Here is a 128,202-nt window from a genome sequence, read left to right on the forward strand (position 1 = left end):
ATAATGAAAGACATTGAAATTAAGAACAATCTAATAATATCCAGAGGAGAGTGGTGAGGGAACAGAAGGGAGAAGGGTTTTCAGGAACAACTGTAAAGGACACATGAACAAAACCGGGGGCAGGGGTTGGAAGTAAGGGAGGGAGGTGGGCTTGGCAGGAGTGGGGGCGAGTGCTGGGGAGAAAACGCAGACAACTCTAATTGAACAACAATAAAGTAATTATAAATAAATAAATAAATAAATAAATAAATAAATAAATAATCAAAATGTAGTTGCCACTCCTTGCTGAGATTTTGATAAGGATTATAGGAATTGGGTCAAATCTATGTACCAATTTCAGTGTAATTGACATCTTTACTATGTTGAGTTTTCCAGTCTTTAGTTGTGGTATGTTGTTGGGAAACGTTTTGTGTGGTTTCAGAGATTTCAGCCCTGCAAGAGGATGCTCTGAAAGGGACTAATGAGTCTCCCTGGAAAACCAGGTAATGCAGGTGGCAGACATGACCTGACTCTAACACCAAGGGTGGGGAATAGGGATTCCCCATGGGAATCAGGCCTCATTCATACATTGTATCCTTTGAAGCTTGCTTTGCTTTGCTTAGTATAGCCCTGTCAATATAATCCAGATGTTTAAGATCAGAGCATAAGGAGTTAAACTCCTTTTCTCATGAGACAGGTCTCAAAGACCCTCTGACATCAGCATGACTAACAGACTCTGACCTATGACAAATCTCTGTGTTCCTTCAATTACTATCTGTAGATATTACCTGCTTTTTGTGTGACTACAACCTTTTTGACACTGACTGATGAACTATGCATGTATGATGTATACACCTACACATACCATTCCCAGTAAAAGCCATTTCGGAGAAGGGCTCAGGGCGTTGTCCACTAGAGGGAATCACCACCCCCTTTCCCACCAGAACAGCAAGATTGTGTCCAGGATGACTTATTTCTCATCTGCAGTGGCCAAGAGGAGCTCTGCAGGCTGGAGTTCCTCCCACATCATATCTGTTCATTTACGTGGATATCTCTAATTCTTTATATCAGCATTTTATAATTTTTATCATATAAGTCCTTAATATGTTTTGTTAGATTTATATCTAATTATTTCATTTTCTTTGGAAGAATTGCAAAGGTATTGTGTTTTTAGTTTTAAAGTGTTTTTGTTTATATATGGAAAGGTAATTGATTTTGTGTTTGATTTTGAATACTGTGACTGTACTGAACTTCTTTTATAATTTTTATAGTTGTAAAATTTCCTATTAGGTCTGTAATATGCCTTGAATAAATTTTTAATATGATGTGAGGTATGGACTAAAGTTCTTTTTTTGCATATGGGCCTATAATTATTTCAGCACTATTTGTTGAAAAATTTATCCTTTATCCACTGAATTGCCTTGGCATCCTTGTCAAAATTAAGTTTTCTCTATGTGGGTGTATATATTACTAGACTTTCAATTCTATTTCATTGTCTAATTGTCTACCTTGATGTCCACACCACAGTCTCTTGATTGTGGTAGCCTTACCATAAGTATTGAAATCAGATTTTTAAAAGTTGTTTAGGCTCTTCCAGGTTTATAAATTTCCACATGAATTTTATGGAGTAAAGATAGAGTTACTGAGTCAGCTTGCCAGTTTTTACAAAAAAAGTCTTTTAGTGTCTTGATTGGATTTTTATTGAATCTGTAGTTCGTTTGGGGAGAATTGATATTTTAACAACATTTGAGTCTTCCTATGTACAAATAAAGTCTTTTTTAAAGGTCTTTTAAAAGTACCTCTCAGTAATGTTTAGAAGTTTATGGTGATGCCATAGACTGCCATAGCCTTGTGCTACTTGTAAGACCCAGAGTGCTTAGAGTTCCCTCAATTCTCCCACTCTGCCCCTAGACTTTAGCAGACACTGCCCTCCCACACCTTAGCCTGTTCTTTCTCAGCAACTCTACCTTTCCCTCAGCTGTGGATTGTGACTGCCTTGTACTCAACGTTTAGAATTCCTGCGAAGTCTTTCTCCATTTTCCTTTTTGTCCTCATTTTTTTTTTCAGCAATCTCTCTGTGTTTAGTATGCCCTTATATTGAGGGCCACTGAAGATTTTAAACTCTTAAACCAGCCCACATTTGGCCTTAAAAATTCTTGTTCATGTCTATGTCATCCTCCTTTTCTTCCCACTGCTCTTTCTATGATAAAATAGAGTGCCTTTTTTTTTCAAGTGGGGTCTGTTATTTTTTGTGTTTTGGTTTTGTAGGTTTCTTTCTTTTTTAATTTTTAGAATTATTTATTTATTTATCTTTAGAGGGGAAGGGAAGGAGAGAAGGAGAGAAACATCAATGTATGGTTGCCTCTATCTTGGGTCCCCTGCTGGGAACCGGCCTGCAACCCAGGCATGTACCCTGACTGGGAATCAAACCGTGATACTCTGGTTCGCAGGCCTGCGCTCAACCCACTGAGCTACACCAGCCAGGGCTCTAGTTTTGTAGGTTTCTTGATGACATCTTTCTGATGGGCTAAACCACCATTTTTTAAAAAGTATGATTTTGTAGGTTATCCGGCTTTGTTGTTCTTTTTAAACTTTTGTTTGTTTGTTTATTATCTTTATGCATGCTTTATCCAGATAGCTGGCAATCTGAGAAGATAGAGGGTTTGTACCCTAACAGACCATCTTAAATCCCATTTTTAAATGGCCCTTTTTATAAGGAGAACAAAGTGTAGGTAAGGGGTTTGGAATTCAGGGGGAAAATAATTGGATTTAAAAAACTGCAGCATTCTCACCCTGAGCAGTGGTTTTCAGCTGTGTCCTGGATGGTGGTCATTTCACTCTGGAGTACAATGGCTTAGGACCATCTTGAATTGCTTGCAGTCCTCTTGAGACATAATGGTAGAACTGTTCATGGTGTCCTGGAGTCAAGGTGGGTCATACCTTTAGTTCCTGGAACAATAGCTTTTACGTGCATTGATTACTAAGCTTATTAGCTATTACTTAAACTAAAATTTTCCAACTTTTGAGTCCCCTTTATTCCCCCATTGTTAGTTTAAATTATCTTATCTCTATTAGATCAGATTCATATGGAAGTACTCATTTTGTTGAGCACATATCTTAGCATTAGACCATCTGTTAGGGGCCTTAGAAATACATTTAATTGCAGATCTACATAAGGGGCACATTGTATGCAACAACAAACTGTGATAAAACACTAAACAGTTTTAAGCACTACTGACAAAAGTTGCACACTCTCCAGTTAGGGCTACATTAGTGACTTTCAAGGAAAACATTTCCCTATCCTTTAAAATCACCACAGGTTCCCAATTATAAATATGGGAGTAAATTATTTTCTTATGGATATGCTGAAACAAAGTATAATTTCAAAGGCTTTCTAGAGGAGTATATGTTCATGTAAGTTCCTCCTGCAAGACAAAATTCAGAGATGTTTAGAACATTTCTGCTAAATATGCCCAAATATTTTAATCTTATTTGAAAGGAACAAGTTCTGTACAACACAGGGTTAAACAAAAAGTAATGGAAAGAATATGTCATTGTTTTTGAAAGATGGCTTTCAGGTTTTCTTGAGGTTTGGTGATCAATTGTTCCTAGGATGATTTTTTTTTTACTCTGGTGTGGTAAATCCAAGGTTTTATTTCTGACAACTTCACCACAGTGGGAGGTTGGTAAGGAGTATATCTCAAGGCCCAGTCCTCTTTTGTTCTAGTTGGGTTTCTGGAGATTCTGGCCTCCAAGTCTTGAGTAGCACCTGATCTCCAGGCTCAAAGGAATGTAGTGAACCTGTAGGGAGAGGTCTGTAATACAAGCAAGGTAATCAATCACAGCTAAGGTCTAACTTAGGTTTACACATTTTCTTTACCTCCACTTCTTGATCTATATACATATCTCCCACCCCAATCATAGCCTGAAATGGTCACCTGTACACAATCTCATAAAGACTCAACTGAATCCCACTTCAAAAAAAACACCCTTACTCTGAGCAGGGCAATAGGTAAAGCTTGATGCCAATGGAGATGAGTTTCTTGACCCAGCTTGGCTACATTTTTCTTCAAGGTGTGATTCATCATTTCTACCTTCTCAGAAGCCTGAGGTCTCCGTGCCATGTGGAGTTTCCACCTGATTCCTACAATTTACTAAACTTCTGTGTAATTTCTGAAACAAAAGCAGGTCCATTATCACTCTGGCTGCCGCTGGATAGACCAAAGCAAAGAGTATTTCCTTCAGTAAGTCTTTCTCTACCCTGAGGATTTCTCCCTTCTAGTAGAATAGGTTTCTACCCATGCTGAAAAGGTGTCAATGAAGTCTAGCAAATATTTCCACTCTTGGACCTTGGTCATCTGGGTAAAGTCTATGTGTCAGTCCTCAGATGGGCTCTGTCCTTGGTATTGTTTCCCTTCATTCTTTTGATTGGGATCTGTCTTGGGGTTGTTGTTCTGGCACACAACATATCTAACAATTATTTTTCATATGGTTTTAGAAATTCCAGGACCTGTGAGCCATGGTTTAATATACGTGGTTAATGAGTCCCTTCCATAGTGAGTGGCCTCATACAAGTGCTTTGTGACTGGCTCTACTAAATGTTCAGGAAGCAGAATAACTCCTTTCTTTTTCTTTCTCCATTCCACTATCGGTTCCTTCTTCACCAAAACCCCAGCTCTCAGCTTTCTCTAAGACTGCAGTCAAATATTCAGGGTCAAATTGTGACAAGTTCAGAACAAGTACCAAAGGCATTATAAACACTCCTTTAGCAGCCTCTTTTGCTGCCCATTCAGCCAGATTGTCTCCTCTAGCCACTTCAGTGTCCTCTTTCTGATGCCTCCAGCAGTGGCAACTGCCACCTATAAAGGAACCTGAACAGCTTCTAATAATTTAAAAATTTCTACTCCATACCTAATATCCTTTTTATTGCAGGTTAATAGTTCTTTTTTCCTTCCAGATGGAACCATGTGATTGCAGAATTAGGAAAGCTTACCTTGAACTGAAATACATATTTGCTTTCTTTTCGTGTGACAGTTCCAGTGCCCTCATCAATGCAATCAGTTCAGCTTTCTGAGCAGAGGGTCTCAGTGGCAAGACCTTAACTTCTACTGTTCCTTCAAGAATCAAACTGCATACCCAGCCTTTCTGTTTCCTTTGTCTACACAGCTGCTTCCATCTGCATAGAGAGTCCAGTCTGTCCCTTCTAGACGATGGTCCTGTAAATAAATTCTGCTAGAATAAACTTTATCAGTTATCTCAGCACAGTTGTGTATTGGCACAGTCAAATCAGACTCTGGGAGAAGAAAAGGCAGGATTTAACTTACAGTTTTGAGGGAGACGTTGGGATTGTCAAGAAGAATTGTTTGGTACCTGCCTATTCTTCCAGCAGTGAACCACAAATTTCCATTTGATCCAGCAGGCTGAACACTTGGTGGCGTGCATAAATGGTGATAGGCTGTTCCAAGGAAAGTTTTCAGCTTCCTGTAAGAGCTCGCAGGTGGCTGTCATAGCTCCCAAGCAGGCTGGACACCCCTGGGCAGTGTGATATAGTTTCCTTGACAAGTATGCAATGGGTTCCAAAATGTCAGTAAGCATTTGGTTGAGGGCATCTGGGGCAAGGCCCTGCTTCTCATGAATGTATAACTGAAAGGGCTTTAGTAGGTTTGGAAGCCCCAAGGCTGGCACAGAAGCCTGGTACACCTTCAGTGACTCAAAACCCTGAGTGAACTCCTCATCCATTCTAAAGGGATATACTGTGGTTCTTTCAGAGTTTTTCTGGTTTAACAGATCTGATGTACAAAATGGAGCATGTGCCTATAATATTTAGTTGGCTGGCCCTCTGGCCCTGCTCCCACTAGGAGTACCCTTTTGCAAAGTGTGTTGCCTTGCCCTGGTCGGGGCTTTTTCTCCACCGAATTTGGTTCCCTGGTTGGTTTCCCTGATTGGTTCCCTGATGGGTGAGAGACCAGTTCAGGCTCACTTTTCTCAGGTCCCTCAGTCCAGTAAGGAGGAAGGTCCCCCAGGGCTGGTGGGAACCCTGACCCTGCTTGCAACAGCCTTAATATATGGATCTTCATGGGCCCTCTCCTCTGAGCTTCTGCTGTCTTTCACAGGCAAATTCCCTTTTCTCTGGACTGTTAATCTACTTCTTTTTAATCCTGCATCCTGTTTATGTAAACTTATGAAAATTTCTAGTTAAGGCATTTTGTCCCACTTCCCTGATCTTTGACAAAACAACTCTAGTTGCAGTGTAATACAATAATTTAAAGGCTCATTCAGTGACCAGCACTCTTCTGAGTCTAGACTATACTATTGTATTAACCAAAGAATAATACAATAAAACAACTCTCTTTTTAGTCTTAGGTTTATCAGCATAGTTCGGTTCGACCAATCAGCCAAAACTTGCCCCAAAGAGCTGTTTCCCAAACCAGGAGAAACCTTTTTTTGCCACACAGAGCCCTGTAAACAAGAAGGTACCTTAATTAAACCAGAAGATGTCTTTTTTACCAGACAGTGCTCTATAAAACAGATTAATTCCTGACTATCTAAATTATGACCCAGGATTTTAACCTGAACCAAAAAACACAATTATTCAATAAAAAATAATGTCAATGGGGAGTGCGGAGAGTGAGATAAGGAGAGTCCCCAAGTGAGATCACTTGGCAGCTGCTAGGGAATCTCCAAATTCACACTCCAGGGCCCCCTAGTCCAGGCAGCCAATGGGACCCCCCATCAAATACCCAGACTTATTGGAGAGTCCCAAAGTCTGTCCTGGTGGAATTGCCAGAATATGTAACCAGAAAAGCCAGTGTTTGAGTTGCCTGTCACCTTACCAGACCCAGTAAGCAGAGACAGGGATTGAATCTTTATGGGCGCTTTATTCAGATGGCCAGCAATCTGAGAAAATGGCAGGTTTGTACCCTAACAGATTGTCTTCTGTTTGTTTTTTTTACAACTGACAGTCAATGTATTAAAAAGGTTGATATGAGCATCTGCAATGGTTACTTCAACCTTGTCTCCTGGCTCGGTACTGATGGAAGTAATCTGCTTAACACTTTCTGGAGGACTGTGCAAGTCAATGAGTGTCCCTTGTGAATCCTCATCTAAAACTATTCCAAAGTCTTAGAACCCTACCTGCAGGGAGGTTTTTTTGGTTTTGTTTTTGTTTTGTTTTTGTAATGAGTCTTGGTAGGCACTTGAACTGGTCCTTTCACTTTGAAATTCTTTTTCTTTGTATCTCTGATCAAGTCAGCGCACACCTTCTACAAACACTTTACCTGTGGCTGGTTAGAGTAATTCTAATTTGGTGAATCACCACCTCTGGTTCCATAGGTGTCTTTCCAATATCTTTGAAAGCCATGGCTGGGCGTGTGGCTTCCTCCAGGAGAGGAAATAGCAGTAAGTCAGGAGCAGGAGTGGCTGGGACAGTGCTTAGCTGCAGTTGCAACTGCCTTCCTCAGAAAGTGTTGTTTTTTCTTAGGGAAGAAGAGGCATTTCCCTGTGACTTTTATTGTTATAAGCAGGAGTGGAAATTCCTAATGTCTTTTGAGTCCCGGCCCCAGTTGTCACTTATGTCCAATGGCCCTTTGCTCCATCATCCTTCCATTGATATCCCTCTTTTGCTTAAGCTAAGTAGAGTCTGGTTCATCTCATTGCAACCACAAGTGTGCTAATGCAGCAGTGGAAAAAGCAACGTGAAAATGCTATGCAGGAAGGGGCACTGTCCTCTACTAGTAATACATTCATTTCTTTACCTGGCAAAATTGGGGTAAAATTGCCTGCTCTGTCTTCTCACATGTCTCTTGGGAGATTTCCTCTGGAATAATGGATGTGAATGAGCTCTGTGAAATGTACAATTGACATGCATATATTATTACTAATGACAAAGTTTCTTCCTCTCTGCACCCTCCCTGCACTGCCTCAGTGTCCACAGAATCCAGGTCTCTCCTCCACTGGTATTTCTACTTCCTGGTTTGGGCCCATCATGATCCAGCAGAAGTTTACTGTGTGATAGATACCCAGCCTGAGTACTTTAGGTATCTGTGCTATACTTATTACAGGTATGATCTATGGATTCCTGACTAGAGCTCTTACTAACTACGTGATGTTAGAGAAATAATATGATATCCCAAAGCCTCAGTTTCTTTATTTGTAAACTGAAGATAAAATAGCATATAATCCCATAGAGTTGTTATAAGAATTAAATATCACATTGTGACATGTGGCTAGCATGCTGGAAGTGACTTGCCAAGGCCATGTGGTTAGTTTGCAACAGGGCTAGTCTAGAGACTGTTGTCTGTCATGTCAAAGGCATTATTTGGAATCCCTGAGTTCTGTGGTCTCTAAATGGCTTCCCTGGGATCTGCTCCTCATCTTTGTTACTTACTCAAAAAAAAAAAAAAAAAACCCATGCTTTTAAGGTCTCTCCCTTGCCTCCAAATTTTGTTTATTTATTTATTTTCAGATACTCACCCAAGGACATGCTTACTGATTTAGAGAGGGAGGTAGGGAAAAGGAGGAGGAGGAGGAGACAGAGAGAGAAACATTGATCAGTGTGCAACCTACATTATGTGACCTAACTGGGGATCGAATCTGCCAACTTTTGGTGTAAAAGACGATGCCCCAAGCAACCGAGCCACCTGGTCAGGCCTATTTATTTCTTAATGCCAGGAACTCTCTCCACATCTCCAGCTAGCATTCAGGCTCCTGACAATCCTTGACAAAACTTACCTGTCTGTGAAACATGCCTCATTGTTCTGTTTAGTCCTTGTGCACCCAGGCTGTGCCTTGAACAATGTGTAAGCTGAGAAGAGGCAACAATGCAGAGGGCTAGTGTGGGTTGTGTGGGAGAGGGCATTTCCAGGAGGGAAAATGATGGAAGTAAAGATCCAGGGACAGATAAGCAAGGTGGCATGAATGGGAAGCAGTGAGCATGCTATTAGGTACATGAAAGATGCATGTTGTGAAGGTGCAGCTGGAATATCATCTGCTGCTGGATGACTCAGACCTTGAGCACAGGTCTAAGGTGCCTCATTCTTGTTCAATAGTTGACAAGGAATCCAGAAATTGGTTGAGAGGTAAAGATGTGGCCATCTGTGCTCCCTGTAGGGCTTCTTCACTCCAATTTCACTCTGTCTCAGCAGTTCCTCAGTATGGATTACATTCTCAGGGTTGTGCTCCCACTTCATTCCCCTTATGGCCTCTGGGAGGCCCAGCCTCACTCACCATCAGAAAAATACTGTCTACAGCCTCACACTGCTGAGGCAACACAGCCTAAAGAGATGAGAAAAATATAGAAAATGACTACATGACCTCAATTTCTCCTGGTTGTCTGCACAGAAATCCTTTTATGCCTCCATTTCCTCCACTCTAAATTGGGGGCGACAGCACCTATTTTAAAGGGTTACCATGTGGATTAAATGAGGTAATATAAAAAAGAGTACATAACACAAGGTATGGCATGAATCCAGCCCCCAGTAAAGCTTTCTTCTCTGGCCTTACTTACCCTTGGACAGTCTTCCCTAAGCACATTCCATTCACAGTGTGGCCTGATAACACAAACCAGCTGCTCCCCTCTGTCCACTGTGTGGCCATTGCCTGGGAGGTAAGCCGCTCAGTTTGTGCCTTTGAGAGAGCATAGGCAGTCCATGAACAGAAATAAACAGAGATAACTGCAGTCCAAATTTTTAGTATAGTAGGAAGCACGTAGAAGGCATAGTTCCTTGCCTTCCTGGAGGCCTTGGTGAGCTCATGAAGACAGCAGTGTGATACAGAGGAAGACAATCTGTATCTATCTATTCATGTCTGGTTATATAGCTCTAGGAGTCACCTGTTCTGGGACTTGGGTAGGTCTGTCCACTTTTCTGATCCTATTTCTTCATTGAAATTGGGTTGATGTGAGAGAATAGATATAAAGTGCTGCATATTGGCCAGCATTGCCAGTGCCCTGTTGGGGCGGCCTTCCTCCACATGGATTCCCCACGTAGCTTGACCTGAGGGAAAGGACAGTTAAGACGGTCAGGGACTCTTTGTTGCTGTCAGGGCCTTGCTATGACCTTGACCTCTGGGACTGCTTTGTTGTGATGGTAAAAGAGTTCTGTGAAATCCATGTGCAAGTGACTTTCATTGTGGGCAGGGGCTGGGACACCAGCCTCTTAGCTCTATACTGATTCTGCTGGGAGGTGTTACAGTGGGTCTAGCACAGCACCGCCTAGTGGAAATATAATGTGATCCATATTTGTGACTAAGTTTTCTGGTAGTCTCATTGAAAAGATTGAAAATTTTAATATATTTTATTTAACCCAGTATATGTAATTATTCTTTCAAGATGTAACTGATATAAAAATTTTATTAAGATACTTTATATATTTTTTTAATTCTAAGCCTTCAAATCCCATGTGTATTTTACATGTAAAACAATCTTAATTGGGACTAGCCACATTCCAAGTACTCCATAGCTATTGTGTGGCTAGTGGAATGGATATAGTGTCTTAGACTCAGCCTCTAGGAAACATTCTGCCACCTGGTGGTTACATCATTAAATAGCACTTCAAGCACCCACCTTGGGTGCTTTTGACCTGTGCGGGCAAAAATAGCTCTGAGGTTGTTTCCTGCCCTGGGGTTCCCTCCACCCAGTGAGAGGGAAAAAGCAGGCACAAAGAACTAACCTGCAGAGGATGTGAATTTCCAGGAGAGAAGGCTTTTACAACGTCCTTTGAATACGTCTGAGATGATACCAGAGCTCTAAGGAACAAGAGAAAGCTCTAGGCTAGGAAGCATTTCACAGATGTGGAGATGGAGAGAGAGCAATGACCTGCTTGGGGTCATAAGACATTAAGCAGCTACCTGAAGGTGAGGAGACCTCTGTCCAGGTTACCAGAGTCTCTCACCTGCACCATGAAAATCGCTTTAAAAAATAATAGAATTTTTTTGTTTTTTACTAATAAATACATTCAGTGATTCAAAATAAAAAAAAGTACAAAATCAAAAAGTCTCCCTCCCATCCCCATTTTCTAAATACTTTACTCTCCTTTAATGAAGGAAGCATTATTAAATCAAGCAATGACATGATAACCTCGACACAGTTATTCTACATGTGAATGTAAGAATACCTATACATATATGTGTAATACATGTAGTTCAAGATAAATTTCTTGAAATATAATTATTGGGCCCAAGAATATATGTATCTATAATTTCAATAGGTAAGAAATAGGTTTTTAAACAAATAGCTTTATGTATATATAGTCTACAGACTAATAATTGAGATATAGATAGATATAGCTATACACACACATACCCAATACAGGAAGAAAAAGTCAACTTGTGCCATGTGCTTAGCTAATGGCCTATAGCTGCTGACTCCTTCATGTACACCTAAACTTTGGAGCTGAGGTCACACTGTTCTCGGGGTGGCCCTATCAATGGCTGAGCAATGCTTTGGTATGAGGACCTAGCAATCTCTGCCCAACAAGGGATTCTCTGACCGGCAATCTGCACCTTGTACAGATGGCTTCCTTGCCTAAGCCTGCTTCCCGCCTTTTCCTTTCACAGGAAAAGTACATCCTTAGACACTCTTTACACTTTTACCTCTACCTCAGCATTTGCTTCCTGGAGGGCCCAACAGACACACTTAACAGCTTAAAAGAAAAACAAGAAAATTTATAAACAGGGAATTCATGAAGGATAAACATGGAAAGATGTTCAACACCACAAGTGATGAAATATAATTAGGGAAATGAAAACAGGGTGCATTAAGACAGAAATTTTTGTTGATTGCAACTTACAAACTTTTGTTGTTTTATTTTTTAAAGAGGGGAAGGGAGGGAGAAAGGAAAGGAGAGAAACATCTATTGGTTGCCTTCTCCAAGTACCCCAGTGGGGTACTAAACCCACAACCCAGGCATGTGCCTCCAATGGGAATCAAACCAACAACTTTTTAGTCTGTGGTCTGTGACACAACACCCAATGAACTGAGCCACACTGGCCAGGGCACACTGGCAAAAATTTAAAAGAAGCTGAATAATATCTATGTTGGCTAGTGTAGAGGAAAGACCATCCTGTGACATGACTGCTGCTGGACTTGCCAGCTAGATCTGAGCAGAAATTAATTCACAAAATCCCATTAGAGACTGTTTGACCCCCCTGCAATGGTCTACAGTGTTCTGGTTTCTGCTGTTTCCTGAAATAGACTTTTGCCACTCCTCAGGAATGCATGATTGTCAGCTTCCTGTTCGCTCAGGTAGATTATGCCCCGGTATGCCTATCCATCTGCCATTTCATATATAACCCCTTAGTGCCTGCCCCAAGGAGGATATCCATTGTGTACTGCCTTCACCTCAGCATGCCTTTTATATAAGTTCCTGTAATAAACTCTTAATGTAATGATAGAGCTGTCAACCTCTTCCTGTGATCTCTCAGCTCCGAAAAATTCCCCAACAGCTAACATGTGTTGGAAATGTAAATTGTAATATGTATGGTAATACAAATAGGTATTGTCATTTTGGAAAATAGGCCTGAAGGTTATTTTAAAAATTACATCTAATACCATGTGGCCCTGCCTGGGTAGCTCAGTCGGTTAGAGCATCATCCCATTAGCCAAAAACCTGTGGGTTTGATTTCTAGTTGGGGCGTGTATGGGAGGCAACTTATTGATGTTTCTCTTTCACTTTGTTGTTTCTCGCCCTCTCTCTCTAAAATCAATAAAAATATCCTTGGGTAAAGATTAAAAAAAGGAAAAAAATTATCTGTAATACCAAATAACTCAGGAAGTTTAACTTCTTGAAATGTACTTTAAAGAACATTTGCTAATGTATAAAATGAGGCATGCTCAAGAACATTCGTTGTAACATGGCTTTTAATTATTAAACAGTTGTGTAAAGAAACAGGTGAAACCAACAACAGTATATACTCCTGAGATAGTTTTCTAGAATCAGTTAATATTAGAGATCTATTCACTCTCTTGCCAAGAATGTGCATACATTGATTTTTTAAACAATTTTTATTGTAGTAAAATATATATGACACAATATTTATCATTTTAACCACATGTAAGTGCACAATTTAGTGACATTAAATATATTTATAATGTTTTTTCCTTTTTTAATAATGTATTTTATTGATTATGCCATTACAGTTGTCCCCTTTCCTCCCCCTTCATTCCCCTCCACCATGTGCACCCCTCCCACCCACATTCCCCTCCTTTAGTTCATGTCCATGTGTCATAAGTTCTTTAGCTTCTACATTTCCCACACTACTGTTGCTCTCCCTCTATTTTCTCCCCACTATCTATGCTACTTATTCTCTGTACCTTTTCCCACCCTCCCCTCCTGCCATCCCGTGTTGCTAACCTTCCATATGATCTCCATTTCTGTGGCTTTGCTCCTGTTTTAGCTGTCTGCTTAGTTTGCTTTTGTTTTAGGTTTGGTTGTTGAGTGTTGCGAGTTTGTTGTCATTGTACTGTTCATATTTGTTATCTTCTTTTTCTTAGATAAGTCCCTTTAACATTTCATATAATAAGGGCTTGGCAATGATGAACTCCTTGAACTTGACCTTATCTGAGAAGCGCTTTATCTGCCCTTCCATTCTAAATGAAAGTTTTGCTGGATAGAGCAATCTTGGATGCAGATCCTTGCCTTTCATGACTTGGAATGCTTCTTTCCAGCCCCTTCTTGTCTGCAAGGTTTCTTTAGAGAAATCAGCTGACAGTCTTATGAGAACTCCTTTGTAGGTGACTGTCTCCTTTCTTGATGCTTCTAGAATCTTTCCTTCATTTTAATCTTGGCTAATATGATTATGATGTGCTTTGGTGTGTTCCTCCTTGGGTCCAACTTCTTTGGGACTCTCTGAACTTCCAGGACTTCCTGGAAGTCTATTTCCTTTGCCAGAATAGGGAAGTTCTCCTTTATTATTTGTTCAAATAAATTTTCCACTTGTTGCTGTTTCTCTTCCCTTTCTGGTACCTCTATAATTCAGATGTTGGAATGTTTATAGATGCCCTGGAGGTTCCTAAGCCTCTCCTCATTTTTTTTGAATTCTTGTTTCTTCATTCTTTTCTGTTTGTTTGTTTCTTCCTTCCTTCTCATCCACTCCATTGATTTGAGTCCCAGTTTTCTTTCCATCATTATTGGATCCCTGTGCACTTTCCTTCATTTCACTTAGTATAGCCTTCATTTTTTCACCTAATTTGTGACCAAAATCAACCAGTTTTGTGAGTATCCTGATTACTATTGTTTTGAACTGTGCATCTGATAGGTTGGCTCTCTTGGTTGCTTAAAAGTATTGGCTCTGGGGCTTTGATTTGTTTTGTGTGAGCCATTTTGGGGGGGTTTTGGTCATGCCTGTTATGTTATGAGGGGTGGAGCCTTAGGTGTTCACCAGGGCAGGGCATCCCAGTTGCTGGGATGTGATGCTGTATGTGGGAGTGGGGTCAGAGAGGGAGCAATGGTGCTTGTTCCAGGCTCTATCAGATTTCAGTCCCCTCTGCTGCTTCCCATAAGCCCTTCTGATGCTTGTTCCCAGGTGGGTGGGCTTGTGTGTGTTCTAGAACACTGTGGATCTCTCCAACAAATTCTCCTGTGAGGCTAGGAGTCTCCGTGGCACCTTTTCAACTGGTGCTTTTAGGCTTTATTTCCCAGTGCTGGAGCTCTGGGTTGCAAGGTCTGTCTCACTGCCTGTTTTTGCCTAGTTTATCTGCACACAAATGTGTGACCGTGGTCAGCCCCACACTGCCTGCACTCCCAGATCTGGCAGCCACTGCCTTTTCCTGCCACGACCCCTCTCTGCCCACCAACTTCACCCCTTTTACTGGTCTGGTTGGATGGTTGTTGGACTTCTATACAGTTCAATTTTCTGTCTGTTCTGGTTGTGTTTTTGTTTCTAACTCTTTGTTGTCCTTAATTTTGGTTGTGCGAGGAGGCACAGTATTTCCACCTATTCCTCCATCTTGGCCAGAAGTCTATTTACAATGCTTTCATGGCCTATCCATGTTTTATCATGTATCAAAAGGTCGTTCCTTTTTATGGTTGAATAATATTCCATTGCATGTACATAGCACATTTTAATTTTTAATGCTCACCTGAGGATATTTTTATTGGTATTAGAAAGAGAGAAAGAAACAGAGAGAAAGAGAGAGAGAGAGAGAGAGAGAGAGAGGCATTGATTGGTTACATCCAATCTGCACCCCGAGTAGGGACTGAATCAGCATTCCCTGAGTGGGGATTTAACCCACAACCTTTTGGTGTACAGTATGATGCTCCAACCAACTGAGTCACCTAGCCATGGCTACATATTTTGTTTATCCATTAGCTTGCTGATGGACTTGAGTTTTTCCCACCTTTGGTTATTGTGAATTAATCTCTATGCCCACTGGTATACAGATATCTGTTTAAGTTCCCAGTTTCAACACTTTTGGATATATACTTAAGATTAGAACTGCTGCATCATATAATAGTTCTGTTTAACTTTTTAAGAAGCCATTAAACTGTTTTCCACAGCACTTGTACTATGTTACATCACTGTCAGCAATGCACAAGGTTCCAACTTCACATATTTGTCAACATTTGTTATTTTCTATCTTTTAAAAATGAAAACCATCCTAGTAGGTGTGAAGTGGGATGTTATAGTGGTTTTGATTTATATTTTCCTAATGGTTAATGATGTTGAGTATCCTTTTATGTGTGCATGATGATATGTGTATCTTCTTTGGCAAAATGTCTTTTCACATTCTTTGCCTATATTTTGAACTGGGTTGCTTTCTTGTCAGTGAGTTGTAGAGGATACTAATCCCTTATCAGATATAGTATTTGCAGATATTTTCTCCCATTCTGTAGATTGTCTTTTCACTCTCTGGATGCTGTACTTTGATGCAAAAATGTCTTACATTTTGATGAAGTCCAATTTATCTATATTTTCTCTTGTGGGTGCTTTGATATTACATCCATGAAATTATTGTCAATTCTAATGTCATGAATATTTTCCCCAACATTTCCCCTGAAAGTTACATATTCTTAGTGTAACAAAATATGCAGATTCAGCTGCCTGTTGCAACAAAATCCAAACTCATGAGATAAGTGCTGGTGCAAAGGGAAAAAGGTTTATTCAGGTGCTGTGATCTGGGAGAATGCTGGACTTCTATGTCCAAGACCATCTACCATTTCTGTCAAGTTCTCAGTTCTTATAGAAATAGGGAGGTGAGGGCTTTTTTCTATCCAATTATCTTGCTAGCTTTTAGTGCACTTGGGCCCTGTTCATTTATATTTCTAGCTTTTGGTGGGTGCTCAGTGTAAGAACCTCCTATTACACCATTTTGGCCACTGGGGGTGACTCTCCAGTGCTCTTTTACTATCCATGATATCAGGGTCACTGGACAGGGGAGGGCTGCAGGACCCACTGTCAGGAAGGCTGGAGATACTTCAGCCCTCCTGGAGATACAGGAGCCTTCAGTATGCCTCCTGATGCTGAACACAGTGCCCACATATCTCTGGGAACCTGTTGGAGTTTACAGGACACTGCTGAATTCTGTCCTCTGCATAGCCCCCTGTGAAGTCTGCCTCTCCAAAGTGGCCAGGTAAGCCCATACTCAGCTGCTGCTAGTTGCCTATGCCACAACTGACTGTCTATAGATCCCCCTCTCACACCCTGGACCCTTGTAATCTTACAACAGTAAATGGATGGAGGTCTAATCTTCTGTAGTTTCTTCCTGCTATCAAGAGTCGTAGTCTTACCTATCCCCAGGTCCAAATATTCTTATCATCTATTAAAGGAAGAAGGGGGTTAAGAATAGAGGGAAACTGACTTCCAGCCAAGATAAAGGTATAGGTAGATACACTGTGCCTCTTCAATCAAAAGAAGGACAACAACAAATTTTAAAACAAAAAACAACCAAAAGAAGGACAACAACAAATTTTAAAATGAAAAACAACCAGCACTGACAGAAAATCAAACTGTATGGAAGTCTGACAACCAAGAAGTTAAAGAAGACACATCCATCCAGGCTAGTAGGAGGGGCAGAGATGGTCACCAGGACAGAGAGGACTCACAGCAAGGTGGTGGCTGGCAGAGCAGGCAGTCCCACATTTGTGAGCAGATAAAGCAAGAAGAACAACTGGGGAGTGAGACAGACTGCAAAACCTAGGGTTCCAGCATAGGAAAATAAAGCCTCAAAACCTCTGACTTGAAAAACAACTGTGGGGGTTGAAGTGGTGGGAGAAACTACCAGCCTCACAGGAGAGTTCACTGGAGAGACCCACAGGGTCCTAGAAGGAATCAGCACCAGAAGGACCCAATTTAATTGTGGGTAGTGGGGTAAGTGACTGAAAGCCAGCAGAGAACTGAACAAGTGACATCCTTTCTCTCAGACCCCCCCCTCCACATACAGCATCACCACAGCAATGTGAGTTGCCCACCTTGGTGAACACCTAAGGCTCCACCCATAACTATGTAACAGGTGCACCAGGACAGAAAAAAAAATGGCCCAAATGAAAGAACAGATCAAAGCTCCAGAAAAAAAATACAACTAAGCAATGAAGAGATAGCCAACCTATCAGATGCAGAGTTCAAAACATTGATAATCAGGATATTCACAGAATTGTTTGAGTATGGTCTCAAAATAGAGGAAAAAAATGAAGGCTATGCAAAGTGAAATAAAGAAAAATGTACAGGAAACCAACAGTGACTAGAAGGAAACCAGGACTCAAATCAATGGATTGGAGAAAAAGGAAGAAGTAAACATTCAATCAGAACAGAATGAAAAAAAACCAAGAATTCAAAACAATGAGGAGAGGCTCCAGGACAAATTAAACATTTCAACATCAAAATCATAGGGGTACCCAAAGGAGAAGAGGAATAGCAAGATATTGAAAACTTATTTGAAAAATTAATGAAGGAGAACTTCTCCAATGTGGCAAAGGAAATAGACTTCCAGGAAATCCAGGAAGTTCAGAGAGTCCTAAAGAAGTTGGACCCAAGGAAGCACACACCAAAGCACATCATAGTTAAATTACCCAAGATTAAAGACAAAGAAAGAATCTTAAAAGCAGCAAGAGAAAAGGAGACAGTTACCTACAAAGAAATGCCCGTAAGGCTATAAGCTGATTTCTCAAAAGAAAGCTTACAGGCAAGAAGGGGATGGAAAGAAGCATTCCAAGTCAGGAGAGGCAAGGACTTACATCCAAGATGACTCTATTCAGCAAAGCTATCATTTAGAATGGAAGGGCAGATAAAGTGCTTACCAGATAAGGTAAAGTTCAAGGAATTTATCATCACCAAACCCTTATTATATGAAATGTTAAAGGGACTTATCTAAGAAAAAGAAGATAACAAATATGAACAGTAAAATGACAACAAACTCACAAAACTCAACAACCAAACCTAAAACAAGAACAAAACCAGAAATGAACTAAGCAAACAACTAGAAGAGGAACAGAATCACAGAAATAGAGATCACACAGAGGGTTATCAGGGGGGAAAGGGAAGGGGAAATAGGGGAAAGGTACAGAGAATAAGTAGCATAAATGGTAGGTAGAAAATAGACAGGGGGAGAGAAGTCAAGGATAGTATAGGAATGTAGAAGTCAAAGAACTTATATGTATGAGTTGAAGTACTCCATCCCCCCATGGAGATGAAGTAAGGAGGGCGGTAATGAAGTTGGAAGGGGCTAGGCAGGGTTGAGGGGAATAAATGGGGGGAAATGGGACAACTGTAACAGCATTATCAATGAAATATATTTCAAAAAAGAATGGAGGAAAGCCTTGTGACCCTGGTCCAATAGATCAGTTGGTTAGAGCATTATCCTGATATACCTAAGTGTGGGTTCACTCCCCTGTCAGGGCACATACAAGAGTCAATCAATGAAACATAAATAAGTGGAACAAGAATTCAATATTTCTCTCTCATGCTCTCTCCCTCCTTTCCTCTCTCTCTAAATTAATAAATAAAAATTAAAAACAAAAAGAATGGAGGGAAGCTTTTATGTGAGGGAGGATTGATGTCTTCCCAAAGGCAGCACAGATGCCAGTAGAAGATGGCAGAACTGAAGTAGTGAAGCTGGTAGGTTGTTTTATAGTTCAAGAGACAGTGTTGCAGATGGGCTTCCAAAGTGAAACTTATGGTGCAGATAACCTATCAAGTGTTTAGTGAGGGGCATGCCTACTAGTGCAGGGTGAATTGTAGTGGAATCAGAAACTGCAGAGACTAAAGGATACTCATGATTTAATCCTGAATGGGGATTTGGGTGGCACTCCCAACAGCAGGACAGATTTGCCTAGGAAGCCAGTCTGGGAAATGCAAAATAAAATAAAAAGTATAATTGTCACTTACCTTTGGGAGTTGCTGTCCCTTTCCAAAAGAGGAATTTTAAAAATCCTTTAGGAATGCAAGTCCAGCTTTCCCCTGCAGTATCAACAGCAGCAACAAGATCTGAGTCCTCCTTAGGTGGCACCTGCTTTATCTGTGTGTGGTGGATTCAAGCCTCGATTCCCATGAAGTTTAGGGAAGAGTGTATTGTCAGCAAAATGTCATAGAGACTGGTCTATTGCTTGTCCAACTACTGTTCAGGACCTTGAATCTTCCAGGTCTTTAGTAAGACTCCGTGTTCCAGCTGGAACAAGCATAAGGGCTTTTGAGATGGGTAGATAGACCTGCAATGAGAAAACTTGTGCAAATTGTTAGTGTTTGCTTTAAATGTATATATTGTTTGATTTTTGGTTCATGTTCTAAATCTAAAGGTCGTGTTCCTAAAACAGAAACTTGGCAGGGTCTCCAATGAAGTATTTCAAAAGGGCTTAATTTAAGCCTGCTTCAAGGTGCTACTCTAATCCAGTGGAAGGCAATAGGGTGTGCGGGTCCCATTTCAAATGTGTTTCCTGACATATTTTTGCCAAGGTTTTCTTTATTGTGTGGTTCATTTTCTCAGTCTTTCTCATAGATTGGGGTCTCCAAGATGCATGTATCTGTAGTGCCTTTCTTATCTTCTGGGAGATTTCTGAAGTGAATGACAGTCCACTGTCTTTTTGAATGCTGTAAGAAAGTCCAAATATAGGGATTATTTCTTTGAGTAGAAGTTTTGCTACCTCAGTTGCCTTCTCAGTTCTATTGGGGCATGCTTCTACCCATCTGGAAAAAGTATTTATAAAAACTAATAAAAAAAATTAAAGTTTCCTGTGGTTTTAGGTATCTGTGTTAAGTCAACTTGCCAGTCCTCAAAAGAACATATTCTTTATATTGTACTCCCTTTCCTGTTGGAGCATGTTGTATCTTAGGATTGTTTTTGGCACATATCTGACAGACTTGAATAATTTTCTGAATGGTCCTTTATAATTGAGGGCCCTTCAAATGTGGTCTAATGAGGTCCAATAAAACATCCCTTACATAATGTGTCCCTTCATGTAGGTGTTTGAGGATGGGATACCCTGGAGTTTTAGGGAGTAAAATTATAACACAAGTGTTGATCTTCCATATAGAATTAGGGTTAGTGTTAGAGAATCCCTGTTCATGGGCCCATTCCTCATCTCATTCTGTGTAATGGGGTTTAAATTCTGACAAGTCCAGGTGGGGAATCAAAGTCCCAAGAAGTGGCAGCCCTTGGGCAGCTTCTCTTGTTGATTTATTGGCAGTTTGTTTTCCCTGGCTTGTCTGGGAACCATCCCTCTGATGTCCTGGGCAGTGCATTATGGCAATCTGGTTCAGTAGATTCACTGCCTCTAGAAATTGAATTTTTTCTTTTGCATGTTTAATACACGTATTTCTTGAGATTAAGAGCACTCTTTCTTTCTATATTGCCCTGTGGGCATGGACTAGCATGAAGGCATCTTTCTCATTTATTTATCTATGTTTTTATCTTCACCTGAGAATATGTTCACTGATTTTAGAGAGAGGAAGTGGGGAGAGAGGGAAACAACAATCTGAGAGAAAAACAGTCAATTGCTTCCTGTATGTGCCCTGACTAGGAATTAAACCCACAACCTAAGTATGTGCTCTGATCCCGAATTGATCCTGCAACATTTTGGTGTACGGGACAATAGTCCGACCAATTGAGCCACCCATACAGGACATGAAGGCATCTTTAGGGTCAGTGTAGATGTCAACATTCTTTCCCTGGGATAATTCTAAGGCTCTAGTGAGGGCCATCAGTTCAGCCTTTTATGCTGAGGTTCCTATAGCAAGGGCTAGGGCTTCTATTACCTTGTCTATGGAGACTACCACATAGCTGACTTGTCTCTAACCATTTTCCATGAAGCTAATCCCATCTGTATATAATTCCAAGTCAGGTTCTGTCAGCAGCTGGTCCAATAGATCTGGTCTGCTGGAATATTACTTTGTCAATAATTTCTAGGCAGTCATGTTGAAGGTCTGAGCTTCCCTCTGAGTCCAGGAAGTAGGATAGAGTTTAAGGTAGTGATGGTTTATAAGGTGACATTTGAGTTGTCTAAAAAAATGGCTTGACATTTCCCCATGTACCCTGCTGTCCGCCAATACCCTCCTTTCTGTTCTAATAGGTCCAGGACCTGGTGTGGTACAAATACTGTAGAAGGTGGCCCCAGAGTGAACTTCTCTGCTTCCCGTAGGATGTCACAGGTAGCTGCTATTGCCCAGAGGCATGGTGGCCATCCTTTTGTTGTGTGATCTAGTTTCTCTGAGAGAGAGGCTATGGGTTGGGGGTATTTCCCATGGTCTGTGTTACAATTCTTTGCCTTTCATGAATGTATAATTTGAAAGTTTTCTATAAATTGGGCAATTCTAGTGTGGGAGATGAAACTAGATTTTCCTTCAGGATATCAAATGCTGCCTGAGAGTTTTTCATCCATTCAAGGAGTTCAGAGTCTGGTTCTTTCAAAGAATTATACAGTGGTTTAGAAAACCATGCATAAGTTTTTGTGAAGGAATGCCTGTTTTTTTTTTAACCGTCTGGTCACTCCAATAACTGACATTGCAGCTGAACTTTTCTTGCTTAGTTCTGTATTTTTCACTGAGTATGTAACTCCCACATCTATGAGGAAGTCAATTAACTTTTCCCCACTGTCAGTTGTATCTGGGACCCCTGTGGAAAATAGTAATGGGTCAGGAATTGTCTAGGCAGCCCCCTGGCCTCCTCATTATTCATCAGATTTGCCATTCACTTGAAATATTTCTCAGCAAGGGTTTCTGTCCATTTTATTTTTCTTTTTGAGTTCCTGGCAGTGCTTTCTACAGTGGCCTTCCTCTCTGCAATTGGCACATTGATTGGTACCTAGAGGGTCTTTCTTTTTCCTTTTGGGTCCTGCCTCTCTTTCTCATTTCCCCTAATTATTTCTAAGAAAACAGTGACCTGCTTTAATTTCCTTTTCTACTGGGCATGATAAACTTGAAAGGCTATATCCACCTGCTAGGAGGGATTCACTCCCGATGCCCTATCAATAATAACATTGGAGCTTCCTTCTGATATCTGGGATACTTTGCCCAATATAAGTCATGTTCACCATAGAGACATTTTCTGGTGTCTATAGGTCAGCATCAGTGTGCTTTTGGTAGACCTAATAGATACTTTCTAAAAATTCAGAAGGATCTTCATTTGGTTTCTGTATCATACTAGGGCTCTCTTGTGTAGGCACCCCTTTCTTAAGCCCTTCCAATATGCACCTTTTGTAATGTTCTAGGAAGGCAAGGTCCCCACTCTTTGAGTCCCATTTGGGCTCTATCAGGGGGATCACCACACCTGGATTGGGGATTCCCTCTGGGATTCTTTTGATGGAGGAAATGAGCCTCTTCATTAGCCTTGTCTATACCTAGCTGCTTTTCACCTGCCATTAGCAGGATGTTAAGGGAAGCCTGTATATCTATCTGCTCAGTTTGGATGGTGAGTGGCAAAAATTAAGGTGATAAAATCTGCTATTTCTGAGGATGATCCCTACACGACAGGTTGGAATTCTTTCAATTCAGCACATCTGAAGGTAAAATGGAGTATGACCTGAGTAGTAGCCAGAGGGCTGGCCTTCCTTGTTTATTCCATCTATAGGGTATTTCTTCAAAGGAGATTGTCCTGCTCTGGACAGAAACTCTCCATGGACAAATTGGGGGTCATGTCAGGTAACTGTGAGGGGAGATGATTCCTTTATAATACAGAGGAGGGGCTATTTCAGGGTAATGTAGCAGAGGAGGTAGTGGCAAGGAAAATCTTTCTGCCATTAATCTGGGTTTCCTGGGTTTGGGCATTAAGAAGACTCATTCTCATTTTCCATTTTTTTCCCTGTGTCTTACCAGCAGGGAGGCATTTCAAAGTCAATTGCCTTCTCTACATCATTAGGTTGTTCTTTTTCTTTGCCAAATCCCTATTGTGTAGAGACATAAATGTCTGGACAGAAGGAATTTTGTCCCACTTCCCTGACCATTGGCAAAACAATTCCAACTGTATGATGGTATAGTAATTTAGGGAATTATTTAGGGGCCATTTAAACCATCTTCTAAAGTATACATAGAAGTATACATAGGGGCCAACCAGTGTTACAATAGAAAAACAACTTTTCTTAGTCATTCAATCATAGCTGTATATGGGCCAATCTGATAAAATTTGGCCCAGTGGACTCCCTTCAGGAGTCAAAACAGAACATACCCATACCTGATGGCATGAAAGTACAAACACAAAACCATAAGGCTGCTTTATAGATAAGTAGGAATATATGAACAAAACTTAGATCTGTAATTCCATTAGCCTGAACAAGCATTCACAAGCAAGTCATAGCATTTATCTCTTGCCAACCAATAATTCAAGTGGTTCTGACCAAACCCAAATGGCACAGAGCCCAACTAGCATGAAACTCAAGTTTCAGGGACAGTCTGCCAACTGGTACCGCCAACGGTCCTAACTAGACCCAAATGGTACAAAGCCAGAGTGAGTGCCCAAGAAGCAGGGATAGAGGACCACCAGTGTGTTGCTGGTTTGACTTACCCAGTCTTGGAGTCCGTTTGCTCCTGAGAAGTTCATTTCCTTTCATCAGCCAAACATTTCAGGTGGTTGAGCCTTGACAAGGAGTGTAAGAAAATTCCCTGAGCAAAGCTTTTGGCAGCTTCGGGGAAGTCTCTAAAGTCCCAATCCTGGGGTCAGCCTACCACAGGGAGCTGGGATCCCAGCCTGAGACCTCTGGGACTTACTGAGGTCTACACTGTCCTGCTGTGGTCACCAAAAACTATAACTGAAAATGCTGATTTGGCTGCCTGCCTCCACAAAAGCTGAACTCTTGAGACAGGTGCTGATGCAAAAGAAGAGAGGTATACTGAGGTGCCCTGACTTGGCAAAATGGTGGACTCATGTCAAATGCCATCCCTCCTTTCTGCTCAAGCCTGCAGTTCTTTAGAAATAGGGAGGTGAGGGCTTCTTCTATCCAATTATCTTGCTAGGTTTTTGATACACTTGAGCCCTGTCCTTTCATCTTTCTAAATTTTGGTGTGCTCAGGCCCTATCAATTTATCTTTCCAGCTTTTGGTGGGTGTTCAGTGTAAGAACCTCCCCCTTGACCAGTGGGAGAGACTCCCTGATGCTCCCCTCCCTATCTATGGTATCAGGGTCAGCAGTGGTAAGGGCTTCAGGACCAACTGTCAGGAAGCCTGAAGATGCTGCAGCCCTCAGCCCACCTTCCAATGCTGGACACAGCATCTACACATGTGGGGAAGCCAGTTGTAGCCCATGTGGCACCCCTGAATCTTGGCATGTCCATGTACTCTGTAAATCCCCCTGTATAGTCCACCCCTGTGAAGTGGCCAGTTGGGCTTATTGCCCATCCTGCCACTGGCTGCCTGTGCTCTGACTCCCTGTGTAGGTAATATATGTTTAGATCTCTGATCTATTTTGAATTAATTTTTAATATGGTGTAAGGGAAGGGTATAACTTTGTGCTTTTCAGGTGGATATTCAGTTCTTCCAGTGCTATTTGGAGAAAATATTGTCTTTTCCCCATTGAATAATCTTAGCACCTTGTCAAAAATCATTTGACCATGTGCTGAAGGTTCATCTCTGGGCTCTGTATTATTCCATTCCAGTATTCTATATGTCTGTCCTTATGCTGGTACAATAATGTTTAATTACCATAGCTTTGTAGTAAGTATCACAGTTAGGAAGCATGAGTCCTCCCAGTATATTATTGTTTTACAAAATTGTTTTGGTTATTTGATGCCTCTTGCAATTCTACATAAATTTTATAATGAGTTTGTCCATTTCTGTAAAAAAGGCAATTGAGAAAAAATTAAAGATTTTATTTATTTACTTATTTATTTACAGGGGAAGGGAAGGAGAGACAGGGAGAGAAACAACAATGTGTGGTTGCCTCTCATGCACCCCCTACTGGGGACCTGGCTTACAACTCAGACATGTGCCCTGACTGGGAATCGAACTGGTGACCGACCCTTTGGTTCACAGGCCCACACTCAATCCCCTGAGCTACACCAGCCAGGGAGCAATTGAAATTTTGATAGTAATTACACTGAACCTATGGATCACTTTGGGTAGTACTCACATCTTCATAATGTTAAGTCTTCCTATCCATGAACACAATATGTCTTTCCACATATTTAAGTCTTCTTTAATTTCTTTCAGCAATATTGTGCAGTTTTAGCTTGCAAGTTTTTTTAAGTGTTTGGATAGGTTTATTACTAAATATTTCTTTTAGATGCTATTTTAATTTGAATTGCTTTCTTAATTTTCTTTGGATTTTTCATTGCTGGTACATAAAAATACAACTTTTTTTTCATCTTTCAACTGAAACTTTAATGATTTGTTAGCCATAGTAGGTTTCCTGTGAACTCCTTAAGATTTTCTGTACATAGAGTCATGCCAACTGTACACAGAGATAGTATTATTTCTGCCCCCCCCCCCCCAGTTTGAATGCTTTTATTGTTTTTCTGGTCCAGTAGCTCTGGCTAGAACTTCTAGTACAATGTTGAACAGCAGCAGTGAAAATGGGCATTCTTGACTTATTCCTGACCTCAGGAGAAAAACTTACAGTCTTTTACCATCAAGTATGATATCAGCTATGGACTTCTGATAAAAAAAATTATTATCATGTTGGAAAATTTTTTCTCAATTCCAGTTTTCTGAGTTTTCATGAAAAAATTTGGATTTTGTAAAGAGTTTTTTCTGCATCAATTGTGATGACTATCTTTTTATCCTCTTTATTCTATTAATGTGATGGATTACATTGATTATTTTTATTTTCCAAAAATTATTTTTTAATTATTTTATTGTGTTTAATTACAGTTGTCTGCATTTTCTCCCCACCAGTCTGGCCCACCCCCTCCAAACCCACCTCCCTCCCTTGCTTCCAACTTCCCCCTTGGTTTTGTCCATGTGTCCTTTATAGTTGTTCCTGAAAACCCTTCTCACCTCTGACCCCTTCCCACTCCCCTCTGGCTATTGTTAGATTGTTCTTAATTTCAACGTCTTTCTTTACATTTTGTTTGCATTTTCCTTTTGTTGATTATGTTCCAGTTAATGGTGAGATCATATAGTATTTGTCCCTCACTGCCTGGCTTATTTCACTTAGCATAATGCTCTCCAGTTCCATCCATGCTGTTGCAAAGGGTAGGAGCTACTTCTTTCTCTCTGCTGTGTAGAATTCCATTGTGTAAATGTACCACAGTTTTTTGATCCACTAATTTGCTGATGGGCATTTAGGTTGCTTCCAACCTATTGTAAATTGTGCTGTTATGAACATTGGGGTACATAGGTTCTTTTGGATTGGTGTTTCAGGACTCTTAGGGTATAATCACAGTAGTGGAATTGCTGGGTCAAAAGACAGTTTCATTTTCGGTTTTCTGAGGAAATTCCATACTGTTTTCCACAGAGGCTGCATCAGTCTGCATTTCCACCAACAGGGTGCTAGGGTTTGTTTTTCTTCACATCCTCTCCAAGACTTGCCTGTTGATTTGTTTATGATGGCCATTCTGACCAGTGTGAAGTGATAGCTCACTGTGGTTTTAATTTGCATATCTCTGATGGCTAGTGATGCTGAGCATATTTTCATGTGTCTCTGGGCCCTCTGTATGTCTTCCTTGGAGAAGTAGCTGTTCAAGTCTTTTGCCCATTTTTTAATTGTTTTTTTGTCTTTCTGGAGTGAAGTTGTGTGAATTCTTTATATATTCTGGAGATCAAGCACTTGTCCAAGGTGTCATTGGCAAATATGTTTTCCCACACAGTTGGTTCTATTTTCATTTTAATGCTGGTTTTTTTTTTTTTTTTTTTTTTTTAGCTGTGCAGGAGCTTTTTAAAATTTGATGAGGTTCCATTTGTTTATTCTTTCCTTTATGTCATTTGCTTTAGGGGACATATTTGTGAAGATGCTGCTGCATGGAATGTCTGAGTTTTTCTGCCAATGTGTTCTTCTAGGACTTTTATGGTGTTATGACATATATTTAAGTCTTGTATCCACCTTGAAGTTATTTTTGTGTATGGTGTAAGTTCGTGATCAAGTTTCATTTTTTTTGCATGTAGCTGTCCAGTTCCCCCAACACTATTTGTTGAAGAGCCTATTTTTGTTCCATTTTATGCTTCTTTGCCCTTTGTCAAATATTATTTGACCATAGAGACTTGGGTTTATTTCTGGGCTCTTTGTTCAGTTCCATTGGTCTGTGTGCCTGTTTTTATACCAGTACCAGGCTGTTTTGACTACAGTGGCCTTGTAATATAGTTTGGTATCAGGTATTTCCTCCTGAATGCTTTGTAATTCCTCCTGAATGCTTTGTTCTTCTTTCTCAAAATTGCTGCAGCTATTCAGGGTTGTTTAAGGTCCCATATAAATTTCAGAAGTGTTTGTTCTATATCTGTGAAATATGTCATTGGTACTTTATTAGAGATTGCATTGAATCTATAAATTGCTTTGGGTGGCATGGCCATTTTGATTATGTTAATTCTTTCAATCCATGAGCATGGTACATGTTTCCATTTGTTTGTGTCCTCCTTAATTTTTTCTTCAGTGTTGTATAGTTTTCTGAGCATAGAATGGACCATAGTTTTTTGATCCATTCATTTACTGCTGGACACATTGTTTGCTTCCAGCACTTGGCTATTGTAAATTGTGCTGGTATGAACATTGGGGTGCATAGGTTGTTTTGAATTGGTGTTTCGGGGGGGAGGGTATAATCTCAGCAGTGGAACTGCTAGGTCAAAAGGCATTTCCATTTTTAGTTTTGTGAGGAAATTTCACATGGTTTTCCACAGTGGCTACACCATTCTTTATTCCTACAAACAGTGCACTAGAGTTTCCTTTTCTCCACAACCTGGACAGCACTTGTTGATTTGTTTATGATGGCCATTCTGAACCAATGTGAAGTGATAGCTCATTGTGGTTTTAATTTGTATCATTCTGGTGGCTAGTGATGCTGAGCATTTTTTTATATGCCTCTAGGCCCTTTGTTTGTCTTCTTTGGAGATCTGTCTGTTCAGGTCTTTTGCCCATTTTTTAATTGTATTATTTGTCTTCCTGGCATTGAGTCCTATATGTTCTTTACATATTTTGCATGTCAAACCATTGTCAAATGTATCATTGGCAAATACAGTTTTCCATAAGGTTGATTCCCTTTTCATTTGCTGATATTTTCTTTAGCCATACAGAACAGGATAGAGAGCCCAGAAATAAGCCCATGTTTCTATAATCAATTAATATTTGACAAATGGGGTAAGAATAGCATCTCCAACAAATGGTGTTGAGAGATCTGGACAGCAATATGTAAAAAAATGAAACTTGACCACCATCTTACACACAAAAAAAACCTCAAGATGGATAAAAGACTTAAATATAAGTTATTACACCATAAAAGTCCTAGAGGAGAGTTTCAAGATGGCAGTGGACTAGGACGGAGCAGATACCAGTTCCTAGTACAAAAGAGACAGAAACCTATCCGATCGGAGGAGGTGAGGCCAGCAAGCCAGCAGTTGCCAAGCATATATGAAAATAAGAGACCAGAAACCTCATCGGTCATGGAGGAACCAGACGGTAGGGAGACAGCAGCGGTACAGTAGTCTCTGGGACGGAGCAGGGAGAAACAGCTGGTGCAGGGTAGGGGAACCAGTGCCCTGTGGCCAGAGCCAAACGGCTCCTGGGGCAGCCTTCAGCGCTCGGACGGCTCCCTCCCTGGGATTTTTCTGCCGGGCAGGCCGAGTGGCCCAGGCAAAGAGGTGTGGAAGAAACTTCAGCCTGCGCGCAAGTTGGGGAACTAGTCGTTCCACACGCAGTGTGTCTGGGCAAGTGCCTGAGGGCGCCTAGGCCAACGTTCAGCACCCAAAAAGCTCCCTCCCTAGGATTTTTGGGCCCGGACCGGCCAAGAGACGCAACCAGAGGGGAGCAGAGGAGATTTCAGCCTGCACACAGTTCTGGGTCCAGCGCCCGGTGTGGTGCTGCTACATCCCTAGGTTTTTTTTTTTTTTGCCAGAGGTTGGCCAGGGGACCCAGTCAAACACAGGAGCAGAAGGGATACACACCACGCAGCGTGCCATGACGAGCACACAGAGTTTCTAGGTCGGCGCCCAGTCCTCAGATCGGCTCCCGGCTTCCAGTCTACCCCCCTCAGACTATCTGGAAGCCCCGGGAGCTGAGGGGTCCTGGGAAAAGAACTGAGACCCTCAACCCTCTCCCTTTCTGGCCAAGCAAGGTGGGGGGCCAGGAGAGACTTGTTTGATAGAGGTTACAGAGAGGGTGCGGAGGACAAAGGGCCCAACCAAAGACTCTGTGGTTGCCAGCCCAGGAGAACTCAGAGGTGCAGCCTGGGGCTCTGAATCCAGTAGACACGGCAGCCTGGTCTGCTTCACACCCAGCTTGGCAGCAAACCCAGGAGTGGACAGAGGGTCTGGGGCTTCCCAACTGAACGGGGGCAGGCCTGTGCTCAATCCTGAGGGAACCAGGCAACTAGGCCGGTGCAGGTGCCTGCAAACACAGCAAACCAGACTATGGCAGTAACCCCTGGGAGGGGAGCGCTGTGAGAAAGTCCTAGTTCCCCATTGTAGGGAGCTGGGGGAGAGGCGCCAAGTGTCTGGATCCTGAGAGGGGCTGGCTGAAAAAATCACAACAATTGACCCTCAGCCAACTGCAACCAGAAAAACCGGTTCGGCTAGTTTGAAGCCAACAAGTGACATTTCCTTTTCTGAGATTGTTTTTGAGAGATTATTTTTGTTTGTGCGTTTTTTGGTTTTTGTTTTTTTACTTTATTTTATTTTTATTCTTTCTTTTTGTTTTTTTTACCTTTCTTCCTTTTCCATTCCTTTTCTTTATCTTTTTGCTTTTTTAAAGTAATCTGTTATTTCTTTTAAACTTTATTACTGTTTCATTTTTCCATACCTTTGTCCTCTTTTCCCAGATTTTCTGTTTTATTTCTTTTTCTTTTCTTTCTAAACTTGCTCTTTCTTCCATTACCCTACCATTTTTTTCTTTCTTCCTTTTATTTCTTTCCTTATCATTTCTTTCTTTTACCCACAAGAGTCACAATCAACTTGAAAATATGAAAATACCAGAGCTGGACCCATAGAAGAGGTCTCCCAATAGTAGAGTCAGAGAGACAAATTGCACATTGTTGTAGGAGAGCAGCCACAAGTTGCTGCATATTTGAGCAGGTGGAAGCAGAGAACAACAGGATAACCAAAAGAGGCTGCACCATTGAAATTCACAGGCATTCCACTACAAAAGTTCATACCATAAACCCAGGGTGTCAAAACAGATTAATCTAAGAAGCTGAGGCTAACAAGAAGAGTCTCACAAACAATGGGAAGACAAAGAAACAATCCCCAAATGAAAGGAAAGGAGGAATCCTCAGAAAGAATGTTAGATGAAACAGAGGCAAGTCAACTATCAGATACTGAATTCAAAGCACTGGTGATCAGGAAGTTCAAAGAGCTCACAATCAGCTACCAGAAACTACAGGGAAGCTACAATGATCTCACTGTGAACTATATCAACATGAAAAAGGAAATGGAAATTATTAGCAAGGGCCAAGAGGAAATGAAGAATACAATTTCTGAATTAAAAAACACAGTGGAAAGCATTAAAAATAGGGTGGATGAAACAGAAGATCGGATTAGTGAATTGGAGGACAAAGTAGAAAGCATCTCACAGAAAGAACAGGAAAGGGAAAAGAGGCTCAGAAAGAATGAAGAGAGATTAAGAGAAATGCAAGACAATATGAAACGTAATAATATCCGAATAATAGGAATACCAGAAGGAGAAGAAGAAGAACAAGGGATAGAAAACATATTTGAAAGAGTAATAAGAGAAAATTTCCCTAATTTGACAAAAGAAAAAGTCACAAAAATCCAGGAATCACACAGAGTCCCATTCAAGAGGAACCCAAAGAGGCCCACTTCAAGACACATCATCATTAAAATGGCAAAATTCCAAGACAAAGAGAGAATCTTAAAGGCAGCAAGGGAGAAAAAAGAAATAACATACAAGGGTGTCCCAATAAGGTTAGCCACTGACTTCTCAATGGAAACACTCCAAGCAAGAAGAGATTGGCAAGAAATATTCCAAGTAATGAGAACCAGAGGCCTACAACAAAGGCTACTTTACCCAGCAAGGCTCGCAATCAAGATAGAAGGCCAAATAAAGAGCTTCCAAGACAAAAGAAGTCTAAAAGAATTTGCTGCCACCAAGCCAGCTCTACAAGAAATACTAAAAGGTCTGCTTTAAGACAAGGAAGGAAAAGAGACAGACAAAGAGGAACACAGGTACAAAAATGGCAATGAATAAGTACCTATCAATAATAACCTTAAATGTAAATGGATTAAATGCTCCAATCGAAAGACACAGAATAGCTCAATGGATAAAAAAGTATGATCCACACATATGCTGCCTACAAGAGACCCACCTCAGGACAAAAGACCATCACAGACTAAAAGTGAAAGGATGGAAACAAATTTTCCAAGCAAATGGACAAGAAAGAAAAGCAGGGGTAGCAATTCTCATATCAGACAAAATAGACTTCAAAAAAACAGCCATAAAAAGAGACCCAGAAGGTCACCTCATAATACTCAAGGGAAGAATCCACCAAGAAGACATTAACATCATAAATATATATGCACCCAACATAGGAGCACCAAAATATATAAGGAAAATCTTAGAGGAATTCAAGAAAGATATAGACAGCAACACAATTATAGTGGGGGATTTTAACACCCCACTATCAAAAATGGACAGATCTTCCAAACAAAATATCAAAAAAGACATTGCGGCATTAAACAACACCCTTGATGAAATGGACCTAACTGATATATACTGAGCTCTTCACCCCAAAGAAGCTAAATACACATTCTTTTCAAATGCACATGGAACATTCTCAAAGATAGACCACATGATAGGGCACAAAACAAGTCTCAACAAATTCAAGAATATTGAAATCATACCAAGCATTTTCTCTGACCATAAGGGACTGAAACTGGAAACCAACCCCAAAGGAAAAAACCCAAAACACCCAAAATCATGGAGACTGAACGGTATGCTATTAAACAATGAATGGGTCAAGAATGAAATTAGGGAAGAAATCAAAAAGTTTCTGGAAACAAATGAAAATGATCTCACAACAACCCAAAACTTATGGGATACAGCCAAGGCAGTCCTGAGAGGGAAGTTTATAGCAATACAGGCCTACCTAAAAAAAACAGAAACATTTCAAACAAATGACCTTACTGTACACCTGCAAGACCTCGAGGAACAACAACAAAAACAGCCCAAAGCAAGTAGAAGGAAGGAAATAACTAAGATCAGAGCAGAACTAAATGACATAGAGACTAAAAGTACAATTCTAAAGATCAATGAATCCAGGAGTTGGTTCTTTGAAAAAATAGACAAAATAGACAAGCCTTTAAGTAGGCTCATCAAGAAAAGAAGGGAACGGACACAAATAAACACAATCAGAAATGAAAGAGGAGAGATTACAACTGATACCACAGAAATAGAAAGGATTGTAAGAAATTACTATGAAGAACTGTATGCCAAGAAATTTGAGAACCTAGGGGAAATGGACACATTTCTAGAAAAATATAATCTCCCGAAACTCAATGAAAAAGAAGTAGAACACCTGAATAGACCAATAACAGCAAAAGAAATTGAAGCAGTAATCAAAAAACTCCCATCACACAAAAGCCCCGGACCAGATGGATTCACAGGAGAATTCTACAAAGCATTTAAGGAAGAGCTAACCCCCATTCTTCACAGACTATTCCAAAAAATCCAAAATGATGGAAAACTCCCAAACTCCTTTTATGAAGCCAGCATTATCCTAATTCCAAAACCAGATAGAGATACAACAAAGAAAGAAAACTTCAGGCCAATATCGCTGATGAACATTGATGCTAAAATCCTCAACAAAATATTGGCAAATCGCATTAAACAATATATCCAAAAGATTATACACCATGACCAAGTGGGATTCATCCCAGGGATGCAAGGATGGTTCAACATTCGCAAAACAGTAAATGTAATTCATCACATAAACAAAAGCAAAGACAAAAACCACATGATCATATCAATAGACGCAGAAAAAGCTTTCGATAAGGTACAACACCCATTTATGATAAAAACACTCAGCAAACTGGGAATAGAGGGAACATTCCTCAATATAATAAAGGCCATTTATGAGAGACCTACAGCCAATATCATACTCAATGGGCAAAAACTAAAAGCTTTTCCACTAAGATCAGGAACAAGACAAGGTTGTCCACTTTCACCACTTCTATTCAATATAGTATTAGAAGTTTTGGCCACAGCGATCAGGCAGGAAAAGGAAATAAAAGGCATCCAAATAGGAAAGGAGGAAACAAAACTGTCTCTGTTTGCAGATGACATGATAGTGTACATGGAAAATCCTATAGACTCTACCCCAAAACTGCTCAAACTAATTAATGAATTTGGCAAAACAGCAGGATACAAAGTCAATATCCAGAAATCAAAGGCATTTTTGTATACTGACAATGAAACAGCAGAAGCAGAAATCAAGGAAAAAAATCCCATTCGACATAGCAAAAAGAAAAATAAAATATCTGAAAATAAACCTAACCAAGGAGGTAAAAGACCTGTATGCAGAAAACTACACAGCACTGAAGAAAGAAATCAGGGAAGACACAAACAAATGGAAACATATACCATGTTCATGGATTGGAAGAATTAACATCATCAAAATGTCCATACTACCCAAAGCAATATACAGATTCAATGCAATACCTATTAAAGTACCAATGGCGTATTTCACAGACATAGAACAAACACTTCAAAAATTTATATGGAATCATATATGATCCCGAATAGCAGCTGCTCTTTTGAGAAAGAAGAACAAAGTAGGAGGGATCACAATACCTGATAGCAAACTGTAGTACAAAGCCACTGTAATCAAAACAGCCTGGTACTGGCATAAAAACAGGCACAATAGACCAATGGAACAGGACAGAGAGCCCAGAAATCAACCCAACCCTCTACAGTCAATTAATATTCGACAAAGGGGGCAGTAACATAAAATGGAGTAAAGATAGCCTCTTCAGCAAATGGTGTTGGGAGAACTGGACAGCTACGTGCAAAAAAATGAAACTTGAGCACCAACTTACACCATACACCAAAATAAATTCAAGGTGGATAAAAGACTTAAATGTAAGTCGTGACACCATTAAAGTCCTAGAGGAGAACATTGGCAAGAAAATCTCAGATATTCCACGCAGCAACATTCTTATGCTGATATGTCCCCTAGAGCAAGGAATATAAAGGAAAGAATAAACAAATGGGATCTCATCAAAATAAAAAGCTTCTGCATGGCTAAAGAAAACAGTATTAAATTAGCAAGACAACCAACTGTATGGGAAAACATATTTGCCAATGATACCTCAGACAAAGGTTTAATCTCCACAATATACAAAGAACTTACACGACTCCACTCTAGGAAGACATCGAACCCAATTAAAAAATGGGAAAAGGACTTGAACAGACACTTCTCTAAAGAGGATATACAGAATATCCAGAGACACATGAAAAGATGCTCAATATCGTTAGCTATCAGAGAGATGCAAATTAAAATCACAATGAGATACCACTTTACACCAGTCAGGATGGCTATAATAGACAAAGCAACAAACAACAAATGTTGGAGAGGGTGTGGGGAAAGGGGGACCTTAGTTCACTGTTGGTGGGATTGCAGACTGGTACAACCATTATGGAAAACAGTATGGAATTTTCTCAGAAAAATAAAAATTGACCTGCCTTTTGACCCAGCAATTCCACTGCTAGGATTATACCCCAAGAATCCTAAAACATCAATTTCAAAGAACCTATGCACCACAATGTTCATAGCAGCACAATTTACAATAGCCAAGAGTTGGAAGCAACCTAGGTGCCCATCAGTAAACAAATGGATCAAAAAATTGTGGTACATATACACAATGGAATTCTATGCAGCAGAGAGAAAGAAGGAGCTACTACCTTTTGCAACAACATGGATGGAACTGGAAAGCATTATGCTGAGTGAAATAGGCCAGGCATTGAAGGACAAATACCATATGATCTCACCTTTGACAGGAAGCTAAAGAATAAAACAAACAAGCAAACAGAACAAAAACAAAGACACTGAAATAGAGAACAAGTGGGCAGCGACCAGAGGGGAGAGGGAAGGGAACTTAAGGAGAAAAAGGGGGAGGGATTTTGAGGAACAAGTATGAGGGACGCAGAGATGAGGACTGGGGGGGGAATGGGAGGGAGGGGGGAGACCGGGCGGGGGGGTGGGGTGGGATGGGAGAAATAAATTTAAAAAAATGTACTTGAAAAGTAACTAAATAAAATTTAATATTAAAAAAATAATAATAAAAAAATAAAAGTCCTAGAGGAGAAGATAGACAGGAAAATCTCAGCTATTACATGCAGCAATATTTTCACCAATGTGTCCCCTACTCAAAGGATATAAAGGAAAGAATAAATAAATGGGACTTCATCATAATTAAGATTTCTTTAAAATTTTATTTACATAAGAACATGTATAAATTTGCACATGTAATTCATGCAAAAATAAAAGTAACTTTTAGAATTTCTGAAACATATTCAACATACTTCTCCCCCAATTTAATATAAAAATAATCTCAATCAAGAAGTTAGGACTAATTTTGTTCCACAACTGAGGCAAACCCTTGTGAGTACAGTAAGTCCTCACTTAATGTCATGGATAGGTTCTTGAAAACTGCAACTTTAATCAAAATGACATAATGAAAACAGTTTTACCATACATTAATTGATATAAACAAGAATTAAGAGACTTCTGGCCAAGATGAAGGCATAGGTGGACACACTGTGCCTTCTCACACAACCAAAATAAGGACAACAACAATTTAGAAACAAAAAAAAAAACCAACCAAAACCGACAGAAAATTGAACTGTATGGAAGTCTGACAACCAAGAAGTTAAAGAATATTCATCCAGACTGATAGGAGGGGCAGAGTTGAGTGGCCAGACAGAGAGGGGTTGCAGCAAAGCAGTGACTGTCAGAGTCAGGCGCACAAGGCAGCAGCTGGGGGACCCAGTGAGGCAGCAGATTATAGAGAGGCGCAGTGCACGAAGTGGCTGGCAGACAGGGAGGTCCCACATTCATGCACAGAGAAACCAGACAAAAGTGAGGAACAAAGCTGATTGCTCAACCTAGGGTCCCAGCATGGGTAAATAAAGCCTCAAACCACTGATTGAGGACACCCCTGGGGGTTGAGGTGCTGGGAGAGACTCCCAGACTCACAGGAGAGTTTGTTGGAGAGACCCACAGGGTCCTAGAACATACACAGGCCCACCCACATGGGAGTCAGCACCAGGGTTGCCCAATTTGCTTGGGAGAAGTGAGGGAGGTGACTGGGATCCAGCAGAGAGTGGACCAGGTGCCATCCTGCCCTCTTGGACCCCTCCCCCACATACAGAGTCACAACCCAGAGACTGGGTTGCCCCTCCCTGGTGAATACCTTGGGCTCCACCCTTCACTAAGTAATAGGTGTGCTGAGACAAAAACAAACAAACAAAAAAAAAAACCCAAATGAAAGAACAGATCAAAGCTCCAGAAAACATACAACTAAGGAATGAAGAGATAGCCAACCTATCAGATGCACAGTTCAAAACACTGGTAATCAGGATGCTCATAGAATTGTTTGAATTTGGTCACAAATTAGATGAAAAAATGAAGGCTACGCTAAGTGAAATAAAGGAAAATGTACAGAGAACCAATAGTGATGGGAAGGAAGCTGGAACTTAAATGAATGGAGTGGACCAGGAGGAAGAAACATCCAATGAGAAAAGAATGAAGAAACAAGAATTTTAAAAAAGTGAGGAGAAGCTTAGGAACTTCCATGGCATCTTTAAGCATTCCAACATCTGAATTATAGGGACCAGAAGGAGAAGAAGAAGAGCAACAAGTGGAAAAGTTATTTGAAGAAATACTAGCCCTGGCTGGTGTAGCTCAGTGGATTGAGCACGGGCCTGCCAACCAAAGGATCAAGGTTTGATTCCCAGTCAGGGCACATGCCTGGGTTGCAGGCCAGTTCCCAGCAGGGGACTCATGAGAGGCAACCATACATTGATATTTCTCTCCCTCTCTCCTTCCTTTCCCCGTAAAAGATAAATAAATAAAATCTTAAAAAAATAAATAATAAAGGAGAACGTCCCCAATCTGGCAAGGAAATAGACTTCCAGGAAGTCCAGGAAGCTCAAAGAGTCCCAAAGAAGTTGGACCCAAGGAGGAGCACACCAAGGCACATCATCATTCAGTTAACCAAGACTAAAATGAATGAGATAATCCTAGAAGCAGCAAGAGATAAGGAGACATTCACCTACAAAGGAGTTCCCCTTGGACTGTCAGCTGATTTCTCAAAAGAGACTGTACAGGCAAGAAGGGGCTGGAAAGAAGTATTCCATGTCCTGAAAGGCAAGGACCTACATGCAAGATTGCTCCAGCAAAGCTTTCATTTAGAATGGAAGGACAGATAAAGTGCTTCTCAGATAAGGTCAAGTTCAAGGAGTTCATCATCACCAAGCCCTTATTATATGAAATGTTAAAGGGACTTATCTAAGAAAAAGAAGATAAAAACCATGTACAGTAACATGACAGCAAACTCACAATTATTAACAACCACACCCAAAACAAAACTAAAGGCAAATAAGCAAACAACTAGAACAGGAACACATGGAGGAACAGGAAGAGGAAGGAGATCACATGGAGGGTTAGCAACAGGGGAGTGGGAGGAGGAGAGAGGGGGAAAAGGTACAGAGAATAAGTAGCATAAATGGTAGATAAAAAATAGATGGGGAGGGTAAGAACAGTATGGAAAATGTAAATGCTAAATAACTTACATGTATGACCCATGGACATGAACTAAAGGGGAGGAATGTGGGTGGGAAGGGGTGCACAGGGTGGAGGGGAGTAAAGGGGGGGAATGGGACAACTGTAATAACATAATCAGTAAAATATATTTTAAAAAACAATTAAATTCTTACATTTCTGGTCACAAAAGCATCACCAAACTTTGAAATAAAGACCCCAAACACTTTTAACATTAAACATTGAAATAAGTGCAAGCTATGCATACATTTAAGAAAGATGAATAAAAACAAGTATGTTATTTTCCAACCCATGTATTCCAGTTTAGGACTGAGAGAGGCTGGAGCCTATCCTGGCAGCTCAGGGTGCAAAGCAGGAACCAACCCTAGACAGGATGTCATTCCACTGTAGGGTATACACACACACCCTCACTCAGAGTGGGCCAATTTTGACACACCAATTAACTTAATGTGCACATTTTTTATTCTGGGAAGAAACTGGAGTACCTGGAGAAAACCCACAAAGACATGGGGAGAACATGAAAACTCCACACAGAGAGAGCCTGTGACTAAAATCAATTTTTCCCCTCACCATTATAATGGAGTGATGCTAAATGAAACATTTTTGAGGACCTGCTGTATTTTATTCTATGCCATGTGTACTATGAAGATTACTGCTCTGACTGATGGGGACAGACACTGTTTTTGGCTCTATGTGAGCTTATGGGATTTCCCTGTAATCCTTTCTGGTGGTTCTGTCCTGGGGTTTGCAGGTCCATATGTTGACTGGTACTCATGCACCTTCCCGATGGGTTTCCCTGTGAGGTCTGTCCTGTTACCACAAATTTCTCTTCACCAGGCAGTTCAAGGGCTCACCTTGTTCCTTCCCCATTTCTTTGTGTTCACTGTTCTTCACTGTCTCATACTGCATGTCTTCAAACCTGTTGTAGATATATTTTGTCCTTTTAAAGTTTAAGACAAGAAGCTAAACCTGGTTCCTCTTACTTCATTTTGAGCAGAATAAATAGAAAGTAATTTGAAACACTTTTGTGAAATTTCTAGAAAAAGTGTGTCCCTTTATAATAACTTTGTTTCTGAGCTTTCTATTCTGTCATAGCTAATAACTGACTTTTATAGTAATAAAACAACTTTAATTATTGTAGGAGTAAATGTCCTCAAGTTTATATTTTTCCACTTTATAAAAAAATAAAATTTCATAATCTTCTTAAAAAAGAAAAATGCCAGTACCTTTGTCATATGTTAAAAGTTCATGCATTATGTGCTGTTATTTAAATGTAAAAACACAAGGGTGAACATGAAGGATGAGAGTAACCAGGTAAATATTTTTGTTTTTTAGAAAAAGAAACAAAAATTACAAAAATCCTACCAAGTAAAAAAGACGGGATTTCAGTGTTCTCCTGAACCAGCCTTCTCAGGTACCCCAAAGTCAGTTTGATTTTACTTGTGTGATATTCACAATTTCTTCCAGAGCCCAAGTGGCTTTACTTCCCAGAGTGAGGGCGGTCTCAACAGAACTGAAGGGAAAAGTACCAGAGCCTTTGGCTGAAGGTCCACGCGTGGACTAACGGGCTTTGTGGGAGCGCACTCTGTCCCGGGAGGTCTGAGAAGCCTGGGAACGCTCTCAGGCACGTAGCAAGCGGTGAGTGGCTCCTGAAGCAACTAGTGTGGCAGAGTCCCACCCTCAGCGTTGCTGGTAGTATAATCCCCTTCTCTGGGTGCTTAATGCATACTGTTGTCCGGAGCCTCTGCAGCGGTCTGCGGTGCTTGCTACCGAGTCCAGGGGTCTGGGTTGTACTGTGGAGGAGACTGCAGTTCCTAGGAGGGGCTCTGAGAATTGTGCTGGCGTTCGCTCCGGGGCATTATTGGTATTCCAGCTCTGCCAAGGAGAAACGCTGTGAATAGTGTAGTTCCGTGTCCCGGGGTACTGTGGGTATTGTAGTCCCGCCCTGAAGCACTTTGTTTAGCGCACCTACTAGCCTACGGTAGCTTGGCCCGGTGACTGTCTTTCCATGCTGGTGGTGAGCGAGGTTGGGATGGCAGCCCGTATCTGGGAAGGACAGTGGGGAAAACCCGGGAAGGGAGGGCCGGGAAGTGCTGCTCAGGCCTGGGTTTCTTGAGGTGTGATTTTTCTGGGCAGGGGTAGAGGGCCTAGGTCCTGTCCTGTTCAGGCTGGGCATAACTCGGGTGATTTTGGGAACTCGAATACCCTGGCTGGAAACTGGCGTCCCCACAGCTGTGGACCTGTGGCTGGGGTTTATTCCTGGGTATTCATGGGGATGCTCAGCTGGTGGCCCGTGGTGCTCAGCATGGTGGTGGAGGAGCTGCTTGCCACGAGGACCCTGGTTTTGGGGGAAAGCACTGGCTTGCAGACTTATTGGGGGGGGGGGGGGGGTGAGACCGAGGCGGCCGAGGCCAAGCAACCAGGATTAGAGCATTGGGGAAGTTGGAAGGCCTACTGGGGTCAGTTTTCCAGGTGCATAGGGCGTCCCTGGGTCAATACCGGCTCCCTCTGGTGTGGGGCCCTGCCAAAAGCCCCACTTAGAATAAGTGGAATGAGCCCACAGGCTGGGAACTTTTCCCAAGCCCCGTGGGGTGCTGGCTGACCCCCTGAATTTCTGGGAGTGAGGGTCAGGGTAAGACATCAAAACTTAAGCTCTTACTACCTTTTCGTTATGAAAACCTAGAAGTAACCATGAGGTTCCATGGATTTATTGCTCTGATTTATCACTTATCAGTGAGAACCTGTACTTTCCCCCCAAATCTGCATGTGTGTATCTCTTTGGGCAGTATCTCTAGCCAGAGGCTTATGCCAGGCCTGCATTAGAATCCCTGTCTTTATAGGGAGGGTTGAAATCCAGGTGTGCCTTTTTCTCACAAGCTGTCATCAGTATGGAAAAAGGTAAACTTGTGTCTAGCACATGCTAAGTGCTTAGTAACTAACTTCCTTTGTGTTTTTATTAAACTTCATAGGCAAATAGAAGATGGTGACATGCTGGGTGTTAGCTTGTAGGCTTGTTCTAAAATCCATCCCATGACTCTGTAGGAACATAGAACCTTCTCACTCTTGACACTTTATTGAAGAGGACCCCACTGCATGCTTGGGGGTTTCCAGCCTGCCTTCTGGACTGGGAGAGAATCCTAAGGCTGGAGCTGCTTCTCTCTGTTCAAGTCTTCCCTGGAGCACCTCATGCCCCACCCCACCCACATCCAGAGGGATTGCCTGTTAGAGTGGGGAGAACTCCTAAGGGCCTGGCAGCGCCCTCTTAGGTGGGCAACACTTCCATATGTTCCTGTGATGTCTTTGCTCATAATGGAGGTGGAGGGTGCATTGCTTTGCTTGTCTTTGGTGTCTTGAGTGTAGTTTTCTCCTCTGGGCTCAGAGCTGCAGGTGGTTTCCCTGGGGTTTCCCAACATCTCCGGGGAACTCCCAGCTGTATTCTCAGGGCTTCTGAGCTCTGGCAGCACAAAGATGATGAGAAGTAGTGTGTGTATGTATGTATATATGAGGTCGGTCCAGAAAAAGTCCAGCCATTATTAATATAATGAGAACAGTTTGTGTGACATCGATTAACAAGGCAGCTAAGAAGAGTAGACTGAATGCACATGTGTGAACAATGATGACTTCACTGGACTAGTCAATGGGGGCAGTAGATGCCATTGACTGAGCATGTATACTGTGTGGCTGTCACATTCAATATGACTGAGTGAGTAGAGCAATGAATCTGCATCACATTTTGAGTTAAGCTTGAACATTCCTCTGTGGAAACCATTCAGATGATTCAGAAGGCTGCAGCTATAAGCAACTGGTGATTAGCAGCTTCGTCTCAACAATGCACCTGCTTATACATCATGTCTTGTATAGAGTTTTTTTGTGAAACATCCAATCACCCAGGTGACTCACCTCTTCTACAGCCCAGATTTGGTGCTCTATGACTTCCAGCTTTCCCAAAACTAAAATCACCTTTGAAAGGAAAGAGATTTCAGAACGTTGATGAGATTCAGGAAAAATGATGGGGCAGCTGATGTCAATTGGGAGAACTATGTGAGGTCCCAAGGTGCCTACTTTAAAAGGGACTGAGGTATCATTGTCCTATATACAGTGTTTCTTGCATCTTGTATCTTCTTCAATAAATGCCTGTTTTTCGTAGCACATGGATGGATATTTTCTGGACAGACCTCGTGTGTGTGTGTGTGTGTGTGTGTGTGTGTGTGTGTGTGTGTATTTATCCTTACTTGAGACATGCTTATTGAGTTTTAGAGAGAGGACACAGGAAGGGAAGGAGAGAGAGGGAAAGAAACATTGATTCATTGTCTCTTCTAAGCTCCCTGATTGGGGAACGAACCCAAAACCTAGGCATGTGCCCTGATTGGGAATTGAACATGCAGTTTTCCAGTTTACAGGAGACTCCAACCAAGTAGGCCACATTGGTCAGGGCAAGAGAGGTAATGTTTAAGATCAGTAGTCCTTTGTTGGTGGTGTGCTTTCTGTGTACTGCCAAAGTTTATTTCCTCAGCCATCCTTGTACCTTTTGTAGTAAAATTCTCACATTACAGAGAGGGAAATGGTACAGGAACTTTTACTTCGGAGCTAACTGTTCTTTAACTTCTAAAGTTTTAATGAAAATGTAAAAGGAGTTATTCTATATTTCAAGTTTGTCTCATGCATCTAATGCTCGTGAAGATAAAACATTTGTTTACTTTCTCCTGATCCTTTGTCCCAGCCCCTAATGTCATTAACTTCTGTTGACTTTAGTGACACCACAGACCATCCAGTGTTTGTAGTTTATCCCCTCTCCTTTTACATTTTTCCCCTACTTTTGGAGGTATGAAGGGAGATGGCTTATCAAATTTAAAATTATGAAAATTTAACAAATACAGCCAAAAGTAGTGAGAATACTATAAGAGCACTCCTGTGCCCCTTGCTTAGCATCAGCAAGTGTCAACATTCTGTTCTTCCTTTTAGTTTTCTCTACTGAAGTATCCTGCGGCAAGTCTCAGAAAACATCTTACCTGTGAATACACTTCAGTGTGCATCTCTTTTGAATAAGGACTTTAAAGAAAACAACCTGTATATCCCATATATGTATATATATCCAGCAAAATTAACTCAAACTCATTAACGTTATCTAATTCAGGCTGTGTTCAATTTCCCCAGTTGTCACAAACTGCCTTGCTCCCAACAGCACAGGCGTGGAGGACAATATGGGGAATTCTGCCATCTGAATCCCTCCTTGGCTCTTCTCACCCATTCTGACCCTGCTGATCTTGTTAATGGCAGGATTGTCCCTCTTGGCACACCTCAGGGGTCATGCATCCTGGAGTTTTCCAGATTTCCCACTAATCCAATGAGCTGTTGAGTCTTGTCAATTCTCGCTCCTCCCCTCTTTTCTCCTCCCCTCCTTTCTCCTCCCCTTTATGTTAGCTCAGCACATTGGCCTTCCCCATGTTCTAGTTCATCTTCCTCTTACAAAAAGGTCCTCCTCTCTGTAGTGCAAATTCTGAAGTCAGACTCTGAGGCTCCACTACACTAGTACTGACTCTGTGACCCTGGGCATTTGCCTGCATTCTGTGTCCCTTCTCATCTGTAAAATAGGGCTAGTAGCAACTGTGAGGGTCGTGAAGTGGAAATGTGATCTTCGGAAGTTATGAGGGTGCCTGGCACACACAAGTGGGTGCTCAGGGAGAGTACTTTGTGGGGATAATGATTATCCATTCTCAACTATCCCCTAAACAGGCTTTCCAGAATCATTTTCATCCTTCACTCCAACTGGACTCTGGTTAACAGCCACATGGGAATCTATGCCAATCTGCAGTCTTTTTCCCCTCAGACCTTTATGTTCCACACATTCATCCTTGTTAACTAGCTTAGATGTTTCTCTAGTGCAAAGATTTCTGAGTGCTCTCCAGCAGAATACGTCCCAGAGCACTTGTACATAAGGAGGTTGGGGCCGGGATGGTGCATCCCAACTGTCTGATTATCTCACTGGTGTTGAGATGGTTTTTTGAGGAACAGGTACCTTGTCTGGCTCCTGGCTCCTTCTGGGTGACTGCTTAGCACCCAGATGTGAGGATATTAGGGGTTGTCCTTTCTTCCTGGAAAGTGACATTTGTGGGGCATTGACGGGATCTCAGGTGGGAAGGGGTTAGAGTGTTACTGGAGACGGTCATGGGTGGCAGATAATAGATGTGGATCTTGTTCTGTGGTCAGTGAGACCCACTGCAAGTTTTGTCCAGAGGGGGATCATGATTCTTCCTTTTTTAACCTCATCTCTGCTCCCCTTTATAATGAAAGTCATCAGGAGAGAGTTGTCTACACTTGATAAGTACAGTTTTGCTCCACTGAATCTCTAATTTCCAGATATTTTGGGATTGTTTTTTAGATAAATTATTGTTACTAATTTCTTATGCAATTCCACTTAGAACAAAGAATGTACAGTATCAGTTTGTGTAAGTTGGCAGTTATTTCACAGCCTAATATATACAGTATTTTGGTGAGTGTGCTTTGAGCCCCAGAATAGAATTCATTATGCCTGTTGGGTGTCTTAATACTATGTTTGGTCAAGTTGCTTGCTTGTTACATTCAGATGTTTTATTTCTTTATGATTTATTCTTATCAGTTTATTTAGCAATAGTTTCCTCATTTTATTAATTACTATGACAGTGTTTAATTCTCCAACTAGGATTGTGGAATTTTCTGTTTCTCCATTAAATCTGGTTTTATTTTCTTCGTGTATTTTCAAGCACTGTTACAAGATGCACATACATTTACCTTTGGTATATTTTTTGATGAATCAGCCCTTTTATTTTCATGAAACATGTCTTTGTGCCTCTGGTAATATTTTTGTTTTGAAATATACTTTGGTATATTGCCACTCCAATCTTATGCTTACTGTGTGCATTTATGTCTTTTTCCATGTTTTCCTTGAGCTAACCTGTGTCTATATTTAGAGTGTGCTTTTTTTTTAAAGATTTTATTTATTTAATTTTAGAGAGAGGGGGAGGGAGGGAGAGAGAGAGGGAGAGAAACATCAATGTGTGGCTGCCTCTCACACACCCCCAACTGGGGACCTGGCCTGCAACCCAGGCATGTGCCCTTACCAGGAATCTAACCCACGACCCCTTGGTTCACAGTCTGGCACTCAGTCCACTGAGCCACACCAGCCAGGGCTAAACTGTGCTTCTTGTAGATGGCTTGCTTTTTTTTAATCCAGTCTGGCAGTCTGTGCCTTTTCAATTAATTGTTGGGTTTATTTCATGCAATTATCAGTATGGCTAGATTATGTCTCTACTTTTATTGTTTGTATTTTATTTGCCTCATCTGTTTTTTGTTACTCCTGCCTTCTTTGGGTCAATGTATTACTTTTTGAAATTCCATTTACCATATTTTTCAGATTATAAATTGCACCCCGCCCCCGTGCAATTTGGGAGGAATAATGGTTGCTAATGCCACCGTTGAGTTCTGTCTACATTTACATTGGTGAAGTATTATGTTATTAATGTTATTAAGTATTTTACCACATTTTTTGCTTCAAATTTTTTTTCCTATTTTCCTCTAAAACCTAGCTGCATCTTATGGTCTGAAAAATACGGTAATTTAAATTGCCACTTAACCATAGTGCTTTGCATTTTTACTTTTTTGTAAGTCTTTTTTTTTTAGAATTTTAATTTATTTATCTTCAGAGGGGAAGGGAAGAAGACAGGGAGAGAAATATCAATGTATGGTTGCCTCTCATGAGTCCCCTGCCGGGAACTGGCCTGCAACCCAGGCATGTGCCCTGACTGGGAATCGAGCCACGATCCTTTGGCCCGTGCTTAATCCACTGAGCTACACCAGCCAGGGCTCGCATTTTTACTTTTTATTTTTAGTGGTTGCTCTAGATATGACAGTATACTGTATTTTGCTATGCGTAATGCACTCCCATGTGTAATGAGCACCCACGTTTTTGGCCCAAACTTTCAGGAAAAAAATTCATTTTAATTTTTAAATTTATTTATTTATTTATTTGTTTATATTTAGAAACAAAACCGATGATCATATTCCATGGTATTATTTTGCATACAGATATCATTATTGCATTCTAGAGTTACACTTTTAATGTATAAGCATAAATAAAAGAATTAAAAGCATTTATACTGATACAAAATTAGTACTACCTATGTATAATATGCTTCCTTATTTTTCCTAAGCAATTTGTGCAAATAAGTGTGCATTATACATGGTAAAATACAGTACATCCATAATGTTTCATAGCCTACTTGGAGTTAATATTATACTAGTTCATGTAAAATGAGGAATCTTGCTGTCCTTATTTCCAGGTTTCCATTTAGCATCATTTTTCTTTAGCTTGATGAAACAGACCACTTCCTGTAGGGCAACTCTGCTGGCAATAAATTCTCTTGGTTCTCTCATTAATTTGGGGTAATTTGGAAACTGCTGGATCATAGGATTGTTAGGCATTATAGGAAACTGCTTTACAGTTTCCAAACATCACTGTGTAATTTTACACTTCTGCAAGCATTGTAAAGACGTTGTATTTTCTTTAATCCATTTTAGCTGACAAAAAGTTTATGAAGTTGATCTGTTTTTTTACTTCTTTTTCAATCTTTATTTATTTTAATTATTTTCTTTCACTTTTGACATTATTTACATCTACTGTTCAAAAATCCATAGAGCTGGTGAGATCAGACATCCTTGTCCTCTTCCTGATTTGGGGGAATTCATTCAGCATTTTATCAGTAAGTATGGTATTAGCTCTCTGTATTTTTTAAGTGCTTATGTATTTAGTAGAGACATTTCCTTCTGTTACTATAGTTCACTGTGAGTTTTTAATCATGCATGGCCATTGAATTTTGTTATTTTTTTCTGCATCTATTGAGGTGATTTTTCTCCTTTATTTTGTTAACAAAAATAATTATGTTGATTGGTTTATGTATTATTTTCTTATATTTATGTTTTATAGTTGTTCCAGTTATTTCCCTCTTTACCCCCTAGTCTCAGCTTGCCCCACATTTCCATAGTCATTCCTAACCCCAGTGTCCATGTCCGTGGGTCCTTCATATATATATTCCTTGACTAATCCCTTCACCTTCTTTCGAACACTCACCTCTCCCTCCACCATCTACCACTGTCAGTCTGTTCTGTGATTCTATGCCTCTGATTCTATTTTCATAATTAACTTATTTTGTTCACTAGATTCCTCTTACAAGTTAGATCATATATTTGCCTTTCACCTCCTGCCTTATTTCACTTAGCATGATAGTCTCCAGTTCCACCCATGCTGTCAAAAAGGTAGGAGTTTCTTCTCTCTTTCTGCTGCACAGTATTCCATTGCATAAACGTAGCATACTCTTATTGTCTACTCATCTACTAATGAGTACTTAGGCTGTTTCCAACTCTTGGCTATTGTGAATAGCACCACTATGAACATTGGGGTGCATACGTTTTTTTGAATTGGTGTTTCAGGGTCCTTAGGGTATATACCCAATAGTGAAATTGCTGGGTCAAAAAGCAGTTACATTTTTAGTTTTCTGAGGAAATTCCATACTGTTTTCTACAGTGGCTATACCAGTCTGCTTTTCCTCCAGCAGTGTTACGGGGTTCTCTTTCTGCCACATCCTCCCTAGCACTTGTTTGTTGATTTATTAATGATGGCCATTCTGACCAGTGTGAAGTGGTATCTCATTGTGTTTTAAATTTGCATCTCTCTGCTGGCTAATGATACTGAGCATTTTTTTCATATGTCTTTGGGCCTCTGTATGTACTTGGAGAAGTGTCTGTTCAGGTCCTTTGCCCATTTTTTAATTGGATTGTTTGTTTTCATGGTGTTGAGTCATGTGATTGCTTTATATATTTTGGAAAGCAAATCCTTGTCTGAGGTGTCATTGGCAAATATATTTTCCCATATGGTTGGTCCCCTTTTCATTTTGCTGATGGTTTCTTCAGTTGTACAGAAACTTTTTAATTTGATGTAGTCCCATTTGTTTATTCTTTCCTTTATCTCCCTCGCTCTAGGGGACATATTGATGAAAATATTACTGCATGGAACATCTGAAATTTTCCTACCTATGTTCTCCTCTAAAACTTCTGTGGTGTCACAACTTATCTGTAAGTCTTCTATCTACCTTGAATTTATTTTTGTGTATGGTTTAAGTTGGTGATCAAGTTTCATTTTTTTGCACATAGCTGTCCAGTTCTCCCAACACCATTTGTTGAAGAGGCTATTTTTACTCCATTTTATGCTTCTGCTCCCTTTGTCAAATATTAATTGACCATAGAGACATGAGTTTATTTCTGGGTTCTCTATTCTGTTTCATTGGTCTATGTGTCTGTTCTTATGCCAGTACCAGATGTTTTGATTACTGTGGCCTTATAATACAGTTTGATATCAGGTATTGTGATCCCTCCTGCTTTGTTCTTCTTTCTCAAAATTGCTGCAGCTATTCAGGTTCATTTATGGTTCCATACAAATTTCTGAAATGTTTGTTCTTTAACTGTGAAATATGCCATTGGTACATTAATAGGGATTGCATTGAATCTATAAATTGCTTTGGGTAGTATGACCATTTTGATGATGTTAATTCTTCCAATCCATGAGCATAGTACATGCTTCCATTTGTTTGTGTCTTCCTTAATTTCTTAATTCAGTGTTGTGTAGTTTTGTGAATACAGCTCTTTTACCTCCTTGGTTAGGTTTATTCTTAGGTACTTTATTTTTATTTTCACTGTATGAAATATGATTTTTCCCCTGATTTCTGTTTCATATATTTTATTGTTGGTGTACAAAAATGCCTTTAATTTCTAAATATTGACTTTATTCCTACTGTTTTGCCAAATTCACTTGTTAAGTCTAGTAGTTTTTTGTTGGAGTCTATAGGGTTTTCTAGGTACTCTGTAATGTCATCAGTAAACAATGATAGTTTTACTTCCTCCTTTCCAATTTGTATGTCCTTTATGTGGGCGCCACAAGCCCCCCTTGGCAAAGCCGGGGGGCCAGGACCAGCTGGCAAAGCCGCTGCTCGTGGTGACCTTTCAGCTTAGAAAACAAAAAGGGGGAGATGTGGGCGCCACTAGCCCCCCATGGCAAAGCCAGGGGGTTAGGACTAGCCGGCATAGCTACTGCTCGTGGAGACGCGCCGTAAGCCCCCCTTGGCAAAGCCCGGGGGGGCCAGGGCCAGCTGGCAAGGCCGCTGCCCGTGGCACAGTTCCTCTCCACCTTGCTTGGCTCCCTGCCTGGAACCTGCTGTGGCTAGACAATAGGTTTCCCAAGAACTTATTAGCATAAGATAGACAGCCTGTTTCCCTGTAGAAGGGTAGGTCATGCACCGGTGCTTGATAAACAGGGAAGTTTTGATAGCACCCTGTGTTCCCCTGTTGTTCCGTGGAGTAGCTTTGCAGAAAGGACAAAGAAACTAGCTTGGGTGCAGCCCCCTCCTGCTTATTCCCCATAATTGTAATAAAAGCCTTGAATAAACGGAGTTCGGGGCTCAGCGGGATGCTGAGACCTCTCCAACCTGACTCCCTGCGTCCTTGACTCATTTCCACCCCCTCCCCTCTCCTGGAGAGGCTGGTCCGCGGTACTTTTATTTATTTTCTTGACTGATCACTGTCAAGAACTTCCAGCACTATGTTGCACAGTTGTGGGGAAAGTAGACACCCTTGTTTTGTTCCTGATCTTAGTGGGAAAGGTTTTAGTTTTTGCCCATTGATTATGATGTTGGCTGTAGGTCTCTGATATATGGCCTTTATTATATTGAGGAATGCCTCCCCTACTGCCACGTTGCTGAGTGTTTTTGTCATAAATGGGTGCTGTACCATATCATGTTTTTTCTACACCTATTTATATAATCATGTGATTTTTGTCTTTCCTTTTGTGTATGTGATGTATTACATTTATTGATTTGTGAATATTGTACTATCCTTGTATCCCTGGGATGAATCCTACTTGATTATGGTATATGATATTTTTAATGTATTGCTGGATGTTATTTGCCAATATTTTGTTGAGGATTTTAGTGTCTATGTTCATCAGCGATATTGGTCTGTAGTTTTCTTTGTTCTGTCTTTATCTGTTTTGAGGATTAGGATGATGCTGGCCTCAAAAAGGGTTTGGGAATTTTTCCTCTTCTTGAATTCTTTGGAATAATTTGAGAAGGATTGGGGTTATCTCTTCCCTGAATGTTTTTTAAAATTCTCCTGTGAAGCTGTCCAGCCCAGGGCTTTTGTGTGTTGGGAGTTTTTTTGATTACTGCTTCAACTACCCTAGCTTGTTATTGGTCTGCTCAAGATATCTGCTGCTTCTTGATTTAGTTTTGGAAGATTGTATGTTTCTATAAATTTCTCCATTTCATCCAGGTTTTCAAATTTCTTGGCATATAGCCATTCATAGTAATTTCTTACAATCCTTTGCATTTCTGTGGTATCAGTTGTAATCTCTCCTCTTTCAATTTTGATTTTATTTATTTGGGACTTGCCTCTGTTTTTCTTGATGTGTCTGGATAAAGGCTTGTCAGTTTTGTTTATCTTTTCAATGCATCAGCTCCCATATTTATTAATTGATTTGTTCTTTTCATGTCTCTGTCACTTAATTCTGCTCTGGTCTTAGTTATTTTCTTCCTTCTACTCACTCTGGGCTTTGTTTGTTGTTGTTCTTCCAGTTCTTGTAGATGTAGGGTTAGGTTGTTTATTTGAAATGTTTTGGTCTGTTGTAGATAGGCCTATATTGCTATAAACTTCCCTCTCAAGACTACCTTCACTGTGTCCCATAGCTTTTGAGCTGTTATGTGTTCCTTTTCATTTGTTTCAAGAAACTTTTTTATTTCTTCCTTGATCTCATTATTAACCCATTCTTTGCTTAATAGAATGCTGTTCAGTCTCATGAGTTTGAATGTTTTTGAGTTTTTTCCCTTGAGATTTATGTGCTGTTAAGGGGCATGTATGAGATCGTGGCCTCTTAATTTGGAGGTTTGGATTTGCAGACAATAAAAACTCCAAGTCAAAAGTGAATAGTTAAGCAATTTATTAAGCAAGAACAAAGGGAAAGCAAGAATTAAGAGCATGCATCACCAGATAGGAAAAACACCCAAACACACACTGGGGAATCCCGGGGACAGCTGTATTCAGGGTTCATCTGGGAACAGTTCCAAGCAAAGTGTCCTTCCCTTGGGTGGGATTCCAAAGTTTCACTTTGGAGGTTCTGCTTAAATATGTTTTAGACAAAAGTGGCTACATGCCAAGGGCCTTTCATGACCCAATTGACTAACCATTTCCTCTGGGAGAATAGCTAGTTCTCCCCAAGGAAAGGATTAGTGTTTACAGGTACTGAGTTAAAAATGGTGCTTAGTCTTCCGTGGAGAAGAGCTTGTTCTCCCAAGGAGACAGCACACCTATATTTCTTTCTTACAATAAAAGGTCATGGCTTGGGCATAAAAAGATTCTTAATATTTCTTTAACCTGGCAGTTGGTTTCTAGTTTCAAGCCCTTGAGGTCCAAGAAAATATTTGATATGATTTCAGTTTTCTTGAATTTGTTGAGACTTGTTTTGTGTCCTGTCATGTTATAGGGGACCATTCTGCGTGGCGTGGGCCCAGCTCCCAGTGGAAAGTAAGGTCCGATGCACAGGACCCATGCCCACAGATAGGTTCTCCTATGGGGAATCAGACCTGCATTGTACATAGGACGCTTTGAGACTTGGTTTTTGCTAAAACTCCCTCACCCTGAATTGAGACAGCAAGTACTATAACTTCCTAAAGTCTGTGCTAAACCTCCTCAGTATGGAGTGTAACTGGTTCAACCACTTTTCCCTTTGCATTTGTAAATATCCTTCTTCTGTGATGTGATTAGCAGCAGCATCTCCTTTGTTTTTTGTAAAAGGTAACCACCTAAAGGAACCTGTGCATGGTAAATGAGGACCATCATGTAATGTACCCAGAAAAGCAATAAAGGCCTGTCAAGGCAAGGGCTGAGGCTTTTTCTCTGCTTGAGAAAGGAGCCATGCCATCCCTTTTCCTCCATAGAACTCAGTAGTCCATGTGAATTTCTCCTGCCACATCCACAGTGTAGCGGTCGGACCCCACAAGCCAGGGTCATCATCTCGTCTATCTGAAAATATTCCATGTGCTTTTGAAAAGAATATATATTTTGCTTCTTTGGAATGAAAAGTTGTATATATCAGTTAAATCCATTTATTTGATCTAGTGTGTTGTTTAGTTCCACAATATGTTGGGTGCATATATGATTACAATGTTTGTGTCTTCTTGACGGATTCTTCTCTTAAGTATTATGAAGTGCCTTTCTGTGTCTCTTTTTATGGCCTTTGTTTTGAATTCTGTTTTGACTGATATGAGTATTGCTACCCCGGCTTTTTTTTCCTGGCCATTTGCTTGGAAAGTTTGTTTCCAGCCCTTCACTTTCAGTCTGTGTAGGTCTTTTGTTCTGAGGTGGGTCTCTTGTAGGCAACATATTTGTGGGTCATATTTTATTATCCATTTGAGTACCCTGTGTCTTTTTTTTATATAAATAATTTTATTTAGTTATTTTTCAAGTACAGTTTTTTGTTTATTTCTCCCATCCCAGCCCCACCCCCGCCCTGTGCTCTTACCTCCCTCCCATTTCCACCCCCCTTAGTTTTCGACCCTGTGTCCTTCATATTTGTTCCTCCAAATCCCTCCCCCTTTTTCCCCCTTAAATTCCCTTCCCTCTTCCCACTGGTCACTGTCCCCTTGTTCTCTATTTCAGTGTCTGTTTTTATTCTGCTTGCTTGTATGTTTTGTTGTTTAACTTCCTGTTAAAGGTGAGATCATATGATATTTGTCTTTCAACTCCTGGCCTATTTCACTCAGCATAATGCTTTCCAGTTCCATCCATGTTGTTGCAAAGGGTAGTAGCTCTTTCTTTCGCTCTGCTGCATAGAATTCCATAGTGTATATGTACCACAATTTTTTTTTAATTTTATTTATTTATCTTTAGAGGGGAAGGGAAGGAGAGAGGGAGAGAAACATCAATGTATGGTTGCCTCTTGTGCGTCCCCTGCTGGGAAGTGGCTTGCAGGGAACCGGCCTGCAACCCAGGCATGTGACCTGACTGGGAATCGAACAGCGATTGTCTGGTTCGCAGGCCCGCGCTCAATCCACTGAGCTACACCAGCCAGGGCACAATTTTTTCATCCATTCATTTACTGACGGGCACCTAGGTTGCTTCCAGCTCTTGGCTATTGTAAATCATGCTGCTATGAACATTGTGGTGCATAGGTTTTTTGAAATTGATGTTTTAGTGTTCTTAGGATATAATCCTAGCAGTGGAATTGCTGGGTCAAAAGGCAGGTCAGTTTTTATTTTTCTGAGAAAATTCCATACTGTTTTCCATAATGGTTGTACCAGTCTGCAATCCCACCAACAGTGAACTAAGGACCCCTTTTCCCCACAACCTCTCCAACATTTGTTGTTTGTTGCTTTGTTTATGATAGCCATCCTGACTGGTGTAAAGTGGTATCTCATTGTGGTTTTAATTTGCATCTCTCTGATAACTAGTGTTACTGAGCATCTTTTCATGTGTTTTTGTATCTTCTGTATGTCCTCCTTGGAGAAATGTCTGTTCAAGTCCTTTGCCCACTTTTTAATTGGGTTAGATGTCTTCTTAGAGTGGACTCGTGTAAGTTCTTTGTATATTTTGGAGATTAAACCTTTGTCTGAGGTATCATTGGCAAATATGTTTTCCCATATAGTTGGTTGTCTGTTTAATTTAATACTGTTTTCTTTAGCCACACAGAAGCTTTTTATTTTGATGAGATCCCATTGGTTTATTCTTTCCTTTATATTCCTTGCTCTAGGGGACATATCACTAAAAAAGTTGCTGCGTGAAATATCTGAGATTTTCTTGCCAATGTTCTCCTCTAGGACTTTATTGGTGTCACAGCTTATATTTAAGTCTTTTATCCACCTTGAATTTATTTTGGTGTATGGTGTAAGTCTGTGCTCAAGTTTCATTTTTTTGCACGTAGCTGTCCAGTTCTCCCAACACCATTTGCTGAAGAGGCTATCTTTACTCCATTTTATGTTACTGCCCCCTTTGTCTGTCGAATATGAATTGACTGTAGAGAGTGGGGTTGATTTCTGGGCTCTCTGTTCTGTTCCATTGATCTATGTGCCTGTTTTTATGCCAGTACCAGGCTGTTTTGATTACAGTGGCCTTGTAATACAGTTTGATATCAGGTATTGTGATCCCTCCTACTTTGTTCTTCTTTCTCAAAAGTGCAGCTGCTATTCGGGGTCGTTTATGGTTCCAAATAAACCTTTGAAGTGTTTGTTCTATGTCTGTGAAATACGCCATTGGTACTTTAACAGGTACTGCATTGAATCTGTATGTTACTTTGGGTAGTATGGACATTTTGATGGTATTAATTCTTCCAATCCATGAACAAGGAATATGTTTCCATTTGTTTGTGTCTTCTCTGATTTCTTTCTTCAGGGCTGTGTAGTTTTCTGCATACAGATCTTTTACCTCCTTGGTTAGGTTTATTTTCAGATATTTTATTTTTCTTTTTGCTATATCGAATGGGATTTTTTTCTTGATTTCTGCTTCTGCTGATTCATTGTTAGTATACAAAAATGTCTTTGATTTCTGGATATTGACTTTGTATCCTGCTGTTTTACCAAATTCATTAATTAGTTCGAGCAGTTTTTTGGTAGAGTCTATAGGATTTTCCATGTACACTATCATGTCATCTGCAAACAGTGACAGTTTTGTTTCCTCCTTTCCAATTTGGATGCCTTTTATTTCCTTTTCCTGCCTGATTGCTGTGGCCAAAACTTCCAAAATTATATTGAATACAATTGGTGAAATTGGACAACCTTGTCTTGGTCCTGATCTTAGTGGAAAAGCTGTTAATTTTTGCCCGTTGAGAATGATATTGGCTGTAGGTCTCTCATATAAGGCCTTTATTATATTGAGGAATGCTCCCTCTATTCCCACTTTGCTGAGTGTTTTTATCATAAATGGGTGTTGTACCTTATCAAAAGCTTTTTCCCCGTCTATTGATATGCTCATGTGGTTTTTGTCTTTGCTTTTGTTTATGTGATGAATTACATTTACTGATTTGCGAATGTTGAACCATCCTTGCATCCCTGGGATGAATCCCACTTGGTCATGGTGTATGATCTTTTTGATATATTGTTGGATGCCATTTGCCAATATTTTGTTGAGGATTTTAGCATCAATGTTCATCAGCGATATTGGCCTGAAGTTCTCTTTCTTTGTTGTATCTCTATCTGGTTTTGGAATCAGGATGGTGCTAGCTTCATAAAAAGAATTTGGGAGTTTTCCATCCTTCTGGATTTTTTGGAATAGTCTGTGAAGAATAGGGGTTAGCTCTTCCTTAAATGCTTTATAGAATTCTCCTGTGAAACCGTCTGATCCAGGGATTTTGTGTGATGGCAGTTTTTTTTATTACTGCTTCAATTTCTTTTGCTGTTATTGGTGTGTTCAGATTTTCTGTTTCTTTTTCATTAAGTTTTGGAAGATTATATTTTTCTAGAAATGTATCCATTTCCCCTAGGTTTTCAAATTTCTTGGCGTACAGTTCTTCATAGTAATTCCTTACAATCCCTTCTATTTCTGTGGTGTCAGTTGTAATCTCTCCTCTTTCATTTCTGATTATGTTTATTTGTGTCCTCTCTCTTCTTTTCTTGATGAGCCTACTTAAAGGCTTGTCTATTTTGTTTATCTTCTCAAAGAACCAACTCCTGGATTCATTGATCCTTAGGATTGTGATTTTAGTCTCTATATCATTTAGTTCTGCTCTAATCTTGGTTATTTCCTTCCTTCTGCTTGCTCTGGGCTGTCTTCGTTGTTGTTCCTTGAGTTCTTGTAGGTGTAGGGTTTGGTTGTTTATTTGAAATGTTTCTATCTTCTTTAGGTAGGCGTGTATTGCTATAAACTTCCCTCTCAGGACTGCCTTCGCTGTGTCCCATAAGTTTTGGGTTGTTGTGAGTTCATTTTCATTTGTTTCCAGAAACGTTTTGATTTCTTCCCTAATTTCATTCTTGACCCATTCATTGTTTAATAGCATACCATTCAGTCTCCATGTTTTTGGGTGCTTTGGGTTTTTTTCTTTGGGGTTAGTTTCTAATTTCAGTCCCTTGTGGTCAGAGAAGATGCTTGGTATGATTTCAATGTTCTTGAATTTTTTGAGGCTCGTTTTGTGTCCTATCATGTGGTCTATCTTTGAGAATGTTCCATATGCATTTGAAAAGAATGTGTATTTTGCTTCTTTGGGATGAAGGGCTCTATATATATCAGTTAAGTCCATTTCCTCTAGGGTGTTGTTTAATGCTGCAATATCTTTGTTGATATTTTGTTTGGAAGATCTGTCCATTTTTGATAGTGGGGTGTTAAAATCCCCTACTATAATTGTGTTGCTGTCAATATCTTTCTTGAAGTCCTCTACAATTTTCTTTATATATTTGGGTGCTCCTCTGTTGGGTGCACATATATATAAATTTACAATGTTTATGTCCTCTTGGTGGATTCTTCCCTTGAGTATTATGAGGTGACCTTCTGGGTCACTCTTTTTATGGCCCTCTTTTTGAAGTCTATTTTGTCTGATATGAGAATTGCTACCCCAGCTTTTTTTTTTTTTTTGTCCATTTGCTTGGTAAATTTGTTTCCAGCCCTTCACTTTTAGTCTGTGATGGTCTTTTGTCCTGAGGTGGGTCTCTTGTAGGCAGCATATGTGAGAGTCATGCTTTCTTATCCATTCAGCTATTCTGTGTCTTTTGATTGGAGCATTCAATCCATTTACATTTAAGGTTATTATTGATAGGTATTTATTCATTGCCATTTTTGTACCTGTGTTCCTCTCTGCCTCTCACTTTTCTTTCCCTTCCTTAAAGCAGTCCTTTTAGTATTTCTTGTAAGAGCGGTTTGGTGGAGGCATATTCTTTTAGACTTTTTTTGTCTTGGAAGCTCCTTATTTGGCCTTCTATCTTGATTGATAGCCTTGCTGGGTACAGTAGCCTTGGTTGTAGGCCTCTGGTTCTCATTACTTGGAATATTTCTTGCCATTCTCTTCTTGCTTGGAGTGTTTCCATTGAGAAGTCAGTAGCTAACCTTATTGGGGCTCCCTTGTATGTCATTTCTTTTTTCTCCCTTGCTGCCTTTAAGATTCTCTCTTTGTCTTGGAATTTTGCCATTTTAATGATGATGTGTCTTGAAGTGGGCCTCCTTGCGTTCCTCTTGATTGGGACTCTCTGTGATTCCTGGATTTGTGTGATTTTTTTCTCTCATCGAATTAGGGAAATTTTCTCTTATTACTCTTTCAAATGTTTTCTATCCCTTGTTCTTCTTCTCCTTCCGGTATCCCTATTATTCAGATATTATTACATTTCATATTGTCTTGTATTTCTCTTAATCCCTCTTCATTCTTTCTGAGTTTCTTTTCATTTTCCTGCTCTTTCTGTGAGATGCTTTCTACTTTGTCCTCCAGCTCACTAATCCAATCCTCTGCCTCATCTATCCTACTTTTGAAACTTTCTACTGTGTTCTTCAATTCAGAAATTATATTCTTCATTTCCTCGTGTCCCTTGGTGATAGTTTCTATTTCCATTTTCATGTTGATATAGTTTGCGGTGAGATCATTGTTGCTCCCCTTTAGTTTCTGGTAGCTCATTGTGAGCTCTTTGAACTTTGTGATAACCAGTGCTTTGAATTCACTATCTGATAGTTGATTAGCCTCTATTTCATCTACCATTCTTTCTGAAATTTCTGCTTTTTCTTTCATTTGGGGATAGTTTCTTTGTCTTCCCATTGTTTGTGAGACTGTTCTTGTTAGCCTTAGCCTCTAAAATGGATCTGTTCTGGCTCCCAGGATTTATGTTGTGAACCTCTGTGGTATAATACCTGTGAGTTTCAGTGGTGCAGACTGCTTCAGGTATTTTGATGTCCTCTGTTTCCACCTAGTCCTCTTATCGTGTATGTGTAATCAGTTGTAGGAGGAGGCAAAATGGTTTATGACAGTAGAAGAGTTTTTTTATGATATTTACAGTCACAGCCGCTAGAGAGGAGATAGGTGATCTTTAGGTTATATATAGTGTTACCCATATTCTTCAGCTCCACTTGCCACTTTTACAAGAGGATAGACAAAAGATAAGCCTCTTGTTGGGAAGGGAACTCTTGTTAGTTGGAACTAGAAAGCAGTGAGGTTTCAGACAGTCAGATTTTGAGGTAAGGTGAGTGTAAGGAAGAGTAAGCAGGTGTAGTGTGTGAGCAAATAGAGTTAATCACTACAGTGATGGAATTCAGGGACATGTGCAATGGGCTAAGATCCGTGAGATGTGTTGTGGAGTATTTACTGTTGTCTAGATCAGCTATTATTTACACTAATATTAGAGCAGCCCTCATATAACAAACTCTATGTGATCTGTCTGAGTAGGGGGTATAAAGCTTTAGGTAGTGTGCTAACCAAAAGCAAGTGGAGTGGAGTTTAGAGAATTAGCAAAGCACTGTGGAGGAAAGGACAGGGGGAGCTTGTCTAATAATACAATATACTACTCAAGACTGAGAAGCCTATACAGAAATAGAAGGAATACAGAGATATTATTACAATATAAAATAAGTGGGTATAATGAAAAAATATGCTACACCTTGTGGCTTCTCTACTATAGGAGGGTGGAATCTCTACTGTTGAGATGCCCCCACTTTGGGTCCAATTCTGGTCCTTTCACAGTTCCTAGTTGTTTGTGTCTCTTGTGGGTAAAAGGAAACGAAGCAACAAACCAACAATCAAACAAAAAGGCAGGAGAAGGGAGGCAAAAGTGATGAGTTTAAGAGGAAAGGAAGAAGGACTAAAACAGGGAAAAAGAAAGGAGAGGAACAAAGTATAGAAAGATAAAGCAGTGATAAAATTAAAAATATATAGGATTACTAAACAAACGCACAAAGTTACTAAAAAAGGGGGGCGAAAACCCAAAAAACAAACAAACAAACAACAAAAACAATAACATCAACAACAGAGAAACCCTTCCCTTGTTGGTTTCAAACTGTCCAGACTGGTTTTTCTGGTTGCAGCAGAATCTCTCTGGGTGCTGAGATGTCAGGGCAAGTGCGGGCACCAGCCAGGCTACCAGATTGGGATGTGGGCGCCCACACACTGTCCAAGCTGCTTGGGACCCACAGGTTCTGGTAGTTTCCTTCCCAGTCCTGTGGCGGGACTCAACCACTTCTGTGCCTGTGCACCCTGGCCAGTTGAAACCAGCAGGGCACTTCCCAGTCCTGTGTGGGGGAGTGAGAGGCTTCTGTGCCTGTGTGCACCCGCCAAGCTGTCTGAGATCCGAGAAACCAGCAAGGTGCCTCCCAGCCCTGTGGTGGTGACCCCGAAGGTGTCTGCCAAGCAGTCTGGGACCGTGAAACCGGCAGGGCGCTTCCCGGTCCTGTGGCGCCGACCCCTAAGTCTCTGTGCCTGCGTGAGCCCGCAGGGCAATCCGAGGCCTGCGTAACTGGCAGGGCGCTTCCAGGTCTCGTGGCTTCCAGGTCTTGTGGCTGCGACCCGTAAGTCTCCGCATCTGCGCGCCCGCCAGCCCGCAGGTCCTGCAGGGCGCTTCCCGGTCCTGTGGTGAGACCCCAAATGCCTCCGCTTTCCCCCTGGCTCTCTGCAAGGCCGGGTGGGAAGCAAGCCAAGCTGTTCTGGCAGGAGAACACCTCAGTCCACTTAAAAAACAAACAAACAAACAAACAAACAAACAGCCCAAAACTCTCCAGACAGCCTGCCTCTCAGTCCATCCCAGATCCCAGCTAGACCCATGAGGCCAATGTGTCTCTCAGTTTTCCCAGGCTTGCGACCACAGAGTCTGCAGTTGAACCGGGCCCTGTGTCTTTGTGACCCTCCCTAACAATGCAAGCAGGCAAGCAGACAGATCTCTACCCGGCGTTGTCCAGTTTTGCTTATACAGGGAGTGGGGGGGAGCTGCTGGCCCGCGCTGGTGGCCTCTGGGCTGCTGAGTGCCCAGGTTCCCATGGTAGACACCTCTGGTGTTGGTCTCAGACCGATGGCTCTGGTCCCTGGCCGTGGAGGCAGCACCAGGGCCACCTGGCCGGGGGCGCTGGCCCCCCGCCGCCACTTTGTCTTTACTCAGGCCCCCAAGACCCCACTGACCTTCCACTTTCTGGTGTTTCAGCGTCCGTCACAATCTCTGTTCTTTTAATTTCACAAATGCTGGAAAACCGATGGAATAGTGCGCTGCTTCTCTATAGATCTACCAGGATTTTCACCCATGAATACAGGAGCCAGAATCTGCTCTGTCCTACTCCGTTGCCATCTTAAGAAAGATCTACCCTGTGTCTTTTGATTAGAGCACTTAATCCATTCAAATTTAAGGTTATTATCATAGGCACTTACTCATTTTTCACCTTTGTAACTGTGTTCCTCTCTCTCTCTCTTTTTCTTCATCTTCTTAAAACAGTCCCTTTAGCATATCCTGCAATGTTGGTTTAGTAGAAGTTTATTTTAGCCTTCTTTTGGCTGGGAAACTTCTTATTTTGCCTTCCACTTTAATTGAGAGCCTTGCTGGGTAGAATAGTCTTGGTTGCAGGCCTTTGCTTTTCATTGCTTGTAATATTTCTCTCCATTCCCTCTGGCTTGTAATGTTTCTGTTGAGAAGTCAGTGGCTAGTCTTATTGGGGCTCTCTTGTATGTTACTTCCTATTTCTTTCTGCCTTTAAGATTCCCTCTGTCTTTAAATTTTGCCATTTTATATATGATGTGCCTTTGGGTGGACCTCTTTGGGTTCCTCTTGATTGGGACCCTCTGTCCTTTCTGGACTTGTGTTACTTTTTCTCTCATCAAATTAGGGAAATTTTTCATCATTACTTTTTCAAACAGGTTTTCTATCCCTTGCTCTTCTTCTCTTTTTTATATTCATATTATACAGATATTATCACTGTTTATGTTTTCCTGCAGTTCCCTTAACCCTTTTCATTCTTTTTTAGTCTTTTTTCCTTTTCTTGCTCTTTCTGGGAGTTTTTTTCTACTTTGTCCTCCAGTTCATTGATTTGATTCTCTGCTTCATCTAGCCTGATTTGATTCCTTCTACTGTGTTCTTCAATTCAGAAATTGTATTCTTCATTTCCTCTTGGCTCTTATTGATAGTTTCTATGTCCTCTTTGATGCTGGTGTAGTTTGCAGTAAGTTCCTTATAGCTTCTCTGTAGTTCTTTCTAGTTTTCATTCAGCTCATCGAGCTTCCTTATAAGCACTGTTTTGAACTCAATATCCAATAGTTTACTCACTTCTGTTTATTTTAGTACCCTTTCTGATGATCCCTTTTTTCCTTTCAATTAGAGGTTATTTCTTTGTCCTCCCATATTTAGGGAGACTCTTCTTGTTTGCTTCTGCTTCTAAAATTGATCCGTTTTGACTCCCTGTCTTTGTGGTTTGAACTTCTATGGTAGCAGACCTGTGAGATTAGGTGGTGCAGTCCACTTGACCTCCTGAACTTGATGCTCTTGGGATCTCCTTTATGCTGTTTATGTTGGCTCTCTAGATGTAATTAGGCTTTGCTTCTTGTTGTGTCATTCTTTGGTGGGTCCTTCCCTCCAGGTTGACTGAGGGTCACTGTTCCCACCATGTCTTGTATGCTGTTGTGCAAGTGCTACCAGAACTAAACTACAAAGCCCAAGAAACAAACTCACAAGCCCAAGGAACCAAATTGGAGAGAAAGATCCACCATAGTACTATCAACAACAAATAAGCTAAAATTAATGTAGGTGGGATGGGAATAAGGGGGGGGGGAGGAAAGAAAGAAAAGGTTAAGAGATGTCTAGAGGAAAGGGAAGTAATTTTGAGATGATAAAGGAAGAAGGAATACTAAGAGCGGGGAATGAAAATCAGACTAAGACAGGGAAAAGTGAAAATCTGAGATGTAAAGAAAAATAAAAATAGGGCACAATGAAATAATAAAAAAGAAAAAGAAAAGAAAGAGATAAAACAGGCTAAGACATGGCAAAATTAAACTTTGAGACCAAAAAAAGAGTAGGAGAGGAGAATGGTACAATTTGAGATTTGAAATACAAAATTAGTGAAGATGTAGAGATAAAATGGAATGAAATGCAATGGCATCTACCCTATCCACAAGGAACAAGCAAAGATTGCTAAAGGTAGAGAGAGATCATGGATATTTTTATAGTGGGGAAATGAATGTGAGATAACCGTTGACAAGAAAATTGGTTTTGAGTGGCTGGACCGGGGAGAAACAGTAAGAGTACAGAATGGAAACAAGTTGTAGCAAGAGAGAAAACCAAATTTAAAATGAAAATAATAAGAGGAAAGAAGAAGGTAAAATGGGGTAAGAGAAGGAGGGGCAAAACATGTGAATTGAAATAAACTATAGTATAAAATATGGTAACAGTATTCACAAACTTGATAGACAAGAAATGAATGTTAAAAAGCTATACAGGAAAGAAAATATAACAAATTATGGAGACCAGAGTGGATTTCATCTCAGTAGCATCTAGTATTTACCACTTTTTTCTCTCCAGTTCTATCTCTGGTGATGTCAGGTGGTGACACTATCTTACCTTATGCAGCCTGCTCGAGATTTTCAGGAATCTACTGCCTGTGGCTGACATCTTCTGTTGTTAGTCTAGTCACTCTGCACTCAGCAGTCAGGCTTAAGCACCACAGAGCGGGGCAGAATTCTTACTTGTGTGGGGCTATTGTTTCCCCTCAAGCTGCTGTGGCTGGATGGGTGGGAAAGAGTGGTCTGCCTGAGCAAGATGGCTGCTACCATATGGGAGATGACTCAGCACCAGGATCCCAGCGTCTACTCTCAGTTCTCTCCCAAGAGCTTCTGTCCCCAATCTCTCCTTAGGTGTCTTTAGTTCACTCTGCACCCCCCTTTTCCCAGATCCCAGGGTAAGTGGCTGCAAATGAAAATTTGTGTGTTGACCCTTTAAACAGCTCTTTGCATCTCAAGCTGTCCGTGTCTGGCAGAGAGAAATCCTGCTGCTTTTTGCGACTGGATGTTATCTGTGTACTTTTTTGGTCTCTGGTGCTCTAGGCTGGGTTTCCAAGCTTAGGGTTTAGACCTCACACTTCTCTGGATCCACTCAGCCAGTGCTTCACCTGCCATCTTTGGCCACCCAGCCAACCCTTTTGCATCTCCACCCTCAGTCAGGATGTGCTGAAGGTTATTCTTCTTTCTCTCTGAAGTTATAAGGCTTCTCTCTTGCTATTGTTCAGTTGTTTGTTGTGAGTAATTTCTCCACAATTTAGTTGTAATTCCAGATTGGTCATGGGAGGAGGTCATCTTTGATCTCCCTTGTCTTGTTTCTGATGTTAGCAGAACAGCGTCAAATTTTCCTTATTAAATATGTTATTAGCTATAGACTTTGCACTCTTTATTTAAGCATAGCCACAATTATTTGCAGACGGTATCGGCACAGCCCATTCTTACCCTAAGCCTAATAAAGTTAATATTGATTATTTAATGCCATTTAATATATAGTTCATGTTTATATTTCCATGATTGCCTCAAAAATGTCTAAACAAACGTTCATATGTACATGTGATTAATATGTCTTTTAAGTCTCCTTTGATTCAATAAGAGTGTTTGTATGCTATAGTTTATACTTTTTTTTCTCCCTTCCAGTTCTCTGTGATCTTAACTTGCTGAAGGCTTTACATTTTAAGAAAATTACCCTTCGGTATTCAACTGCATTTTTGACTCATTTTCTCTATATTTAGATTATCATAATCACACCAAACAATATTTGACGCAGTCACCAGCTCACAGTGTCCGTGGCTTCATGGATGAGATATGAGACAAATTCTACTGAGTCCTGTGGAGAAAAAGGGACCTCATGGCTACTCTCTCAAGAGGGGAGTGCCTCAGAGTGTCTTGGCCACCTTCTGAAGGGGAGAGCACGCTGACCCTTGCATAGACAGGCTTTTATTGGGTTTAATTTATGCAGGAATACAGGTACAGCTCATTAATCATTGTCAGTCAGTGAGGATCAAACAGTAGATAGCATACAAAGAACTATGAGGGCTTCTTCTGAGTCAGGGTCTATCAGCTAAAAGGCTACAAAACTTTACGAAACAAACTCATTTCCTGCTTGGGCTTTTATCATTTAACTAAGAGCATTCTTAGCAAAACAGACTTCACAGGATTGTACATATCCTTTCTCAGGCCTGAGCACCCTGGGAGCCCGCCCTTTCCAGCACAGGGCTGCACCGCTCTCTGTCATTGTTTTAGGCTTAAATCAGGCAGAAGAGGCAAGATAGCCAAGGAATTAGGAGAAATGAGGACTTAGGCTTCATCAAAGCTGAGGGGTGAGGGTCCATCACCCCCTTTCTCCATAGCCCCCCAAGTCCTTCCCTGGGGCCTCCAAATGATCGTGCCTGTCTTAGGTGGTTCCCCCCTTAGGGAATCTTACCCATCGTTGGCTAACTGATCAAGCACTGGTGGCCAGTTATGGATGAAGGAGCAGAAGCAGTGCTCCTGCCAGGGAGATAAGCTTTGTCTCCTTAGTGGCTCATGGTCCAAAGGTCGCTCATTCAGCCTTAAGCATGGGGGGGGGGGGGTTACAGCTCCTGAAACCAGGCAGGGTGGATCCCAACAAATATTCACAATAATTCTCTAACATCATTTAATACCCATTTCATATTGTACTATCCTTCACAGGCCCCAAAATGTTCATTTGTGCAAACAAAGCCTATAGATGACAGCTGAAGAATGTTTTATCTCTTAAGTAGTTTTGCATTAAGAAAACTCTCCCCTCTTAAAAATTTCTTTATGAAATTAACTTGTTGAAGACTTGGGTCATATGCTAACTGCCCATTCTTAAATTTCAAGATATGTTTAAATTTTTGGTAACCTAACCTCAGCTACATAAGTGAAGAGAAGGTTGAAACCAGTTATGGCTTCTGCCCTACTCAAAGTTTCCCCCAAAACCTACATTCTGCACAGCCTGTAAGTGCTCTTTCTGTTTTGAGATTCCTGGGCCTTGTCCTTTGGCCTCAGGACAGAATTAGATGGGGAACTTCTGTTTTTACTATGATAGGTCACTTTATTTCTGAATGTGAGTGGTCATCTGTGGCCATTTTTAATAGAGTCCACACAGTAACAATGTCTCACTAGCTGCTGGGTGCTTCATTTTCCAACCAGACATTGGGGCTGAGCCCTCTCCTGGCCCAGCTATAGGGGCCTTATTTACAGGACACTGATTAAGAATGAGCTACTCTGATGCTCTACTACCTGCCTTGCATACCTCCCCTGACTGCTGCTGAACTAGGATGCTAGGTAAAAGGGTACTCCTCCTTATTTCTCTCCTTTTTTTCCCCAGCTCTGCTTGTGCAACTTGACTCTTCTCTAGGAAGAGCAATCAGCAGACCAGGAATATGGCTCCAGGGCTCCTGACAACTATTGATGAGGTGAGTCCTGAGATCTTTTTAGCTCCTGCAGGATGGACCCCTTGCCTTTTCTTTGTCCTAATACCTTGCTGGTATTAGGCCATATCTGGCCCCGACCTTGGGGATGTGACCCATCTTACCTGGATCCTTTTCTTAGACTCTTCTGCTTCATTCATGCTCATGCATTCACTAAGTAGAAAACTGTGATTGCAATTAAATTACAATCCACTGAGCTACACTAGCCAGGGCTACGCAGTTAAATTACAAATACAGAACATTTGTGCTTACATGCCTAGCAATTTCCAGGGCCTGATAAAGTGGAGGAAAGTTTTCGAGTGTGGAACTGAATGTACACCCCACCCCTGCCACAATGGAGTTGGCAAGTTGAAGAGCTGAGGGAAGGCATTCTTGTTGAAATGGGGCAGGAAGCGTAGTGTGTCTCAGTCTGGGTGACTGGCAGGCTATCCCTCACCCTGTGGGAAGCTTGGAGCTGCTAGTGGCCTTTGGTCACATCAGTTTTCTCTGTGTAGAGTTAAGGGTGCTGAACTGCTGTCACTTGACACTCTTGGATAGATTTAGTGTGACTGGCCCTGTGCTTTATGTTGAAATGAGTTTTCCACTTAAAAACTGGAAGATTACAACTAAAGGTCTGGATTGCCAACTTCTCTGAGAATAGATTATTTCTCACTGTTGTACATTCATGCTCTTGGCAGATGACAAATGGCTGGAGCCAAAAAGTGTCTCCATAGTGCAGTCACACTATTGTGCTCCTTGGCCCCAAAGCTGAGGTGGCTGCTTCACTCATTACTTACCTGGACCCTGGAGGCTTTGCCTTCATCCCCTCTGAGGCTGGATGGAGACAATTGAGGCAGACTCCTGAAAGCCATGCTGAGGGATATGGACTTGAACTTGAAGTAAACTAGGCTTTGAAGGATTTCGAGAAGGAGTTTGCCATGTTGAAATCAAGAATTTGGAAATAAATACTAATTAATTGAGTATATATCTTAATAGAAAGATTTTCTAATTTCTAAGACTAGGGAGGATGAGAGCTTGTCATTATTTAGCGCAGTTGACATTTACTGACCAACCTAACAGTGCCTGGTGGGGCATTTCTGTTCTGATTATGTTAGTTACATAAAAATAGTATCAACTGTGCTAATTCAGATTTGTATTGACTGTTCTATAAATATATCAAAGGTAGATTTTTTTCTGCAAGAACATCTGAACTTGATCTATATATATTATTAATTATGCTATTACAGTTGTCCCAATTTTTCCTCTTTGTGCCCCACCAACTAGTACCCACCAAACCCTCAGGCAAATTCTCCAACCCTAGTTCTTGTCCATGGGTCATGCATATAAGTTCTTTGGTTTCTCCATTTCCTATACTGTTCTTACATTCTCTGGTCTATTCTGAGCCTATCAATTTGTACTTCTTAAACCCTGCACCTGTCACCCATTCTCACCCTTCCCCCTCTCAGCTAATAACCCTTCAAATGATCTCCATATCTATGATTCTGTTTCTGTTCTGCTTCTTTGCTTAGCGTAAGATTCAATTGATAGTTGTGAATTTATTGCCATTTTAATGTTCATAGTTTTGATCTTCTTTTCCTTAAATAAGTTCCTTTAACATTTCATGTAAAAATTGCTTGGTGATGATGAACTCCTTTAGCTTTACCTTTTCTAGGAAGCACTTTATCTGCCCTTTGATTCTAAATGATAGCTTTGCTGGATAGAGTGATCTTGAATGTAGGTCCTTGCCTTTCATGACTTGGAATACTTCTTGCCAGTGCCTTCTTTCCTGTAATGTCTCTTTTGAGAAATCAGCTGACAGTCATAGGGGAACTCCTTTGTAGGTTATTATCTTCTTTTTTCTTGCTTCTTCTTTTCTCTCTTTTTCTTTATTTTAACCTTTGGTATTTTAATTGTGATGTGTCTTGGCATGGTCTTTGTGTCCATCTTGTTTGGGACTTTCTGTGCTTCCTGGACTTGTATGTATATTTACTTCACCAAATCAGGGAAGTTTTCTTTCATTATTTTTTTCAAGTAAGTTTTTGGTTTCTTACTCTTTTTCTTCTCTTTCTACCACCCCTATGATTTCAATGTTGGCATGTTTTAGGTTGTCTCAGAGGCTCCTTAGCCTATTCTCATATTTTAAATTCTTTTTATTTCTTGCTGTTCTGATTGAATGTTTTTTCTTCCTTATGTTCTAAGTCATTGTTTGGATTCTTGGCTTCATCTACTCCACTGTTGATTCCCTGTAATTTTTTCTTTATTTCACTTACGTTTCACTTATGTAACATTCATTTCTGCCTGGGTCTTTTTTTATGTTGGTGAAGTATCCACTGAATTCCTTGAGCATCCTAATAACCCATGTTTTGAATTCTGCATCTGATAGATTGCTTATCTGCATTTAATTTAGTTCTTTTTTTTTGGAGTTCTCATGTGTTCTTTCATTTGGACCATATTTCTTTGTCTCCTCATTTTGGCAGCCTCCCTGTGTTTGTTTCTATGTATTAGGCAGAGATGCTTTGACTCTATCGTGTAGCCTAATGTAGAAAAGTACACTTACAAGTTGTATGGGCAGGGTCTAAGGTAATGGCCAGGGTGGGGCAACCAGGTTGATGGATTTTCCCATATGGTGTTGCTGCTCTATGACTCTGTGTTGGGGAGGTCTCAGAGAAGTAACTATGGCCACTGCCTGGCCTCCAGGGTTTTGTCCAAGAGGAAGCTGTTCCCTAGCACTTGCCCTGATGCCAGACACTTTAGTTTCTCACTGTATACCACTGAGCCTCTCCAGCTGCTGCCCCAGTGCTGGAGCCCAGAGGGAGTGAGTCTGCATAAGTTGTAAGTCCCTTCCTGGCCCTTTAAGTGGAGACTCCTGAGAATCCCTTAGGTTCTTCCTCCACCCCAACCCCCACTGGTTTTTACAGTCAGAACTTATGTGGACTTATTGTCCTGGCACTGGAACCGTGGGGTGGGTGGTCTGCTGTGGGGCTGGGATCCCTCCCACTCCCAAGATTTCCTTCCCAATTTTTATCCACCACACATAGGTGTGGGGCCACCCATTCCACATGTCTGCCCCTCCTATCCATCTGGATGAGTATGACTTCTTTAATTCCTTGGTTGTTGGACTTCATACAGCTTGATTTCTGATGATTCTAGGTGATAGTTGTTTTTATATTTTAGTTGTAATTTTTGCTATGGTTTTGTGAGGAGGCAAGCTGTGGTTACCTAGGCCTCCATCTTGAGTAGCAGTCCTAAACTTGATGTTAATACTGGGCTCATATGGTAGATATTTGTTTGTTACTGTATAAGTTAAAAATGATTGGTTTTGATATTATTAGATGTCATTGAGAGCTGTGTCCCTCAATTACCAAACCGTTTATATTTTCAAGAAAAATGGATATGTGATGCATACAAATCAGAATGTTCCCTAACATAATAGGGAAAGCTTTCCTTTTGTGTGTTTCACTTTATTATATATGGTATTACTAGAGAACTATTATTGCCCAAAATGGAATTCTGTACCAGCTCACTTTTTCCATCCTTATTCTGACACTTCTTGTGGGATCTTTAGCATATCCTGAACTTAATTCTCTCTTTGACCAACATCTCTCCATATACATTTTTTCCTTTGATTCACTTCCTTATGGAAAACTCATGCTTGAACTTTAGCATCTGAGTGTCTTAGTTTTTGAAGATGAAGTTTCCATGCCTTGAAGACTGTCAGGCATTCAACATACTTGTTTCCTAAAGGGACTATAATAAATCTTAACTTATTTTGAAAGAATGAAAGAACAAAAGGGTTTGTTTTGCTGTTGGTTATTTGAGGCATAGAACGTACATATTTTAGGATTCTTTAAATAGCATTTCCAGATACTTTGTTTAGTGTCAGATCTGAATTATATAGAATAATGTGAACCATACATACAACATGACACTTAGGCATTTCTGCTAAGGGCTTTTGCATTGGAGCAGAAATTGGGATATTGTATTTGTACCTATTATCCCTTCAGATTTTTCTAGCATACACTTACTAACTTCTCCAGCCTCTACCCATTACACAGTGCCAAAGATACTCCCATATTTCTAGATATTTGTTACAGCAGTATCCTACTCTCAGAACCAAAATGTGTATTAGTCTGCTCGGGCTGCCATAACAAAAATATCAAACTTGTGGCTTAAACAACAGAATTTATTTATCATAGTTTTCAAAGCTGGGAAATATAAGGTCAAGGTGCCAACTGATTTGGTTCCTGGTGAGGGCTCTTTTCGTGGCTTGCAGATGGCTATCTTTCTGTTGTGTGCCCACATGACAGACACAGAGAGTGAATGAGCTCTGGTGTCTTCCTCTTACAAGGCACCACCTTCTATAGGGCCCCACCTTTGTGACCTTACTTAATCTTACTTCCTTGAAAGCCAGTAGAACCCCATAAATATCATGAGTGTGGGAAAATCGTTAGTCAAAATTCACAACAGGCATCAGAGAATCCACAATTGAAAATTTATAGGAATACAGAGACCCCTATAAATACAGTGAATGTGAAACTCTGAATACAAAATCAACATGCAAAAGTCAGTTGTGTTTCTGTACATTCCCAGTGAACTAACCAAGCAAAAATTTTTTTCAAACAAAATTTTTTTTAAATTCTATTTATAATAGCATCAAAAGAATAAAATACTCAACAGTGCATTTATAGAAAGAAGCAAAAGACTTATTTACTAAAACATATAAAATATTGCTGAAATTAAAGATAACCTAAATATGGAAAGACTTCCCATGCTTATGGATTGGAAGACAATATTGCTAAGGTGACAATACTAAATGAAAGTGATCTGTAGATTCAATATAATCCCCATTTGTGTAAAAAAATATTTAGAGATATATTTGGAATCTCACAGGACCCAGAATAGCCAAAAACAGTTGAAAAATAAAAAGAAAAATTGAAGGATTCACACTGCCTTATTTCAATACTTAGTGCCAAGTGACAGTGGGAAACCTGTTATGTTGCTGTCAGGATAAAAATAAAGATCAGTGGAATAGAATTGAGAACTTAGGGGAAAAAAAGCATCACATATGTACATGGTCAATTGATTTTTGTGCCCAAACCATGCAATTGGAAAAGAACAGTCCATACAGGTGGTGCTTGGACAACTGGATGTCCACAGCTAATAGAATACACTTGAGATTGCTGACACAAGAATCATTCAAATCTGTAGAGAATTTTTGTGAGTTTATTTGAGCCTAACTGAGGACAATTGCCAGGAAGCAATATCTCAAGTGATTGAGAAAATGCTCTGGAAAATGGCAGTTTTGCACCTTACTTTACACATTACAGTAAAAGAGAACATGTAAGTTGTTTACATGAAATGCATCGGTGATATGTTAGGGAGGTATATTAGGGGAGTGGGGGACCTTTGTGATCGGATAAAAAGTAAAATGATAAACACATGCTTTTTTTACATAGGTGGGTACAGATAGTGAACAGTCAACAATTAACACAATAACAATAACAATAACAATGAGGGGATTTGTGGCCACCCTCTGGTTCCATGCCTGTGCTTGAGGGGTCTGGAAAAAGGAAATTATTTTGACATTCCAAAAGTATGCAAAAAAGACAATAGACAAGCTCAATTAAGGCAAAGACTAACTTTTATCAGGGAAGATTGAGCCTAGGGCATGACTACTGGCCATAAACTGCTTTTAGTTGATAAGTTTTAATTTCAGACCACCCTTTGTGGGTTACATTAGGTCTCTGAGTTTGTAAGGCCACCATGCAGGCCTCCCCTGAGTTTGTCACATTAGTAAGTGACTCCTTTTCTTCCACAAGTGGAACATTAGAAAGCCTTAGCAAAGAAATAGAAGTTATAATGAATAAGTATATGGAAATTTCATAACTGATGAGTACAATAAAAAGCTCAGTAGATGAGCTTACTAGCAGATTAGAGGTAGCAGGAATCATTGAACTAGATGATAGAACAACATAAATTATCCAATCTGAACAACAGGGAAAAAATATACTGGAAAAAATTAACAGAGTCTCAAAACCTATGGGAGTATAACAAAATATCTAACATTTGTGCTTGTAGTTCTGGAGAAGAAGTGAAGGACAGGTTTGAAAAAGTGTTAGGAAAATCAATAGCTGCAAACTTCCCAAATTTGGCGAGAGATATAACCTACAGGTCTATAAAACCAAGTTTTGACAAACATGATAAATTTACTGAAGTCTATGCCAAGACTCATTTTTCCTTTTTTTAAAAAAGGAATTTATTGGGATGACCTTGGTTCACAAAACCATGCAGATTTCAAGTATACAACTCAATAAAACACCATCTGCACACTGCATCATGTACTCGTAGCCCTAAGCAAAGTCTTTTTTCTGTCCCCATTCCCCACCTTGCCCACTCCACCTAATCCCCGTCTCCTTTTCCCTGTGGGTATCACCACATTGTTATCTGTGGTGACGTCTGGTGGAGTGGAAGGAAGTCCTAGAGGAGAGCTTAGGTGCCCAGGACTTCATCCAAGCCTGTACCTTGAGAACCTACAAAACTAAGAGCAAAAGGCAGAAATCAATGAAATTGAAAATAAAAATGGAGAAAAAGTGAAATAAAAGCTGCTTCTTTGAAAACAACATTGACAAACATCTAGCAAAATGACTCAGAAAAAAGAAAATACATATGAATTACCAGTATCAAGAATGAAACAAGGGATATTACTACAACTCTGTAGCCATCAAAAAATAGCAACCCATTTGCAAATTTGGAAACTTAGATGAAATAAACTTATTTTTTGAGTAACAAAAACTACCTTAACTTGCCATATGAAATAATTGGAACAGCCCTATAACTTTTAAGAAACACCAGTTTGTAGTTTAAAAACTCTCAAGAAGAAATCTGTATGCCCAGGTGATTTTACTGTCGATTTCACCACTGCTACATGATTTCTTCCAGAAAATAAAAGAGAAGGGAACACTTTCCAGTTCGCTTTATGGGGAAGGTATTATATGGATAACCAAAGCAGACAGGGACAACAGAAAAATAAACTAGAGATCAACATGTCTCTTGGACATAGAAACTAAAATCCTTAAATTATCAACAAATAGAATTCAGCAATATATAAAAGTAACTATACACCATTACTAAGTACCATTTATTCCAGGGATACAAGTCTGGATCCATATTTGAAACTCAGTTAATGTAATCCATCATATTAATAGACTAAAGAAGAACCACATGATTACATCACTTAATGCAGTAAAAGCATTTGACAAAATTCAACCATTTGTGGAAAAAAAACAAAACATCGCAGTATAGTAGAAACAGATGGCAACTCCTCTGTTAGGTATGGACATCTACAAACAATCTATAGCTAACATTATTCTTGTTTATTGCTAACATTTATGTAACAAATTACTATTTTAACTTTTTTAGTGTATAGCAGGTCCTTGAAAAATGTGTTTTTGTTCAATATTTTGTTACAATGATGAGATACTATAGGAACTTAACCCTTGTTTATTTCAATTAGTCTATGGTAAATTGGTTTCATTATATATCATTTTGCTTAAATTCACAGAACCTATGGATAATGGTAAGTGAGAAATTACTATACAATTCAGTTGCATTAAGTACATTCACTGTGCTGTACGACTATCACCATTCTTCATTTCCAGAACTTTTTCATCTTCCCAAACTGAAGTCTATTCATTAAACATTAACTCCCCATTTTCCATTCTCCCCAGCTACTGGTAACCTCTATTTTACTTGGTCTCTCTAAGTTTGCCTATTCTAGGTACCTTTTATAAGTGGAAGCAAACAATATTTGTTCTTTGTGACTGGCTTTTCTCACTTAACTAAATGTTTTCAAGGCTAATGCATGATGTAGCATGAATCAGAATCTCTTTCCTTTTTAAGGCTGAATCATATACAATTGTATATCTTACATTCACTCTATTCATTCAGAGACATTTGGGTCATTTCCACCTTTGAGCTAATATGAATGACACTGTTACCGACATTGGTGTACAACTGCTTGTTTGAGTCCCTGCTTTCAGTTCTTCACTGGATCCTATGGTAAATTGAGTATTTAACTTTTTGAGGAACTGCCCAACTCTTTTTCATAGAGACTACAATTTTATTTTTCTCACTAGCAATGCACAAAGGTTGCAGTTTCACAGTCTGCCAGTTGTTCTTTTCTGTTTCTTGGATAGTAGATATCCTAAGCAGTGTGATGTGGAATCTCAGTATTCTTAATGCTGTGAGACATAGTACTTTACTCTTTATATCAAGAACAAGGCAAAGATGTCTGCTCTTACCACTCTTATTCATTATTGTGCTAGAAGTACTACAGTAAAGGCAAGAAGATGAAATAAAATGCGTATAGATTCTAAGAGAATAATATACCTGTCCCTATATGCAGATGCCAGGATTGTCAGTGTAGAAAATCTCAAGGAACCTAGGAGAAAAAAATACTCTGAGTGCTGATAAGTCAGTACAGCCAGGTAGCAGGATTCAAGATAAAACATGCAAACAATTGTATTTCTGTATCATAGCAATGAACATACGGTCACTGAAACTAAAAATACAATACCATTAAAATCACAAAAAAAGAGAGAGAAGAAATTCTTAATAAAACATACATAGGATTTGTATGCTGAAACCACCCAAATGCTAATGAAAGAAATCAAAGAACTTCTCAATAAATGGAGAGACGTATCAGTGAGTTCATGGATTTTTTCCAGCATTTTTTTAAACATGTGTCAAGGGTTTTATTCAACTCATTAATTAATGTTGGAAACAGCAAAATGTTAAAGCTGATTTTAAAAGGATTTAAGAAGCAGGGATTATGTAGCCTTTTTAACAAGAAAGGTGGAATAAAATTGCTATTTGGACACAAAACTGGTTAATTCTCTCTAACTTAATTATTGTTCAAGTACAGTTTTCTATCTTTTACACCCATCCCAGCCCACCCCCTCAGTGCTCCCCACCTCCCTCTCATTCCCCCCCTCCCACCTTAGTTTTTGTCTATGTGTCCTTTATACTTGTTCCTGTGAATCCTTCCCCTTTTCCCCTGAAATTTTCTCTCCTCTCCCCTCGGGTTCCTATCAGCCTGTTCTCTATTTCAGTGACTTTGGTCATATTTTGCTTGCTTGTTTGTTTTGTTGTTTAGCTTCCTGTTAAAGGTGAGATCATATGTTTTTGTCTTTTACCACCTGGCTTATTTCACTCAGCATAGTGCTTTCCAGTTCCATCCAAGCTGTTTTAAAGGGTAATAGTTTCTTCTTTCTTTATGCTGCATAGAATTCCATTGTGTAAATGTACCATCGTTTGTTTTTTTTTAAGATTTTATTTATTTATCTTTAGAGAGGAAGGGAAGGAGAGAAGGAGAGAAATATCAATGTATGGTTGCCTCTTGTGAGTCCCCTGCTGAGAACTGACCTGCAACCCAGGCATGTGCCCTGACTGGGAATCGAACCGCGATCATGTAGTTCACAGGCTTGTGCTCAATCCACTGAACTACACCAGCCAGGGCAGTTTTTTGATCCACTCATTTACTGATGGGCACCTAGGTTGCTTCCAACTCTTGGATATTGTAAATTGTGCTGCTATGAACATTGGTGTGCATAGGTTCTGTTGATTGGTGTTTCAGGGTTCTTAGGATATAATCCTAGCAGTGGAATTGCTGGGACAAAAGGAAGGTCCATTTTTAGTTTTCTGAGAAAATTCCATAGTGTTTTCCATAATGGTTGTACCAGTCTGCAATTCCACCAACAGTGAACTAGGGTCCCCTTTTCCCTACAACCTCTCCAACATTTGTTGTTTGTTGCTTTGTTTATGATGGCCATTCTGACCAGTGTAAAGTGGTATCTCATTGTGGTTTTCATTTGCATCTCGTTGATAGCTAGCGACATTGAGCATATTTTCATGTGTCTCTGGATCCTCTGTATGTCCTCCTTGGAGAAGTGTCTGTTCAAGTCCTTTTCCCATTTTTTAATGGGGTTGCTTGTCTTCTTAGAGTGGAGTCTTGTGAGTTCTTTGTATATTTTGGAGATTAAACCTTTGTCTGAGGTATCATTGGCAAATATGTTTTCCCATACAGTTGGTTCTCTTTTTATATTAATACTGTTTTCTTTAGCCATGCAGAAGGTTTTTATTTTGATGAGATCCCATTTGTTTATTCTTTCCTTTATGTCCCTTGCTCTAGGGGACATATCAGTAAAAATGTTGCTGCATGAAATATCTGAGATTTTCCTGCTAATGTTCTCCTCTAAAATTTTAATGGTGTCATGGCTTATATTTAAGTCCTTTATCCACCTTGAATTTATTTTTGTGTATGGTGTAAGTTGCTCAAGTTTCATTTTTTTGTACATACCTGTCCAGTTCTCCCAATACCATTTGTTGAAGAGGCTATTTTTAGTCCATTTTATGTTACTGCCCCCTTTGTAGAATATTAATTGCCCATAGAGACTTGGGCTTATTTCTGGGCTCTCTGTTCTCTTCCATTGGTCTATGTGCCTGTTTTTATACCAGTACCAGGCTGTTTTGGTTACAGTGGCCTTGTACTACAGTTTGCTATCAGGTATTGTGATCCCTCCTACTTTGTTCTTCTTTCTCAAAATTGCAGCTGCTATTAGGGGTTGTTTATGGTGCCATATAAATTTTTGAAGTATTTGTTCTCTGGGAAGTATGTCATTGGTACTTTAATAGGTATTGCATTGAATCTGTAAATTGCTTTGGGTAGTAAGGACATTTTGATGATGTTAATTCTTCCAATCCATGAACATGGTATATGTTTCCATTTGTTTATGTCTTCCTTGATTTCTTTCTTCAATATTGTGTAGTTTTATGTATACATGTCTTTTACCTCCTTGGTTAGGTTTATTCCTAGGTATTTTATTTTTATTTTTGCTATATCAGATGGGATTCTTTTCTTGATTTCTGCTTCTGCTGTTTCATTGTTGGTATACAAAAATGCCTTTGATTTATGGATATTGACTTTGTATCTCGCTGTTTTGCTAAATTTATTTATTACATCAAGCAGTTTTTTGGTAGAGTCTATAGGATTTTCCATGTACACTATCATGTCATCTGCAAAAAATGACAGTTTTGTTTCCTCCTTTCCAATTTGGATGCCTTTTATTTCCTTTTCTTGTCTGAATGCTGTGGCTAAAACTTCCAATACTATATTGAATAGAAGTGGTGAAAGTGGACAACCCTGTCTCCTCCTGATCTTAGCGGAAAGGATTTTAGATTTTGCCCATTGAGTATGATATTGGCTGTAGGTCTCTCATACATGGCCTTTATTATATTGAGGAATGCTCACTCTATTCCCAGTTTGCTGAGTGTTTTTATCATAAATGGGTGTTGTACCTTATCAAAAGCTTTTTCCGCATCTATTGATATGATCATGTGATTTTTGTCTTTGCTTTTTATTATGTGGTGTATTACATTTACTGATTTGCGAATATTGAACCATCCTTGCATCCCTGGGATGAATCCCACTTGGTCATGGTGTATGATCTTTTTAATGTATTGTTGGGTGCGATTTGACAATATTTTGTTCAGGATTTTAGCGTCTATGTTTATCAGCGATATTGGCCTGAAGTTTTCTTTCGTTGTTGTGTCTTTATCTCGTTTTGTAATTAGGATGATGCTGGCTTCATAAAAAGAGTTTGGGAGTCTTCCATCCTTTTGGATTTTTTGGAATAGTCTGTGAAGAAAAGGGGTTAGCTCTTCCTTAAATGCTTTATAGAATTCTCTTGTGAATCCATCTGGTCCAGGGCTTTTGTGTGACAGGAGTTTTTTGATTACTGCTCCAATTTCTTCTGCTTCTGTTGGTCTGTTCAGGCTTTCTGCTTCTTCACTGAGTTTTGGAAGATTATATTTTTCTAGAAATGTGTCCATTTCACCTAGATTTTCAAATTTCTTCACATACTGTTCATAGTAATTTCTTACAATTCCTTCTATTTCTGTGGTGTCAGTTGTAATTTCTCCTTTTTCATTTCTGATTGTGTTTATTTGGGTCCTCTCCTTTTCTTGATGAGCCAACTGAAAGGCTTGTCTATTTTGTTTATCTTTTCAAAGAACCAACTCCTGGATTCATTGATCCTTAGGATTATGCTTTTAGTCTCTATATCATTTAGTTCTGCTCTAATCTTGGTTATTTCCTTCCTTGTGCTTGCTCTGGGCTGTCTTTGTTGTTGTTCCTGGAGTTCTTGCAGGCATAGGGTTAGGTTGCTTGTTTGAAATGTTTCTATCTTCTTTAGGTAGGCCTGTATTGCTATAAACTTCCCTCTCAGGACTGCCTTCACTGTGTCCCATAAGTTTTGGGTTGTTGTGAGTTCATTTTCATTTGTTTCCTGAAACGTTTTGATTTCTTCCCTAATTTCATTCTTGACCCATTCATTGTTGAATAGCATGGTATTCAATCTTCATGATTTTGAGTGTTTTGGGTTTTTTCCTTTGGGGTTGGTTTCCAGTTTCAGTCCCTTGTGGTCAGAGAAAATGCTTGGTATGATTTCAATTTTCTTGAATTTTTTGAGGCTCATTTTGTGTCCTATCATGTGGTCTATCTTTGAAAATGTTCCATGTGCGTTTGAAAAGAATGTGTGTTTAGCTTCTGTGGGATGAAGGGCTCTATATATATCAGTTAAGTCCATTTCCTCTAGGGTGTTGTTCAATGCCACAATAGCTTTATTGTTCTTTTGTTTGGAAGATCTGTCCATTTTTGAAAGTGGGGTGTTAAAATCCCCCAGTAATTGTGTTGCTGTCAATATCTTTCTTGAAGTCCTCTAAGATTTTCTTTATAGATTTGGGTGCTCCTCTGTCGGGTGTATATATATATATATATATATATATATATATATATATATATATATATTTACAATGTTTATGTCCTCTTGGTGGATTCTTCCCTTGAGTATTATGAGGTGACCTTCTGGGTCTCTTTTTATTGCCCTTTTTTTGAAGTCTATTTTGTCAGATATGAGTATTGCTTCCCCAGTTTTTTTTCCTTACCATTTGCTTGGAAATTTTGTTTCTAGTCCTTCACTTTTAGTCTGTGTAGGTCTTTTGTCCTGAGGTGGGTCTCTTGTAGGCAGCAAATGTGTGGGTCTTGCTTTCTTATCCATTCACCTATTCTATGTCTTTTGATTGGAGCTTAATCCATTTATGTTTAATGTTATTATTGATAGGTACTTATTCATTGCCATTTTTGTACCTGTGTTCCTCTCTGTCTCTCTCTTTTCATTCCTTTCCTTAAAGCAGTCCTTTTAGATTTTCTTGCAGAGCTGGTTTGGTGGAGGCATATTCTTTTACTTTTAGATTTCTTTTGTCTTGGAAGCTCTTTATTTGGCCTTCTATCTTGATTGAGAGCCTTGCTGGGTAAAGTAGCCTTGGTTGCAGGCTTCTGGTTCTCATTACTTGGAATATTTCTTGCCATTCTCTTTTTGCTTGAAGTGTTTCCATTGAGAAATCAGTAGCTAACGTTATTGGGGCTCCCTTGTATGTTTTCTCCCTTGCTGCCTTTAAGGTTCTCTTTTTGTGTTTAGAATTTTTGCCATTTTAATGATGATCTTTCTTGAAGTGGGACTCTTTGAGTTTCTCTTGATTGGGACTCTTTGTGATTCCTGGATTTGTGTGACTTTTTCTCTCATCAAATTGGGGAAGTTTTCCATCATTACTTTTTCATATAGGTTTTCTATCCCTTGTTCTTCGAGTTCATGGATTTAAAGAGCCAACATAGTGAAGATGTCAGTTCTCCCCTAATTGGTATTTGTGTTTAATGCAGATATTCTCAAAATCAGCAGTTTTTGGTTGCTATGAACAAGATTTTTCTACAATTTATAGGGAAGGGCACATGTCCTAGAATGTGCCTTTGCACATGTCCCACTGCACAATGAAAGATACAGTGGGAGGAATAAGCCTAGCTAATTTCGAGGCCTACTATATAGCTACAGTCATCAAAATTGTTTTTCAACAGTGCCATAACATAGAGATCAACAAAGCAAAAGAAGGAACTCCTAAATAGACTTAGTAGTAATATGGACAAGGGATGTATAGTGTTGAACACATGGCTTCAGGTTTCAGGTTAAAGTAGGATCAATGGATGTCATCTATGCCAGCCTCTTTGCTGCCATCTTATTGCTGGATGTGGCTGGTTCTTGGTTGAGCAGGGATGTTTCTGTTACAGGCATTAATGGCCTTCAGAGATGTAGCTGTAACCTTCACCAAGAAGGAGTGGAAACTACTAAGTCCTTCCCAGAAGATCCTGTATCGGGATGTATCTTGGAGAACTACAGCCACTTGGTGTCATTGGGTAAGGACAGCCCTTGCAAGGTCTTGGACTCTGCCTGTGAACATTTCAAGATTTATGCAGTAGCTGCCATGCTTTTGGCTGAGAGAGAAAAATACTTTCCCTGTACCCCCAGAATGTCTGGATTCTATAGATTTAAAAATACTGAAGTTGTTCACGTATGTGTATGTGGTGTCTTTCTGCATTTCGTTCCATGAAATCATTGTATTCCCAGGCCTCTTTCAAGCCCCAGCCCTTTCTCTCAAGAATTGTGTTTAAAATGGGGAAATATTTGTATTCACTCAAGCACAGTTTAGAATCAGTGTACTACCTTCAAGTCCAGGATTACCCCTTTCCTTAGTCATTCTTTGTTAGCCTTCAGAGAACTTTTGCCCTCTTCTGGATTATTGCATTCCCCAACTAACTCTGAGTCCTGTGATAGCCTTTTAATCCACTAACCCCAAGAGGGTTTAATTCACTAGCTTTGGTTTCTTTTCCTGTAACTAGGAATTGCCTTTTCTAAACCAAAACTCATCACACAGCTGGAGCAAGGGGATGAGCCCTGCAGAGAGGAAAGCGAATGTCTTCTGGACCTTTGTCCAGGTGAGAGGGAAGCACCAGGCAGACAACAAGACAGGCCAGTGAGGCACTCAGCAGGTGATGAAGGAGAAGCAACTATGAAGTCCTGGGTGGGTGGAACTCTTCTCCAGGCCTTCCATGCCATCTTGCTTACTGCAGAGAGGGCCTCCCTGACACACTGCCCTCCTCCACCAGAGAGCCTCGCTCCACTCACTTGGTGTTTTCATCCAGCATGTCTAGGATCTTCCTATTCTTGGTTTTTCTGGGGGATTTGACGTTCAACTTGGCAGTTTGCCCTCTGAACCTAAATCATTGGCACTGCTATAGACTCTGTCCAATTTTTCTTCTTAACCTGTTAACATTTCTGTATATCAGTTTTAACCCATAAATTTCCATAACTTTTGTTTTTTATGTATGGTGGATTTTTAAAAATTACAATACTTTATAATTATGCAGTGAATGCCAGTGTGCCTTCCCAATATCATTTAAAATGCTGTAAATCCACACAACAGCCCTGTACCTTTTCTGGTTGTATTTTGCCCCTCCACTCTGCCCTGAGAATCCAGTTTCTGCATTAGTATTTCCATGACCACCTTCATCCTTTTTATCCATTTGATGGTTCTTCAGCCATATATGGCAGCGATTTTCAACCACTGTGCTGCAAGAGTTTTTAAAACATGCCTTACCTGACTGTTTAGTGAGGAGCACTGACCTCTTTTCCCTCACATTGTCAAATGAAAAAATGACAACAGCCAACACAGGAACAGTTGTGTAGTGTGACTGAATCAAAATTGTATCTATTTTTTTGTGTCAGATCAGCAAAACATATATTTTTGGTATGCCACAGAATTTTAGTAATTACGTTATGTGTGCCATGATATGAAAAAGGCTAAAAATGGCTGATGTAGAGTGTTTGTTTTGCATGTTTGCAAACTTCTCTGTACATAGTATCATAATGTACATAACCTTCTGGAATGTGCCTTTTTACCAACTTTCTGTGAGATTCATGTAACAATGTACAGGTTTAGTTTATACTTTTTAAAGCTGTTACATGATTCCATTATATGAATATTTCTATTTTAATATACTTGAAGTATCAACCCCCTTCTTTTGGAGATTTCAGTTATTGCTAATTTTTAGCTATTAAATAATGTTGCAATATATTATAAAAGTTTCTCTAGAGGCCTAGTACCCATACCCAGGAGCATGGTAGCTTGTTCATAGGCATGAGTGGCCTCAACTGATGAGGCTGTAACTGATGAGGCTGTGCCACATTGTGTTCTGAAGCTATTATGCCACTTTTCACTCCAGCAGCAGTGATGAGAGCTCTGTGTCTTCCACATCCTCACCAGCACAACCTACTGTCAGACCTAGTTTTTCACCCATGCACTCGTTCCATGCACTCGTTCTGTATTGATATCTGAAGGGGTTTACTTTTTTTTATTTATTTATCTTTAGAGAGGAAGAGAAGGAGAGAAGGAGAGAAATATCAGTGTATGGTTGCCTCTCATGGGTCCCCTTCTGGGAACTGGCCTGCAACCCAGGCATGTGCCCTAACTGGGAATCGAACCGCGATCATGTGGTTCACAGGCTCATGCTCAATCCACTGAGCTACACCAGCCAGGGCAGAAGGGGTTTACTTTCCAAGGTAGCATGAGTATCTTTTCCTATGTTGATTTGCCATTGGTGTTTCTTCTTCCGTAATGTAACTATTCAAGGTGTTTCTCTCCTTTATATTTGGGATGGTTCTTTCTGTTATTGATTTGTACACATTCCATATAAATTCTGGGAACATTATAAATCTTTAATCCAACTGGAATTAATTTTATGTGAATGTTGGTAGGTAAGGATAAATTTTTTCACGATTTATCTTTTTCCTTTTTTATTTTCAATATTCTTATTTTTGTTATTTTGATGCTTATAAATACAAGTATACATTGAAAATTGAACTTTACAGAAAATTCACTGCTTTTGCCTGTTTTATAAAACAAATTTTATATGAGCTATAATTATAGTATAATAGAAAAATATGTTATTTGGTACAGTAGTAGTTAAGGGATAATAAGGTATGTTATCAAAGTATAATAAGCAAAATATATATTTTTTTCTTTTTAAAATATATTTTATTAATTATGCCATTACAGTTGTTCTATATCCCCCCTTCATTCCCCTCCATCCTGCACACCCGCTCCCCACCATTCCCCCCCACTTTAGTTTATGACCACATGTCTCAAGTTCTTTAGATTCTATATTTCTCATACTATTCTTGCCCTCCCCCTATCTATTTTCTACCTACCATCTATGCTACTTATGTTCTGTACCTTCTCCCCCCTTCTCCTTCTCCCACTCCCCTGTTGCTAACCCTCCATGTGATCTTCATTTCTATGGTTCTGCTCCTGATCTAGCTGTCCTCTTAGTTTGCTTTTGTTTTAGGTGTGGTTGTTAATAACTGTGAGTTTGCTGTCCTTTCACTATTCATCTTTTTTTTTAAAGATTTTATTTATTTATCTTTAGAGGGGAAAGGAAGGAGAGAGGGAGAGAACTGGCCTGCAACCCAGGCATGTGCCCTGACTGGGAATCGAACCGTGGTTGCTTGGTTCCCAGGCCCGCGCTCAATCCACTGAGCTACACCAGCCAAGGCCACTGTTCATCTTTTTTATCTTCTTTTTCTTAGGTAAGTCCCTTTAACATTTCATATAATAAGGGCTTGGTGATGATGAACTTCTTGAATTTGATCTTATTTGAGAAGCACTTTATCTGTCCTTCCATTCTAAATGAAAGTTTTGCTGGATAGAATAATCTTGGTTGTAGGTCTTTGGATCTCATGACTTGGAATACCTCTTTCTAGTCCCTTCTTGCCTGTAGGATCTCTTTTGAGAAATCTGCTGACAGTCTGATGGGAACTCCTTTGTAGGTGACTGTCCCCTTATCTCTTGCTGCTTCTAGAATTCTCTCCTTCATTTTAATCTTGGCTAATGTAATTATGATGTGCCTTGGTGTGTTTCTTCTTGGATCCAACTTCTTTGGGACTCTCTTAGCTTCCTGGACTTCCTGGAAGTCTATTTCCTTTGCCAGATTGAGGAAATTCTGCTTTATTATTTGTTCAAATAAGTTTTCCACTGGTGGCTGTTCCTTTCCCCCTTCTGGTACCCCTATAATTCAGATGTTGGAGCGTTTAAAGATGTCCTGGAGGTTTCTAAGTCTCTTCTCATTTTTTTGAATTCTTGTTTCTTCATATTTTCCTGTTTGGCCATTATTTTCTTCCTTCTGGTTCACTCCCTTGATTTGAGTCCCAGTTTCCTCTTCATCACTATTGGTTTCCTGTGCAATTCCCTTCATTTCAATTAGTTTAGCCTTCATATGTTCTTCTAATTTGTGACTATAATCAACCAGTTCTGTGAGTATCCTGATCACCAGTGTTTTGAACTGTGTATCTGAAAGTTTTGCTATTTCTTCATCGCTTAGATTTATAGGCTCTGGGGCTTTGAGATCTTCTTGAGCCATTTTTGGTCTGTTCGCGCCCGTTAATTATGAGGAGTGGAGCCATAGGTGTTCACCAGGGCAGGGTCGTTGAGGTCGCTGAGTTGTGACGCTCTATGTGGGGGCGGGTCAGAGCCGGGAAATGGAGGCCCCCTCTGCTGCCTCTCACAGCTGGGGCCTGCTAGGTCCAGTCGTCTCACTGCCCACTCTCTTGTTGCTCTATCTGCGCACGAATGCGGGACCACAGTCAACCCACTGCCCTGCACCCTCACTGGGTACACCGGTCACTCACTGGGTCACTCACTGGGTCACTCACTGAGTCCCTCACTGGGTCCGCTTGTTGCAACCCCACGCCTGGGATCTGTGCACCTGAGTCCATCTGACTGAGTTTTTCTGTGCAACCCTGTTCCACCAGCTGCTGGCATCGCCCCTCTTACTGGTCAGGCTGAAGAATTTGTTGTTATCAGACTTCAGAAAAGTTCAATTTTCTGTGTTCTGGTTGTGTTTTCTGTTGCTAATATTTTGTTGTCTCTAAACTTGGTTGTGGGAAAAAGCATGGCATCTCCACCTATGCCTCCATCTTGGCGGAAGTCCTAATAAGCAAAATATATTGAAAGTATAAAATTTGATAAGCTCTGATCAAATTTTATACAGCCATCAAACTGTCACCACAATCCAAAAAGCTAAATGTACCTATCACTCCAAAGTTCCTTTGTGCCTCACTGTCCTCTCTCTCCTCCCCATACCCAGGCAACCACTGATCCACTTTTTATCATTATACATGTTTGTATTTTCTGGAATTCTTATGAATTGAACCATACAGAGTGCATAGTGGATTCTTTCACTCAACATAATTACTTTGAATTTCATCCATAGTGTTGTGTAGAGATCAATAGATCATTTCTTTTTATTGCCACCTTGTTCATTTTATAGATATCACAGTTTATTTAACTATTCCTATTGAAAGACTTTGAAAGTTCTGACAAACACAAATAAAGCCTGTGTGAATAAATCATGACAAGTCTTTGTGTGGACATACACTTTTTTCTTGGTGGGGTGGGCAAATTCTTGAGATTGGAATGGTTGATTTGTATAGTACATCATGTTTAACTTCTTACTAACTGCACAAACTATTTTCCAAAGTGGTGTACTCTTTCACATTCCACCAGTAGTGTATGAGAGTTCCAGATCTTTGTCAACACTTGGTATTATTTTAATGACATTCTCATAAGCGGAGTAGTGGCATCTTACTGTGGTTTTACTTGACATTTTCTTAATGACTGATGATGAGGATCTTTTCATGTGCTTAGTTGCCATCTGTATATCTTCTTTGGTGAAATATCTTCTCAAATCTCTTACCCATTTAATAAATTAGTTTCTTTTTATTATTGAATTTTGAATGTTCTTCATGTATTCTTTATAGAAGTCCATTATCAGATATTTGATTTACATATATTTACTCTGTGGCTTGTGTTTTATTCTCTTAATAGTGTCTTTCAAACAGGAAGTCCAAGTTTCAATTTTTTTTCCTCTCATGAAGCTCACTTTTGGTGATATATTTAAGTAATCTTTGCCTAAAGTAAGTTCTAAAAGATTTTCACATATATTTTTTCTTTTTAAAAGTTTTATTACTTTTATTTTACATTTAGGTCTATAATCTATTTTGAGTAAATTTTTCTTCTAGGTACCAGGTCTGAATTTAAGTACATTTTTTTTTGCATCAAAATACCCATTTTTTCCAGCACTGTTTATTTGAAAGACAACCATTTCTTAACTGATGGGCTTATGCACCTTTGTGGCAAATTAGTTGACTTTATGTGTATGGGTGTATATCTGGATTCTATTTTTTTCCACTCCTTTCTTTGTATATCTTGATGCCAGTACCACATATTCTTAATTATTGTGGCTTTATAAGAAGTGTAGAATTTAGTGTCAATACCTCAACATTTTTTCTTTTTTCTCAAGTTGCTCCCATTATTTGAGACTCTTTGCATTTCCAAATGGATTTCAGGATTTGTTTGGTAATTTTTACCAAAAAAAAAAAAGCCTGCTGGGATTTTGATTGGGATTGGGTTGAATCTATGTCAATTTGTGGAGAATTTACTTGTGTCATCTAATACATGAACACAGACTATCACTTCAATTTTATGGGAATTGAGATTTCTGTGAGTATTGTTTTGTAGTTTTTAAACTTCTTTTAGAATTATCGTTAGCTATCAGAGAGATGCAAATTAAAACCACAATGAGATACCACTTCACACCAGTCAGGATGGCTATAATAGACAAAGCAACAAACAACAAATGTTGGAGAGGGTGTGGGGAAAAGGGGACCTTAGTTCACTGTTGGTGGGATTGCAGACTGGTACAACCATTATGGAAAACAGTATGGAATTTTCTCAGAAAAATAAAAATTGACCTGCCTTTTGACCCAGCAATTCCACTGCTAGGATTATACCCCAAGAATCCTAAAACATCAATTTCAAAGAACCTATGCACCACAATGTTCATAGCAGCACAATTTACAATAGCCAAGAGTTGGAAGCAACCTAGGTGCCCATCAGTAAATGAATGGATCAAAAAATTGTGGTACATATACACCATGGAATTCTATGCAGCAGAGAGAAAGAAGGAGCTACTACCCTTTGCAACAACATGGATGGAACTGGAAAGCATTATGCTGAGTGAAATAGGCCAGGCATTGAAGGACAAATACCATATGATCTCACCTTTGACAGGAAGCTAAAGAATAAAACAAACAAGCAAACAGAATAAAAACAAAGACGCTGAAATAGAGAACAAGTGGGCAGCGACCAGAGGGGAGAGGGAAGGGAACTTAAGGGGAAAAAGGGGGAGGGATTTTGAGGAACAAGTATGAAAGACACAGAGTTGAGGACTGGGGGTGGGGGGGGGAATGGGAGGGAGGGGGGAGACCGGGCGGGGGGGGGGGGGGGGAAGGGAAAAAAATGTACTTGAAAAGTAACTAAATAAAAAAAAAAATAGAATTACCCCTCTGTTTTTCATATTTTGATGCTATTTAGACTACTTTAAAATTTCTCTTTTTAATTGTTTGCTGATAGTACACAGAAATACAGTTTATGTATGATGATGTTATCTCTGGTAAACGTGCAAAACTTATTTGTTAGTCCTTGTAGCTTTTGCAAGGGCAGATTCTACAAGATTTTTGACTTAGACAATCTTGTTATTTGTGAGTAAGTATATAGATTCCTTCTTTATTTCCTTTCAGTATATCTATAATTTCTTTTTCTTGCCTACTTGCACAGGTAGGAATATCTAGTGCAATGATGTATTTAAATGGTGAGAATGGACATCCTTTCCTTGTTCCTTATGTTATGAGGAATGCTTTCTTCCTCAGTGTAAGTTTTATAGCTGCCCTTTATCAGCCTGGCAAACTCTCCTAGACCTTTTTTTTTAATTTAATTAATTTTATTTAGTTATTTTTCAAGTACAGTTTTTTGTCTATTTTTCCCATCCCAGCCTCCCCCGCCCCTTGCTCCCCACCTCTCTCCCATTTCCACCCCCCTTAGTTCTCGTCCCTGTGTCCTTCCTATTTGTTCCTAGACCTTTTTCGTTTTGTTTTGTTTTGTTTTAATATTAAATTTTATTTAGTTACTTTTCAAGTACATTTTTTTTATCTATTTCTCCCATCCCACCCCACCCCCCTGCCCGGTCTCCCCCCTCCTTCCCATCCCCCCCCCAGTCCTCATCTCTGTGTCTTTCATACTTGTTCCTCAAAATCCCTCCTCCTTTTTCCCCTTAAGTTCCCTTCCCTCTCCCCTCTGGTCGCTGCCCACTTGTTCTCTATTTCAGTGTCTTTGTTTTTATTCTGTTTGCTTGTTTGTTTTATTCTTTAGCTTCCTGTCAAAGGTGAGATCATATGGTATTTGTCCTTCAGCACCTGGCCTATTTCACTCAGCATAATGCTTTCCAGTTCCATCCATGTTGTTGCAAAAGGTAGTAGCTCCTTCTTTCTCTCTGCTGCATAGAATTCCATTGTGTATATGTACCACAATTTTTTGATCCTTACATTTACTGATGGGCACCTAGGTTGCTTCCAACTCTTGGCTATTGTAAATTGTGCTGCTATGAACATTGTGGTGCATAGGTTCTTTGAAATTGATGTTTTAGGATTCTTGGGGTATAATCCTAGCAGTGGAATTGCTGGGTCAAAAGGCAGGTCAATTTTTATTTTTCTGAGAAAATTGCATACTGTTTTCCATAATGGTTGTACCAGTCTGCAATCCCACCAACAGTGAACTAAGGTCTCCTTTTCCCCACACCCTCTCCAACATTTGTTGTTTGTTGCTTTGTCTATTATAGCCATCCTGACTGGTGTAAAGTGGTATCTCATTGTGATTTTAATTTGCATCTCTCTGATAGCTAATGATATTGAGCATCTCTTCATGTGTCTCTGGATATTCTGTATGTCCTCTTTAGAGAAGTGTCTGTTCAAGTCCTTTTCCCATTTTTTAATTGGGTTCGATGTCTTCCTAGAGTGGAGTCGTGTAAGTTCTTTGTATATTTTGGAGATTAAACCTTTGTCTGAGGTATCATTGGCAAATATGTTTTCCCATACAGTTGGTTGTCTTTTTAATTTAATACTGTTTTCTTTAGCCATGCAGAAGCTTTTTATTTTGATGAGATCCCATTTGTTTATTCTTTCCTTTATATTCCTTGCTCTAGGGGACATATCCGTAAAAATGTTGCTGCGTGGAATATCTGAGATTTTCTTGCCAATGTTCTCCTCTAGGACTTTAATGGTGTCATGGCTTATATTTAAGTCTTTTATCCACCTTGAATTTATTTTGGTGTATGGTGTAAGTTGGTGCTCAAGTTTCATTTTTTTGCACGTAGCTGTCCAGTTCTCCCAACACCTAGACCTTTTTTGATGAGAGTTTTTATTGGGACTGGATTTTGGACTTTTGTAAAATGTGTTTGTGGCATCTTTTGAGATGATCATGTTTTTATATTTTTAGTGTTTTAATTTAGTGAATTACATTGATTTTTTCTTGTTAAACCAGCCATGTATTCCTGTTAATATAATGCACTGACCTTATTCAGATTTGTTTTACCTTCACTCATATATGCATTTGATTAGTTCTATGAAAATTTTCCATTTATATTCATGTAACTGCCAATAGATTTAAAGATAGAGTTTTATTAAAAGGATCCCTTGTGTTACCGTTTTATACCCATAGCCAACTCTCCCTTCCTCTGTTCCTCTGGCAACCACTAACTTGTTCTCTGTCTCTATAATTGTCATTTCAAGAATGTTACATGTTACCTTTGGGACTGTTTCTTTCATTCATCATTAACTTTCTTTAGATTCATCCAAATTGTTGCATGTATCAATATTTCCTTCCTTTAATTGCTGAGTAGTATTCTGTGGTATGAATGTACTAGTTTGTTAAACCTTTCACCCACTGAAGGACATTTGGCTGATTTATAGTTATAAACATTTGTGTACAAGTTTGTATGTGAACATAAGGTTTTTATTTCTGGTATAAATGCCCAAGAGTGCAGTTGTAGTTTCACATGGTAAATACATGTTTAGTTTTGTAAAAAACATGTGCCATGAACATTTCTAGAACACCTATACCACTTTACATTCCTACCAGCAAGTATTTGAAAGATCTAGTTTCTTTGTATTCTTGCTGGTATTTGGTGTTAGCACTATTTTTTATTTTGGCCATTCTGACAGATTTTTCTGGCAATATCTCCTTGATTGGTAAGAGTGCTGTGTTTAGTGCAAGTAGTTCCTCTTGGGGAGAACTGGGTAGCTGAGCATACCTGAATAAGTGTAGTGTATCAAGGCTTTACTCTCCTTGGAAAAGAGACTGGTGTTCTCTGGGGAGGTAAAGAGCTTATGAGGCCCTGTTCATGGGTGGCTACTGCTGTCATTTTGTGGACTTCATGTCATGTCCTTAGCATCTGCTCATTTTTTTCAAACAACCTCTACCCCTCAGAGTGGTTGGTAGGAATGAGTGTGTGTTAAAATCTGATCTGACCACCAAATGCTTTTGGCAAAGGTGATATAACAAGTGTTAAGGGGAAAGGGATATTCTTCTGTGTTGGCTCAAAGGGTGGTTGGCAGGCAGGGACGTATGACTCAGGTCCAGGGCATCCATTTGAGCATCTCCACACATTGCCATTTAAGAGGGCCAGTTCCTGGCAGTTCATCTCAGCTAAGTGGGCCCCATGAAAGGTAGTTGACCCCAGGAGTAATGGGGCATGCATATAATTGCCTAGAATTATTTTTTCTTGTTAGGTGGTATTTACTTACAGAAAATGTGATTCTCAAGTGTATTAGTCCATGATTTCAAGTAACTCATGTACCTCCATAACCCAAACTTTATCAAAATACAGATTGTTACTGTCATCCTATCAGATAGTTTCCTAGTGGTGCGTCCCAGTAAACTCCCACCCTTGTCCCACAGAGTTACCCTGATCTGATTTTATTTCACTGTATATTAGCTTTCTCTGCTGTACAGTTTTGCATAAATGGGATCATAAAATACATACTCCTTTGTAGACAGCTTCTTTCATTTAATGTAAAGATTTTAAGTTTCATCCATGTTGTCGCATACATATCAGTAATCTGTTTATTTTTAATGCCCAGTAGCCTCCAACTGTTTATATATGTTCCTTGATAGACACCTTGGTGGCTTGCAGTTATTTTGAAAAAGCTGCTATTAATAATATCCATATACTAGGTTTTTGTTTGTTAAATGTGTGTTTTTATTTCCTTTATAGTAATACCTAGGGTATATGTTGAATGTAATGGTTTCCTAGTCTTGATGTAACAAATTACCACCAATTGAAAGGCTTAAAACAACAGAAATATATTCTCACAGTTCAGAAACCAGAGGTCCAAAATCAACCTGTTGGTAGGGTTGCCTCTTTCCGGCACTTCTGAGAGAGAATATGTTCATTCTCCTAGCTTTCAGAAGTTGCTGGCATTTCCTAGCATCCGTTGGCTTGGAACTGCACATTCCAATCTCTGACTCTGGTTACACAGTCTTCTTTTTATGTGTCTCTCTATCCAAATCTCCCTCTCCTTGTAAGAATACCAGTCATTATATTAAGGTTCACCCTAATCCAGTAAGACCTTATCTGATATTGATTGCACCTGCAAAGATTTAATTTCAAAATAAGGTCACATTCATGTGTTCCAGGTAGACATGAGTTTTAGTGGAGTGCTATTCAACCCAGTACACTAGGTCAATAGGTAACTGTATGTGTAGTTATAAGAAGTGACTGGCCCATTTGCAGAGCAGTTGTACCATTTTTTTTAATTTCCATGAACAACATACGAGAGTTCTTACTGCTTTACATTATCCCTGATAGTTTTCAATTTATCTCTGGTGATGGATGTCTAGTGGCATTTCATGTGGTTTTTATTTTCATTTCCCTAGTGGTTAACAAAATTGAGTACTTTCTATGTGCTTTTTGATCATTCACAGATAGATATTATATACCTGCTTCATGAAGTATCCCTTCAAATCTTTTTTCTGTTTTTTATTGCATCGTTTTTCTTTTTATTATTAATCCTGGATATCTGTCCTTTGTCATGTGTACATTTTGCAAATGTTTACTCTGATACTTCCATTTTTTAATAAATTGAGGTGACATTGATTAATAAGATTATATAGATTTCAAGTGTACATTTCTATGATACATGATCTGTATATTGCATTGTGTGCCCACCACCCAAAGTTAAATCATATTCCATCACCATATAGTCAGCTCCCTTTACCTTTTTCTAAACTCCCACCTCCCTTCCCTCTGGTAACCACCATGCTGTTGTCTTTGTCTTGAGTTTCAGTTTTACATCCCACATCAGGGCAAGCATATGATTCTTAACTTTTTCTGTTTGACCCCTTTTTGTTAGCATGATAACGTTAGAGTTCATCCATATTGTCACAAATGGCAGTATTGTATATCTTCTTACTGCTAACTAGTATTCCATAGTATAGTATACCACATCTTCTTTATCCAATCATCTATCAAATGACACTGTAGGAACTCCTACTTTCTTTCTGCTGCGTAGTATTCCATTGTGTAAATGTACCATAGTTTTTTTTATTGTAATCTCAAAGCTCACTTTTCTTTTTTTTTAAGATTTTATTTTTATTTGTATTTAGAGAGAGAGGAAGGGAAGGAGAGAAACATCAATGTGTGGTTGCCTATTGTGTGCTCCCAAGTGGGACCTGGTCTGCATCCCAGGCATGTGCCCTGACTGGAAGTTGAACCAGCGACACTTTGGTTCGTAGCCCATACTCAATCCACTGAGCTACGCCAGCCAGGGCTTTGTACCATAGTTTTTTGATCCACTCATTTGCTGATGGGCATTTAGGTTGCTTCCAGCACTTGGCTATTATAAATTGTGCTGCTATGAACATTGAGCTGCATAGGTTCTTTTGGATTGGTGATTCAGGGTTCTTAGGATAAGATCCCAGCAGTGGAATTGCTGGGTCAAAAGGCAGATCCATTTTTAGTTTTCTGAGAAAATTCCATACTGTTTTCCATAGTGGTTGTACCAGTCTGCAATCCCACCAACAGTGAACTAGGGTCCACTTTTCTCCACAACCTCTCCAACACTTGTTGTTTGTTGCTTTGTTTATGTTGGCCATTCTGACCGGTGTGAAGTTGTATGTGATTTTGGTTTTAATTTACATCTCTCTAATGGCTAGTGATGCCTCTGGGCCATCTGCAAGTCCTCCTTAGAGAAGTGTATGTTCAAGTCTTTTGCCCATTTTTTCCAATGGGTTTTTTGTCTTCCTAGAGTGGAGTTGTGTGAGTTCTTTATATATTTTGGAGATCAAACCCTTGTCCAAGATATCATTGGCAAATATGTTTTCCCATATGGTTGGCTCTCTTTTCATTTTAATGATATTTTCTTTGGCCATGCAGAAGGTTTTTAATTTGTAAGGTCCTATTAGTTTATTCTTTCTTTCATGTCCCTTGCTTTAGCAGACATACCAGTAAAGATATTGCTGCATAGAATGTCTGAGATTTTCCTACCTATGTTTTCTTTCATGACTTTTATGGTGTCATGGCTTATATTTAAGTCTTTTATGCACCTTGAATTTATTTTTGTGTATGGTGTGAGTTAGTGCTTGAGTTTCATTTTTTTACATGTAGCTGTCCAGGTCTCCCAACATCATATGTTGAAGAGGCTATCTTTACTCCATTTTATGCTGCTGCCACCTTTGTCAAATATTAATTGACCATAGAGACATGAGTTTATTTCTGGGCACTCTACTCTGTTCCATTGGCCTATGTGTCTGTTCTTATGTCAGTATCAGGCTGATTTGATTACTGTGGTCTTATAATACAGTTTGATATCAGGTATTGTGATCCCTTCTACTTTGTTCTTCTTTCTCAAAATTGCTACAGCTATTCGGGGTTGTTTATGGTTCCATATAAATTTTTGAAATGTTCTATATCTGTGAAATATATCATGGTACTTTATAGAGATTGTGTTGAATCTATAAATTGCTTTGGGTAGTATAGACATTTTGATGATGTTAATTCTTCCAATCCATGAACATGCTGTAGGCTTCATTGTGTTTGTGTCTTCTTTAATTTGTTTCTTCAGCGTCGTGTAGTTTTCTGAGTACAGGTCTTTTACCTCCTTGGTTAGGTTTATTCCTAGGTACTGTACTTTTATTATTGTTATACCAAATGGGATTTTTTCCTAATTTCTGTTTTTGATATTTCATTGCTACTGTACAAAAATGCACATTTTTGAATTTCTGAATATTGACATTGTATCTTGCTGTTTTGCCAAGTTCGTTTGTTAGGTCCAGTACTTTTTCAGGTGGAGTCTGTAGGATTTTCTATGTCTACTCTCATGTCATCTGCAAACAAGGACAATTTTGCTTCCTCCTTTCCAATTTGGATGCCTTTTATTTCTTTTTCTTGTCTGATTGCTGTGGTTAGGATTTTCAGTACTGTGGTGAATAAGAGTGGTGAAAAAGGACATCCTTGTCTTGTTCCTGATCATAGTGGGAAAGTTTTAATTTTTTGTCCATTGAGTATGACATTGGCTGTAGGTCTCTCATACATGGCCTTTGTTATGTTGAGGAATGCTCCCTCTATTCCCACTTTGCTGAGGGTTTTTTTTATCACAAATGGGTGCTGTGCCTTATCAAACGCTTTTTCCACATGTATTGATATGATCATGTGATTATTGTCTTTGTTTTTTTTATGTGATGTATTACATTTATTGATTTGCAAATATTGTATCATTCCTGAATCCTTAGGATGAATCCCACTTGATCATGGTAATGATCTTTTTAATGTATTGTTGGATGCAGTTTGCCAGTATTTTGTTGAAGATTTTAGCATCTATTTCATCAGCAATATTGGCCTGAAGTTTTCTTTTTTTGTTGTATCTTTATCTGATTTTGGGATTGTCTTTATCTGGTTTAAGGATAATGTTGGCTTCATAAAAAGAGTTTGGGAGTCTTCAGTCTTCTAGGATTTTTGTGATAGTCTGTGTAGGATATGGGTTAGTTCATCCTTAAATGCTTTGTAAAATTCTCCTGTGAAATCATCTGGACCAAGGCTTTTCTGTGTCAGGAGATTTTTGATTACTGCTTCAATTTCATCCTCTGTTATTGGTGTGTTTAGGCTTTCTGCTCCTTCTTCATTGACTTTTGGAAGATTATATTTTTCTAGAAATGTGTCCATTTCACCTAGGTTTTCAGATTTCTTGGCATATAGTTCTTATCTTTGTTGAATGTATTTGTTGATGTTTTGTTTTGAAAGATGTATCCATTTTTGACAGTGGGGTGTTAAAATCTCCTACTATTATTGTGTTGCTGTCAATATCTTTCTTAAAGTCCTCTAAGATTTCTTTATGTATTTGGGTGCTCCTCTGTTGGATATATATATATATATATATATGCAATTCAGAAATTGTATTCTTCATATATATATATATTTACAATGTTTATGTCTTCTTGGTGGATTCTTCCTTTGAGTATTATGAAGTGACCTTCTGGGTCTCTTTTCATGGCCCTTGTTTTGGAGTCTATTTTGTCTGATATGAGTATTGCTACCCCGGCTTTTTTCCCCTGTCTGTTTGCCTGGAATATTTGTTTTCAGCCCTTCACTTTCAGACTGTGTAGATCTTTTGTTCTGAGGAGGGTTTCTTGTGGGTAGCATATATATGGGCCATGCTTTCTTCTCCATTCAGCTATTCTATGTCTTTCGATTAGAATATTTAATCCATTTACATTTAAGGTTATTATTGGTAGGTACTTATTCATTGCCTTTTTTGTACACATGTTCCTCTCTCTCTCTTTTTTCTTTTTCCTTTTCTTAAAGCAGACCCTTTAGCATCTCTCACAGAGCTGGTTTGGAGGAGGTGTATTCTTTTTGACTTCTTTTGCCTGGGAAGCTCCTTATTTGGCCTTCCATTTTATTTGAAAGCCTTGCTGGATAGAGTAGTGTTGGTTGCAGACCTTTGGTTTTCATTACTTGGAATATTTCTTGCTATTCTCTTCTGGCTTAGAGTATTTCCATTGAGAAGTCAGCTGCTAGCCTTATCAGGGCTCCCTTCTATGTTACTTCCTGTTCCTCCTTTCTTGCCTTTCATATTCTCTTTGTCTTGGAATTTTGCCATTTTAATTATGATCTGTCTTGAAGTGGGCCTTTGGGTTCCTCTTAATTGGGACTCTCTGTGTTTCCTGGATTTGTGTGACTTTTTCTCTCATCAAATTAGAGAAGTTTTCCATCATTACTTTTTCAACAGGTTTTCTATCCTTTACACTTCTTCTCCTTCTGGTATCCCAATTATACAGATATTATTACATTTCATGCTGTCTTGCAGTTCCCTTAACACCTCTTCATTCTTTCTGAGTCTGTTTTCCTTTTCTTGCTCTTTCTGGTTGTTTTTTTTTTCTGCTTTGTGCTGCAGCTTGCTGATTTGATCCTCTGCTTTATCTAGCCTGCTTTTGATTTCTTCTACAGTGTTCTGCAATTCAGAAATTGTATTCTTCATTTCCTCTTGGCCCCTGTTGATAGTTTCTATTTCCTTTTGCATGTTGATATAGTTTGCAGTGAGTTCATTGTAGTTTCCCTGTAGTTTTTGGTAATTCTCTTTGAGCTAATTGAGCTTTGTTATAACCGTTGCTTTGAACTCAGTATCTGAGAGTTGACTTGCTTGTATTTCATTTAGCATTCTTTCTGAGGCTTCCTCCTTTCCCTTGTTTTGGGGTTTATTTCTTTGTTTTCCCATTGTTTGTGAGACTCTTCTTGTTAGCCTTTGCTACTTAAATTGATATGTTTTGACTCACTGGGTTTAGGTGTGAACCATGGTAGGATACCTGTGATGTTTAGTGGTGCAATCTCCTTGATCTGAACTTGCTGTTCCTGGGCTGTCATTTATGTCGGCCCCCTGGATGTTTGGGTTTTAATTGTTTTTGGGTCTTCCTTTGGTGATTCCTTCCCTCCAGCTGGTTGACTGAGTGTCACTTCACCCAGCACGTTTTGTATGCTGTTGTGTGACTGCTAGCAGGTTGTGTTGAAGCTGGTTCTTCTGTCTGTCCACATTTTGAGGTTTCTCTTTCGCTATTGTTTAGTTGTTTGTTCTGGGTAATTTCTCCACCATTTAGTTGTAATTCCACATTGGTTCTGGGTGGAAGTTAGTGTAGCTTCCACTCACTCCTTCAACTTCTTTTGTTATTATCTGTTGGTGATTCCTTTGTTGGTGGGTTGTCTCTTCCAGCAGGTATACAGGTGTTTACAGCTCCCACCTACTCTTTTATGTGATCAGTTGCAGGGGAAAGGCAAAATGGATTAAGACAGTGGGAATATATTCTATGGATTTAAAGTACCAACCTGTGGAGAAAAGTTGGGAGATTTTTTTGGATATGTATAGTGGTAACCGTGATATTTTACCCAACTAGCCACTTTTCAGAAAGGGTGGAAAAAAGATAAGCCTCTTTTTAGAGGGGAGAAGGATTGTGAGTTGGATCCAGAAAACAGCGAGCTTGTGGGAGGTCAGATTATAAGATATAATGAGAGTAAAGAATAGAAAATAGGTGTAGTGTGTGAGAGAACAGAATTAACCACTACAGTAATAAATTTCTGGAAGACAGTGAAATGGGCTAAGATCCTGGTCCTGTATAGTATGTGACATTGTATGGAACAACAGTTATTTACAATAATACTGGAACAACAGTGGTGTGGCAGAATCTATGTGATCTGAATAACAAGAATAGGAAGTACACGACCTAGAGTAGTGTGCTGGTCGAACACAAGTCAAGTGAAAGAAGGTAAATTAAAAATATAAGCCCTGGCTGGTGTAGTGCAGTGGGTTGAGTGTGGGCCTGCAAATCAAAGGATTGCAGTTTGATTCCCAGTCAGGGCACATGCCTGGATTGCATGCCGGTTCCCAGCAGGGGATGCACAAGAGGCAACCATACATTGATATTTTTCTCCCTCTCTCCTTCCCTGCCCCTCTAAAGATAAATAAATAAAATCTTTAAAAATATATACTGTGTGAAAGAGAACAAGCAAAATCAAACAATGTAATTAAACAAATAAGATGAAGAATAATAAACAAAAAAAAGAGAAATAAAAAGAATACTAATAAAATAAAATAAGTAAAAATAATGAAAAATAATAATACAAATAATCAGTAACTTCCCAGTTTTTTTGAATAACAAAGTGAAATTTGTCTCAGTTTCTCAGTTGTTGTGAATATCCTTCTTTGCTTCTGACTCTGGTCCTTTCACAGCCCCAGGTCTTATTGTCTCATTTGTGGGGCGGGGGGGGGGGGGAGAAAAGAGAAAAATAAAAAAAGAAAGGAAGGGAGGGTGGGGAGGAGGGAGGGATGGAGAGAGAGAGAGAGAGGGAATGGAAAGGAAAGGAGAAAAGAGAAAGGAAGAAAGGAAGAAAAGAAGAAAGAGCTTCCTGCTGGTTTTAAACTGGCCAAGCAAGTTCTGCTAGTCTTCCTGCTGCAGCAGTCTGCAGGTAGTTGGGTTTTGCTTTTCCCCCTTCCTGTGGTTTTGGGAGGATGGGAGTCAGCTCTGGGCACCACTCTTCATGTTGCCCAGCTTCCAGCCCAATTGGTCAGTTTGTTTCTGGGCCCCCAGTGTCCCCCTGCACCAGGCCTATGCCTTCAGTCCACCGTTGTTGTTCTTGAGGTGCACCAGTTAGAGGCAACTCACACACTACCTTCTCTCTCTTTGCTGTCCTAGGTGCTAGGGACTCGAAAAAATTTCTTCAGTGTAGTGTGGCTCCCCCACTGACTTAAGTCTTTCTGAGCAGTGCTAACTTCCTGAACCCTGTTGCTGAAATACGCTGAAGGTGCCTCCTCTTCCTCTTAGTGAGCCTGTCCCACCTTGTAGGGTGGGAGAGCTGCAGTGACTGCTTATGTGTCTAGGGGTGCATGCCCCTGGGGAGAAGGTTGTGGGTGTGCAGCCTTCACTGCTGTGGCTTTGGGTGTAGGGATGCAGCCATGAGGCTGGCTGGGCTGGTCTGGACTGGACATGTGCCTCATGGGCAGTGGTCATGGCCGTGCAGTTTCTGCTGGTGGGGCAGCAGCACAGCCATAGGGCAGCAGGGTCAGGCATGCACTGACTCCCAGACAGGCACTTTCTGCTGGGGCGGGGGTGGTGGGAAGGTAGGGGTGCAGCTCTGGCTGTGGCATCAGGGATGGGCCCATGGCCAAGGTTGCATGGCTGTGGGGGCACAGCTGTGGGAGGCGGGGGTGGCTGCTGTGGGAGAACTCCCTGAACAGCCAGGGAGAGCCTCCCTTTTTTTTTCTCTCTCTCTCTGTACAAATTCCTCCTGTTCAAGTTGCAACTCCAAACAAGTGCCCGGCCTCTTTCACAGCCCAACTTTCCAGCCAGACCAAACACTATGGTGGTCAGGGTCCATCACAACCCACCTCCCCTCCGTTCTCCAGGTGTCACGCAGCTCCCCAGTTTCTCTGGTCCAACCATCATCCACAGTCTCAGCGGGTGGATACCACCCCTATGCATTTGCCACTTTGTCTTTATTCCCCCCAGCAACATCAAGTACCCAGGTTCATCCTGATGCTGCTCTATCCTCTCTATTTGGCAGGGGAGGGAGCCATTGAACTGGCTTTCTTCTAAGAATCCTGCAGCAGGCCCGGCAGGTGCAGGGCTGGAGGCTGCAGCTGCCCTGGTATCTGCACTAGTCCCAGGGACCTTACCATTACAAAGCAATCTCCTTACCAAGTTTTCAACGTCCTCTACAGTTTTGGCGAACAATCTTTATATACGCTGGAATACCGTTGGCTGTTCAGTCTGCTCCTCAGAAGATCAGCTAGATGTTCCACGTGTGCACAGAGGTAAGTGACTCTGCTCCCACCTATCTCGCCACCATCTTATAACCTGGTTTCTTTCAGACTTCATTGTGTGTTTTTTAATCTCTTAATAATGCTTTGCAGTTTTCAGTATATAGGTCTTTCACATCCTTTCTTAAGTTTATTAATAGTTATTATATATTTTTAGTTGCAATTGTAAAAGGGATTATCATTTTTCCTTTCTTTTTCTGAACTTTCATTGTTAGTATATTAGAAAAGCAGTGGATTTTTGTACACTAATTTTGTATTTTGCAACTTTAGATATTTGTTGATTGTTTCCAATAATTTTTTGGTGGAGTCTTTATGATTTTCTATATGTAGAATCATATGAGCTGCAAAAATTGACCCTCATATATTTTCACTGCCAATTTGGATGTCCTTTTTTTCTTCTTTTTTTTTTATTTGATTGTTGTTCAAGTATAGTTTTCTCTTTTTTACTCTCATCCCAGCCCACTCCCCAGTTCTCCCCACCTTCCTCCCATTTCCACCCCCTTAGTTGTTGTCCATGTGTCCTTTATATTAGTTCCTGTAAATCCTTCCCTTTTTCCCCTGAAATTGCCTCCCCTCTCCCCTGTGGTCCCTGTCAGCCTGTTCTCTATTTCAGTGTCTCATTATATTTTGCTTGCTTATTTGTTTTGTTGTTTAGCTTCCTGTTAAAGGTGACATCATATGATAATTGTCTTTCACTGCCTGGGTTATTTCACTCAACACAATGCTTCTCAGTTCCATCCATGCTGTTGCAAATGGTAGGAGCTCCTTTTTTTCTCCTGCATGAAATTCCATTGTGTAAATGTACCATAGTGGGGGTCCATTCATTTAGTGATGGGCACTTAGGTTGCTTCCAACACTTGGATATTGTAAATTGTGCTGCTATGAACATTAGGGTGCATAGGTTATTTTGGGTTGGTGTTTCAGGGTTCTTAGGGTATAATCCTAGCAGTGGAATTGCTGGGTCAAAAGGCAGGTCCATTATTAGTTTTCTGAGAAAATTCCATAGTGTTTTCCATAGTGGTTGTATCAGTCTGCAGTCCCACCCACAGTGAACTAGGGTCTCCTTTTCTCCACAACCTCTCCAACATTTGTTTGTTGCTTTGTTTATGATGGCCATTCTGACTGGTGTAAAGTGGTATCTCACTGTGGTTTTAATTTGCATCTCTCTGATAACTAGGGTTACTGAGCATCTTTTCATGTGTTTTTGTATCTTCTGTATGTCCTCCTTGGAGAAATGTCTGTTCAAGTCCTTTGCCCACTTTTTAATTGGGTTGCTTGTCTTGTTGGAGTGGAGTCATGTAAATTCTTTGTATATTTTGGAGACTAAAACCTTATCTGAGGTATCATTGGCAAATACGTTTTCCCATATAGTTGGTTCTCTTTTTGTTTTAATACTGTTTTCTTTAGCCGTGCAAAAGCTTTTAATTTTGATGAGATCCCATTTGTATATTCTTTATGTCCCTTGCTCTAGGGGACATATCAGTAAAAATGTTGCTGCATGAAATATCTGAGATTTTCTTGCCAATGTTCTCCTCTAGGACTTTAATGGTGTCTGGCTTACATTTAAGTCTTTATCCACCTTGAATTTATTTTTGTGTATGGTGTAAGTTGCTCAAGTTTCATTTTTTTGTACATACCTGTCCAGTTCTCCCAATACCATTTGTTGAAGAGGCTATTTTTAGCCCATTTTATGTTGCTACCCCCTTTGTTGAATATTAATTTACTGTAGAGACTTAGGTTTATTTCTGGGCTCTCTGTTCTGCTCCATTGGTCTATGTGCCTGTTTTTATGCTAGTACCAGGTTGTTTTGATGATGGTGGCCTTGTAATACAGTTTGGTATCAGGTATTGTGATCCCTCCTACTTTGTTCTTCTTTCTCAAAATTGCAGCTGCTATTAGGGGTTGTTTATGGTGCCATATAAATTTTTGAAGTATTTGTTCTATGTCTGTGAAGTATGTCATTGGTACTTTAATAAGTATTGCATTGAATGTGTAAATTGCTTTGGGTAGTATGGACATTTTGATGATGTTAATTCTTCCAATCCATGAACATGGTGTGTTTCCATTTGTTTGTGTCTTCCTTGATTTCTTTCTTCATTGTTATGTAGTATTCTGCATACAAGTCTTTTACCTCCTTGGTTAAGTTTATTCCTAGGTATTTTATTTTTATTTTTGCTATATCAGATGGGATTCTTTTCTTGATTTCTGCTTCTGCTGTTTCATTGTTAGTATACAAAAATGCCTTTGATTTCTGGATATTGACTTTGTAACCTGCTGTTTTATCAAATTCATTTATTAGTTTGAGCAGTTTTTGGGTAGAGTCTATAGGATTTTCCATGTACATATCATGTCATCTGCAAACAGTGACAGTTTTGTTTCCTCCTTTCCTATTTGGATGCCTTTTATTTCCTTTTCTTGTCTGATCACTGTGCCTAAAACTTCCAATATTATATTGAATAGAAGTGGTGAAAGTGGACAACCTTGTCTTGTTCCTGATCTTAATAGAAAAGATTTTAGTTTTTGACCATTGAGTATGAAGTTGGCTGTAGGTCTCCCATATATGGCCTTTATTATATTGAGGAATGCTCCCTCTATTCCCACTTTGCTGAGTGTTTTTATCATGAATGGGTGTTGTACCTTATCAAAAGCTTTTTCCTCATCTATTGATATGATCATGTGATTTTTGTCTTTGCTTTTTATTATGTGGTGTATTACATTTACTGATTTGTGAATATTGAACCATCCTTGCATCCCTGGGATGAATCCCACTTGGTCATGGTGTATGATCTTTTTAATGTATTGTTGGATATGATTTGCCAATATTTTGTTGAGGATTTTAGCATCTATGATCATCAGCAATATTAGCCTGAAGTTTTCTTTCTTTGTTGTGTCTATCTGGTTTTGACATTAGTATGATGCTGGCTTCATAAAAAGAGTTTGGGAATCTTCCATTCTTTTTGACTTTTTGGAATAGTCTGTGAATGATTGTGTTAGCTCTTCCTCAAATGCTTTGTAGAATTCTCCTGTGAAACCATCTGGTCCAGGGCTTTTGTGTGATAGGAGTTTTTTTATTACTGCTTCAATTTTATTTGCTCTTGTTGGTCTGTTCAGGCTTTCTGCTTCTTCATTGAGTTTTGGAAGATTATATTTTTCTAGATATTTGTCCATTTCACCCAAGTTTTCAAATTTCTTGGCATACAGTTCTTCATAGTAATTTCTTACAGTCTTTTGTATTTCTGCAGTGTCAAGTTGTAATTTCTCCTCTTTCATTTCCGATTGTGTTTATTTGGGTCCTCTTTCTTCTTTTTCTTCATGAGCCTACTTAATGGCTTGTTGATTTTGTTTATCTTTTCAAAAAAACAGCTTCTGAATTCCTTGATCCTTAGAATTGTGCTTTTAGTCTCTATGTCATTTAATTCTGCTCTGATCTTGTTTATTTCCTTTCTTCTACTTGCTGTGGGTTATCTTTTTGTTGTTCCTTGAGTTCTTTTTGGCGTAGAGTTAGGTTGTGTGCTTAAAATGTTTCTATCTTTTTTAGGTGGGCCTGCATGGCTATGAACTTCCCTCTCAGGACTGCCTTTGCTGCATCCCATAAGTTTTGGGTTGTTGTGAGTTCATTTTCATTTGTTTCCAGAAACTTTTTTATTTCTTCCCTGATTTTATTCTTGACACATTCGTTGTTTAATAGCAGGCTATTCAATCTCCATGATTTTGAGTATTTTGGGTCTTTTCCCTTCATACTGGTTTCCAGTTTCAGTCCCTTGTGGTCAGAGGAAATGCTTGGTATGATTTCAATTTTTTAAAATTTGTTGAGGCTCATATTGTATCCTATCATGTGGTCTGTCTTTGAAAATGTTCCATGTGCATTTGAAAAGAATGTGTATTTAGCTTCTTTGGGATGAAGGGCTCTATATATATCAGTTAAGTCCATTTCATCTAGGGTGTTGTTCAATGCCACAATAGCTTTGTTGATAATTTGTTTGGAAGATCTGTCCATTTTTGACAGTGGGGTGTTAAAATCCCCTACTATAATTGTGTTGCTGTCAATATCTTTCTTGAAGTCCTCTAAGATTTTCTTTATAGATTTGGGTGCTCCTCTGTTGGGTGCACATATATATAAATTTACAATGTTTATGTCCTCTTGGTGGATTTTTCCCTTGAGTATTATGAAGTGACTTTCTGGGTCTCTTTTTATGGCCCTTTTTTTGAAGTCTATTTAGTCTGATATGAGTATTGCTACCCCAGCTTTTTTTTCCTTGCCATTTGCTTGGAAAATTGTTTCTAGTCCTTCACTTTTAGTCTGTGTAGGTTTTTTGTCCTGAGGTGGGTCTCTTGTAGGCAGCATATGTGTGGGTCATGCTTTTTAATCCATTCAGATATTCTATGTCTTTTGATTGAAGCATTTAATACATTTATGTTCAAGATTATTATTGATAGGTACTCATTCATTGTCAATTTTATACCTGTGTTTCTCTTTGTCTCTCTCTTTTCCTCCCTTTCCTTAAAGCAATCCTTTTAGATTTTCTTGCAGATCTGGTTTGGAGTAGATGTATTCTTTTTGACTTCTTTTGTCTTGGAAGCTCTTTATTTGGCCTTCTATTTTGATTGAGAGCCTTGCTCGGTGAAGTAGCCTCAGTTGCAGGCTTCTGGTTCTTATTACATGGAGTATTTCTTGCCATTCTCTTCTTGCTTGGAGCATTTCCATTGAGAAGTCAGTAGCTAACATTATTGGTGCTCCCTTGTATGTGACTTCCTTTTTTCCCTTGCTGCCTTTAAGATTCTCTTTTTGTTTTAGAATTTTGCCATTTTAATGATGATGTTTCTTGAAGTGGGCCTCTTTTTATTCCTCTTGATTGGGACTCTCTGTGATTCCTGGATTTGTGTGACTTTTTCTCTCATCAAATTAGGGAAGTTTTCCATCATTACTTTTTCATATAGGTTTTCTATCCCTTGCTCTACTTCTTCCCCTTCTGGTATCCCTGTTATTCAGATATTATTACATTTCATATTGTCTTGCATTTCTCTTAATGCCTCTTCTTTCTTTCTGAGCCTTATTTCCTTTTCTTGCTGTTTCTGGGAGTTTTTTTCTACTTGGTCCTCCAACTTGCTGATCCAACCTTCTGCTTCATTAATCCTGCTTTTGATTCCTTCCACTGTGTTCTTCAGCTCAGAAATTGTATTCTTCATTTCCTCTTGGCCCTCGCTGATCGTTTCTGTTTCCTTTTTTATGTTGACATAGTTGGCAGTGAGTTCATTGTAGCTCCCCTGTAGTTTCTTGTAGCTCATTGTGAGCCCTTTGAAGTTCCTGATAATCAGTGGTTTGAATTCAATATTTGATAGCTGACTTTGCCTCTGCTTCATATCCATTCTTTTGAGGCTTCCTCCTTTCCTTTCATTGGGCCAGTTGTTTCTTTGTCTTCCCATTGTTTGCCAGACTCTTCTTGTTAGCTTCAGCTTCTTAAATTGATTTGTTCTCCCTTCCTGGGTTTATTGTGTGAACTTCTTTGTTATAATACATGTGAGATTCAGTGGTTAATTTCCTTGATCTCCCCAGCTCGCTGGTCTTGGGTTGTTCTTTACATTGGCTCTGAGTTTGTCTTTGGGTTTTGATTGTTTTGGGGTCTTTCTTTTGTGGGTCCTTCCTACCAGCTGGTAAACTGATGGTCTCTCTGTCTACCACCCATTTTAATTTGTTGTGTTGGTGAGGGCAGGTTGTGTTGAAGCTAGTTCTTCTGTGTGTACAGGATTTTGAGGATTCTGTTTTGCTCTTGTTCATTTGTTTGCCCTGGGTAGTTTCTCCAGTGTTTAGTTGTATTTCCAGGTAGGTCTTAGATTGAGGTTTGTGTGGTTTCCACTCTCTCCTTTACCTTCTTCTATTGTTATCTTTTGGTGGTTCCTTTGTTATTGGGTTTCTTTTTCCAGTGGGTATCCTGGTTTTCACTGCTTCCACCTACTTTTTTTGTGTGTGTTGTGTGATCAGTCGGAGGAGAAGGCCAAATGTTTTGCAACAGCAGGAGAGTATTCTGTATTTACATTAGCAGCCTGTAGAGAAGAGATAGGAGATCTTTTGGGTATGTATAGTGATAACCATAATCTTCAACCCAACTAGCCACTTTTTAGAAAGGATGGAAAGGAGATAAGGCTCTTCTTGGGGATGGAAGGTTTGTGAGTTAGATCTAGAAAGCAGTGAGGTTGTGGGAAGTCAGATTCTGAGGTAAGGTGAGAATAAAGGATGGTAAATAGGTGTAGTATGAGAGAGAATAGAGTTAACCTCTACAGTATCATCGTTCAGGAAACAATGAAGTGGGCCCAGATCTGGTATGGGTGTTGTGTAGTATTTACAATTGTATGGAATAGCTATTATTTACAAGCATATTAGAGCAAAAATCATATTACAGAATCTATGAGATACCAAGAATAGGGAGATTTGGACTTTCAATAGTGTGTTGATGGGGCACAGGTGAAGTAAAGGACAGTAAATTAGCAATAGACTATGATTGAGGGGACAGGGGAAACCTGTCAAATGATACAATATATCCAGCCAAGGCAAAAAAGACTATACAGAAAGAGGAGGAATACAAAGACACTATTAAAATAAAAGATGTAAGAATAATGAAAAATAGTAATACAAATATGCAGTAACTTGTAGTTGCTCTGCTGTAGCAAAGTGAAATTTGTCTCTGTCTCTATTGTTGGGATGCCCCCTCTTTGATTCCAACTCCAGTCTTTTCGCAGTTCCAAGTTTTTTGTCTCACTTGTGGAGGGAAAACAAAAGGCAGCAGAAGGGAGGAAAAAATGATAAGTCTGGAAAGGAAGGAAGAAGGAATAAAACAAGAAAGAAGGAAAGAGGGAAAAAGTGTTGAAAGATAAAACAATAATAAAGTTAAAAAAACAAGCCCTGGCTGGTGTAGCTCAGTGGATTGAGCATGGGCCTATGAACCAAAGGATTGTGGTTTGATTCCCAGTCAGGGCACATGCCTGGGTTGCAGGCCTGTTCCCAGCAGGGGACTCACGAGAAGCAACCATACATTGATATTTCTTTCCTTCTGTCCTTCCCTTCCCCTCTAAAGAGAAATAAATAAAATCTTTAAAAACACACACACACACACAAAAGTTTACTTCAAAAAAAAACCCACCTCTTGTTGCTTTCCAGCTAGCCAAACCAGTTTTTTTGGTCTCACTGGCTGCAGCAGGCTGAGGGACAATTGGTGTGGCTCTTCTCCGTTCTCAGTGTACTCATCCAGTTTCACAAGCACTCTCCCAAGATCCAGACTGGTACCTCTCCCCAGTGCCCCACCAAGGGAACCCAGGTCCTTTTTAGAGCCCTCTTTCCCTGGGAGTCACTGCTGTGAGTTTGGGTGCAGTGCACACGTCCAGCCAGGCTTCCCTGGTCCCACAGGCTTGGGTGCAGTCCTTTCCCAGTGATATGGAGGAATGCAAGGGTGACTCTCAATTCTCCCAAGCCACTGACCACAGACTCCATGGGTGATCAAGGCCCCCTTGTTTGCTTCTTCGTGCCCATTCCTCTCCCTGACACGTTAAGCAAACAGGTCTCTCCTGGTGTTTTTCAAACTGCAACTGGCCGGGTAGAGGGAGCTGATGACCCTGCTCTCTCCCAAGGACCTTGCCCCTAGCCCTTGGCTCCCAAGGAGTCGGAGGCAGACCCAGTCCGGCTCCCGGCCCCGCGGAGGTGGCAGCCGAGGCCTGTAGCCTCTGCACTGTTCCCTCAGACCTTATTGACCTGCAGCTGTCTCCTCACCATCTGGTCTTTCAGTGTCTGCTACAATTTCTGGACTCCTATTTTCCTATATGCTTGGGCACAGTTGGCTATTTACTGTGTTCCTCCACAGATCGGCCAGGTTTTTCTCCCATGCATGAGGGGAAGCAGAATCCTGTTTGTCCTACTCTACCACCATCTTCCCCATTCTCCCAGATGCCCTTTTTTTCTTGCCTGATTGCTCTGGCTAGCACTTTCAGCACTGTGTTGAATAAGAGTGGTGAGAGAGGGCATCCTTGTCTCGTTCCTGATTTCAGAGGAAAAGCTTTCAGCTTTTTACCATTGAGTATTATTATTGATGATTTGTCACATTAGGCCTTTATCATGTTGAAGTACTTTCCTTTTACACCCATTTCATTGAGTGTTTTAATCATAAATAGATATTATATCTTATCAAACTTTTTTTCTGTACCCACTGATAAGATCTATGAATTTTATCCTTTGTTTTATTAATGTGCTGCATTACATTGATCTATTTGCCTATGCTGAACCACCCTTGTGCCCCTGGAACTAACCCCACTTAATCATGATATATTTTAATATATTGTTGTATTCAATTTGCTAATATTTTGTTTAGGATTTTTGCATCTGTATTCATCAGAGATATTGTTCTGTAGTTTTCTTTTTTGTGTGTTATCCTTGTCAGATTTTGGTGTCAGGATTATGTTGTCATAAAATGTGTAAGAAGTATTGCCTCTTCTTCAGTTTTTTTTTGAAGAGTTTAATCAGGGTAGATAGCAAATCTTTTTTTGAATGTTTGGTAGAATTCACTAGTGAAGCCATCTGGTCCTGTACATTTATTTTGCAGGGAGGTTTTTGATAGTCGTTTCAATTTCCTCTTTACTTTTTGCAGTTGGTTTATAATTTCAAAGTGCTATGGTCAGAGACTACAAGATCTGTCCAGAAAATTTCTGGCCATTGTTAATATAATGAGAATGGTTTGTGTGACATTACAGTAAGCTAGCAGCCAAGGACAGTGGACTGGAATGCACATGCATGAACAGTGATCACTTTACTGTACCAGTCAGTGGGGGCAGTAGATGCCATTGACTGAATGTGTGTACTGTGTGGCTATTGCATTCAAAATGATTGAGTAAGTAGAGCAACAGACCTGCATCCAATTTTCTGTTAAACATTCTTCTGCAGAAAGTATTCGGATGATTCAGAAGGCTGCAGCTATAAGCAACTGGTGATTGGCAGCTTCATCACAACATGCTTGCTCACACATGTCTCTTGCAGTTTTTTTGTGAAAAATCAAAACTTTGTGAAGTCCCAAGGTGCCTACTTTGAAGTGGACTGAGGTGTCATTGTCCTTTGTTGTACAATGTTTCCTTATATCTTCTTCAAAAATGTCTGTTTTTCATATTACATGGCTGGATAACTTCCGGACAGACCTCATATGCTTGGTATGATTTCAGTGTTCTTAAACTTGGTGAGACTAGTTTTGTGACCCAACATATGGTCTAGTCTTAAAATGTTTCATGTACACTTAAGAGTTATAATTTCATGTTCTCAGATGAAAGGCTCTGTAAATCTCAATTATGTCCATTTGGCCTAAAGTATCATTTAAGGACAGTATTTCTTCTTTGATTTTCTGTTTGGTTGATCTGTCTGGAGCTGCCAATGGCATTATGATTGTGTTTTTGTCAGTTGCTGCTTTTTTTCTGTTAGTTTTATATATTTTGGTATTCCCTGATTTGGTGCATATATAACAAAAAGTGTTATCTCTTCTTAACGTAGTGTTTTTTCCTTTATCATTAGAAAAATATCGATCTTTCTGTCATTATCTCTTTTTAAAATCTTGAAATGCATTTTGTCAGATATAAGTTGGCTACACTGCTTCTTTGTGGATACTTTTTGAAGAATCATTTTCCACACTTTCACTTTAAGCTCATCTTTGTCTTTACAGCTTAGATGTATCTCCTGAAGGCAGCATGTGGTTGGATATTGTTTATGATTCAGTCTGCCTCTCTGTGCCTGTTATTGGTGAACTTGGACCATTTACATTTAGGGTCCTTATTGATGGATAAGGATTTTGATAGCCATTCTATCTTTTGTCTTTTAGTAGCTCTGTGCCTCCATTGGTTCTTTTCCTTTGGTTTTCTGTCTTGTTTTTCTTTGGTGGTATTTCATTCTTTTTTCTTCTTTCCTCTTTTTTAATTTTAATCCTCACTTGAGATTTTTAAAAATTTTATTTTATAGTACGAAGAAAAGAGAGAGAAATATTGATGTGTGAGAGAAACATCATTAGTTGCCTACCTTATGTGCCCTGCTGGGGGTGAAACCCATAACCTAGATGTGTATGTGCCCTGACCAGGGATTTAACCCACAACCTTTTGGATTATAGGACAATGCTCCAACCAACTAAGCCACCCAGCCAGGGCTGTTTCCTCTTTATGTGTCTCTGTTATAGAGTGTGTGTGTGTGTTTACCATTTTGTTTATTGAGAAGAAAGTTTCATTCACACACACACAGTATTTCTTTTTCTTTTTCTTTTGAATGCATCTGATCTCCATCTTCCTTTGCAAATTCAGACCTTTTCCTCTCTCCTTTTATGGTCTTGTTGTCACACATTATCCCTGTAAGTTTTATCCCCACAAATTATGCTGTAAGTTTGTTGCTGATTTTACTCATAGTGTTATGACCTTTTCTTCTTTGTTTCAGATAGAATAACCTTATTGAGTATTTTCTGCAGTGGAGGTCATCTGGTCATACATTCCCTCAGATTCTATATAGCTAGAAAAGTCCTTATTTCTCTTTCATATCTAAAAGATAATGTTCCTGGATATATTATTCTTGGCTGGTAATTTCTCTCTTTGTATAGTTTGAATATTTGGTTCCAGTCTCTTCTGGCTTGTAGTTTCTGCTGTGAAGTTCAATGATTACTTAATGAGCTTATTTTTATAGATTGACTTCTTTTCCCTGGCTGCCTTGAAATTCTTTCTTTATTATTTTTAAAGATTTTATTTATTTACTTTTAGAGAGAGGAAAAGGCAAAGAGTGAGAGGAACATCAATGTGTGGTTGCCTCTCAAATACCCACCACAGGAGACATAGCCCACAACCCAGGCATGTGCCCTGACTGGGAATCAAACTGGCAACCCCTTGGTTCACAGGCCAGCAATCAGTCCTCACTGAGCCACACCCACCAGAGCATCTTTATTAATTTTTGACAATTTTAATTCATTGTTTCTTGGAGAAAGACTTTTTGGATTGAAGTAGGTGCTTTGTTTGCTTCTTGGAGTTGAGGCTCTTGTTCCTTCCATAGGTTTGGTAAGTTCTCGTCAACTATTTGAATAGGTTTTCTATTTCCTTCTCCCCCTCTTCTTCTGGCATTCTTATTATTGTTATATTGCTCTTTCTGATGGAGTCAGATAGTTCTCATAGAGTTATTTCATTTTTTTATTAATCTTCAAGTCTCTTTCTTCTGCAACATTTCTAGATTTCATCCTTTGATAACACTGATTCTTTCCTCTATCTGGTCAGCTCCATTTCGTATGCACATGAGTTCATTCTTGTCTCTTTTATTGAGTTCTTCATCTCCAGAATTTCTGTTTTGTTCTTTTTTAGAGTTTCAATCTCATTTGTAAATTACTCATTTTATTCATTTATTTGTTTTTCTGAGCTCATTAAATCACCCATGTTTTCTTGCTTCTCACTGAGTTTCTTCAGAACTGCAATCTTGAGTTCTCTGTAATTTAAGTCACATATTTCTATGTCTTTATAAAAAACCTTCTAGAGGTTTTTTATTTTCTTCCTGTGCTATTTGTAACCTTGTTTATTCATGCCTTTTGATGAATTTTTTTTCTCTGTCTAGGCATCTATTTATAAGTGACACTTCTCACCCTGACTGGTGTAGCTTGGTGGATTGAGCACAGCCTGTGAAGCAAAGGGTCGCTGGTTCGATTCCTAGTCAGGGCACATGCCTGGGTTGTAGGCCAAATCCCCAGTGGGGGACACATGAAAGGCAACTGTACATTGATGTTTCTCTCCCACACTTTCTCCTTCCCTTCCTCTCTCTCTAAAAATAAATAAATAAAATATTTTAAAAAGTAAGTGACACTTCTCTAGTAGATTGATAATCTTTTCTAGTCAGTGATGCTGAATCATAAGGTTTTTAATTCTTTAAAAAAATTTTTTTATTTTTTAGCTTTGTCACACTTCTCTGGCTTTTCAGGTCTCTTCAGGGTAGTGGAAAATGGCCTGTATTCCCTGGGAAGGTGGGTGCCTCTCCTGTGACCCAGTCACCCAGGGGACTAAGCCTGCAGAGGAACACAGTGGGCGAGGTGGCTCCAGTTCTTCAAAATCCCAGTGCTGTCCCCTGCAGCCAGATCCTGCCAGCATCGTGGCTTCAAATCTGTGAAATCTCAGTACCATCTCCCATAGCCAGATTCCACCTGCAGTGTAGCCATGGTGCAAGGGGCTGTGATGAATTGGGGGAACCCACCTGCCTCTTTAGTTTGCTTTCCCGGCACTGGCTACCAGTGGACTTCTGTCGTGTGCCCGCTGTGTCTCCAGCAAAACCTGGGATTAGTCACAGAAGTGTACCTGCTTAGGGAAAAAGTGGTTCTGTAGTATCACTTCTCAGTTATCAGTTCTCAAAGGGTGAAGGGAGGAGCTGTCCGGGAGGTGAAGAGGCAGCCAGGCTCTGTGGCTTTGTTCCTCTGTCTGGAATGGTGACTCTAAGACAACGGACATGGCACCTAAGTACTTTGTCCCTGCCCTGGTCACTGGACGTAGCCACAGCTCATATTTCCCACCCCTCCAAGAATGCTTACTAAATCTTGTTGCTTATCCTGGCTGAAGGGAGTGCCAGTTGTGTGAAGTATCACACAACCTGATACTTCTCCTCTCTGGGTAAGTCTTATTGTGAGCTCCTGGCTGCAGGGCTTTGTCCATGACTCCTCTCAGCTTTTCTCTCTTTTTGCCTCCCTGGTTTGCTCCCACTTGCTCACCTTTAGATGTTTCAATGCACAGGTCTCTCAGAAGTGTTTGTGCACTGAGCAAGAATCCTTTGTGGAATTACAGCTGTTCAAATTGTTGAAACTTCAAGGGGAGAGACCAATGGGAATCTCACACCACTATTCCTCTTACATCACTCAATAACTTCTGATGTGTCGATGTTTAATTTTCAGAAAATTTAACTTTTTACTTTTTACTTTTTTTGTGATTATAATCTATATTTTCTTCTAAGTGCTATATAGTTTGTTTTACATTTAGGTCTACAATCCATCTTGAATTAACTTTATGTATGGTATGAGGTAGGCAGGGGTGAAGGTTTTATTTATTTCTTTTTCTAACAGCTGTCCAGTGGCTCTAGATCCATTTGATGAAAAGTCTCGCCTTTCATCAAATGCAAGTGTTGAAAATCTAATGACTGGTTAAGTATGGATGTATTTTACATTCTCCGTTTTGTTCCTTTGATTAATATGTCTATCCTTAAACCAAACGACACTCCTGTATTACTGTTGAATCATAGGAAGTCTTGAAGTCAGTTAGTATTAGTCCTCTCCCTTTTTTTTTTTTTTTTTCAAAATTCCTTTGGATAGTTGAGGTCCTGTGAATTTTCACTTAAATTTTAGGATCAGCCTCTCCATTAAAAAAAGAAAGAAAAAATGAAAACCTGGGTACTGTTTATAATTGAGATTTTATTGTATGTACAGGTGACTTGAGGTAGAAAATACACCTTACCAATATCAAGTCTTTATGATTCAACCCAGGATCGTTTAACTTCCTCTCAGTAAAATAAAAGTTTATGAGATACAGCTAAAGCAGTGAGTAAAAGAAAGGGATAATGATAGTAAGAGCAGAAGCCAATGAAATTACCATTCATTAACAACAGAAAAATTTGCAAGCCAAATTGATTCTTCAAAAAAGTTCAACAAAATCATATATCACTAGGGTAGACTAACCAAGGGGAAAAAAGATATGAATAATCAATTCAGGAATGAAAGGGAAGTTACCGCTGTGTATTCTACACACTTTAAAACACTAAAGGCATATTAGGAACAAGTTTATACTAACAGGTTTAACAATTTATAGGAAATAGTTGAGTTCCTTGAAAAGTATCGATGCAGGATGATGGAACAAAATAATAGTTGTACTACAGTTATTAAGATAATTAAGATGATGGATAAAAATATTCAAATTGGATCCCCCCTTTTTAAAAAAAGAATTATGCAACATGCCCAAGTGGAATTTATTCCACATATCCAAGCTAAACAGTAGAAAACCTGTACTATAGAATACTAGGCAGTTCATATTTATGTATCCTCCAATAAGGTGGATATTTCTCTCCACCTGTCCACTTTTTTCTTTTTGAGTCTAATTTCCATATTTCTACCAGCAATCTCTTGTCAAGTTAGGCTTTTTCTATCATGCACCTCAAAACTCTTCTAGACTTTACTTATCCACCTAGATCTAAAACCACTTTCACAATTTTAAGGATTTGTTATAGTAGAATCCTAGTTCCCAGTACAAAAATAAGTGTTGTTTATCCAGAGTAACAAAACTAATAGGCTCACACACACACGATTACAAGGAACTGGCTCACACAATTATGGAGGCTAAGAAGTCCCAAGACTTGCATTCAGCAAGAGGAAGATCTAGGAGAGCTGACAGTGTGGTTTCAGTCCAAAGGCCAGCAGGCTTGACACTCATGAGGAACAGATGTTTCAGGCTGAGTGCAAGAGCAGGAGAAATTAAAATTCCCTCTTATTTTAGGGTCTGCCTGTTCTATTCAGACCTCAGCTGATTGGATAAGGGTCACACTCATACAGGAGGGCAACCTGCTTTACTCAGTCTACCCATTTATAAAGCATCCAAAACACCCTCACAGAAACACTTGGAATAATGTTTGACAATGTCAGGGCAACTTGTGGCCAGTTAAGTTGATATATAAAGTTAACTATCACATATGCTACTATTTCTTTTATATTGTCTTAAAATCAGGATATAGCATGTTGGAAAAATTGTGCAATTTCTAAGGACTAATTCTGATTAACATTGAAAACATCCACCTTTTACATTTGTGGACCAAGTCTTAGAATTCTTTAAATTGCTTAAAAGCAGTGAATGCACACAGAATTCCACTTGTGAGCTGGTGTCCAAGGTCATTTACTTAATTCACAACTGTGTTTCTATATTACATCCCTGCTGCTGCAGAAGGCAAATCTTTTTTTCCCTTTGTACTGGAGAGTTTTGAGTTCATGTACAATTACTGATATACTTTTATTTACCTCACAAATCAGTTGGCACAAGAGCAACTGTATATTTTTCAGTAGTTTATGAACTGATTTTCTTCTGCATCCTGGAAATTGTTTTGAATCACTGAAAAGCGTGACCATGGTAAAAGTTTATTTTTATTACTCCTTTTATCCAGAACTTCTGGATTTTTCCTCAGCATCAGGTAGGTAGAACCATGGTTTAAAACCATGTTAAATTTTAGGATTTTCACTTGGTGTGCTACATGACTAGCTAGGCACAAAAATTATGGTGAATTAATATTATTAGAAGAGTGGTTAGAATTGGTTCCTGTAAGGGCAACATTAACCATATGTAGCTCAGTCAGCATATTTAATACTAAAGACACACAAAGTGCTTTCTTTTCCACTTAAGGCACTCTTGTGATGCGTGGTTCACCAATAGCCTTAGGTGTGGCCACTTATCTCTTCCCATCAAATCACAGACAAGTAAATAATTGTGCAGTACTGAAAGATCAGGTCTCAGAATTCTAGAATGACAACAGACTATTTATTGGAAGCTGCTAGCCAGAGATATACACCTTCTATAGGCTGTGAAAATATGGACAGCCTAGCTTAAGAAAATAAACTCATTGACAGTTTAATGAACTACACTAGAGCACATCTGTTGGTGAGACCAAACGTGATGGACCTCTAATGGCCAGACAATATGCAAGACTGAAAGGATGTTCATGTTCACATGTGGATGTCCAGTGAGGTCAGCACTTGTGAGTGATTACCAAGGCCATTTCACAGGAGCTTCTAGGTTTAGCTACACACAAACAACTAATTTTATAGAGTACTTTGCTGAGAAGCAGATCTAGAGCGCTTTAATTGTTAGGAAGGGGTTGCATCATGGCTATACTTATTAGTACAAAAGCTGGCATTTTAGACAAGATGAAATGAATCAATAATGTAGATCAGGCTTTGGAAAGATTTTCCTCCAAAGAGCCATACAGTAAATATTTTAGGCGTTGCAGCCATTATGTTCTTTGTTGCAACTGCTCAACTTTGCCATTTTGTGAAAGCTGTCAAAAACACTATGAGAGTGAGCGTGGCTACGGTCTAGTGGACTTTTATTTACAAAACACCTGGTGGACTGTAGTTTGCTGACCCATGCTGAAGTGGTTCACAAAATACATCCCATTTTGACTGGTGAAGAATGAATCAGGTAGGTCTGAATAGGCCTGGAGTACTGAGTTTGTTTAAGGGTCATGGTGTTTTTCATCAGCTTTAGATGGATAGAGGCAGTGTAGCTGAACAAGTCATACAAATTATGTCCTAGGAAAGAGGATACTGTAGACAGAAACATTTTCTTTTGCAAGAGTTTGTAGAAAACTGAAAAAAAAAAAAAAAAAAAAAAAAAGCAGGTCTTGGATTGATTGGGTTCATCAGGAGCCAGAATTTTTTAAGGGGCTGCAGACCTAACCTGAGGCTGTTTCACTGCCAAGTCCCAGCTTTCTGACAGAGAACTCGGCAAATATCCTCCAGGAAACACTTGTTTAGGATGGTGGAAACACCTCCTTGTTCATATCCCTGATGGATTTCTGACTTCTCCTTTCTACTGCCTCCCCAGCAGGCCTCTACCTGGAATGGGTCCTTTGTTAAAATACCTCATTATTTCATATAGGAAAAGTCACAAAAAAATTTCTGATAAGTCATATACTTTAACTCTCAGTGAAAGAATATACAGGCTGTGGCAAAAGTCAATTTATAGTTCATATGGGAAATAATATAACAATAAATAATAATACAAGAATAAACTGTTTTTCACAAACTGACGACTGTAAACCGGCTTTTGCCACCCCTCCCATATTTGTAGATATTGTTTACATCAGTGTTAATGCCTGTAGCTTGTGAGATAACTGTATTTGTGAAAAGGTATAACTCTAATGACAGCAATTTATAGGGCTGGTGCTGTCTTGATGCTTTCTTAAAACTTTAAGTCAGCCTGATAATTTAGAACTGGATTGTCTTGTGAGTTTTCTGTGTTGCAAAAAATACACATTAAGGTATCGCTATGGCAAGGACGGTAGGTCTGTAAAGGAAGTCTTTAGGTAAAACTCTGAGGAATGACTGTTGAGTAAGTTTTAACTATCCACACGCTACCTGTGGTGATTCTGACAGAGACTTTCTCTTCAGCAGAACCAAAGACAGAATTCCAGCCTAGTCTCTCCTGCCCAGTGGCCTTTTCCAGCCCACAGTTCCTCCAACAATATATGCTGTGCAGTCATCTCCTTCAGATCTTCCCAAGCTCTTCTGTAGGAATTCACTACCCAGTGGAATCTCGAAGCTGCTCAAATGTAAAAGCAGATGATGGAGAGAGAGAAGGTTCTGGCACCATGTTCCGGAGGCTGCAGCTGAGTGGGACTTCAAGAGCATTCTTTGGCCTATTTCAAGGTCAGCCAGTAGACAGGGTGGAAGGCAACAGAGGTAGAGGAATAGACCAGGGGATGACTTCTGAGAAGGCAGACACAGGGTTCACAGGGGCAGACTGCTCAGAACCTGGAGCAGTCATATCAGAAAAATATACACTAGGACATAGCACGAATTCAAGCCTCTTTAGCCTCCAGAAGCATCATGTGTGTCCTGAGTGTGGCAGAGGTTTCTGCCAGAGGTCAGACCTCCCCAAGCACCAGAGGATGCACACAGGGGAGAAGCCTTATAGTTGCAGGGAGTGTGGGCGAGGCTTTGGCCGGAAATCTTCCCTCACTGCACACCAGAGGAAACACTCAGGGGAGAAGCCATATGTGTGCAGGGAATGTGGGCGACATTTTAGGTATATATCCTCGCTCACTAACCACAAGAGGATACATTCTGGGGAGAGACCTTTTGTGTCAGCCAGGAGTGTGGACGAGGCTTTCGCCAGAAGATTGCCTTAGTACTGCACCAGAGGACACACTTGGAGGAGAAGCCCTTCATGTGTCCTGAGTGTGGAAGAGGCTTTTGCCAGAAGGCATCACTCCTGCAACACCAGAGTTCACATTCAGGTGAAAGGCCCTTCTTGTGCCTAAAGTGTGGATGTGACTTCAAGCAGCAGTCCCTGCTCCTCATTCACCAGGTCACACACTCAGGGGAGAAGCCCTATGTATGTGCTGACTGTGGACATGGCTTTCGCCAGAATGCCACCCTCATCAGACACCAGAGGACACACACAGGGGAAAAGCCATACCTATGCTCTGAGTGTGGTCGTGGCTTTCGTCAGAAGGTCGCCCTCATGGGACACCAGAGGACACACACGGGAGAAGCCCTATGTGTGCCCTGACTGTGGGAGGGCCTTTGGTCACAAGGTCACCCTTATCAGGCATCAGAGGACACACACAGGGGAGAAGCCTTACCTGTGCTCTGAGTGTGGCCGCACTTTTGGTTTCCAGTCACTCCTTATCAGACACCAGAGAACACATTTTGGGGAGGAATCTGTTGTTTATGGAGTGTGTGAGCAAAGACTTAGCCAGAAATCTGACCAGAGAACACACTCAGGAGAGAAGCCATGTGTGTGTGGTGAGTGCGGACGCAGCTTTGGCTTCAAGTCAGCCCTCATCAGACACCAGCGAACTCACTCAGGAGAGAGGCCATACATGTGTAGGGAGTGTGGTCGTGGCTTTAGTCAGAAGTCTCACCTTCACAGACATAGGAGGACTAAGTCTGGCCATCACCCCCTGCCACAAGAGCTCTTCTCCTGACTTTTCTTTTCCTATCATCCTGAGTGAGAAGATGGCCGAAGTCACTAGGAAATGCTCTACTTTCCTCAAATGCAGTAGAAGAAAAAAAATACTGTATTCTTTCATTTGTAAGATAGTGGGTTTATAATTACCTCCTGCATTAGGAATGTATTTTAATTTGCTATGGCTGCCATAATAAAATACCAGACTTAATGCCTTAAAGAACAGAAACTTATTTTCTTGCAGTTTTAGAGGCTAGGAATCCACTGTTAACATGTAAACAATTTGGTTTCTACTGAAGCCTTTCTCCTTGGCTTGCAGATGTGACTGTGCTTGCAGTATTCTGAGGTGGCCTTTTTCTGTGTGCTTTCCTGTTGTCTTTCCCTCCTGTAAGAACACTAGCTATATATTAGGTCAGTTGAGACTAGAGATGCATTTCCTCCAGACATAGATTCCTCTTCAGCTGTGAACCTATAAACCAGCCAAGTTAATCTGTTTCCAAAATACAATGGTAGGACTGGCCTAGAATTCGCATTTCCATTCCAGATGTGGAGAGAAGAAAGGATTGATGATCCCAAACAAGTTGAAAACCTAGCAAGGCAGATTGTTACGTTTAAGGCTCGAGAATGATCTTTGTGGCCAGATCCTCTGCTCTTCCAGCCCACTCCAGTGGCATCAGCAATGCTGGGCCCACTGACACCATGGAAGAAACATACTGTCCCTGACTGTTACACTCTGGGCCCACTTTGGAACTATCAGACCTCTCATCTCTGTTTCACCTTTGGGGTCATTCTTCCCTCTTCTTGATGAGTAACACATACTTGTAGTTGGATAGATCTATCCTACCTGTAGATGCCTTCATTCAGTCCCATGTGCATCACCATTAGTCCAGTCTGCCAGAGTTCCTGCTGAGATCATTGATTAGTTCCAAGGTAATTTCTTTATTAAATGACGGTGTAGCCATATCATGGTGTTCTTTCCACAATGTGCTTTCTAATTTTTTTTTGGAATCAGACAAGCTGAGATTTTCTAAATCTTCAAGTTCTGGTTCCTTCTTGTTTTAACAGTTCCTTCCATTTATGCCACTACTCTCAAATTTTACTGCAAGAAGCAAGAAGAAACCAGGCTGCATCTTCAACACCTTTTTCAGTAATCTCAGCTTAATATTTGTCACTTATGTTCTCTGAGTACCCCAAATTTCTGTGACCAGACATAAAGTCCTGCCATGAAACATGTTCTTTTCCCATGAGTGTGAAGAAGGCAGAAACTGCTAGGAAATGTCCTGCTCCTCTGAAATGGAAGGGAAGAAAAACAGTGTTGCTTTCTTTCTGTGTTCATGAGATGGTTTCTTTATGATTTACTTTCTAAGCAGTAGTCCTTCTCTGCATTGTATTTCTGTTTAATAAACTGCTTCTTTAAAAAGATCCACACCTTGTTGTGTACCTCATTCTATCAAGAACCTCAAGATATTCATCCTCTTGAAAGACATGGGGTAATAACTGTATTCTGGACTCTGGTCCTATTAAGGGGAGAACAGTGTTATAATGGACTTCATTCTTACCCCCTCCTAAGTCCTCCAAGAGACATATGAAATCCTTAGCGACACCCTCAACCTCCCCCAACAGGAGATTGAAGAGTATCTGTTAATACCAGTCCTTGCAGGTTGAGGCCCCATCCCATTAGCTGTGACTACGTGCCAGTGATTGAGCCTAAGGACTGAGAACTCTGAGCCACAACCGTCCCTAGTCTGGAGGGTCTAGAGCATGCACCTTCATACTCAGGCAGGAGGGCACTGCCCCTGTAGCCATTGCCTCTTGTGTTCTCCAATCCCCAGAGCCTAACAAGTGCCCAGCCCAAGGCTGGCCATAACCCCTTGCCTTGGGCACTGAGTGGTCATTACAGGGTGATTTAGCCCAGGCCCAGATGCTTTCCTGGCTTAGAATCCAGAAATAATAATAATTATTAATGAACTTTAATACAAAAACAAAATTTTGCATGGCAACAAATAGTATTATCAAAAGACAAGTGACTGGAAGAAAAATATATAACAAATCAACATATTTCACAGATAATGGGTTAATAGCCCTATTTTATAGGAACTTTTAAAAATCAAGGGAAAAAGACCAGAAATTCTAAAGAAAATTGGGCAAGAAACATGTTCAGTTTACAAAAAGAGGTAAAAACAAATGAAAAGATATTCAACTTCACTCATGATAAGAAAAATGCAAATTACAACTTCACGGAAACAGCATTTCCAGAGGGCAATTTGGAAATATTTAAACTATCTATGTACCTGTTGACACAGCAAGCACACTTCTAGAATCTATTGTGAAGGGTCACTTCCACTGTTAGGAAATACACATGCACATGGTTATCATTCACAGCATTATTTATAGTTCCAAAATGTTGAATATTACTTTAATGTTTAGCATAGTAAATTGTACAAATGAACATACAAACAATGGAGTAAAATGCAGCTGAGAAAAACACTGAGAACAAGATAGTAGAGAAACACTATGGAGGAAATGTTACTAAATGAAAAGAGCCAAGTGCCATGAGCATACATAATTTTATACCTTTTGTTTAAGAAAAGGGGAAAATTGACATACTATCTTACCTATGACCTTAGTCTTGGGCAGTTTATTGTGTGTTAGAACTACAAACAAATCCTAAACTCTCTAGTAGGTTTGTTTCTTGTAGCAGTATGGTTGAGCAATTCTGAAGCTATTTTGAATACAATATAGGATTGAACAAATGTCTGTGTTGAGACACAGGGTTCTCACTGTGGAAGGAAAGTCACCCAAACGAGATCGGGCGCGTTCAGGGTGGTATGGCTGTAGACACACCTAAAACAAAAGCAAACTAAAAGGCAGCACAATGGAAACAGAAATGAAGATCTCAAGGAGGGTTAGCAACAGGGGAGTGGGAGGAGGAGATGGGGGAGAAGGACAGAAAAAAGAGAAGACAGTAGAAGAAAATAAGGGGGGCAAGAATAGCATGGGAAATATAAACCTAAAGATACAATGACATAAACTAAAGGGGGGTAAGGGTGGGGATGGGGAGGCAGGGTGGAGGGGAATGAAGGGGGGAATAGAACAACTGTAACAGCATAATCAATTTAAAAAAAAAAAAAAAAGAAAGTCACCCAGATGTAGAATGGGATGAAGCAAGAATAAACCCTGTAAGGATAAGCTGGAATTGTATGTACTGGTGAATTTAAGATTCCTAAGAAATTTGTACATGTGTGTCTGTATGTGTTTATGTGCTCATGCATATTCATGTGTATGTGTATATACTTATGTATATGTTCTACTTCTGTCTGTGGAAAGGACCAAGAAGCAAGGACAATTCAGAAGCAGTGAGCACATCGACTATCCATATCTTATTTTCAAATACCATTTTCCCTCTTTGGAAACCCTGGCCTCTTGAATTAATTGCCACTTCCAGGGTTGAAGCAGGTATAAGAGGGTTGAGGTAGGTATAAGAGGATCCCAAAACATCTAGTAACACCAGACAGAAAGAAGTGCTTAAAAGAAACATGAAAGAGCATGACACTAAAATGCTGGAGCCAGTTTGAAGGCATTCCCACCCACTGGACACATCTGGGACAGTTCAAGCATAAACTAATTTGAGTACACTGAGTTACAGTCCATTAGGGGAAAGAAAGAGAAACTAATGAGTCTATAAAATAACATATAAGTGAATGAAGTCTGTTGTTTATAGTACAATGCCAAGAGCAAATGGTAATTTATATTTTCTCCAAATATAAACACCTTACGTAATCATAGTACATTTATTGAAGTTACAATTTAACATTGAGAAACTATTAGGAACTTCATACTGTGTTTGAATTTTTCACTATTGTCCCTTTTATAATCTAAAATACCAGGTAGAACCTCACATTGTGTTTAGTCATCATATGTCTTTAGTCTCCACTAATCTGTGGCAGTTCTTCAGTCTTTCTTTGTCTTAAGAGATATGGTCAGGTATTTTATTGAATGCCTTCAATTTAGGATTGTGTGTTGTTTTATATTATTAGATTCAAATTATGGATTCTCTTAAAAAACACAGAAGTGAAATGTCATCACTGTATCTCATTCGGGGATACATGATGCCAAAAGAATTTATTCCTAGTAATGTTAACCTTCCAAGAGCTGGAAATTAAGTTCTCTCTCCTGCAGAGTGGACCTTGTGACTAGAAGAGCAACACAGTGACAGTGGTCCTTACATTCCTCCTCCCCACAAAAGAAAGTGGCCCAGTCTATCTTGGTTCCCAAACTATCCTAGGTATGTTTATTCCTCCCTAGATGAGGTCTAAGTGATGCTGATAACACCAGGTGAGCCCAGCAGCACCCGCAGGTGGAACTGATTAAGAACCCCTTCTAACAGTGGTGAAGGGAAGTCCTCTGTTTTTTCATAGGATTGACATTTCTCTTACCTTGATACAGAAGGCAGTTAGGTGGCACCAGCCAGGGGAATTCTGCCACAGAAATACCTGTCCTGGAAAGTGTTCTTTATCCCCACAGACCTGAGACTCCCCACCTAAATGCAAGGCAACTGGCAGCCAGTTGGTACCAGAATGACATTCCCCATACACTTGCCCAGCCCAATGAGACTCCTGTCCCCTGACAGACATCCAGTGGCCAGGAGGCACGGGGCAGTAGAATCCTGACACATCAGTGGCTCAACTTGTGAAGTTTTTCTTTTCTTTGAGGCTAGAGTATCCATTTCCCTATCTAAAGACAAAGCAGCCTGTTTTAGAGAAGCTCTTAATGCACTTTCCAATAGTAGCAGAGAAAACTTTGAGTAATAGTACCCTAGATAGTGTGGCTCAGTGGACTGAGTGAGGGCCTATGAACCAAAGGATTGCTGGTTTCATTCCCAGTCAGAGCACATGCCTGGATTATGGCCAATTCCCCAGTGGGGGTCATGCCAGAGGCAAATACACATTGATATTTCTCTCCCTCCCTTTGTTCCTTCCCTTCTCTCTAAAATAAATAAAATAAGGTATTTGTCCCCCACAGACTGGCTTAATTCACTTAGCATGATGCTCTCCAGTTCCATCCATGCTGTCGCAAAGAGTAGGAGCTCTTTTCTCTCTCTGCTGCATAGTATTTCATTATGTAAATGTACCATAGTTTTTTGATCCACTCATTTACTGATGGGCACTTGGGTTGCTTCCTGCACTTGGTTATTGTAAATAATGCTGCTATGAACATAGAGATGCATAAGTTCCTTTGAATTGGTGTTTTTGGATTCTTAGGGTATATTCCCAGCAGTGGGATTGCTGGGTCAAAAGACAATTTCATTTTTAGTTTTCTGAAGAAATTCCATACTGTTTTCCGCAGTATCTGCACCAGTCTGCATTCCCACCAACAGTGCACTAGGGTCCCCTTTTCTCCACATCCTCTCCAACACCTGTTTGTTGAATAGTTTATGATGGCCATTATCAGCCATCATAAAGTAGTATCTCATTATGGTTTTAATTTGCATCTTTCTGATGGCTAGTGATGCTGAGCATCTTTTCATATGCCCTCTGTATGTCCTTTTTGGAGAAGTATCTGTTCAAGTCTTTTGTCCATTTTTTAATTGGATTGTTTGTCTTCCTGGAGTGAGAGAAAAGCAAGCAAAATATAACCAGAGATATTGAAATTAAGAACAATCTGACAATAACCAGAGAGGAGGTGGGAGGGGATAATAGGGTGAAGGGTGTTCAGGAACAAGTATAAAGGAGACATGGACAAAATCAGTGGGGTCGGAGGTGGAAGAAAAAGGAAGGGGGTGTGTTTGGCTGGAGTAGGGTGAGACTAGTGAGAGGTAAATGCGGACAACTAATTGAACAACAATAAAATAATTTTAAAAATAAATAAAAGCACAGATGTTAACTCAAAAAATAAAATTAAAAAAAGATTAAAAAAGTGCCAGTGAGGAGTCTGGCAAGATGGCGACAGAGTAGGATGGAGCAGATTCCAGTTCCTTGTACACAAGGGAGAGAAACCTGTGGGCGGAGGAGAAGCCAGCAAGCCAGCAGTTGCCCAACATATATGAAAATAAGGGACCAGAAATCTCCACGGTCACGGAGGAACCAGAGAGTAGGGAGACAGCAGCAGTACAGTAGAGTCTCAGAGATGGAGCAAAGAGAGGAACAGCAGGGAATTCAGGGGGTGCACAGTCCGGGGACCGGTGCTTGGCGCATGGCACCCCTTGACGAGCGCCCAGCGTTCTGGACCAGTGCCCCGTGCAAATCCCTATTTTGGATTCTTCTGGAGGTTGGGGTCTGCCAAAACAAAGACAGGAGCTGAAGAGATTTCAGCTGGTGCATGGTCAGGGGATCAGTACACACCCTGCAGACGTGCGCACAGCATTTCGCAGGCGCCCAGTCCTCAGATTGGCTCCCAGCTTTCAGTTCATCTCCGTCGGACTATCTGGAAGCCCTGGGCCTGTTGAGGGGTCCTAGGGAAAGAGCTGAGATCCTCAACTCCCTCCCTTTCTGGCCAAGCAAGGTTGGGTGCCAGGAGAGACTTGTTTGCTAGAGTTTACAGAGAGGGTGCTGAGGACTCTGTGGTTGCCAGCCCCGGAGATCTGATAGGTACAGCGTGGGGCTCTGAATCCAATAGGCACAACTTCCCGGTCTGCTCCACACCCAGCCTGGCAGCAAACCCGAGGTTGGGCAGAGGGCCTGGAGCTTCCCCACAGAACGGGGGCAGGTCTGTGCTCGATCCACTGGGAACCAGGCAACTTGGCTGGTGGAGGCGCCCACGCCCCGCAACCCAACCCACAGCAATAACCCGTGGGAAAAGAGTGCTGTGAGGAAGTCCTAGTTCCCCATTGTAGGGAGCTGGGGAGAGGTGCCAACGGTCTGGCTCCTGAGAGAGGGCTGATGGAAAAGTCACAATAATCGACCCTCAGCCAACTGCAGCCAGAAAAGCAAGTTTGGCCAGTTTGAAACCAACAAGGGGCATTTAATTTTTTTTCTTTTTTTCCTCTCTCTTTTCTTTTTCTAAATTTTATTTTACTTTATTTTCTTTTTTCTTTTTATTCTTTTTTACTTTTCTTTCTTTTTCCTTTCCTTTTCTTTATCTTTTTGCTTTTTAAAAGTAATCTGTTATTTCTCTTAAATTTTATTACTATTTTATCATTTGGTACTTTTGTCCTCTTTTTTCGGATTTTCTGTTTTATTCCTTCTTCCTTTCTTTCCAAACTTATCGCTCTTTCCTCCATTCCCATACCTTCCTTTTTCCTTCCTTTTATTTCTTTCCTTGTCTTTTCTTTCTTTTACCCACAAGAGACACAAACATCTTGAAAATATGAAAAGACCAGAGCTGGACCCATAGAAGAGGCCTCCAAACAGTAGAGTCAGAGAAACAAATTGCACTTTGCTGTAGGAGAGAAGCCACAAGTTGCTGCATATTTGAGTAGGTGGAAGCAGAGAATGACAGGATAACCGAAAGAGACTGCACCACTGAATTTCACAGGCATTCCACCACAGAAGTTCACGCCATAAACCCAGGAAGGGAGAACAAATCAATTTAAGAAGCTGAAGCTAACAAGAAGAGTCTAGCAAACAACGGGAAGACAAACAACCCGCCCAATGAAAGGAAATTAGGAAGCCTCAGAAAGAATGGAGATGAAGCAGAGGCAAAGTCAACTATCAGACATTGAATTCAAAGCACTGGTTATCAGGAAGTTCAAAGAGCTCACAATGAGCTATCAGACACTACAGGGGAGCTACAATGATCTCAACGAAAACTATATCAACATGAAAAAGGAAATGGAAACTATTAGCAAGGCCCAAGAGGAAATGAAGAATACATTTTCCGAATTGAAGAGCACAGTAGAAAGTATTAAAAATAGAGTTGATGAGACAGTAGATCGGATTAGTGAGTTGGAGGACAAAGTAGAAATCTCGCAGAAAGAACAGGAAAGGGAAAAGAGGCTCAGAAAGAATGAAGACGGATTAAGAGAAATGCAAGACAATATGAAACGTAATAATATCCAAATACTAGGAATGCCAGAAGGAGAAGAAGAAGAACAAGGGATAGAAAACGTATTCGAAAGAGTAATGAGAGAAAATTTCCCTAATTTGATGAGAGAAAAAGTCACACAAATCCAGGAAACACAGAAAGTCCCAATCAAGAGGACCCAAAGAGGCCCACTTCAAGACACATCATCATTAAAATGGCAAAATTCCAAGACAAAGAGAGAATCTTGAAGGCAGCAAGGGAGAAAAAAGAAGTAACATACAAGGGAGCCCCAATAAGGTTAGCTACTGACTTCTCAATGGAAACGCTTCAAGCAAGAAGAGAATGGCAAGAAATATTTCAAGTAATGAGAACCAGAGGCCTATAACCAAGGCTACTGTACCCAGCAAGGCTCTCAATCAAAATACAAGGCCAAATAAAGAGCTTCCAAGACAAAAGAAGTCTAAAAGAATATGCTGCCACCAAACGAGCCCTAAAAGAAAGACTAAAAGGACTGCTTTAAGGAAAGGAAGGAAAAGAGAAAGGCAGAGAGGAACACAGGTACAAAAATGGCAATGAATAAGTACCTATCAATAATAACCTTAAATGTAAATGGATTAAATGCTCCAATCAAAAGACACAGAATAGCTCCATAAATAAGAATGCATGACCTACACACATGCTGCCTACAAGAGACCCACCTCAGGACAAAAGACCTACACAGACTAAAAGTGAAGGGCTGGAAACAAATTGTCCAAGCAAATGGACAAGAAAAAAAAGCTGGGGTAGCAATTCTCATACCTGACAAAATAGACTTCAAAAAAAGGGCCATAAAGAGAGACCCAAAAGGTCACTTCATAATACTCAAGGAAAGAATCCACCAAGAAGACATTAACATCGTAAATGTATATGCACCCAACATAGGAGCACCCAAATATATAAAGAAAATCTTAGAGGAATTCAAGAAAGATATTGAAAGCAACAAAATTATAGTAGGGGATTTTAACACCCCACTATCAAAAATGGACAGCTCTTCCAAACAAAATATCAACAAATATATTGTGGCATTAAACAACACCTTTGATGAAATGGACTTAACTGATATATAAAGAGCTCTTCATCCCACAGAAGCTAAATACACATTCTTTTCAAATGCACATGGAACATTGTCAAAGATAGACCACATGATAGGACACAAAATGAGCCTCAAAAAATTCAAGAACATTGAAATCATACCAAGCATTTTCTCTGACCACAAGGGACTGAAATTGGAAACCAACCCCAAAGGAAAAAACCCAAAACACCCAAAATCATGGAGACTGAGTGGTATGCTATTAAACAACGAATGGGTTAAGAATGAAATTAGGGAAGAAATCAAAAAGATTCTGGAAACAAATGAAAACAATCTCACAACAACCCAAAACTAATGGGACACAGTGAAGGCAGTCCTGAGAGGGACGTTTATAGCAATACAAGCCTACCTAAAGAAGATAGAAACATTTCAAACAAACAACCTTACCCTACACCTGCAAGAACTTCAGTAACAACAACAAAAACAGCCCAGAGCAAGTAGAAGGAAGGAAATAACCAAGATTAGAGCAGAATTAAATGACATAGAGACTAAAAGCACAATTCTAAGGATCAATGAATCCAGGAGTTGGTTCTTTGAAAAGATAAACAAAACAGACAAGCCTTTAAGTAGGCTCATCAAGAAAAGAAGAGAGCAGACACAAATAAACACAATCAGAAATGAAAGAGGAGAAATTACAACTGATACCATAGAAACAGTTGTAAGAAATTACTATGAAGAACTGTATGCCAAGAAATTTGAAAACCTAGGGGAAATGGACACATTTCTAGAAAAATATAATCTCCGGAAACTCAATGAAAAAGAAGCAGAAAACCTGAATAGACCAATAACAGCAAAAGAAATTGAAGCAGTAATCAGAAAACTCCCATCACACAAAAGCCCTAGACCAGATGGGTTCACAGGAGAATTCTACAAAGCATTTAAGGAAGAGCTAACCCGTATTCTTCACAGACTATTCCAAAAAATCCAGAAGGATGGAAAACTTCAAAACTCCTTTTATGAAGCCAGCATCATACTAATTCCAAAACTAAATAGAGACACAACAAAGAAAGAAAACTTCAGGCCAATATTGCTGATGATCATAGATGCTAAAATCCTC

At 39.9% G+C, this 128,202-nt stretch overlaps 1 protein-coding gene and 1 pseudogene across 1 annotated transcript; one reads left to right on the forward strand and one right to left on the reverse strand.

Annotated features, from left to right (window-relative positions):
• Nucleotides 1-4,730: 4,730 nt before the first annotated feature.
• On the reverse strand, nt 4,731-7,339 carry LOC119063449 (40S ribosomal protein S20-like; annotated as a pseudogene).
• Nucleotides 7,340-40,214: 32,875 nt separating this feature from the next.
• ZNF169 (zinc finger protein 169) lies at nt 40,215-119,457 on the forward strand. Its single transcript, XM_053656558.1, is given in 9 exon segments — nt 40,215-40,284; nt 48,279-48,371; nt 65,597-65,684; nt 79,855-79,945; nt 79,948-79,980; nt 80,464-80,559; nt 116,536-117,224; nt 117,227-117,633; nt 117,635-119,457. Coding segments are annotated over 7 exon segments (1,788 nt in total). The 5' UTR covers nt 40,215-40,284; nt 48,279-48,371; nt 65,597-65,651; the 3' UTR covers nt 118,074-119,457.
• The last annotated feature ends 8,745 nt before the right edge of the window (nt 119,458-128,202 follow it).

This window comes from Artibeus jamaicensis, unplaced genomic scaffold (assembly GCF_021234435.1).
Source record: "Artibeus jamaicensis isolate MK-2021 breed Jamaican fruit bat unplaced genomic scaffold, CSHL_Jam_final scaffold_1964, whole genome shotgun sequence".
In the NCBI taxonomy this organism is placed as follows: domain Eukaryota; kingdom Metazoa; phylum Chordata; class Mammalia; order Chiroptera; family Phyllostomidae; genus Artibeus; species Artibeus jamaicensis.